Raw genomic sequence first — 138,353 nt, 5'->3', positions numbered from 1 at the left:
ATCAAGTTACCGGTTGATTGGTCTTATACGGTACAAAACAGTCTTTCATTTATGAGCAACATAACTCCAAACTACAGATTTGCAAAATCACAAAGACACAGAAATATGCCTCCTCCCATCATATCTGCTTAATAAAAATTCCAACAAAACAGTATTTTGACCAGAATTTGTCCTGAAATGCATTTTTTGGAAACTGATCCATCTGGTATGGACGCACTAATATTTTAATACTACTATTTTAATGCTTCCTGGTAATGGCCCTAAAAATTCAATTTTGCTGAATAAATACATGATACAACCGTATTTTGACCAGAATGGACCGGTCCATCTGGGATCGCATTTCACTGTATTGTCTGTAAATTCAAGTAAAACTCAGAGTTTGCTTGAGAATGCACTGGAGCCACTGGCCACTGAGCCATTTCTTCCACTTCTTTATCTGTATGGCTCATTAAACGTCTCCCAGTCACACATGTTTATTTAGCAGCATAGCTTATTTTATCACAGCATTGCCAGCTGGCAATGCAAGATAAGGACAAACACAACAACTGGTCTGTGGGGCTCTTTCTGCAGTCAGCTTCATGTATCCACTGTGATGGTAAATTAATTATTCCTCTATAGGTAGAGGAGAAAAACTTGAAACTTGCAGTTTACCAAAACTAGTTTTGGTCATGCTTTTCTGCTCCAACAAAAGTAAAAAGGAAGGTGATTATCTCTCATTGCAAAATAGGCTATCTGTACAATATTTCGATGGCTCTGCAAACTCTCACCACTCAAACCACACATGTTCAACGCCGAATCACAGGTGTGGGAAAAAAATATTAGGAACAGTCAAAAAAGTTTTTTAGACTGTTTGTGATGACTAAAAAAGTTCACTGTGTTTGAAAAGAATCTTCTCTGCCATCCTCAAGAGGAAAGCTCTCAGTCATTCCTGGCTCTTTTCACTTCAAGCCTCCCCCTCCCCCTAAGAGGTCTGCATGAACCAACAAGCTGGAAGGTATCGGCTGCATTTACAAATGAAAAGAAGTGCTAACAGTGGCCGTTGAGTTGTGCATTTAAAATCAGGGGCAATTTGAACAGCAGCAATAAACCTTATACATGTGTTTCCAAAATCATTATAAAAGAATAAATAATATGCTCTTCATCATCCGTATCCAATCTGGAATCCAGTGGACCCTCTGGACCCAGCTGGACGACCTGGACTTTGCTGATGATCTTGCTCTGCTCTCCCACAATCAACAACAGATGCAGAACAAGACCACAAGACTAGCCTCCCACACCTCCCAAGTCGGCCTCCACATCCACCCCAACAAGACCAAGATCCTGAAAATCAACGCCTCCAGCAGAGAAGCAGTGAAGTTGGGAGATAACAACCTGGATGAGGTCGACACGTTCACCTACCTTGGAAGTGTTATTAACCAGCAGGGAGGAACAGATGCAGATGTTAAGACCCGCATCGGGAAGGCAAGAACAACGTTCATAGCGCTAAAGAACATCTGGCAAACCAACCTTATAACATCTCGTACCAAAATCTGCCTGTTCAACTCCAACGTCAAATCAGTCCTTCTATATGGAGCAGAGACATGGAGAACAACAAAGACCACCATCAAAAGAGTCCAGACCTTCATCAATTTATGCCTGCGAAGAATTCTAAAGATCCACTGGCCAAATACCATCAGTAATGCAGATCTCTGGGAAAGAACCAACCAAGTGCCAGCAGAAGAAGAGATCAGGAGGAGAAGATGGAAATGGATAGGGCATACCCTGAGGAAACCATTAACAAACATTACACGACAGGCCTTGACCTGGAATCCTCAGGGGAAGAGAAAGAGAGGCCGACCAAAGAACACCTGGAGAAGAGACCTGGAGGCGACGCCAAACAGACCGGCTACACCTGGAGGGAGTTGGAGCGAATCGCCCAGGACCGTGGACGCTGGCGGACTGTTGTGGATGGCCTATGCCCCTCTAGGGGTTTAAAGGCCAAGTAAACCAGTCCTTCCTATGTTTTTTTATAGTTCTGGTAATGTAATTCTGATTTTGTAAAGCCACTGTGGTTAGGGTTAGGGTTACATAATTAATTCAATGTCTGTTACAGTGTTTCCCCTCTTTAATTAATAATTCCTTCTTTGCTCCATGAATCTACATATCTTCCCTCCATAGAGTAATTTCGAGAGATGCAAAAGTAACGTTCTGTGTAGCTGTTCTTGAGAAGGGAAAGGGAAACTAAACAGATGTAGTCACGTCACATACACTCACAGCCAACTTTATAATTGTACTGAACTGTGAAACCTTATAGGAACAGTTATTGAAAGCAACATAATATAAAATACCTCCAATGTGGTGTAGTGATTTGTACAGCGAACTTAATGTTTGCATGAGGATTTTCTGAATAACTCTGCAGTTGACGTTATCTGGTGTCTTTAGATAACCTGTAGCTGTGTGCGATTGCCCTCATGGATGTGCGTCCGACTGGTATAACCTGTATTACACCATGGCTGGAAAATACATCCAGCACACCAGTGACCTGAAGCTGAATGGATAAATGCAGGGTGGACAAAATAACTATAAGTGGATCTGTGATGGTTATTGTTTAATTATACACAGGTGTCAAACTCGTGCCAGAAAGGGCCGAGTGGCTGCAGGTTTTCATTCCAACCAAACAGGAGCACACCAGACTCCACTCATGTCATCAAACTACACTGAAGACCTGATGGCACAAGTTGGCTTGGTTGGAACGAAAACCTGCAGCCACTCGGCCCTTTCTGGCACAAGTTTGACACCCCTGGAATATTTAACTAGACAAGATTAACACTGCACCATTTATCTACATAAAGTGATTGCAGATAGGCATCATGTCACAATCTAAATTAATTAAGAGAGAGAATCGGAAGGACGTGTGTCTTTCTGACCTGCAGATTACTTGTAGAAGCACAATAATTTTAATTGGAGTGGAGTGGTGGTTGCCTCATATGGGTTCACAAGCCAATTGGGCCTTTCTATGTGGAGTTAGTTAGCGTCATGAAATATTAGTGTAGAATTTCAAATCTGTCTTCACAGTGTCAATAGATCTTCCTTTTTGTTTGGATTGCAGTGGTTATTATTGATATAGCACTGTGGAGGGACGCAAAAAATCTTACTGTGACTGTTATCAACGTAAACTTTTCTTTAATAATAATAATAATAATAATATGAGATGAAAGATAAAACAAATCAGAAATGAGTAACAAATAACTTGGAATAAGTTGGGTGATTATTTCAAGACGATAATTCCAACGTTCATGGTCACTGTGTCGGAAAAATTCCAGTCTGAGTCACAGCGAAAGCAAACTTTATTAGCTGACGCCCATTTCTGACAAATCGAAACTTTGGGAGAGACGGAAACGTGAGGAGCGCAGCGCGGGCTCCTCTCTTCAGACTGTCTCTGTCCGCAGGAGCGACGCAGGACGAGCGGGGATGAGTTAGTGCAGCAGGAGCTGAGAGCCGGCCCAGGTGAGTGCAGAGGGCCGGGGAGCCTCCCTGGAGCCCGGGTACCACCTCTGTTTCCCCCCACTGCTTGAAAAGACCTGTATTTGGGCCTGATTATAGCAACACACCCCTCCTGTAGTCAGGCATATGAAGGGGTAATCAGGCGTATCTCAGCTGTAATGCAGGAGCCTGAGTACGCCTGAATACGTACCATCTTCAGGGCTTGCATACAGCCTTAAAAAGGTGTGAAATGTCTTGAACCTCTTGAGCTCCACAATGGTCAGTTACCATGGAGAATAATCCCCCCGGTTTCTTGCAGGGGGGCATTAGCATCTCACACCTTGGGCCTTGTTCTTACACTTGATTGGTTGTTTTGCCCTCACTGGTCCTTCCACCATTGGTCAAATATGTAGGGGGAATTATTCGATATGCATATATTAACTTTATAATAGTTTAATTTATCATATATGATTTAATGTAGTAATAATTAATGTAATCTTATCATACACTATATCATCAATCACTCAATCAATCAATCAATTTATTTTTGTATAGCCCAGTATCACAACAACAGTTGCCTCAGAGGGCTTCAAGATGTTACATTGATTGGTAAAAATAAAAACAGTGAATAAGCATAATATTAATATGTCAAATTCACAGTAACTAGACAAAACGAAGCAACCACCGCCTTAGACCTTCACATCCGGCAAGAAAAAACTCCAAAAACCCAGTGGGAAAAGAAGAAATCTTGGGGAGAACCACAGTATGGAGGGATCCCTCTCCCAGGGACGGACAGCTTTGGCAACAGCTAGCATGAGACAATAAGAAGTAAAGCTTAGGACTATGTTGAGTACAGTCCGTTGGACGGTCCAGCACAAGAACCACGGATCCCAGCAGTAGAACCGAAGCCAGTCCGTGGGCACAGCACCGACAGGAGTGTCCTCCCAGTCCGGCCGGAGCTTGTTCGTAGGCCCTCGTAATAATAGAGTCAGCAACTGAAACTGGAGAAGACTCCCCCTCGAAGGGGGGACAACAGGTGAAAAGCAATGAACGGACTAAAGGGAATAACATTCAGATATTAGAGGATAGGGCTCAGTGCACCGTACTTCCCACAGCATTCTAGCTCCTAGGGCAGCTTTGTGGATAGTTTAGTATTTAAACTAGTATTTAGTTAGTATAGTTTAGTTCAGTTTGGTTTAGTTTAAAGGAATACTCCACCCAAAAAACGATTGGGCCTCATTTTCTACTCACCCTCATGCTGAGAAACACTCTGGAGCACTTTTTTGACGTTTCAATTGCAGTTGGAGATGTTTGGGGACTTTCGTAGTCAACAAACAGGGACCGACAGAGCCCGACAGAAAAAAAGTTCCATAAAATCCACAAAACGTGCCCATTTTCCTTCATACTGCTCGTCCGCTGTAATCCAAGTGTCCTGAGCGGGCAACGTCCATAATTAATTCTTAACGAGGTAATTTAGTATATTTTAAGAGCGTAAACAGTGCGCAGCTCAGGTGCATGTCTGCGCGCGCACCCTGAACTACGGAAGCGGCGGCAGACCAAGCAACACGCTTGCACGCTTTCAGCGACTACTTTTCTAAATTGCAAGCGTAGAAGAAGAAGTTCCGCTGTTTATATTCTGCTGTGAGTGACCGAGCTGTGGACAATCACAAAAGTGATTGGCTACTGTTTTAAAGCTTTGAATTCGGTGTCCTGCTGACCACACCGCAATGTGGGAGGTATGTTCAGTTGAATTCCTTTTCTTGGTTCTGGCTCACCTTCGGGTTCCTTGGATCCATCAATTCAGCATTTTCTGAAAAGCGGCCTGGTATTCAGCACTGGTATCCTTTCACGTCGACTTCTAGGGTGAATTCCAATTCTCCCCTTAGCCCTCGCCCTTGGCCCTAACCCTTCGTTTTGCGCGTTCACGTGAAGTGGTGTCCAGATTCTACTTCACACCCCTTCAGACCGAGGGGGAGGGCGGAGTGCTAGGGCTATCTGGCCCTCGAAACGGAGATTATCCGGGGACACACTGGGAAACAAGGGCTATGTCAAATTTCCCACATTGCGCTGGGAAATGGCGAAGAAAACATCAGCGGCAGCCAAAGAAACCTACAAATGTGAGTATTTTTTGTAAAAACAAAACAAAACAAAACAAAAAAACGCTATTTTAAGGTCGCTGCAGTGTTACGTGGCAGCTCGTTAGCGTTAAGTGCATCTGCTCATGTAACGTTCACGATTAACTTGTTTTAATTTCTGCACGACCAATGACACATTTTATTGATATTACCGTAGCCTGCTTTTCTGCTTTGAGCATATATGAGACACCCGAAAATATGCCATTTGTGCTCCGCTGGTAAAGTAAACATTACCGGAGCATTGTGCAGTATCACCTGTAACGTTAACATCAATGAGCACCGCTGGGATCATATGATTGATGAAGAAAGAAACGTGTGGATTGTGAACAAATAATTCCTTCACAGCAGTGTTGCATATCAACCAGACAATTGTGAAAACATTATATAATAAAAAAACCAGCCTGGCAGTAGATTACAACAGCATATTACTTGTGCTTTTATTCACATATAACAGCTGTACCCCTCTTTTGTGTCTTAACTTTTCACTCAAATTTCATCTTACTTTTTATACAGGGAAGAAGAATAAGAAGAGGAAGAAGAGCAACAACCTAATTCACTTTTTGAAAGAGGAAAGTGCAAAGGAGCAGAAGTGCCACAAAGAGAGTAAAGCCAAAACTGAGCGTTTTTTGAGCCTTTTTGCCAGATGCAAATAATTAATCCTTGTCCAACCATGGTGTGTAGGACCCTTTTGCACATTTTAATTATTGCTATGGTTAGTTAAATATATAATACCCCTTTCCCACTGGCCAAAAAACCCGTTTAAACCCGCTAAGTCATGGCAGTGGGAAAAGGTTTGATCCGGGATTTCGACCCGGGTCGTTCACCCTGCAATCGACCCGGTAAATTCCCGGGTCAGCTTTCTAGCAGCTTTTAGTGGGAGGGACACATCCGGGAACTTACATGATGACGTCGACGCAGCGCGGCTAAGTTAGCGCGCTAGTTGTTGTTTCTGGACACAGCGTGAGAATTCCTTCATCCAGACGACCCAGAAATGGCAGGATAGCGAGACCAGAGAGCTTCCCCTGACCCGTGGGGAAGAAGAGATTCATCTACAGGTAACAGGGACTGTTTTCCGCTGCATTGTTTACTTTCGTTTTGCTCCGTCGCGCTGATGATGTCATCAACGTGGGACACCATCAGTGCGGGAAAATGCAGCGACGCGGCTCGCCAGCAGGAGGTGAGACGCGGGTCTGCAGGCGGTGGGAAAGGCGTCTAAAAAGGCGATAGCAGGTTGCAGACACGGGTCGACCCGCCAATTGCAGTGGGAAAGGGATATAAGAGTCCGTTTTTTGTTTTACAAAACTACTGGTTTGAAAAATTTTTTTATTTTGGTTGTTGTGCAATATTGAAGGTGGATGTTTACAAACAGCTTAATCCTTTACATGTTTAAACTATTTTATTAATTTTGGAGCAAAAAAAGTCAAAACTGTTGCTGGTAATGCCAATTGCACAATAAAATGCATTCTTTCTAATTTGTATGAATTATTATTAACAGTTCTATGCAAGCACACAGAAAAAGCAGAAAAAAACAATCCAATTGCCCAGGAGAGGGAGATTAGAGCAGCTGGAGACGGCATCGTAAGTTCTTTTGTTAACAATGCCGGCGTCATTTTACTGCGTCACGGGCGACTACTGATGACGTATGATGATCTTGAAGGGTCGTCCCATTTCTTAGGGGGGAATTTCAGGCCCTACCTCTTGACACTCCGTTTCAAGGGGTAGGGCGAGGGGAAGGGTTAAGGGGCTAGGGCTAGGGGAAGGGATGAAAAATAGAATTGGAATTGGGCCCTAGTGTTGCCGATGCCCTCTCTCTCCCTCGGCATCAAGCGTCCCTGAATCAAATCTTCTCTATCACTGGGAAAAAAACAAAACAAAAAAAAACCTGATCTGCAGGACAGGCCACATTTATTCATTTAAGTTAAATTCACCACAGGCCAAAAATCCTTTGTTAAAATAAATCAAACATGACCCATACAAAAATTCCAATAAAGGTACAAAATAATACTTTCCACTTTTAAACACATCAAATAAACTTACAAAATACAATATATCTTATGAAAGTTAACCTTATCAGTATAAATCAAACAATAATTAACTGAAATTCAGCCTCTAAGCATCAATTCCTTGGATAGAATGATGAATAAGCGAGCTTTTTTTCTTTCCTTCACACACACATACAGCACACACTAGCTCAGCATTTTATCAGGATTAAACCACCATGTGAACAGGCACGAGGTGCTCCGTTAGTGTTTAGCAGCAAATTAGCGTAGCAACTGCGCGCGTGTGCACACACACACACCCACACACACACACACACACACACACACACACACACACACACACACACACAACATTACATTAGCAGTTAGCGGCTAAGTTACTTCTGTGGCTAGCATGCGTTAAGTCGACGCACTATGGCTCAAAATGAACAATAAACTCACCGTCGAGCGGGTCGCTTCAGCTCAAGACTCTGGGGAGTCGGTTCGCAGTGTTTTCCGAGTATTTCACTTTATTTCATGCTCCTTCGAAGATGATTTCAGGAGGAACTCTCCATGAAGCCGGTGTCTTGCCAAAACTTGATTTTTGCCAGAACTTGTCTCTGTGGTGTGCGCATGCGTGTAGCTGCAACCCATGAGGTCATCACGCAGTGCTCCGTGGTGTGGTTAACCCCATAAATGCCAGCTCTCACTTTCACACGCACATAAGGGGCCGTATTTTCACGGCGCAACACAGAGAACGGGAAACCGGCGAAGGAGGATTCGTATTTTCGTCAATGAGTGTCTGACCCAATGACGTATAGAATTATAGAATAATTAATTCTATACGTCATTGGTCTGACCGGTCTGCTGCGCTTGCGCTGAGATGGGCGTGGCCGCGCACCAGGGGGAGGTGTCACAGTGACAATTTTAAGCAGAAAGTGTGCAGGGAGGGGAGGGAAGATGATAATTTGTCTGAGAGAACCTCACAGACAGGTTTTCAGCTTGTCAGTGTCATGAAAGATACACAAAATCATTCTTGAAGCACATATCTATATTTTTTATTTAAATCATCTTTTGTAACAATTATAGAGGATGTCTCTGGACACAACACAGATTGTGAGGAGTGTCAGAAAATTTAAATGGTACTACAGTACAGAAGAGTGAAACATATAATTTATAATTTTAGCATTTGATATCCATTCAGTTTATTCACGTGTTTTTTTGTTTTTGTTTTTGTTGTTTTAGTTTTACTTTTTTTTTTTTTTAATTATTTTTCCTTTTTTTTTTAATTTCTAAATAATAATATTTTATTAATTTTTTTCAAACATATAAATAAACAAACAACACAAACACTGAGCAGGGAAGATACACATCTATTCTGTTCTCCCCCTTCTTCTGATATAAAATAGCAGAAGCAGAGGATGCCTTGGCAGAGACATCAAGATGAAATGGGATTGAATAGTCGGGGATAGCTAGGTCAGCAGCAGTGGACAATTTCTGTTTTAAGGCAGTAAAACAATGTTGAGCATCAATAGACCACTGAAGAGGGGCTGAGAGGTTACGCATACCAGCCTCATTGACCATTTGGCGCAATGGCAATGTCAAAGAAACGAAATCTGGGACGTGGTACCTGGAAAAATTTGCAAGACCCAGGAAACTCAACATCTGTTTAACAGTGACTGGCTGAGGATGAGAAAGAATGGATGAGCGATGGGAGGACGAGAGGCCAGTCCCAGCAGCAGAAATGAGACGGCCAAGAAAAGATACCTGTGCTCTGGCACATTGAACCTTTCCTCGGGAGCATTTGAAACCTTTGGAATGTAGCCACAGGAGGAGAGATTTTGTGGCCTACAAACAAGTTGATTCAGTTGGGGCGGCCAGCAGGAGGTTATCGACATACTGGACCAGAAGAACACCATCCGGTAAAACCAGACCCGTGAGGAGAGATTTCAGAATGGCGTTGAAAATGCCTGGGGAGAGTTCAAAACCTTGAGGGAGACGCGAGTAGGAGTACTGACGTCCCTTCCAGGTAAACGCAAAAATGGGGGCGACTGTCGGAGAGAGCGGGAGACAGAAAAAAGCGTTAGCCAAGTCAATGCAGGTAAAGAATTTATGAGAGGGGGTCAAATCTCCGAGAGCAGAGAATGGGTTAGGTACAGGAAGTTGGGGAGTAGTAACCGCAGCATTGATGGCCCGTAGGTCATGAACCATGCGGTACTTACCCTCTTTCTTCTGTACGGGGAGGATGGGAGTGTTCCACGGAGAGGGCTCCGAAAGTGGAACGAGAACACCAGCTTCTAGGAGACCATCAATAGTCTCCGATATCCCTTCCTCGCCAGCCGGAGAGGTGGGATACTGCTTCTGATAGACTGGTTCTGGGTTGAAAGAAAAGGTGACAGGTTCTATATTACAGAATCCAACGTGCGTTGGAGAAGATGACCAAACCGAAGGTGGGAGGGAGTCCAACATGGACTGAGCTCCATCTGCATCGGTGGTTTCACGACCATGAGATCTGTCCATGGTCACATGTTCTGGAACAGCATCAACATTATGAAAGGTACAACAAACACAGTAGGCATCAAGAGAGGAGCTGTACAGGAGGTTAGGAATTGGTGTGCGTCGCCAATCGGGAGCTTCCACACAGGACTTAGTGAACGGCCTTAAGTCTTTCGCGGTGTGTGTGGCGGCAACGAGGAGTGAGATGTGTGGGTGACAGGGAAGTACCCCTGGGTCCTGGGGCGCCTCCATCCGGTACCACTTTCTTTGGGTAGGTGTAAGCGTCACTCCTAATGCCACACCTGGTTTTCCAATATACATTTGATGTATCGATAGAGGCCAAACACGACCTGCGACCTTGTAGAATTCATCTGCATAGACTGGATCCTCATTCCTGTCATAAAACAATGTACAGTGATATGGGTCAACCAACGGGAGGTAAGGTCTGAGCGAGCGAATCCACGGGCGCCACAGGTCGAGCAGCTCTACACATGAACCCCAGGAGGGCGTGGCAGAGTCGATCAGAGCCCAGTAAACATCAGCCAAAGGTCTCATTGGCTCAGGAAGTTCTTCATTCGCTTCCATCATCAGCATGCTGTCCGTTTGCTGGCTGCAGTGAAAGGTGGAGCCATCAGGGAAGATCAATATCATCCCATCAGCTGTGCACTTGATCATGGGGCACAGGCGAATGAGCAGATCACGGCCGAGGAGGTTAATGGGGCACTGTGGAGCAAAAATGAAGCTGTGGCGAGCTATTTGGGAGGCAATCGTGACAGTCACAGGGGAAAGAAAGTGCAGGTCGTTAGGCTTTCCTTCAAAACCAGTGAGAGAGACAGTCTTCGGGGTGATGTTGGCACCTGGTGGTAGGAGATGAATAGAAGAATACCTCGCACCGGTGTCCACCATAAAGTCAATGTCCTTCCCTTCTATCCTCAACGTCAGACAGGGGTCCTGCAAAGCCTCTGTCCGCGCTGGTTCAGGATCGCGTCACTGTGGATATTGTCCCACTGATCCCTGTGGGCCGGGCTGCTGCTGAGGAACAAGGTGCATTTGGGGAACCTGGGGTTGTTGGTTACCTGTTGCACCAGGCTGTTGGAACCCCTGTGGCTTGGGTCCTCCGTAGCCTCCTCTACCTCGTGGAGATCCTCTTCCTCTCGGCCTGTTGTTCATGGGCTGACGGCAGACACGTGAGATGTGTCCGGGCATGCCACACCTCCAGCAGTACACGGTGTCACCACCCTGACTCAGGATACCACGTGGACCCACCGCCCCCCACGTCTCCGGTGGCCCCATATACATTTGTGTTGTCATTGCCCCTCCAACATATGGTGTGGGATCAGGAACCAGAACTGGTGCTGACTGTGGGGGTGTCTGTGTGTTATCAGTGCAGGGCATCTGTTTATTTTTACTGCCCGCTGCATTAATATTCATGTCAAGCAATTTGAGCTCTAAATTGCCTTTGTGTGTGGCTTTGGCCTGTTGTTCCTCCTGCCAGGTTCTCAGATGATGCGTAGTGTGCGTTACCCATCGAGCATGTTCCGCTCCAGGCAGATCCGGGTTGTCCTTCAGCTTGGACACCACAGGGGCCGGCAGTCCCTTCATCACGGCAGTCCCTTCATCACCGCTCCCCTAAAAATCTGAGAGTGCAGAAGTGAGGCGGTGGGATGCTGTCCGGTCCTCAGCGTGAAGTCCTCAGAGGCCTGGGTCATAAATTCATTTGGAGTCTGTCCTGCTTTGGGGGAAAACACCAAATCAGCATAGACACACGCCAGAAGAGGGAAATACCCCTTCAGACAGTCAGACAGCTGGGTGGTGGAGCGGGTTGCCAAAGGTTCAGCCGGGTCATCTCTGTCCCAGCCAAGCTGGGCCAACACCTGCTGACGATCCGCGGCACTACAGCATCGGGTCAGAAGTCCCGTGATGTCACCTTTGGACAGTTGCTGTCCTGCCGTTGCCTTACCACGGCGCAACCTGCCTTGCTTCTAGCCATAAAAACAATAAACTTTTAAAGCTTTTGCAGAGCAAAGGTTATTTCTATTTATTTTATGCACAGACAAGAGATTAATTGATCACCAATACCTGAATGAGGACGGGTGAAGTTGAGAATTCCGTTGAACCAGGAGACTGGACTCCTCTTTTCTTCATCTGCTATTTGCTAATCAAATACAAACTTCAATAATAAATCCTTCAATTCTTCCACAAAAACGCCATTGTTACACCTTTGGGCAATGTGGAAACAGGAGAATGCAGCCTGCAGTGAGGGGGCGTGGCCTCGGAATTCCCTTCTGCTGGAGGATGAAATGTCTGCAGCAGGAGAACTTTCTTCTTGCTGTCATCAAGCTGAACTTTCTCATTGAATATGTAGAGGCCCTTAGTCACTGAGAAAGGATTATCTGCCTCTGAATGTAGGATGTCTGCATTTTATTTTATTTGTCCAACTTCCCAAGCACTCCAAAAAAATTAATTATATATAAAAATCATATACATTGTTGGTTTATGGTTTAGTATTGGTGTTTGTTTTGTTTTTCTGCTTCTGAGTGGGGGTGGGTGGGGGATGGGGTGTGGGTTGTATTTAATCAATAAATGATCTGTACACACATATACATACAATAAAGTCATTAAGTCTTTAAAGTTACACGACAGATAGTTTTTCATTTATTATGTGCATCTGAACCTGAATTGTGACACAAAGAAGCAGAAATAAGCTTAATTCCCCTCAGACAGTCTGGGATGTGGAAGAGCAACCAGGAAATAAAATGTATTTAATCAAGTTAACAGTGAGCTTTGCTGCAGTGCATTTGAAAATGAGGAGAGGTGTTCATTTGATTGGTTAAATTTCGACATGAGAAAGCCAGAGGCAGACTTTTGGAGAATGGTCTGTCTGCAGCCTGCAAGACGGAGGCGTGTCGTGTAGTGACGTCACTACACGACACGCCTACTACACCGTGCTACCTGACACGCCTCAAAGCAGAAATGAAGTAAAAAAAGAAAAATGGCGGACCATATGCAGACTGTAAGTGTCAGCGTATTTTATTTATTTATAGTTGTAGCAAGTAAGATTTATCAATTGCATAAAACAGAACGAGGCCAGGCCGTTGGTGAGGAAACTCAGGAACATTTTAGAGGGGGTTAAAGGAATACTCCACCCAAAAAACGATTTGGCCTCATTTTCTACTCACCCTCATGCTGAGAAACACTCTGGAGCACTTTTTTGATGTTTCAAATGCAGTTGGAGATGTTTGGGGACTTTCATTGTCAACAAACAGGGACCGACAGAGCCCGACAGAAAAAACGGTCCATAAAGTCCACAAAAACGTGCCCATTTTCCATCATACTGCTCGTTCGCTGTAATCCAAGTGTCCTGAGCGCGTAACGTCCATAATTAATTCTTAATGAGGTAATTTAGTATATTTTAAGAGCCCAAACAGGGCGCTCTGGTACAGCTCAGGTGCATACCTGCGCGCGCACCCTTAACTACGGAAGCCGCGGCAGACCAAGCAACACGCTTGCGCCCTTTCAGCAGGACACCGAATTCAAAGCTTTAAAACAGTAGCCAATCACTTTTGTGGTTTTCCACAGCTCAGTCACTCACAGCAGAATATAAACAGCGAAACTTCTTCTTCTACGCTTGCTATTTAGAAAAGCAGTCGCTGAATGCGCGCAAGCGTGTTGCTTGGTCTGCTGCGGCTTCCGTAGTTCAGGGTGCGCGCGCAGGTATGCACCTGAGCTGTACCAGAGCGCCCTGTTTGAACTCTTAAAATATACTAAATTACCTCGTTAAGAATTAATTATGGACGTTACGCGCTCAGGACACTTGGATTACAGCGGACGAGCAGTATGAAGGAAAATGGGCACGTTTTTGTGGACTTTATGGACCGTTTTTTTCTGTCGGGCTCTGTCGGTCCCTGTTTGTTGACAACTAAAGTCCCCAAACATCTCCAACTGCATTTGAAACATCAAAAAAGTGCTCCAGAGTGTTTCTCAGCATGAGGGTGAGTAGAAAATGAGGCCAAATCGTCTTTTGGGTGGAGTATTCCTTTAACGTTATTTGCCTGTTGGCTTAAGTAGATAAATCTAAGCTAACGCCAGTTGGTGTTGTAAGATAGCGAGCAGAAACACATTTTTCTCATCGTGGTCTAGTGCAGCAGTTTAAAATGTTTAATAGCATCATATCGGTAATTATTATTACCATCTGGAGGGTGACATGAACTGGTCATATCAGTTAATTGACAGCTTGTCCGCAAGCATTTGTGATGTACCATTAGTTTGGTTAAAGTTGTTGTTCATATTTACAGTCAATCGTGTACTTCCTACAGTCACAAAAGTTACAGTTTCTTAATTAATAAATGCACATGACCCTGAACAGATGAGAGACATATTTCAATGTGTACTGCGACATCTAATTGAAAATCTTTAATTTTTGTTCTTTTTTGACAGTGAATTGAAAATGATGGAGGAAAAAATGGTGAGGCACGTGTCAGAGGAGGCAGCAGTGAAACTCCAAGCGTTCAAGGAAAAAATGGAAAGAGCCCTGTCCTATGAGTCATTTCTCAGCTGGCTGTAATGGCTTCTCAGCCAATTATGTGTAAAATAAAATGTGAGAAGCTTTGAAATGTTTTATATTTTTTTCTATTTATTATATATTATGTTTGTGTAGAATATATTCAGTTTCTACATTTCACAGAGCCATTCACATGACATGACATAAAAAAACACATGCACATAAAGTACCAGATTACAAATTAATGTGATAAGATCTCCCTCTTCACTACAAACACATTTGACAGACCACAAACAGCAGTAATGAATGGCTGCTTGTCACAAAACGGCCAAGACAAAGGAGGGAGATGCACACAAAGTTATCATGGCGTGTGTGGTCTGTATGATTCGTGATGTGAGTGATGGGTGTTGGAGTGTACATGGTGTTGTAGGGTGGACTAAAGGAATCAGAATTCCAAACAAAGACCAAGAGGTGTTGCAGGTAAGAGAGAAGACCAGCAACTGAGCTCCAGGAGAGGCCCACAGCTTCCCAGAGCCCAGGTTGTGCCGATGCTGCTGACGACCCTGCTGATGTCAAGAGATGAAGCATGGGAGCAAGGGGGTTGTCATACTGCTCTCTCCTCAGTAGCCTACAAAATGGAGAATTCACAAATGAATTCCCCATTAAAGATGAATAAAATTACTGTCATCACACATTCTTTTACTTATTTAATTTACTACTGTCACATTCATAATAGTCTAACATAGCCCCCCCTTTTCAAATAAATCTACACATTATGCTCTTAGCACAAGCGCTGACATTATTTATTATTTAGCTCATTAATTCTTGTCCTGAGTGTTTTTTCTCGTAGCAAAGTCGAAGAAAATTTCCCACCTCAATCCTTATTGATTAATGGAAATTAAATTTTTCAGAGTCTGAAGTAATGCAAACTTTTTTAGGCTATTTTGCTGCTTTAATATTCATTAAATCCTACCTTAAAAAATCTTTTCCCACTTAGATAATAATAATAATAATAATAACGAAATTTGTACGCTTTTGAAAACATTCATTACAGGGCAAAGAATGCACAAGCGAAACCGGCCTACAATAGAGAGGTGTGTTGTGTAGCGGTGTAGTGGGCGTGTCGTGTAGTGATGTCACTGCATGACACGCCCACTACACGACACGCCTCGGTCTTGCAGGCCGCAGACAGATACACCTGGAGGAAGCCGCTGTGAGCTGAGACCAACTCACCGCGGCTACCTGGCCCACCTCTCTGCTTCATACAGGCAGGGGATTGGAACCGAGCCCACTCCTCATCAGTTTGATGACAACACGCTTTATTTGCATAAATAAACTCCCAGTCCCGGCTCCAGCCCAGTGTAGACGGGGTCGGGGGGAGGGGGCGACGCATAGGTGCCGAAAAAGTAACGGAGCAACACAAAAACGGAATCCACAGATCATAGGCCTGTTCTACCATGTCCAACAACGTATGATCATTAACCACATTGCTAAAAAGCAAAAATAGTAAAAAAAAAAACAAAACAAAAACAAATGATAAAATAACCAGCTCTCACCTTTAGCAGAGCTGGAGTCTCCTCTTTTGTTGACTTTTGAATAGCACACCACTTCATATTGATCTAAGCAAGCCAGCAGAGTTTGCTGTTGTTTTTTAAAGACATAATAGACTGAAAACTTAATGTTTTTAATGAAATACTATATTTTGACTGAGGGGGCGAGGCAGTCTGCCCCCCCTTGACTCCGGGTGCACACTTGCAGCAGCACGCACGCGTCACATGTAACTTAAAATTATTTTGTTTTTATAAATTTTATTTATTTCAGTTAACTGAATATGAATTAACACCATGTGACACACGAAAGAAATTATGAAATCTTTAATTAATTCTTTTATAAGACTGCAAGACCAACATCAAACTTTTTGCACTACATGTTTGTGCATCCTTAACTGCACTGTCTGTAGCACCTTCTCTTCATCATTATCTTTACTGCAAAATGATCATATATGATCAATAGGCTGCAGATCACCTGCAGTGCAATAATGGGCTTTTGGGGACAATGATTCTGTCTGGCAGCCTCTTGTACTCTTGAATGACTTCTTTCAGAGAAATTCGTGTGGCTCCCCCACCACACCTCCCATTCCAGAGCATTTGCAAAATAAAGTGTGCCCCCTGCATCTCCAAGCCCCCCTTCCCCTCCCCTTCGCTAAGTCAGTCAGTTTACTGATAGCCCACTTTAGTTTTAATACAATGACATTTCAAGTTTAACATAAGGTTGAGGGCTATTATGTGTAGAGCATGTGAATTTAAAGTTACAATAGGAAAACATTGTCAGATTTCCCTGGAATACTCCCGTGGAACAGAAGTCAAAAAGGACTACAGCATTGCTATAAATGGCTGTAACCCTTAAATAAAATCATAAAAAAAGTTTGAATTCAATTTTAGGAGAATCTTCAAATACAACTAAGTATGTATGGATTCTAGACAGTATAATGATCATGAAACACACCACATTTAAGCCATTTTACTCCAATCTGATGAATCCAGTCCTATAAAATTAAGTGATATTGCTCTTTTAAAGTTTTGGGAGAGTGTATTAAGTATTGAAGTCAGTGATCAACATAGAGTGAGAAATTGGACCCAATGGCAATTTCAATTTTGTAGAACTTAAAAAAAAAAATATATATTTTATATATATATATATATATATATATATATATATATATATATATATATATATATATATATATATATATATATATATATACACACATATATATATATATATATTTTTTTTTAAGGATACTTAAAATGTTGAAATGGTTGTAAGTCTTGGAGACCTTCCCAAAAAAAAAAACAAAACAAAAAAAACCATATACCTTCAAGTGAATTAAACTATCTCTGCTTTTGGTGCTTTTTTGTAAATGAAATGGACCTGTTGATGAGACAAAGAGAGGAAGGATCCATCACGCAGCCCCTTGCTGACATTGATTAGCATAAGAAAGTCACACCTAGTAAGGCAGACTCCTGAAACTGGCTGTCTGCAGCCTTTTGCTGGCACAAGACCTGTATACCAGCCATATCCTCTCCCCAGGTACTCCTGCATACAGCCCATTTTTTTGGCTGTGCCCCTTATCGTCTCCCCGACCAGCTGAGTGTAGAAGCCGCGGCGCTCCTGCAGCCTGCTCTGATACCCGGTTAGCTAGTAGTTAGCAGCGCCAGCTTATGTCTGTTAAACAGGGCTGACGCCGAGCGTTATGAGGACTCTGACATTTTAATGCTGTCGATACATGCGTGCGGTCACTTTAGCATTAACGCCAGAAACTGTCAAAGTTAATTTGATATTTATGATTCAACGCGGATAAAAACCGAAAGTGACTGCAACATGTTTTTATTTTCCTCATGAAAGCCTGCATGTGATTGGTTGAACTAGAAAGCCAAAGATGGGTTAATCAGATAAGAGGAGTCACTCCCTTTTTTTTTTGTTTTTGAATAAAAGTTGAAAACCCCAAAGCAGACGGAAGCGATTGAACCTACGCGTGAGTGGTCGTGTTGGTGAGAAATGCAATTTATATGAGTTCAAAACAGTGTAGCAAACTTTAAAACTTTACTCAGGTTTTGTTTTTATTCGCTTTCTAAGTCTGGGTTTACTGTGTATAACATCTTACCTCCGCGGTATTTTTTTCTTTGTTTAAATGTTACAATTTGATAGAGTTAATTGTGAAAACCTGGGAAAGAGTTTTCTTAAAATGATTAAAATGATCAATAAATTAATGAATACAGAATCTTAATCTTAGACCGTCGTGAGACAGGTTAGTTTTACCCTACTGGTGATGTGTTGTTGCAATAGTAATCAGAATATATAATCTTTCCGAATCATTAAATTTCTGCCCTGCTGGGAGCCAGACAGCTTCTAGATTGAAACTAATTATCTATTAACTTAGCTCGATTCGCAATTATTAAAATCCAGATTAAGATTTGCATTTAATTAATTCAAATATTTTTTTTATCTGCATAAAATGAGAATATGATATCATATAAAATTATAAGAAATGAAACGACTGCAGGAGAGGAAAGAAGCTCTATCAGTTTATATGAACCTCCATCAATTAACATTGCTGTCATAAAAATAATAAAAAAAAGGTCAGGGAACAACAATCAGAGAAAACTAACGAAGGAGTTAATAAAAACCTCAACCACACAACGTATCAACTCAGAATTGGTGGAATTCTATTTGGACAGAGATAATGAAAGAATTCATCTTTAAAAGGGAAAAAGTGGAAAGTAATTTGAAATCTTTTGACATTTTTCTGTCACAAAAAGCCCTAAGCAAACATTTTCTCACTCTGTGTGGAGAATAAAATACTTAAATTACCTGCTTGGCTTGTTTACACCCTGGTATTAGAGATATGGTAGTGAACTACTGCAGCTCCACTGTGTTTTCTCTGTGTTGTTGAGTCAAGTTATTTTATTATTGACTGTAAAATCCTTGCGATTGTTGTGAAACAGTTTCCACCGTGATCAAATGAAATACTAACCAGTTGTTGTTTAAAGCTGATCAAAGTCCAGATGAGGGAAAATATTTTGTTTCTTATCATTGCAGACCTCATTTTGTGAGAGAAATGAAAGTGAAAGGAGTGTGTTGCATGACTCGTCTGATAAACAGGTTCTTTCTGCTCAGGGAGGAGACCAGTGAAGATGAAGTGCACAGCCTGTCACCATCAGATACCTGAAAAAACAGCCAAATTCTGCAGCAAATGTGACAAGACACTTTCTGTCCAACCTGCAGTTACAGAGGGTACGTAAACAAGAGCAGTAATGTGTAGCATTTTTGAGGATTTCATCAAGTTGGCCACCACATTCACTTATAAAATCACACCCATTAGAGAGCATAAGGTTTAATTTTTTATTATTACCATTGTGCCATGCAAGAGTTTGCGTCTTAAATTTCTGTCAGTAGAAACACGAGGAAACCTTTATAATGTCAATGAAGGTGGTGATATGATATATACTGACATTATGTTAGAGGTGGAATTAAATATACTCATGTTAGTGTTGTTTGGTACTGGAAGTATTTCAGAATACTTTCTTTAATGACAGATAACATGTAATTTCACTCCTACTTATTCACAGTGTAAATCTTTTATGCTACTTTTGAATAGTAAAGTAACTATTCAGAACATTCAAAATGTGAATTCATATCCACAACTTTAATTCAGCATTTTGATGTCTACTTTCTTTGTATAGTTTTACTGTTTTACTGATTTGCAAGTAGAACAGTAGTAGAATTTTTCAGTGCTCTTTCCGTAACCTCACAATGGTTCGTCATGTTACTGACATGTGACTCAGTGTTTTGCCCCAACCGGAGCTCCTGCAGAGGGCAGTAAAGCTGGATGGACTGAGACTGAATTCTATGATTAGTTGAAATGTTGGATGTAATTTGCCTGTGATTTACCTAAAATTCAAACTACTGCAGCAGTAGAGCGCACTACTGATGATAGCACTCAAAGTATTAACCTCAGTTTTAAAAGAGATGTTGTGTTTTTTTATGTGTCTTTGAACAAAGAAACTCTAAGATATTTGTTTTTATTTTTTATTCAGAAGCAGGGGACCAGCCGAAACGTTCGGTTGCAGACTCAGAAAGTAAAACTGAGAATTCAGGATCTCAGCAAGGTGACCAACACATGGACGACAAAGAGTCCAATAAGTCTCAGAAACGGGCGAATGATGAGAACATCAGTAACGGAAAGAAGAAGGTGAGTGCAAAGGTCAAACACTTGTGCTGCCTTCATTCATGTCATTCATTTTACATATGATAATGTTTTCTATTTTCAATATGGGATACATATACCCAATGCACAAAGGTCAAACAGTCAGCATTTATTTTTATTTGATTTTAACACAAATGCAGTGTCTGGGGGTCAATATTAATGCTTGTCAGATTGTCTCGGACAAGTAAAATGCCTATTTAGTCAAGAAAATATACCTGTCAGCTTGTCAGATTGAACAGTGGATTGTGCTGCAGAAACTACTGTTGGTGTTTGGTTTAATAAGGCGATATGTTGTGTTTCTTTTAGGGCTGGGCACGTTAACGCGTTAATAATGGGTTAACGCACTGCTTCCTTAAAGCGATAGTTCAGGATTTTTGACATGAATCTGTATGGCATCCCTGTCAGCATTATTGTTCATTCACACAGACTGACCCCTGACTAGGGCTGTAGCGATACACTCATTTGACGATACGATACGATACACGATATTCAGCTCACGATATGATATATATCACGATTTTCGGCCAACGATATGATCCGATACGATTCGATGCAACTCGATACGATTTGTTAAACTAACATCATTTTCTGCAAGATTTTCAGGGGAAAGTGTGATTTTGGTGACATCTTGTTTAAGGATCGACCAATTATTGGCCTGGCCGATAATATCGGCCGATATTGGGCATTTTTCTAATAATCAGCATCGGCCTTTTTTTCCACCAATATCCGATAAAATTTTTTTTTTACCGTATTTCCCGCACTATGAGGCGCACCTAAAAGCCTCTAATTGTCTCAAAGCCCAACTGTCTGCCTTATATTTCGGTGCGCCTTTTTTTTCAGAAAATACGGTAATAAAGACCACCCGGTTGTCAGTCAGTTGTCTTGACTACGGCTCCCATAATGCATTGTGATGTGATCACATGAGCAAACAACTTCTGCTTGCTTGTAGCTAAGCTAGCCAGTTCCAAAGAACGGCAAACATGAAGCTTGAGGCAGATTCTCCGCCTCTGACCCGTCAGTCACCAGAACCACACAGTTTGTCCTCAAGTCTCCCAACCGGAGAGCACGGCGCGCGGCTGCACAGCCGCGAGGAGCGGCCCGACGCCAGCGGACAGCCCGCTCGCTGGGACGCTGGGAGCGGTCGGCCGGCAGCGGTCAACCGGCAGCGGATTACAGTCAAGTCGGCCCCACGCATCTTCCGTCACGCACTCACGCCACACATTGAAAACTGAAAAAAAAATTACCAGTAAATGTGTCTGGTGCGCTGCTGTGGAACCGGGAGGAATCAAACACAAGCCTGTCACAGACCGACCGCTGATTTTTTTTTTTCCAGTTTTCAATGTGTGGCGTGAGTGCGTGACAGAAGACGCGTGGGGACGAGTCGGTCGGGGCGACCGGGGGTTGACTGGTTACCGTGCCGAGAACAGACTGCCTGCCGAAAAATGACTCCCCCCACGGGGGCGCGCATCGATTAGTGATAACATTGATTTTAACATATTTTTTAGCGTTACAGTAGCTACAACTTTAGTTCAACCAGGATTCTCCATTGTTTAATCTATTATTATTTTTTATTCCTACAGTACAGGACATACAGGGGACAAAATACAAGAAAATGAAGGAAAGAGTTGTGTTAGCAGCAGCGACAGATAGTTGAATATTGGAGTTTTGGAGAAGTTATGGATGAGATGACTGCATTATTGTGTGTGTGTGTGTGTGTGTGTGTGTGTGTGTGTGTGTGTGTGTGTGTGTGATAAATATAATTACATGTATCAGTAATAATAATAATAACAATAATAATAAAGTAATCACACAATTATAAACTGAACGAAAACAAAAGGCCTGAGTATAATGAATGTAGAAGTGTTTTCCACTGAGCACATCACATCTCTCTTCACTAGTCACTTCACTACTAAGTCACTACTCTGTGGAACAATGTCCCACCCACAGCTACATTTTGATGCCAAAATGTTCATTTTTGCTGCAAATGAATATCGGTTCAACATATCGGTTATCGGTTTCCATAAGTACCAATAATTGGCATCAGCATCGGCCCTAAAAAAGCCATATCGGTCGATCCTTAATCTTGTTACTGTTCCATTGACTTGGATTGATTTAACCGAACTGAAAAAAGAATGCATCAAATACATAATATATGGCTCTGACTATGCAGAGAGAGTCTACAGCTTGCAAATGCTGAACAAAGTGAATCAAAGACGTGGCGAGAAAATTTATTTTTAATTGAAACAGTGCAAACTGTGGCTTGCAAGCCTTTGTGAGGTGAATAAAGTGCAACAGCATTCCAGTGCACATTGAAAATTGCAGCAAGTGGCCTGTTCTGAACAGTTTCTTTTACAGTTTTTTTTAACTTCACATTTAACTTCTGAGGGTATCCCTCTCGCCACCCAGTTAGTAAACATAGTACCTTGGTTACTCTAAAACAGCCAATAATTCAAGTAACAACGTGCCATTTGAACACATTTAACTCACTGGTGACGTTTGAGGTGCGCCCGTAGGTTCGTTGTATTTCCTGAGTATTTGACGTTTGTGTGACACAGCTTGCAAACCGCAAAATTTTTGTCCAAATCAACACTTTCTTTCTTCTTTTTAAAACTTTTTAAAACATCTGATGTAACCCTTTAAGCCCTGGGCTATTTTTCAGAGCCTCTTCTCGAAAATGACACCAAACTAAAAAGAGTATAACACTGTAATAACTAGGCCTATTTGAGTGGTTACTGTCTCCTCATAAAGTGAACACTTGTAAGATTTGTCCAGATGTGTAAATATCAGTATATATGTTACTGGTTAAGTGTGACTGAAGATGGAACACAGCACAAATGAAAAATTTTCAGTCTCGCCTAAAAAAAAAAAGCACTTTCAATGTGATCATCTCTTTGGAAAAATCCAGCTGCAGCTCTAAACCTCCATCAGATCATAGACAAATATATGAACACTCTCTCTGCAAAGGTTGATTCTGTGAAAGTGAAGCAGAACAACATTTGATAGGTTTTAGTACAGACAGGTCAGGCGATGGCACACTTTGGCACACTGTGGTGCCATTTGTGAAATCTGAATTTTCTAATGTACCAAATCATATTTTTCACTTTTATATCACTGCTGAGGTTCAAAACATCCAAACAGAGCAGTCTCTGGCGTGACTGCAGTGGAAATTCACAAAGAGCGTGTGTTTACGCTCAGCTGGACGCGCCGTGCGTAAAGCCTCCTCTGTATACAGGCTCCCAGCTCCGCAGCAGCTTCATGAATACAGACACCCCGTACGTCGCTAGACTCGTCTGAGCCAATAGAATGCAGCGGGGGTCACCGACATGTGATTGACAGCTCTGTTAGCCAATCAGAACAAGCAAAACACCGTCATGGCGCAGACAAACTGTATGGCGCTGACCAATCACAGAGCTCCTTGAGGCTAACTGGGGTCAGTTCTCTTTCAACATTCGTTTCGGTATCTCACTATGGGACACGCCCCCAGCGCTGTTCCCCAGAAGCAATATTACACTACGCCAGTCCTGACTGGCAGACTGACGTGACGTCGGCTCCGCAGGGAGGGGCCTCCCCCTGCTATAAGAGCCCCGCGTCGACGTCATCTCCTCAGTCTTTCACCTCTTCTCGCTCCCAGAAGCACCTCTCAGATGCGTTTTGTGGCTAGACAGGCTAGCTTTACCGTTCGCAGAGCGAGCTCACACCTCGGTCGCCGAACGCTACCTGTTCTCCACATTAGCAATCTGGGATTAGCAGACGGTCTGTCCCCAAACAGCGGCTGCTATAGCTTGTTGCAAAACTCGCTAGCTACGGAGCTAACTTGTCGGAGTTTTTTACCGCTTCCTCACCATGGACGGGACAAAACCTCCGACCAAGACCTGCACATGCGGAAAGAAGATTTCGGGCACAGATACCCACGCTGCTTGCAGCGCTTGCCTCGGGCTGCAACATGCCCAGGAAGCGCTCGCACTCCCGGCTTCTTGTGAGCATTATGCACGTCTTTCGCTGAAGACTCGCCGACGCAGGCTAGCTCGCCAGGCTAGCCTGTCGGAGGTGGACCCTATGTTAGGGGTAACCATCCCCCCGACACAGGTGTCGCTGAGTTCCCGCGAGGACACCATTCCCGCGGGAACGAGCTGGGGCGAACAGCTCGACGCGGTGGCCCCGCTCACCGACCCCGATGACGACGCTATCAGCCTAATGGCCGAGCAGTGCGACTTCGGGGCGGCGGACTTCGAGTCCGGGGACAAGCCCGTCAGCCTCGGCTCCGATGGAGATGAGGAGGACGACGGGCCGTTTAACCCCTCTCCGGCTGCAAAGCCGATGGCGGAAGACAGCACGCGCAGCGGGTCCCCAAACCCGGCCGCCTGCATGGATTTGCACGCCGTCTGCCGCAGAGCAGCTGCAAAGCTTGGCATCGCGTGGCCTGAAACCCCCGCCGAGACCACCACGTCTCGTTATGAGGGAAAAAGGCTCCCGAAAGCCAAAGCCGCGGCCAGACAACTGCTGCCAGTCTTCCCTGAGTGCCTGGAGGAGGCGACCCGGTCGTGGAGCAATCCACTTACCGCCAAAAACCCCGTCCAGGGAGGGTCGGCGTTAGACTGGGACAACATGGAGGAGAAAGGTTTTTCCCACCTTCCCCCTGTTGAACCTCTCGTGGCATCTCACCTCCACCCCAGCCTGAAATCCACCATGACTGCAGCGGGACCCTCCCTGCCTTCCAAGGCCGAATCTTTTCAGTCTTCCCTGACTGAAAAGGGCTACAAAATGGTGGCGACAACGGTGAGAGCACTGAATGCTTCTTCCCTGCTTCTAGCCTACCAGGCTGAATTGCAGGACGAGATGACGTCCTCACCTGCGCCAGACCTGTGGGACGAGCTGTGCGTGGTCACCGACCTCTGCCTCCGTCTTCACAGGAGCGCTGTTCAGGCTTCGGGACGAGCCATGGCTCTCATGGTTGCCCAGGAGAGAGCCAGGTGGCTGAACCTGTCCAGCCTCTCCCAAAAAGAGAAGGCGAACCTCCTCGACGTGCAGGTGGACCCAAAGGGCCTGTTTGGCCCAGCCGTGGCCACCATGCAGAGACGATGCGAGGAGAAGAAGAAGGAGGGAGAAGCACTCCAACTGTGTCTCCCCAGAAAGATGCCTCCCCCTCCTCCTACTGCACCCAGACAGACTTTTGCGCAGGCCGTGGCCAGGTCGGCCTACCGGACCCCAAAACGTCAGTCTCAGCCGACAGGCCGTGTTTCCAACAAGCCTCCTGAGCTGAAAGGTGCTTGGCTGAAAAAGCCTTCTGCCACTAGTGTGACGTCAGGGGACCAAGCTGGCCCTCCTGCCACTCTGGGGGCCAAAAAGAAGCGCCGCGCCACCTAGAGCGCAGCCATCGAGGGGGGAAGACGGGCTCCGCCAGACGCCAACGTCGTCCCTCCCGAGTCATGTTCTGGCTCACATGTTCGAGGCATGTTCCAGCCCACGGAAGAGGCGTGCAGAGGCCATGGAGGCACTCACAGTTCACGGCCCAGTGAAGAGAAGAACACTCGGACCTGCAGAGAGCTCAGAGGAGCCACAGCGGAGTCCCACAAGCACACACCAGTGCACAAGCACACACCAGTGCTCATGTTCTTCAATAAACTTTTCATTAAAGATGTTTCAGAGCGCGGATCCAGGCCTGAGGCCAAGGGCGCAGCCAAAAACATTCAAAATAATGAAAAATCATATATGTGTGGCACAGGACACACCTGTGCAATCGCGCAGGGGGCCTCTAGAGGGAGCCATTGCTCCATCTATGAGGAAGCAGGCCAGCACACCTGCTGTGGAAAGCAGAGCTGCTGTACCGCTGTCCGCCTCTGTCCAGCATTGCGCTCACACAGAATCCCCGCTCGGCCCGCTAGCGGTCCGAGCCCAGCAGTGGCGGGCATGTGGAGCAGCAGATTGGGTAATAAAGACCGTAACCAGAGGTTACAGGCTCCAATTCGCGTCCGCTCCTCCCCGGTTCAACGGGATATTGCAGTCGCTGGCTCGGGGAGAAAAAGCTCGTGTTCTGCAGGAAGAAATCACTTTTCTGCTGATCAAAGGAGCTATTGGAATAGTGCCGCTGGATCAGAGCCAGTACGGTTTCTATTCGAGATATTTTCTGGTCCCAAAGAAGGACGGGGGGTTACGGCCGATTCTGGATCTGCGCTCTCTGAACAAGTACATGAGAAAGTACAAGTTCAGAATGCTGACGCATGCAGTCCTAATCCGCCTCGTGCGTCCAGGCGACTGGTTTGCATCCATAGACCTGAAGGACGCTTACTTTCACATCCCTATTTACCCCCCTCACAGAAAGTATCTCAGGTTCGCCTTTCAAGGCGTAACATACGAATACCAGGTGCTCCCATTCGGGCTTTCCTTAAGCCCGCGGGTGTTTGTCAAATGCACCGAGGCGGCCATCGCCCCCCTGCGGCACAGGGGCGTGCGTGTGGCAACTTACATCGACGACTGGCTTCTCATGGTGCAGTCATCACACCAGGCCCAGGAGCACGTGAGGCTGCTCACGTCACATCTCACTGGCTTGGGTTTCACAATAAACCGGGAAAAGAGTGTTTTGACACCCACTCAGAAAATCCCGTTCATTGGCCTGTCACTGGACTCAGTTGCGTTCACGGCTCACCTGTCGGCGGAGAGAGTGAAAGCCTTTCAGGCTTGTCTGGCACAATTCCGCAGAGGCGCACTTCTGAGGTTCAGGACGTGTCTCAGACTACTAGGACTGATGGCATCAGCACTGGTAGTTCTTCCACTTGGCCACTTGTACATGAGACCGTGTCAGAGATGGGTGACGTCACTGAAGCTGAACCCGGCGCTCCACGGTCGCCGTCACGTTCTTGTTTCCTCCGCGTGCGCTCTGGCGCTGCGCCCATGGAAACGCAAAGGCTTTCTCACTGTAGGCGTTACCATGGGGACGGTCCTGGTGAGGAAAGTGATCACTACAGATGCCTCTCTGTCGGGCTGGGGAGCCACGCACGAGGGCAGGATAGTGAATGGCACATGGGGCACGCAGGTGCGCGGGATGCACATAAACTGCTTGGAGCTCCTGGCTGTCTCTCTGGCACTGAAACACTTTCTGCCTTTCCTGAGAGGGCAGCATGTGCTGGTCAGAACGGACAATACCACGGTGGTGGCATATATCAACAGACAAGGGGGACTGCGCTCGCATCACCTTCACAGTCTGACACACAGACTGATCGTGTGGAGCAGCTCCCACCTGTTATCGCTGAGAGCGACGCACGTCCCCGGCATCCTGAACCGGGGGGCGGATCTGCTCTCCAGAGGGAATCCTCGCTACAGGGAGTGGAAACTCCACAGCGAAATAGTGTCCCAGATATGGCAGAAATATGGACAGGCAGAGGTGGACCTCTTTGCCTCGGGGGAGAACGCCCAGTGTCCCCTGTATTTCTCCCTGTTGGACCAGAGTGCTCCCCTGGGTCTGGACGCTTTGGCACACGAGTGGCCGCGCGTCTTGCTGTACGCGTTTCCCCCGTTAGAGCTGATCACTCCTACGCTCGCCAGGGTGCGGCAAAGGGGGCTGGCTCTGATTCTGATAGCTCCGCGCTGGCCAGGGAAACACTGGCTGTCGGAGATATTTCAGATGTTGTGCGGTCAACCTTGGCCCCTGCCCCTCCGCAGGGACCTTTTGACGCAGGCACGCGGAGAAATCTTTCATCCTCACCCGGAGCGCATGGCGCTGTGGGCTTGGCCCGTGAAAGGTTTAACCTGCTGACAGGTGGGCTCCCGCATAACGTCATCGTAACTATTCAGAGCGCCAGAGCCTCGTCCACACATCGTGCGTATGAGGGAAAATGGCAGGCTTTTGAAAAATGGTGCGTAAGGGCAGGTCTGGTGGCTTTTCAGAGCCCCGTCCCTGCTATCCTGACGTTTCTGCAGGAGCTGCTGGATAACGGTCTGGCCTTCTCCACCGTCAAAGTGTATTTAGCCGCTATATCGGCTTGTCACGTCGGTTTTGGGGATAAGACGGCTGGCCAGCATCCTCTTATCTGTCAGTTCATGAAGGGAGCGCGGCGGCTTCGCCCGGTATCCAGGAGCTTGACTGCGCCCTGGGATTTATCCTTGGTGCTCGAAGCTGTGTCACGCCCGCCTTTTGAGCCACTTCAGCAGGTGGACCTGCGGATGCTCTCCCTGAAAACGGCTTTATTACTCGCGCTGGCATCTGCGAAACGCGTGAGTGATATCCATGCGTTATCGGTGAACCCGGCCTGCATGCAGTTTTTCATGGGGGGAAATAAGGTTTTATTGAAACCTAACCCCGCATTTGTGCCTAAGGTTTTTAACCAGGCAACTTCGTATCGCCCTATCGAGTTGGCGGCGTTTTATCCCCCTCCTTTCGCGACGCAGGAGCACGAGACGCTTAACGCGCTCTGCCCTGTGCGCGCGCTGAGGGCGTATGTTGACAGGATAGCCGGACTCAGGAAGTCCGAGCAGCTGTTTGTGTCATGGGCCGCATCACATCTGGGAGATCCGCTCACTAAGCAGCGTTTATCTCACTGGATCGTGGACGCTATTAGCGTAGCTTATAACAGCAGGGGGTTGCAACCCCCTGCGGGGCTGTGCGCGCATTCCACGCGTGGTGTGGCCGCGTCTTGGGCGCTTTTCCGGGGGGTTTCTGTGGAAGAGATCTGTGCGGCTGCCAGTTGGGCGTCGCCTCACACTTTCACCAGATTCTATAACCTGGATGTTACTGCGCCATCAGTGTCTCATGCTGTGTTAGGCGTGGGTTCTGTACCCACTGTGTCTGCCTGACCGGCTGGACATATGCGCCTGGTCTTCGAGGTAAGCTTGTCTGGCAATACGGGAGTCTCTATATCCCATAGTGAGATACCGAAACGAATGTTGAAAGAGAACTTTAGGTTAAGAAGTTAACCCCGGTTCTCTGAAACATGAGTGAGGTATCTCACCAGACCACCCTCCTTGCCTGGAGCGAGGAAGAGGTGTGCTTACAATGACTGAGGAGATGACGTCGACGCGGGGCTCTTATAGCAGGGGGAGGCCCCTCCCTGCGGAGCCGACGTCACGTCAGTCTGCCAGTCAGGACTGGCGTAGTGTAATATTGCTTCTGGGGAACAGCGCTGGGGGCGTGTCCCATAGTGAGATACCTCACTCATGTTTCAGAGAACCGGGGTTAACTTCTTAACCTAAAGTTTTACGCCCGGATTTACGTCAGAGAATGCTAGGTGGCTAAGCTAAGTGATCCCGATGGACAATAACCGCATAATTCGGACTCTATATGGACAAAAGTCCAGGTAAGAGGCGATTTTTTTTACCGCAGTTTGAAAACGCGATCTTGCTGTTGGCTGTTTTAGTGGCATTTTCTGGCAGATTCTGTGGTTTTAGAGGGCTTTGAGCGGTATGGTTGTAACCAGCGGAGTCTCAGCTCTCGTCTGAGAGGCTGTTTGTGTGAATTGTATCATGTTTCATAGCGCTACGATCAATATTTCGGCGAGTGGGTTGACACGATCACGAATATGGTTCATAATTCATTTAGCCTTATAATAGCCTTAATGTTATAATGGCTGATATATTCGGTTAGCCCAGGTTCTGCTGTTTAAGCATCATGACATTCTGTCAGAAATAATCCATATTATTAGACAATCTCTGAAATGTTTGCTGCCAGGGGGCGCTCGGGCTTAAGACACGGCGGCGCTGGAGTTAAATTCTCTGCCATTTTCTCGATCCTTCTTGCTCTTTCTTCTTCTGTGGGTAACTTACTAGAAGTGCTACAGCGACACCAGTGGCTGGCTGACCTAATTGCTCTTCCTGCAAAGCAGACGGAGCAGGGGGAGGGGGCAGCGAGCAGAGTGCCGGACGGAACAAGCGGGATTTGAATGAGACCTAATCTATCGATACTTGCGGCTGAAAGATCGATACTTTCTGGCGAAAAAAAATATCGATTTATATCACAGAATCGATAAAATTGCCCAGCCTTACCCCTGACAGCGTCCAGTGAGTGGAGATCCTGTCCGGTTTACGTCCAGAGGAAAGTAGTCCAGCAAGTTTGCTGGGGGCACGAAAATAAAGCGTTTTTCTTCACAAACCAATATGTGTTCGAAAGAGTGACATATTTGCATCACAAAACCGTTGTCGACGAAAAAGTCAGACCTCGTAAACGTTTGGCACTATTTCCTCTCCCTTCATATCACTCCACTCTGTCTCCAGCTGCAGGCAGCCGCACTGGTTTCACTTTGTTTACCACTAGTAAAGAGCTAGCTACCTCTAGCTTTAGCTGTTAGCATCTCCGCGCTGCCTGCAGCTGGAGACAGCGTGGAACTCCTGTTACCGCTAAGCACCGCCACGGTCACAACGTCCGCAAGCCGCGGCAGAGCCAAAACGGCAGGCGGGGAAAAACCCTGGTCTGCGACCCCACTCGGGATGCGGCAGCTGGGCCACAGAGACCAACACGGTCAAGCGGAAAGAACACCTGTTCCCACTGAACACAGACAGGGTCACACCATCCGCCAGCCAAGGCAAAGCTAGAATGGCAGGCGGAGAAAGCCCTGGGCCGTGACCCCCCACTTTTGGGAGGGCTTTTATTCTGAAATTCCACATCAGACAGAGCTGATTTTTTTCTGGGTTTCATCCTGGGGTGGAGTACTCTCAGTTTGAGGTGTGTCGAGGTGTAGAATCTTCAGGCCGTCTCCATGAGGCCGCTCCAGCCGAGGCTTCCCCTCCAATCACGCCTCGATCCCACAGAGCCTTTTTGGATCCCAATATCAAGGTGTACAATAAGGACCTGACAACTTCTGGCTGTTTAGTGATGTTGTTTCCCTGACAAGGAATTCTAGTAGCGTCCAGCAGGCAAAAAGAGCGATGTCTAAACTGTGTGTGTGTATTTCTGATCCCTCGCTCGCAGGCGGGGTTCTCAAACAGTGGTTCTCGGTAGTTTTCCATCGTCCGCCCCGTCCTCTCTCCCAGGCACGTGGATCTCCCAGGTTCCGCATCCCGGGTTATCTCGCCCCGACAGTCTCCGTCCTTCACTCCCTCAAGTGTTATCTGCAAGAGCTCAGACGAGAAAAACTTCCCGGGACCTCATGTGCTTTTTTCATGGCTAAGGTTACAAATCATTAAGAAATACAAAGAAATACAAAAGCAGCTGCAAAACAAAGTTAAATGCATATTATATTGGGATATTTTTCCCTGAGTATCATATGTGAGCAAGCAAGTATTAAAATAAGGATATTGAAACTAAAATAAATTCCCACAGGTGGAACAGTCCAGTTATAAGTGGTAGTTTTTCCATAAAGCATAAATCCTTGTGTACATACAGTACAGTTAGTGTCAAAGTTGAGAGGGCTTTTATTCTGAAATTCCACATTGGATGGAGTTGATCTTTTCTGAGTGTCATCCTGGGGTGGAGTACTATCACTGTGAGGTGTAACGGTCCAGTTATAACTGGTAGTTTTGTTTTGTTTTTTTTTTGTTTTTTTAATGTTCACTTTTGGCCTAATGTAACGGAAATACGAACGTGTAAAATGCTTTTACTTTGAAAGACTACGGGCAGTCTTCAGGCACTGAAAACACGCAAAATAAAGTAAATTTCCCTTCAACACACAATCTGGCTTAATGAGGCACAAGTTGGCTTGACTGAATGTATCCTGTCTTCTTTGTCTGAAGGTCAGAAATAGAATGAAGTTTGAGGAAGTGTGCACTCATAACAAACTTCGTTTTTCATCTGCTCTGCTCTTGCTGGTGTGTGTGTGTGTGTGTGTGTGTGTGTGTTGGGGGGCTTGGGGTTGGCAATCTTGGTAAAGACTTGGTATTTTAAGTTTTTAAGTTATTATAAATCATATTTGATTGATGAATTGTAAAATTATTATTGTAAAATTATGCTTATTGCAAAATTCTTGCAGAAAAAAAAAACAAGGTCCCTGTCCCAGCTGGAGGCAGGATGATTATTAGAGTACTTTTGAATTCATTATTGTATTATGCACATAATGCGATTAATCGCGATTAGTCGCAGAAAAATTATGTGATTAATCGCGATTAAGAAATTTAATCGTTGCCCAGCACTAGTTTCTTTACAGTGCACAAGCTGAATGTGCACGCTCTTTGTCTTTGTTTTTTTTGCATGCTCCTCATCTTTTCCATTTTTTGCATGCTCTTCCTCATCTTCTTCTCTGTTTTTGTATGCTCTGTCTTCTGTACTTTTGGTGTATTTCTGTGGCAGAGTTACAGCCTCCCACCTAAAGGCCTGGCATATGTACTACGAGGGGGGACCCAAAAGTTTCCGGACTGATTCTATTAATAAAAAAATACAATGAATTTCCGACTTTGGCCGCTAGATGTCGCTACAGGATAGCCTCATGCATAACTGTGCCAGGTTTGGTCTTCCCCCGTGAAGCGGTCAGCTGACAGTCACTGTTTATGTTGACAGAGTGACACCCCGCTCTTCGATTTTTCAAGATGGCGGATATCCACGGATATGCGCTCTGTCAAAACATTTTGTTTTTTATTGGGAAAACAGCGGCAGAAACACTCACCATGTTGCAGACATTCTTTAAGAAGGATTCTTAGGGTGTCTGAGTGGTTTGGGCCCTTTAAGAGTAATCAGATTACATCACGAAGACCAGGCACGCAGAGGACAACAATCCACTTCCAGAACAGAGGAAAACGTCACAAAAACTGAAGAAGACGTCCTGGTAGGTCCACGCAGGACTTTTGATGACATTGCAGAACTGATGGGAGTATTGTAGAGATCCAGACAGATCATCCTCAGGCGGTTATTAGAAGCAGAGAGATGAAGGCACCCGGAAATTGCCGCATCATAGCAGACAGCAGACCACAGGACGCCCCGTTACGCACAGAAATAGCACCAAATGTTGTGCGTAAAGCATATTTTTGGACTAAAACCGTGACCAGCCAGCCTCCCCACCGCCATATTCACCTGATCTGGCCCCAGACGACTGCTTTTTGTTGTCAAAGATGAAACTGGAGCGGCAGCGGAAAGGTAAGACAGGCATAAAGGCGGGGGAGGGAAAATCGAAGTTCTATCTTTCCGGCACAGTTACGCACGGTCATGGCGACTCTTCTGAACAGTGAAAATCTCGGGTGCAGCGTTGTATTCAAGCCAAAGGAGAGTATTTTGAAGGTGACAGTTTCAAATAATTGCGAAGATTAAAAAAATAAAAAGTTATAACTACAGTCCGGGAACTTTTGGGTCCACCCTCGTACTTTGTTTATTCATTTATTTCCAGCAATCAACACAATACATGGTAGTTCAAATATAAACAGAGGCATGTGTTATATTTGTACCTCTTTTTCTGTTTCTGTGAAAGTCAGGAAGAAGATTAGATATTTTCGAATTAAAATGAAGTAAAATAACATAAATTATGTCACTTTTTGGTTTTCCTTTTCAGATAAACACACACACACAGGGAGAGAGGGCGACAGAGAGAGGCACCGCACGCTGCAGTGCTCCGCTCCGATCACACCCCCGATCACAATGTTGTGCGATTATATATGATGTTCTTACGGTTGTTGGTGACTGATTTGAGCTGTGGCGGAGGTCTGCGCTCTCTGAGTGCCAAATTCTAGTTTATGTTATTTTACTTCATTTTAATTTGAAAATTGACCAGATTCTGTCGTATTTTCTGTTCCAGACTTCCTGTCTGGTGCGATCTGCTCTGTCCAGCTTTACAACTGGCAGTGCACGGCGCGCAGCTCGTGGAAAAAATAGAGAGGAGCAGAGCGGCTGCGGTCCATGGCGCGAGCCGCTATGGACGCCGCGGTCCCCCGCGTGTCCTGTATGAACTGTCAGATAGGTTAACAGTTGCGCCGATCTGACAGTTGGTGCGCGGCGCTTCCCACTTCCGCGTCGGAGGCGGCGCGTCTTGTGTGAACCAGGCATTTGTCACCCCCTGTCGGCGAGCCTGCTCAACCATGTGAAAGACTCCCTATCTCTCAATGATAAAGAATCCTTTAAAAAATTCCTGGATCCAGACAGTGATCCGGATCATCACCAAAATTTAATCAATTCTAAGTTAGCCCAAGACCCACCTTTCCACAAAGTTTCATTGCAATCCGTCAATTACTTTTTCCGGGATCTTGCTAACAAACCAACCAACCAACAAACCAACAAAACGACATGATTACATAACCTCCTGGCGGAGGTAATAATAATTAAGACAGACATAATCAAGTAATAGATATAAACTGACAGATATAAATCAAATATAATTTGCACAAAGATCTAAGACAGATATAATGAAAGAAAAGATATACAGATATACATTAGCATATACAAAGAGATAATTAGATATACGTTTAAAATGGACAGATATGTTTATTATGGTAATAACAGATATGTTATACACTTGAGACCAATATGTATGCACAATATAATAACAGATATAGTTAAATAAACACTTCAGACAGACACATATGTACAGTAATAACAGATATAAGTTAGATATAATTCCAATATACATTTAAGACGGACAGTGAGTGGATGTGAGGGTGACGATTGCACATGATAAAAATTAAGGTGCAGATTATCCTGACAAATGAGAGTGTGTGTGTTGGGTCTAGTTGGAGCAGTGCTGGTTGTTGAAGAGCACTGTGTATGGCATCATTTTAGTGCCAAAATTCCGCGCGCAACAAAAATCATAATCGCGCACAGTTAAACCACTCTGTGCGCTCGCGATGCCTCTCCGCGCGCGCGTGGTGTCTTTCTGCGCGCGCGCGATCTCTTTCTGCAGGCGCGGTGACATGTCTGCGCTGTCTGCTCGCGCGGTGGTGTTGCCTTTTGGCTTTGAGTTGACGCCACTCAACTCCTTCTTCTTTGTGATTGGTTGCTCTAAACGTCTACTGTCTTCCGGGCAGAGCCAATCAGAGGTTAAATAGGGCGGGTAGTCATCATTTGGCGGCAGAATTGGAAAATTGAGGAGTAAAATTTACATAACATAACCTCCATACAGTGATTTGATTACTGTGGAGGAGACCTGGCTGTTTCCTGGGAGGAGAAAGAATGAATAAAAACGTTTTCATGGAGCCATCAAGGCTATCTGTCTCAAATGTGTATATACTGTTACCACTACGTGTAGTATACTCCGTGTATGTTAACGCAGATGAACAGCAAGCCAAACTCGTTGCCACAAGCCAGGATCCGAGCGTCTTGCTCCTTTAATACAGTCTGCTGAAGACAGCTTACAATACAAATTGTGGCTTGAAAGGATCGAGTGAAACTGAAATACATGAAATGGAAAAGAAAAAAACGCATCAGTTTGTAATCAGAAAAATAACACATAATGAGCATCAAACAGTGCATTAAACTTAATCAAACTGCCATCCTCAAAGTCACAGATTCTTTCAACAGCAAGATCGATTCATTCATATGTTAATTAGATCGTCAACACATGAGAAAAGCTGCATTAACATGCTTCAGCATTACAACAGGCTAGAGAATGAATGGGCTCTGTCTACTTCCTGGTAACACACAGCAGAAAAACGATCTCTAGCAGAGCTTCCACAGCTTACAAAGATAACACATTCTCATTTCTTTAATTATTAAACACTTTTTTTAACTTACAGCCGTTGTTTTCGGAGGCTTAGATGAGCTTTGAGACACAGGAGAAACTCAGATGATAGCAGACAGACTGATAATACGTTTCCTAGGCTGAGCTTCTGATTCCCACAATGCATCAACTTCATTTCAAAATAAAAGGCAGATAAACACATATTGACTGTATAACATTTTCTTCTTTTTCGCATGTACTTTTTAATATGAATTTCAACAAATGAACTCTGAAATATTTATTAGAATTTATGAACTTTTTTAAACTTATTTATCAGACACATTTTACTGAGGGCAGAACAGTGTATAGCAGTTCAGGAAAAGGAGGCTCAGACGTATATCCAGTTTGTGGCTCGTTTATTAGCACAAGTGGTCCAGTTAAAGGCGTTTCAGTACATGCACGTCGCTGGCGCCCGAAACAGAGCAACAGGAACTAACTTTCGCCCCGGAAACCCCCCTACCCCAGAGTCCTTCCACAAAAGTTCCAGGGGAATCTGCCTCTCAGGGAGGCCCACTATATAAGTCCGCTGCAGCAGCCGCTACAGTATGCAAATTATATTTGATTTATATCTGTTAGTGTGTATCTGTTACTCATCTAATTATAAATCTGTCTTGGATTTTTTTAAAAATTACATTTAATTTGTATCTGCTAGTGTATATCTGTTATTTATTTAAGTATATCTGTCTTAGATTTATATGTAAATTATATGTAATTCATATCTGTTAGTCTATATTTGTTATTTGATTATATCTGTCTTAAAATAATATTTAAACTCTATTATAATTATGTTGTTTAGTTTATATCTGTTATTCAATTATACCTATCCTAAATTTATAGTTAATTTTTTCTCCTTTTTTTTCTCTGTCTTTTTCCCTCTCTCTCAGATTTCATTTGATTATATGCCAGGATCAGTGAAGTACTTTTGCTTTTTTTTTTTTTTGTTCTTTGTTTTGAGCAGGTGATATGTTGATAAGTTTCATAAGTCACAAAAGTAATAGACCCATTTGAAGACAGTAGATGTTTAGAGCAACCAATCACAAAGGAGAGGGGGGGTTGAGTGGCGTCAACTCAAAAGCCCCCCCCCCGAGTGCCAAAACTCAACATCACCACGCAAGCAGACAGCTCAGACATGTCACCGTGCGTGGAGAACGAGATCGCACGCAAACAAAAAGTGATGTCGCGCGCGTAAAAAGTGACCGCGCGTACAGAAAAAGACCACGTGCGTGCGAAGAGGCATCGCGAGCGCACAGAGAGTGGATTAACTGTGCGCGATTATGATTTTTTTGCGCGCGGAATTTTGGCACTAAAATGACGCCATAACTGTGTCCAGTGCTTTTGAATGATAGGCGCTATCTGCTGATTGCGCTGTGCAAATAATGGATCCTTAGTGCACATATTGGCTGTCGGCAGATGGTGCGAATCACCCAGTAGTACGTGACAGTAGGCCTGGGCGATTATATGATCGTGATTAGTGATCACGATTAATTTCCAGTCGATCACGGTGATCAGCTGTGAGCACATTTACTCAATCAGACATGGCAGAACTGTGCGTGACCACAGCCAATCACAGGCGACTTTTTCCTGCTCAACTTCCGCCTGTGAGTTGTCTGAGAAGTAAACAGAGATGGAGCTGAACATGGAGCCGAGGGCAGTGAAGCAGATGAAGTCAGCCTTGCCTCAGCGTTATCCTCTGAAGATGAGGCTACTGTTGACAGGACAGGCTGCTCCACGCCACACCGCTGCTAGCACACCACTGCTAACACACCGATCCGCAAGGAATCTGGTCTTTTGAGTACAGGAACTACTTGTGATACAGTTGAACTAACGATGATTCAGTTCTTCTCTTTTACTGAAAAAAACGGTGCATCGCATCATTGAACATATCACCACGGCTGTTTCTCAATTCTTAGTCCGCGAGTGCGCACTCGTGGACTTGGAGAGTACACACCTGTTAGTCGGACTTCAAGTCCAGACTTTCAACGAGGCAAGAACGCATCGAAGTTAATGCGCAATTGGAACATGCGGACTTGATGACTTCATCATGTGTCTACAATGCCAATATCTAATAGTTTTCATTCATTCATACATTAAAACATTGATCAAAAAGCAACATAAGATGAATGTTTATAGCGGCCAGTGATCAGGAAGTATTAGAGGAAGAGAGTAGTTGGTGTAGAACAAGTTTATAAAGCAAGTTGCTGCATTAAATATTGGAAAAAGGTTAAAATGACAATACAGGATGATCTACACAGAAAAATGTAGCAAAACTGCTTGTATCTATTCTGTCTCATAAATGCTGTGTGTAATACAGAGTTACTCTTACTTCTAGCCTACCTGCCCTCCTAAACAGCTTTTCAATTAGTGTTTAACTATTTGGAGCTGAGCTCAGAAGAAAAGCAGCTGATCAGACGTTTCTACAAACACAATTATTTCACTTTGTTTTACTGCCTGTCATGCCTGTGTGCCTTTTGTCATCCGTCTGCTCCGGTCTTCATGATGCACTGATTTACATGAGTCTAATGTACATTATATAGTTAAACACATAATTATTACTATTCAGTTCTCTCTTCAGTAAATACATCAATGTGTTGCAAAGAGAGATATTAATCATAAACAGATGTCTAACAAATAAAGTCAGGAGTTCAAGGAAAATGTATTAAACTTCAACAGAACCTTCAAGAATAAAAGCAAAAATAAGTGGAAACATCAGGAAGGTTTAAAAAAAGGACATGCTTTTAAAAGTTCTGCAGTTCTTTCTTTTATTTACCAGGAACAACAACAACATGAACAGGTCAATGGCAAGGTGGTGATGTGACTCCAGTCTTCAGTGTTTCCTGGGAGAACAGATCCTACAGATTCTACTCCAGGAAAAATCCCCTGGATGGAGTCAGGAGCTTCGGTCTGGTTCCGGCAGGGTTCTGCTGGACCGTCCTAAGTGTTGTGGATGAGCTGATGAACATCATCTCAGTGATCCACTTCCAGACAGGAGCAGGTGGAGAAACCTGGAGTTTTGCTCTCCTGGTCTTCAGGCATTTCTCCATCCTGGTGGAGTCTGTTGATGGAGCCAGATCAAAATTCTTCCTCCTGCAGAACCACAGAAACATATTTTACCTAAACAGAGAGTTTTCCCTCCATCATACTGCAGGGTGTTTGTGATACCAAAGGGAGGTTCACTGATGTCTAAATTGACAACCTGGGATGTGATGAGGCCCTGGTCCTGCTCAGCTCCACCATGAACCAGCTGGTCCTATCTCCACCAGCTGGGTTTCTGCTGGGTGGAGGTTCAGACTCAGACCTGCAGCACCCAGGAGCCTTTATGACTCCAGACTGACAACCTGCTGGAAGGAAGAAAGCTTTATCTCAATAACCAGAAACACAGACATGCCCACAGTGAATTCTTACCATAACATCACAATATATCAGTCACAGGAAGCCTCTCTGGTGTCATTCAAAGTAAAGAAACAGTTCTGATACCTTGGATCAGGCCTTCAGATTATGCCTCTTACATGTACAGCTTGTTTGGTGTCACAGCCATCCCGGCAGATGTCCCAAAGTCTCTGAGGAGGACAAAAAAAAAAAAAAAAAAAAAGAATCACACTCTACCAACTCAATATTCGTATGAATAATTCATACGTGCATTAATTGAAGCATGGAAAAAGAAACCTCCCTCCATCCACATCTGGCTGCAGATCACCACTGGACCAGGTTCTGGTTCCTCAGTAGTCCCTTGACTGAAATAGTCCATAGTTTTCGTCTGAATGCACAACATTCACCAATATTAGAGTAGAAGACATTTACACCACTGAAACTGAACTTTATAGTCAATATTAACATTCACCTCTCATTTTATACATTAAAGTTAAATTAAACGGTGTCGTGCCAAAAAGTGATTCCCTGCCATAAAGTGATTTCCGGTCCGCTGAATCAGCTTTTAGCAAGCAAAAAAAGCTGATTTTCACATTGTAATGTCCCTTTACTCATTTTTTAAGTGATATTCACCTTATTCAGCCCTGCCCATTTTCCAGGGGGCGGGACTTCCTGTTTTGAGTAGCACTTCCGGTAACACACTACTGGCGTTGTTTACAGCTGAGAAAATAATGTAGGAAGAAACGAAAACCTCTTTAAAAATCACAAATGGATCGAGTCTGCCTCATCCGCGACTTATTACAGAGTGTGGGGATGACAGGAGAAAAGTGGTTTCATGTTTATGGCGATATTTTCAACTATTTCGTGTTGTTTCTTGGCGCGGCTGGCTCGGCTATGAGGCTATAAGGGCACTGAAGCCTATCAATATTTGCACAGCAGTAAAGTCGGCGCTGTTTTGTCACATCAAGAACGGGAATATACATACATGTTTTGTTTTGTCAGGTAGAGATGATTTTCTTTAATGGCTCCTCCTCCCAAAGTTTTGGATATAAGCCGTTTCAGCTGATGGTATGATTAAGAGTGAGTGTATTTTCCACAGTTAATAATAAATACTTCCATAGATTGGATTAATTTAATCAGTTGTTTCAGTCCCTTTTACAAATGAAAGGTACTTGTGCTTGAAATTGTTTATAGTTTAATGAAATTTGATTTAAAAAAAATAGTACTTCAAATGAAGGCCTTTGTATGAGTCTACTTTTTCTGAAATTTAAAGCTAAGCTATTGATTTAAATGTGCTCTATTCCTTGTTGTCAGTTGTTTCTTGTCATAATGTAGTAGTGTATTAATGAATTATTGAAAGATCACGAAACAGTCAGTCAGAAAGCAGTGATATCTTACTGAATTGACAATTCTTGAACAGTCCATTAGATGGTGCAGTTTAAATATCCAAGGTCATATACAGCATGACAGAATAAACATTTTGTTTGTTAACAAAAGTTCTACATGACAAATAACATTAATTTTCCTTCTTTTACAATCCACACAGTATAAAATGGAATGTCTTATAATGTGTGTTTCAGTTGATGAGTTACTGCTAAATAAAGAAAGTGTGGCTGAACACAATCCACAATCTAAATCTGGTGTGTCAAATTATTATACTGCAGAGTTGGGCGAGTTACTTCAAAACTGTAATGTGTCATATTTTTCCTAGGTACTCCATAAAAATTTAATTAATTTGTATTACATACTACTGCCTGAAACATTTAACTGAATTGTAGCACCTTTGCATATCTGATTAAAGTATTGTTTTATTTTTTTACTTTAAATAGAAGGTAAACAAAAAAGCATGTGACAGTTCATAAGTACTATCACTGATCAGGTAATATAACATTTTATCAATCATCCTGAAAATCTGAGCAAAAAAAATGCAGTGCCCAACATTCTAAGCATAATGAAATTCAAATGAAGATTTGTGAAGGAAAAACACAAAAAGTGCAGAAAATGAGGAACTGCTCAGCTAAAATAAACTCCAGTCATATAAAATGGGAAGCAAAACCAGAGAAAAAATTAAAGAAAACCAAAAATTACCATCCAAATGGATCAAAAAAGAGGCAGAAAGAAAAAGACTGAACCAATGATCAGCTCCAGGATCATTGCAGAAACTCTGGATTAACTTTTGATTCTGTGACAATTAGAAAAGCCTGTGTGAAGTTAAACTAGGGGCAAGAAGAACCTGCAAAGTCCCACCGTTGAAAAACAGACGTTTGCAAAAGAGAATACAGTTTACCAAAAAACACATCAACTGTACTGGTACTGGTTTTGCTCAAATGTTGTAAATCTGACTCTGCTGTGTTAAATTAAATAATATTGAGGCAAAATATCGATCCATATGCAATACCGGAGGCATGAATCAACTTTTGGCAAGCAAAATAAGCTGATTTTGACATTGTAATGTCCCTTTTCTCAATTTTCAAACCGTATAAAGCACTGCTTGGGATGAAATTACTCTGTTGAGCAATCTAGCAATTTTGGTGCAAAAAAAAAAAAAGAAAAGTAAACGTATCGCCTCCGTGACACATCTTTATTAGCATAAGTACAAGCCAGGTTAAAATCGCCAACTAGCTTACCGGTATATAACAGCGATATAAGGCAACTGGACGTACTATCGTGGCTATCAAACGCAAACACAAATAAACATCGTTGGATGATCATAAACAAACTTGCTGCAGAGCCACAGAAGCTGCGCTTTTCAGCTGTCCAAGGACCGGAAATCACTTTATGGCAGGGAATCACTTTTTGGCACGACACCTGTCCGCCTCGTTAAGCCGTCCGGTCCCCAGTTGTCCAAAATTGTTGGAAAAAAAATTCAAATAAGCCTGATATGAAAAGACTGACTCCATATCAACATTCTAAACAGCTATATTCTCACCTAAAACACCGTTAAAACTACGTTCTGTTAAACAATAACGCTAATATTTCAGAGTTTTTTATACTCACCTCTGTGTGTTTACACCTCCGGCATGTGTTGTGAAACGCATTCTGGGTAATTTGGCTTCTCAAGTCTGCACTAGTCTGGTCCGATGCAGACTCGGTAAAGTGGGCGGAGTTAGTCACATCCGGGTATTTTATACGTACTTGGTGAGATGCGAACTTTGAATTGGAACAGTACTTGGTCTCTGACTGATGACGTTTCACGAGTCCATGAGTTCACAAGTGCAGAGAAGTACGCATATTGAGAAACGGCCTATGTCTCTCAGCTGGCCAAACAATGCCTCGGGATCCTCCCGGAAGAGCTGGAGGAATTGTCTAAGGACAGGGAAGTCTGGGCATCCCTGCTTAGACTGCTGTCCCCACGACCCGGTCCTGGATAAGCAGTTGAAAATGGATGGATGGATGGATGGACACCTGGGATGCCAGAAGGTCCAGTCTGGCCAATTAGATGACTGTTAAGGCCCATCCATGCTTCACATGTCTGCGTGGTTGCGAGGGTCCGTGCGGAACGATCCGCGGATGTCTGCGCAGCAGCCAGATTTTGAGACCGCGTTGCGCATTGCGCGCAGGTCGCGGAAGTGTACGCATGCGCCAGAGTGCCATAGCGAACAAAACATGACGGTAAAAGTGAAAGTAGACGGAGCTCCAGCCTGATGGCTCCACTTAAGGACACCGAAAGAGTGAAAAACTCGTGGAAAGAGAGAACAGACTTTGTCTGGAGGGAGGAGAAGGTCCGCACACAGAAGTGAAAGTAACTAATCGCTCCGGCGCCGCCCCCGCGATTCAGAAACAGGAAAAAAGGCTAAATAAACTTTAATACTTAATGATAATGTACTGACAATGTATGTGCTTCATTTTCTCTAAATAAACCGTCATAAAGGAGCAGATAAACAGTCCGTAGTGTCGGAAAAGCTTCTCGAGGCTGCGTGGATTACCGCGCCTGCATAGGACGCGCACAGCTGAGCTCAAAATGTGGTATGGAAGAAAGCGCGTCCGCATCGGTGGTGTGCAGACCTTCCAAAGCGGACGCGGAAACGCGTACATGTGAAGCATGGACCAACCTTTAGTCTCACGGATGGTTGAGTCATTTTAGTCATTTAGTCAGTTTTAGTTGCAACTGGATTGAAAGAGACATTTCATTGCATTTTGCAACAGGATGCGAAGTTTAAAATTGGCATGATGAAGAACTTGTACTTAAATTGCAGATATTTACATCGTCATGCATGTGCTGTATTTATTTATGCCAAAAAGAATGGATTTGTGGATGTTTGTGACATTATTGAACTGTCATTTCACTGATGTGACCCCTCTCTAGTTTCTCCCTGAACTAAAATGTCTTTGACACATCAGGCTCAAACCCTGAAAACACCCATTACTTTTATTGCATGCCACCTTTTTTTCACCATTTTTCTGGAGAATTCATATGTCTGTTTTGTGCAGCTGGTGATTATTAAAAGTGCCTGTGTTGCGGTTTGTTGAGGAATTTGACCCAGAATTGTATCTGTGGTAAAACTTCATTGAGAAAAAATATGGAGTTTATAGGATCTTGCTTAACAGAGTTTAATGGAGATATTGCCATTTTGAGAAAATAATATTGTGATATGAATTTTTGGCCATATTACCAATCCTGTAATTATTCTGGAAAGACTTTCATAAAAGATACAGGAATCCAAAGCTATGATTTTATCTGGATCTTACTCAGCAAGTGTTCAACAGAAATAGTTTGCATAACTGCCTTTAAATCTTATGTTTACAGAAGAAAAAGAAGAGGAAGAAAAAAAAAAAGAAAGATGGCGACACGTCTTTGGACCAGTCTTCCACTTCGATGACAGATAACCAAAAGGAAAAGTCACAGGGCAGGAGAGACTCTGACAGTGACAGCTCAGACAGTCCAGTGAATGAAACAGACTCACTGGAAAGTCAACCTAGTGCTGCAGCAGCGAAGAGCTCCGCCACTCAGAATGAAGAGACAACCGATCCAATAGAGCCAGGTGCAGCGGGGCAGCCCGGGGAAGCCACAGGAAAACCCGAAGACGACAAAACAAAGGAAACAGAAGAGGATCAGAGCCTCAAGACAACACCGACAGACCCTCTGACTCCACGTGTCGACTCGAAGGAAAAGAAGAACGCAGCTTCTCAGGCATTCACAGGTAAAGAGACGAAGACAACTAACCCCGAAGAGCCGAAAACTAACCTGAAACAACAAAAGAATAAGAAGGATGCTGTCAATACCAAACAGTCAAAACAAGACCATAATGCCAACGTGGAGCAAACTACAGAACAGACAGAAGAAAGTAAAACTAAAGGAAAGAGTCAGCAGGGGAAGAAAACGAAGCAGACTGCAGCAGGTCAACAGAAGATGGTTTTTGGTCCTCAAACACCATCAAAGGTGATGTTGATCAGTATGTGAAGTAATTGTTACTGTTTAACAGGAGACTCAGTACAGTCTTTTAATGCAGATTGAATGTTTGATGCTGCAGCCTGACAGCACCGGCTCCAGTGTAGACCCGGTGGTAGCAGAGGATACGGGACCACAGCAGTCTGGAAGTGAGAAGGAGCAAATGCAGACCTCAGATGATGACGGTGAACAGAAAGACAGCAGCACTGCGAAGAAAGAACCTGGCCCCAAAAGAGCACCCCCCCCTAAAAAGTGAGTCTTGTACGTTGTCATGGTTAATTTTGTCTTATGCATTGCTTTAACCTCAACCTTTATTTTTGTTTTTTTCTTTTCAGGCCACCCAGACCCAGTCACATTGCGCCTAGTGACAGACTCAACATTTACTTTCATGCAGTTCTCTCCAAGGATTTCAAATTTGATCCAGGAGCAGATCGCATCTTCGTCAGAGTGGGTTCCTACATAGGAGACTGGGAAGAAGATGCAGTTGAGCTGTTTGTGGAAAGGTAATTATTCTTGAAAGATAGGTAGACACATCCCAAGAATCATGTGGAAAAAAAAAAAAAAAACCTTATGTTCCAATTTTAAATGCTGAGATGTTTAGAACAGGGGTTCTCAAATTTTTAGGATCCAAGGATCCCTTATATAGGAGAACATTTTTCAAGGACCCCCTCATCATCCTCATGTCATTTAAACACAGTCTGTCATAAGTAACCCTAAATGCTTTAGCAATTACCTGTTCATTGACATGCAACCTAAATTCTTAAGATCAGTGTAGTGGAAATGGACTTACCCAAATAAATTTGCATAAAAACAATACCATTTCTTGAATTTTGAACACAGGTGAAGTTTTATATCCACTTGTAAATGAGCCCTGTGCTTGTTCATTATTGCACTCAGAGTCGAAAAAGATAATTCAAAGAGGTCGGTGGTGGGAAAGGGGAGCAGTATTTGCATGACCGCAACAGTGAGTTCTGGATACTCGTGAGAGGGAGGACCAAAAGCTTGCATGATTCACCTGCTGAAATCGGACCTTTAATGTCCTATCACAGGACAACAACAGCTGCTCTTCTGCTTTACCTGTCAGATCATTTGTTAATGCATTAGGTGCAAAGTGATCGCTCACCCAGTCCCCGGAATCGGTGTTCAAGTCAGAGAAGTATGAGCTGAAGTGCTCACTCAGTGATGTGAGCTTTGATGCGACCTCCCTCACTGTAGCAACACACAGGTCATTTGACTGACACACAGTCAGTTGGGGAAAGATCTGTAATCCTCTTTCTCCACAGGTCTGTTGAGTTCATGAAGGCAGTGATTTTCAAGAATAGAAGTGTGGCCTCCTTGGATGGAGAGGCTGAGGCTATTAGGTGTGTTAAATATGTCAGCCAACACACTCTGGATCGGTAAAAAAAACGATGCGATGTCAGGTTTTTCATCTTTCAAAAAGTCTGGCATTCTCTGTGTAGCTCAAACACTCACTGTAAAAGTTTACCATGACATATGTGATACAACAGTGGGTCATGTCTGGCATCCATTTCACGGCAAATATGACCAAATAGATGTGACTGCAGTGCCCTGGACTTCGGAAAAATTACCTGCAGTCACTGCTGCGTTCAAAACGGAGTGAAGATCTGGTGCAGTGTCTTTTGAGACGAGTGCTTGCCGATGCAGCACACAGTAGGTAGCAATAATACACAAACTGACAGACTTTATCTGCACAGTAACTGCCCTTCTGCGGCCAGTCATCGCTGCTGCACCATCCATACAACCGGCCACAGAATTTCCCCAGCCCAGTTCAACTTCAGTCATGAACGCTTCCAGAAGACTGATCATTTCCTCACCTGTCGCCCTGCCCAGCAACTCCTTGCAGAATAGAAAATCCTCCAAAATGTCTTCTTCCCAGGGAGGGTGCACCAAAGCAATCAATTCAGCTGCACTAGAAAAAAATCTGTTGATCCATCCAGGTGAATGGAAAACTGCACACATGACTCTCTAGAAGCTGTGACTGAATGTCGGCTGAGAGTTTTTCCAAATCTCCTCCTCATAGTGTCATCTGAAAGTGGTACAGCTTTGACTTTATTAGCTGTCTCTTCCCCAAGCACAACTTCACATATTTCCACTGCTGCTGGGAGAAGATCTTGTCCAGTTGGATGGGGCTTCTTACAATTCATTGAGCCACTAAATAAGATGCCCTCCATGCTTTTTCTGAAGTTGCAGCCAGTTTCACCGTTTATATTTTCTGGTGAATGTATCCCTCACTCTTTCGCTCAGAAAATCTTTTGTCTTTTAACCCTGGGTGCTTGGATTATCAGGTGCGGGGTAAGCTCGGTGGCTTCATGGCTTCATTTGCGAACACCTGTATATACACCACACATTTGGTCTCCTGTGGCTGTTCTCAATGAAACCAAACTCCAGATAATTGTTGTCATATCTGTTCAGCTTAGCTGGTTTAGACTTCGAACTACTTGATGAAGAGGGCTTATGTAAATGTGCTTCCATTGTCACTAGCTAGAAAGCTAAACTGGATGATGCAAGTCCATCCAGGCTTCAGTTCTTCATTGAGACTGATGAGCTTTAAAGCTTTGCAGTGCCTCTTACCAAACTCAATTTATCATAGTTAACAGTGATGCATCCTCAAAAGAAAAGGTCAATGCTAAGGCTGCATCGGATGAAACATTATGTCATTACTTTCAGACCTATGAACTTCATAGCAAAATTTAAAATGTATACTTGTGCATGTGAATCCTTGTGGGCTGTGTTTGATCATCAATGGCTTGATTTATTAAAGAAGGTCACGTTAGGTTTCCTATTAAAGGGGGGGGGGGGGGGGGGGTATTACATGTTTTTTAGCCCTTTAGTATCAATCTACAACATACTTAAGCAACAGCTTCACCCAAAGTTGGATTGTGAAAGCTGCATGTGTCAAAACCAACTTAAATCAAATTTGCCTCAGCATCAGGCTGCCTCAAACGACTGGAAATGAGTCCCTGTCTCTTTAAGAATCTCCTCTCCTTAAGGCCTCCACACACTACAGGATGATCGGGCCGAATTTTGCCCCGATCTTCTCCTCCTGATCGAAGCCGACAGGGTTCGATTGTCGGGAGTATGCACATGAGTTCGGGTCCGATCTTCCTGTAGTGTGCGGTGTGTTCCGAGAGATTTTTTCGGGTCGGAGCCTCTCGGGAGGCATCGGAAGGGAAGATTGTAGATAATGAATATGTTTAATATTTCTGGTCGCAAATCCTGTAGTGTGTGGTGCGCTCTGAGAGGCGCCGATCAGTTCCGAGTAGAGCTGTCCACACCCTCGAAATAAAGCTTCCTGATTGGCTGAACAGCTCCCTCTCACCAAGGTGCTGCTGATTAAAAAAATCCCCTCACAGCTGTCTGAGCTGGATGAATATATGTCTGTGAAATATATTCACTATATATGACAGTGAAACAGAAAAGCCAGAGCTCCTAAACTCAGCTGTACAGAAAGTGATGGTTAATCCTATCGCTTCTGGATGAACTGTATTTCCTCCATTCAGACCCAAACTCTGATCTAATATCTGCATCTTTTAATTAATCTCCATTGAAGATTACTGCTGGGGGGTGGGGGGGGGGGGGAACTGAAGGAGCGATGTTGATGTGAATGAATGAACTGAGGGAATGAATGAGTTCTCCACTTATTATTGAAAGTGGAGATGAATGTAAAAACAGCAATGAAGGGAAACAGCACAAAGTCACGTTGGACGACGCAAGATTTGGAGGAGAGAGGAGCTGATTCTCGGCTGAAGAATCTGCTAGTGTATGTTCTGCTCCAGAGTGACACCACATACTAGAAGATCAGGAGAGGAAGATCGGGTGCGATCTGTCCTCTGTTCAGTGTTGAGAATAACGGCGTTAGAATAAACGGCGTTAGTAACGGCGTTATTTTTTTCAGTAACGAATAATCTAATTAGTTACTTTTCCCATCGTTGCAACGCCGTTACCGTTACTAAGAATATGAAGTGGCGCGTTACTACAATTAGACTGAATGAAGCGCGAGTGTCGCTTCTGCCGCACACATCAGCTGCAGGAGAGAGCAGGGAGGAGTGGGGAGAGGGTAGTGTGGGGGGGGGGGGGGGGGGGGGTGATGAAGACGCGATGATGATTGGCTGGTGGGCGGGCATGCCCTGCTCACGTGTCTCACTCGCTGCACGCGCTGACCAGTAAACACAACAAGACAGAGACAATGGCGTCGAGCTCGAGCCCAGGACATAGAAAGGTAGCGTTCTGGAACTGGAAGTCTCACTGGAAGACTTTATCCACGTCTGCCACATGCTCGCATGACACTTGTTGCTGCTGCTGCTGCTGCTGCTGCTAACCCGACCTGAGCCCAAATGCAGCAGGAAGGAGAGGAGCCGCTCAGTTAAAACAAGCAACCAGCAGGCGGCCAGAGCCGAGCTGAACACTGACTGCAGGTCCACTGGAACACAGGAGGCTTAATTAATGTACAGTTACAGAGATTTGCAATACTTAATGGCCAGAAGTTTACATTTGTGTTTTTTTAACAGGCTGCAATTTAGTTCAAATAAATACTAAATGTTCTAAAATACTGTATAAAGTGTTTTTATTCTTCAATCAGTTGATATAAACATCTTTGATGTTATAGATGTTATAGAATGTGGTAATGTGTAGAACATGAAAAAATAATGTCAGTTACTTTGTTGAGTAACTAATTACTTTTTCAATGAGGTAACTGAGTTACTAACTCAATTACTTTTTGGGAGAAGTAATTTGTAATTCTAACTAATTACTTTTTTAAAGTAACTTGCCCAACACTGCCTCTGTTGTCTTGCAGTGTGTAGTGTCTGAATCGGGGAAGATTGAAAAAATCCTGTAATGTGTGGCGGGCTTTAGCGACACGACTAGGGGTGGGCGATATGGCCTAAAATTTATATCACGGTATAATTTGAAACTTACACGGTAGAAGGTATGAAGGTATATATGAAAGTATAATTTTATATATAAATTTCAGCATAACAGTCTTTTAATGGTTACCATAGCACATGGTAAAAACATGGAAGCAGGAAGTAGTTTTTAAACTACTAAAAAACATAAGTCAAGTTACTTTGAATCCAAACCATGTCCAGATTATAGATCAGGGGTCGGCAACTTGATTTGATTTTGAGCCAATTTTTTGACCGATCCCCGTTCGTCGGTGACTAACAGCTAAGCTAACAGCTGACTGAGGCACCGTTAGCGTCTATTAGCAGGCTACTTTTACGAAGTGTCCCTGAACACAGCAGGAGCTGTGCAGCACAGGTTGTTCACTAACGCAGAGGGTTTCAAGGTGTTTCACAGGTAATGAAGGCGGTTCAGGAGGAGCTGGACGCCGACAGGTTAATGGATGGTGTTACTGCTTCCGTGAAGCAGCTGCCTCAGATTCTCAAATCATCTGGCGGACCAGATATTATTGTTCAACCAGTGTTTCGCCAGTTACAGATCGTTGTTATAGATGTTGCATCAGTCTTATTCATGAGCTCTTCCTCTGTCTGCTCACCGCTCGGCATCATTGCTGTTGTTGTGTACTTCTTCTTCAGGGAACCGGGGATCTAAAAAGTTGCATTACTGCCACCGAGAGGACGTAATGTGCTATCGCGGTTGGGCGGTATGACCAAAATCCCTACCATGGGCCAAATTTATATCGCATACGGTTTATACGGTTTACACCGCCCACCCCTAGACATGACCCCCTCAGAGCGCCCATCTCCATGCCCATTCTCTGAGAGTGGAGAGGGGCGGGGGAGCGTGAGCTGTGCAGGAGGAGCTGTGCAGACAACGTCAGAGCTGGGGCGGAGCTGTACATTACGGGCGGAGCTGTGCATTATGGGTGGAGCTGTGCAGCACCGAGTGTTGCAGTGCTCAACATGGCTGCCAGGGGGAGATTCATCATCAGTATCGAACCAAACTGTAATAACTAATTTCATCATGTATTGATCTCTTCATCAATTATACGTATATAACCAAGGACTTGTTGCTTTGGATTTATGACTTCAGCTATTTGTTTTGGGTGTTTGGCAAACACCAACCAAGAATAAACCTCAGACTGTTGCATTCATGTACTGGTTACACTTATCGGTCATTACTGTATGATGACATGAGTAATATTGTGTATTTACACTTCTGCCTCACTGACTGTAGTACAAACATTTGAATTTTTGGTTTCATTTTTTTGCAGGGACCTTGATGAACATGGATTTCTTGTTGGAGGCTGTTTGACAGCAATCAAAAATCAAGCTGTGTCTGTGTCGATCCCATACAAATATGTTGTCTATAAAAACAAAAAGAGTGTTTATGAGTATGAGCACATATACAAGCCAGATGCTACACAACCCGCCAACAGATGTTTGTTTGTGAAAACTGACCTCATCAATGACAGTGGTAAGTATAACCTTAATTTTATCAAGCTTTAAATATTTCTCAAAGTAATCACTCTGCCTACTTTTTGCTGTTTTATACATCCCTCACTTGCTGTTTTCATTTTCTGAAGGGGACTGGCATCAATATGACGACATCATCTGTGCGCCGCCATCAAAAAACGTTGTTAAACGTGCTTGGGATAACTTGTGGTCAGAACAAAGAAAAAACTTGATTCAAGGCAGAGAGATTGCAGGGAGGATAATGCTGGGCACCATTTTTGATATTCTCCGTGACTGGACTGAGACCAACCTGAAAAGTTTCATCAGCCAGCTGAATCAATTTTTTCAGGTTTATAAAGACCCATATGTGTATGAAGGGAAACAACAGAAATGGACAACTTTGAACTATGATGAAGAAAATGTAAGTTCTCTTCATTTATGCCCATGATTGCTCTCAAATATGTCAAAATTAACCAATTTCTCTATCACTGGGTTATCTCCTCAGGTCAGAAATTTGTTGAAAGAATTCATGCTGACACAAGTGATTCCTCAACTCAAAGAGAAAGACAAGAAAAGTTACTTCATTCAGGACGACTTCAAAGCAGCATTGATCATGCTGCATGTATGGGGACAGTATCGCATCAAGCTCATCAAAGCTGAGCTTTATCAGCTCTGTGCCATGCTCTGCTTACCGAAGCTGGAGAAGGATCGCTTCCTTCAGTTCTGGGAAGATTTTTCCAAAGAGGCTTCTGTTATCAAGAGGTAGGCACCGGATTTGTTTTAAATAATCTTGTCCTGGAAACATTGAATGTTAATTTCTTGCCACTAATATTACTGACTCAGGTAATGACTTTGTTTCCTCTTATTTATTGTCAAATGTATTTCTCTGAAAATGCTCAAATTCTTTGCAGTTTGCCAGAGAACTTGGTGGATGTGATAAACATAATGAAAAAAGAAAACATGCCTCGATGGATCTTGGTACTCCCACTTCTCCACCTGCTCAAAGGCATCACAAAGCCCTTTGAAAGACCACCGCCTGGAAACAACAAGTACTTCATATCCTGGGCAGGTCTGCAAGGCCTTGACATGGGTCCTTCAAATCACATGAACAGTCAAGACAGAAGGTACATTTTGGCACATCTTTGAAAACATACTTTTTTTCACAACCTCATACAACACGTGATTATGCGCTATATAGTTTTTTATGTACCCGTTTTCTTTTCAGAGCACTGATAAATGTGATGAAAAACAACAGTCACCTGATGGAGGTGGATCTTCTTTCAGTCCGTTCCTGCCTGTACTTCATGTCTCTTGATGGATTGAGGGAGTGTAGCGCAAACATCAATGCTGAGCTTTTGGACATACTTCAGGTTTTAACTCAGGAGATCCCTGCAGATATTACTGCTAGCAGTCATGAGGTATATAAACATAATTTCTCATTTGTCGCATCATCAGTCTGACTTAGAGTATTGTGTTATTTAGTTTTGTTATGTTTAAACTAGACATGGAAGAATCAACAATCTTTAGTGCCAAAATGAAAACATAAACGTATTGGTTTTCTTATTTGCAGGCAGTGTCTGGCCTTCTCTCATACATCCAGGGAAATCTTGTTGAAGAAAAATACAGGTGATTTACTTCAAACTCAACCAGAGTTCAATTGACTGTTTTGACACAAAGAGCGCAGATATGAAATGTGCATATGCGTGTATACTTTTACCATATTCCTGTATTTATAGTACAAATAATTCCATATTAAAGGTACAATGGACGATTTTCTCAAAAAAGTCGATGCCAAACGTCTCTTGCTTGCTTTTTGAAAAACGCGCATGCGCCAGATCATCCTACCTGCTCTGCTGCTCCTACGAGCGTGCTTGATGGCGTTACGTAAACATTTCTTCAGCATGATTGACATGTCGGAGGACCAGTAGTTGAGACTCGCATCAAGCCATTCATTGGCTCAAAAATCATCCATTATACCTTTAAATTCCATGCATTGATGCAAATTTGTTGTTTCGTAACAGTGGATGTTGTCATTCCCTAAAAACTCATTGTCTAATCATCCATTTTTTGTGGTTTATGATAGTCATTTTACAGAGGCTTACAGGAGAGATTGCCTTTCAGCAGCAGTGAGGCTGTTAGACAAGATTTGCAAAGGGGTGAAACCAACAACATACACCCTAAACTACCCTGATATCCCCGTTGCATGCATGCATCTAGTTGCATCTGTAACCGACTTTATTCAGTGTAACAAGCAGCAGGTAAGTGGGGTGTGTCCATTCTGTGTAGCATGAGGTGTAATTATTAATCCTTGCTAATCTTATAAACTTAACCAATAATTCACATCTAGGAAAGCCAAGGACAAGACGGAGTACAGCAACATGTGAGAGAAATGGTGATTTCTCAAGCAATGAGAATAATGAGAGAATGGATGAGTCGGTCATTTAAACAATTACTTAACAAAGGACTCACATCCATGTTCCAAACAAAGGCAACAGAGCAGTTTGAAGTGAGCACTTTTGTTCTATTACAAACCCCCCACAATATATAAAAAATATAGAAACTCATGAGTAGCGAATAGTAACCATGACCGTAATTATTTTACAGACATGGAACAATGTGATCTCAATCAGTTTCAAAGAAAAAGATTTCACGACAGAGTGGAAGCAGACATTCAAAATGGATTTTGAGGGCAAATATAAAAAGGTAGGTGATTGATGACTTCTAGATTTTGCTATGGGATTGTGTTTGACAGAACTACATGTGCAATGAGTTCATGTGCTGTTTTTCAGGAAACGTGTCTGGATCAAATTGAGTTCTATTGCAAAAACTTAGAGGTGCTGACAGATTCCCGTCCACATGTTGCTGCAAGTGTTGAGAAATGTGCTCTTGAAGCTGTTACACATTTGTGCCAGGTATGAGTTTTTTCCATTAACTACACATGTTGAATAATTTTGCATTCAGTACTAATGTTGTTGGTCAATCATGGCTATATACATGCACTAACATTATTAAATCAGAAACTGCAAATAAAATCATATGTAAAATGTTATCATAACGATAAAGATATGCTTTTTTCTTTGCAGACCAAGTCTGAAGGCAAACTTTTTGAGAGATTCAAGATGAACTGGAAGTTTGGAAAGCTCGTCTCAGAAATTATCCAAAAATCCTGGCCACGAGACAGCCAAGGAAAATACCAGGAGGATGAAGAAGTGGTTCTTCGGCACCTGCTCTCCTGGACAGCTGCCAAGGACATTTTCCAACTACATGGTATCTTATGCTCAAATAGATGCCTTCTGAACAGTTTTAAATGTGAAATTGTAGTTTTAAAATGATGCCATGGATGCCTGAATGCATGATTTTCAGTATTTTTATTATTATTTTTTTTTAGCACAGTCATCAACAAAATATTTATTTCACTGTCAGGTATTTTATTCACTATTATGGGTTAATATGGGTATTTGTTAACCCCATCAATTCAGGTGTAGACGAGAAACTGTTTGATCAACTCTCTCACGATGCCAGAGACAGGATTGCCATCGCCATCTCATCATTTGCAGCAACAACCCATCAACTGGTCCAAGGGAACCTCAAAATCAACCTGCTCAAAATCATTTTGAAGAGAAAAGACGTCTTCTTAGCACTGATAAAGATTGGTAACGATAATTTATTTTTCTTATTACAAACCAGCTTTAAAATTGAGCATATTGAGATATTTATCTGCATCTATGTGCTTTGGTATCAACAGACTGTCTTTCTGAGAATGGAAGCTATAAAGATAATGACAAGATGAAGAGGCTTTTGCAGTGCAGACAACAAGAGGTGGATGCTGTTTACCATGAAAAGGAGCTTGTGGATGTCCTCCTAACTATGAGCCATAAACTTGAGGAACATATGACAGGTGAGCTGACCATTCCCTGGTTTTCATTTTTTGGGTTCTTGAAATATAATAATTAATCGTCGCTTTTCCCCTCCTCTCTTGATAGTTGATGTTGATGACCTCGAGGTCAAACAGCAAGTCAACATTGAGGCTTCACCATTGAATCATTTCATGGAGGTTCATCCATACGATCAACTGCCCCCCCAAATGGCTGGTGTTGTTACCTACTTTAGTCTCGATGAAGAAATCAGAGACATGGCAGAGGTCCTGCACAAATTCAGAGACAGTTATGTGTTCAAAAAGTGTTGGGACCAACAAGCCAAACTCCTGGCTGAGGATGAAGTGGAAGATGATCCTGATGAACCTCAAGTAGCAGACATTATGGCAACACTAGAAACGATCCATGAAGAAATTTTCATGAGTTGCTTTGACCATTTCAAAGATATCTATGCTCGTTTGCGGGATGGAACCATAAGACTTGAAGAAGTCAACCAACTTTTCAGAGATTTCAAAGGCAAATATGAAAAACTTGAACAGGACTTGGACATTATGTGCAGAGTCGACAACTCGAACGACAAGCGGTGGATTCTCAGCAGGATGCAGCAGATTGAGCAGTACCATGAGCTTCATCTGGCTGTGGCTTCAGCTGAGATTATCATGATGGTCAAAGATACGCTTTGTCTTCAAGGAGACTTCAGAGTTCTGGAGACACTGACAGAAGTTGTAAGTCAGCATGTTTAAACTTGGTCAAATTAACCTGTATGATGAAAAGCTCTCTCCTTTGCTTAGTCATAGTCTTTTAGTTTGACTATTGATAATATATCAATAAAGACCAGTGCATGCAGGAGAGAGAGGTCAATTGGGATAAGTTGATTGTTTTTTTCCCCCCCTCAGAATCATGCAGACTTTCAGAAAGAGCAGCTCAAAAGGATTGACAATGACTTGATGAAGGCAAAGATGGTCCTGGTAGACATCACTGAGCCTCGGAGACTGTGTCTGCAGGAGCTGGGACTTCGAGGACACTTTGTAAAATGGGTGAAGAATGCACTTGAAGGCAAGTTCAACTGAAACCTAATATAATCAATCTGTTATTGATTTATAATCAGTGAAAACAATCATTTGAAAATTATTTTAAGAATACTCATAAACAATCTTTTTTTTAACAGATATCAATGAGTTGAAGGTGTTTGTTGACCTGGCTTCGATCTCTGCGGGAGAGAATGACATGGATGTGGATCGTGTCGCTTGCTTCCATGATGCAATCCTTGGTTATTCCTCAATGCTTTATGAGCTAAAACCAGACTCTGGGTTTGATGCCTTCATAGAAGTGATCAAAAAGCTTTGGAGAGCTTTGGAGAATGACAACAACCTCCCGAAGAAACTGGTAATCATGATAACTAATGCATTCAGGAATGAAGATTGCCATGTCTTATGTCTTAGTAGAGGTTTTCTTTGCAGAGCTTTACTGATCCATGCTTCTTAATACAGTCATAACTAGTAATTGATAATTGCATTATAAGCATCCAATAGAACATTATTGACAGTATTTAATTGTAAGACTGCACAGTAGAAACAAGTGTTTCCATTTGAAGCGGGACAGTGCACGCCATCTGGAATGGTTGAAGACGGTGAAGGACAGTCATGGGTCAGTGGAGCTGTCGTCTCTCTCATTGGCATCAACCATCAACCATAAGGGAATCTACTTGATTAGTCCACACAGGGTTGAAAAGGTAAGAGACACAAAGACAAGGGTATCCGTTTTAACATGTCATTATCTGGGATCAAAAGGTTCTACAAAACTATGCATGTAAATTCTGTGTTTCACTCCAGCTGAGTCTCGACACTGCCCTGAAGCTGCAGATTCCAGAGGAGCATGATGAGGGTCTGCATATGCGCTCCTATTCTCTTGAAGACCTGAGAGAATTGCAAAACAAACTCATGCTCATGTCTGGCAAAGGTGATCAAGGGCAGAATGAAGTTGATCACTTTGCAGAGGTAGAGTGAAATTTCCATTCATATTGGATACAATTGTTCTTCTGTTTGTTTAGTGTGCATTTTCTTAAAATGAGTACTGTATAAAGAAGTATATCCTCATTTCTGCCAACAGGAAGAGTTGTGGAGGGTTCCATACTCTTTGCATTGGTAGTCTCTGTCTCTGATTGAGAAGTCTTGAAAAGTCAAATGGTGACTGTAAATCAGTCCACACATTCACTAATGGTTCAGGCAATGTATTAGCACTCCAAACTATGTCAAAGAAATTAAGTAATTGAGACTGGACGAATTGGTGACCCATGGCTATTTTCTAGGTTGAGACAAAAACCCACTAGTCTGCTGTTCTATGTAAATTTGAATCCTTTCTTGATACTATATAAAGTAATTAGTCGTATTCACCACAGCCTTCTTCTAATTTCAGGTTTTTGCCAGTGTCCAAAGACTTGCTGAGGCATTCATTGCCTTGTACAATGCTGGAAATCCTTTGTTCAGGCACTGGAAAGTGCAAATCAACTGCTTTTCAGATAGCCAGTTACCCAGCATCATGATGGACTTCAACTTGGACAGAGTTCCCAGTGTCACTATAGACGGAGGCATAGAAGAGCAGCTGCCTGAACTTTGCAGAAAAATGGAGAAATGTCTGAAATACTGGATGGATTTTGTCAACAAGCAGAGATCACAAAATTACTATCTGAACTATTACACCGCTGAACAGATTGTCTACCTGTGCAGCAAACTCACTCAGCACAATGTGACCAGTATCGAGGATCAAGTTCTCATGATGCTGTCTTTCATCAAGCCAAACTGTACAACCACAGATTTGGAGCACGTCTGGCATACACTTAAAGATGAAATCATCACCAAACCACAAGAAATAAATGAGGACCTTGAATTTCAAACCTTTGTTATTTTGCCAAGAAGTAGCACAGAAGACCAAGAACTCAACAGCCAGCTGAGTTCCCTGCCAAGTCTTGTGGAGCAAACAAATGGTTTGCAAGCATTTGATCAGATATGGAATGACTACATGAAAAACATGAGGGATGTTCTTCCACACGTTCTTGACATCAAAAGTCTTGGAAGACTGTTGGAAATACTTGCAAACAAAAGTGACAAAGATGAAGTATGTGACAGTAAGGAAGATGATTTGGAAAATAACTTCATTCAGAGGCAGCTACCCAAAGGTTTGGCCACTGGGAGGCCAAACCTCATTGTTTGTCCACATGATGAAGTCTTGACATCTTGCATCTCAATTTATTTGAACAGTGAAGCTGTCACACTTCCTACCTATGACGAAGTCCTTCTGTGCAGCTCATCAACTCCATACGAACAGGTGGAGCTGTTCCTCAGGCGCTGCCTCAGTGAAGGCTACAGAGGCCAAAAAATATATTCCCTTCTTTATGGGGATCTACTCACTTACGATGTCAGCTCTAAACTTGAGAGCTTTTTCCAGGAAATGAAAAGGAAGAGTAGGCATGACTACCAGCTTGTTCTCATTTGCAGCTCAGAAAGAGAGCATGCATACCTTCCTTCAGCATTCAGCCAGTACAGACTGCACATGGTTCCCCAGGAGCCACTGGCAAGGATCCAGAGGTACCTTCACAAACATTATGCCGTTCCAAAAGATCAGTGCAGTGCTGCAGCTGTATTTAAAGACAGGCTCTGCGTTGGTATCATCTCTTCTAAAAGGGCAGGTGTTGGTATGTATATATTTCCCCTCATATTACTTGTTGTCACTGAAGTTGGGGTATCTGCTGTCATATTTGTTGATACCTGCCATAATTACAGTTTTTGATTTCAGGTAAATCATTGTACATCAAGAGGCTGTATGAAAAACTGAAGTCTTCAACCACAAAGCCATCGGCAAAGAAATGCATTCGCTTGATTGAACCATGTGTTGATGAGAACACCATTGTTCAATCGCTGTTGGAAAGGTCCAAAGGGGAAGAGCTTACAATGTTTCACTTCGATGTCATGTCATCGGTAATAATGCTTTTCAAAATACTACTAATTCTAATAGGATTTGTTGATTGGACACACTGTGTTAATGAGATGCTGTCATGTTTTTCTTAAAGGTGCAAAAGGGTCTTGCAGAGTTCCTTTTCAAATTGTTGATTTTGCGCTATTTGATGGACTCTGAGGGAAAGATGTGGAAGTGCAATGACAAGCAGTTGTATGTCATTGAGATATTGGAACCCACTGTCAAGTCAACCCAGACTACATCAAACCAGGTACATGTTTTTTCAGTGGTACTGAGCACAAACAACAGCTATCAGTTGTGTGACTATGAAATGTTGCTAATCCTCAGTTTCATCCATAGGCTCAAATTTTGCCAAGCACATTCACAGATGTGTTTCCAAAAATTGTCTGCCGACCACCCAAAGATGTACTCATGCTTGAGATGAGGAAGCGAGAAGATCCAACAATTGTGAGCAATGATGACCCTCTGATGGATGAAGAAGAATTCAGGAGTGAAGCTTTCCAGCGACCATATCAGTATCTGACACGCTTTCATAATGGCATGGATTTAGATGCATTTTCATATCAATGTGTTGAGGGGTCACATGTGGAATGTCTTCAGATGCTTCTGATGAATTGTGGCATCATGGACCCATCCTGGGCAGAACTGAGGAATTTTGCATGGTTCCTTAACCTGCAGCTGAGAGACTGCGAGACATCTGTTTTTTGTGATGCCACTTTCACTGGAGACACGCTAAGTGGGTTCAAAACCTTTGTGGTAGATTTCATGATACTGATGGCAAAGGACTTTGCCACTCCATCACTCCACATCTGTGACCAGAGTCCTGGCAGGCTGCAAATGGATCTGACTGGTGTGAAAGATGAAGACTTGGCTCCTTTTCTCATCAGAAAAAGATGGGAAACAGAACCACACCCATACATCTTCTTCAATGATGACCATGTGTCTATGACCTTCATTGGTTTTCATCTTCAGCTCAATGAACAGGGCTTTGTTGACGCCATTGAGCCCACATCTGGAAGGGTCATCAAAAAGAATGTCATGACAAAGGCATTGTATGAAGGCCTGACACTGCAGAGAGTCCCATTCAACATTAACTTTGACAGTCTTCCCCGGGGAGAGAAGATCGAGCGAATTTGCAATGTTCTTGGGATTCAGTGGCCTTTAGACCCTGACGAAACCTATGAACTTACAACTGACAACATCTTGAAGATATTGGCAATCCACATGCGGTTCAGGTGTGGCATCCCTGTCATCATCATGGGAGAAACAGGCTGTGGTAAGACAAGGCTCATCAAATTTCTCTGCGAATTGCGAAGAAGTGGAGTCGCCTGCGAGAACATGAAATTGGTCAAGGTGCATGGAGGGACTACTTCTGAGAATATATTTTCCAAAGTCAGAGAAGCAGAAAACATTGCTTACGTCAACAAAGCAGACTATGGCTTTGACTCTGTTCTCTTCTTTGATGAGGCCAACACCACTGAAGCCATCAGCAGTATTAAGGAGGTCCTTTGTGACAACACAGTGAAGGGAGAAAGCTTGACAACAAATTCTGGATTGCAGATCATTGCTGCTTGCAATCCCTACCGAAAGCACACAGATGAGATGATCCAAAGGTTAGAATCTGCAGGCCTTGGGTACAGAGTTCGAGCTGATGAGATAGATGAAAAGCTTGGCTCCATCCCTCTTCGCCAGTTAGTATACAGAGTTCAAGCATTGCCACCAAGCATGATCCCTCTGGTGTGGGACTTTGGACAGTTAAATGATCAGACAGAGAAAATCTACATTCAGCAGATTGTGCAAAGAGTGATTGAAACAAAGACAATCGATGCGTATCACATCACCATGATCACTGATGTACTTTCAGCCTCACAGAAGTACATGCGTACAAGAAACGATGAATGCAGCTTTGTCAGCCTGAGAGATGTGGAACGTTGCATGCAAGCCTTCGTTTGGTTCTATGACAACCATGCCAAGTTTTTTGCAGAGCTTGAGGAACTTGAAAAAACTCAAAAAGCACAAAAGAAAGAGCGACATCACAGACGGTCAGAGGTCAGGGACCCTGTTGTCTGGTCTCTAGTCATGGCCACAGGAGTGTGTTACCATGCCTGCCTTGAAGATAAGGAGCAATACAGACAAAAACTCAGCAACAAACTAAAGACATACAGTCCAGCAGGTGTAATGCAGGAAATCTCATTAATGCAGGATTTGCTTTTAAATGGCGTCCCAATGGGTGACACGATTGCAAGAAACAATGCCCTCAAAGAGAACGTCTTCATGATGGTACTTTGCATTGAGTTGAGAATCCCTCTGTTCTTGGTTGGGAAACCTGGAAGTTCAAAATCTTTGTCCAAAACTCTGGTGGCAGATGCAATGCAAGGCCAAGCTGCTCATTCTGACCTTTACAAAAGGCTTAAACAGATCCACTTGGTGTCCTTTCAATGCAGTCCACATTCAACACCAGAAGGCATCATCAATACATTCAAGCAATGTGGACGCTTTCAAGAGGGCAAAAACCTTGATGAATACATCTCAGTTGTGGTTCTGGATGAGATTGGCCTGGCCGAAGACTCGCCAAAAATGCCACTGAAAACTCTTCATCCATTACTCGAAGAGGGATGTATCGATGATGAGCCCCTACCACACAAAAAGGTTGGTTTCATTGGTATTTCCAACTGGGCGCTGGACCCTGCAAAGATGAACAGAGGCATTTTTGTCTCCCGAGGTGACCCTGATCAGAAGGAACTCATTGAAAGTGCTCGAGGCATTTGTTCATCTGACGCAATGGTTTTGGAAAAAGTCAGCGATTTCTTCCAACCTTTTGCAAGAGCCTACTTGCAGATCTGCCGTAAACAAGGGAAAGGATTTTTTGGCCTTCGTGATTATTACAGCTTGATTAAGATGATCTTTGCAGTGGCTAAGGCTGCTCAAAGGAGGCCCACAGCAGAAGAGACAGCAAAGGCTGTTTTGAGAAATTTCAGTGGCAAGGATGACGTAGATGCAGTTACTGTCTTCACAAAGAAACTGCAGATCACTCCGAATCTTGAGAACCTCAGCGCCATCGAGTTTGTGAGAGAAAACCTTCACGCAACTGCACAAGATGAAGAATGTCGGTACCTGCTGGTACTCACAAAAAATTACGCAGCTCTGCAAATCCTGCAGCAGACATTCTTTTCAGAAAGTGTTCAACCAGAGATAATCTTCGGCTCCAGCTTCCCAAAGGACCAAGAGTACACCCAAATCTGTCGCAACATCAACAGAGTGAAGATATGCATGGAGACAGGTCAAACTGTGGTTTTACTAAACTTGCAGAACCTCTATGAAAGTCTGTATGATGCCCTCAACCAATACTATGTCTGCTTGGGCGGGCAGAAGTATGTGGACCTTGGACTGGGAACCCATCGTGTCAAATGTCGAGTGCACCAAGATTTCCGGCTCATTGTCATTGAAGAAAGAGAGGTGGTCTACAAACAGTTCCCAATACCTCTCATCAACAGGCTGGAGAAACACTATCTGGACATTCACACGGTCCTCAGAACAGAGCAGAAGAGGATCGTGGAAGAACTGGAGAAATGGGTCACACTCTTTGTAACTCTGAGCAGTCAGTTTGCAGCAGTGAATCAAACATACAAGTACCAGCCCCCAGACGTCTTCATCGGCTATCACTCCGATGCATGTGCTTCTGTGGTTCTTGAAGTGATGGAGAGGCAGAAGGCTAATTTGAACGTGACAGACGCTGAGAGGAACGTGCTTGATGAGGCCAAACTCGTACTCCTCAAGTGTGCTACACCAGACTCGGTGGTGCGGTTGGACTGCACAGGCCTTCCAAAGGTGGAGAGTGAGGAGCTTGCCAAGATCTACTTTGAAGAGCAGAGTAACAATTGTTTGGCAGACTACGTACTTGCTCACACAAGACAGGAAGTCAGTTGTCGCGCTGCCTTCACAGAGGTAAAGAATTCAGCTGTTATGCCATAGTATTGTGTATGGTCAACTTTAAAGTGCCTTAAAAGATTTTCTTTTCATTTACACACAAAAGGTGACAACATTCTCCAGACTGTTGACAACTTTTGACTTGGAACCACTGAAGGAGATGTTGCACAGTGTTGAGCTTCTTTCACTCCAGCAGTTTGACACAGAGCACTCATTTTTGAAGAAGATCAGGTTTGTTGATGTCCTGGCATTATTTTACACAATCTGATTTCTGATGACTTGCATGTTAAGAAAAAAAAACCAGATGAAAATAAGAAGAAAAGATTGGTGTGTGATTATTATTATTATTATTATTATTATTTTTGCAGAAACTTTCTCACTGCTGAAAATGGAAGCAAAACTCCCGAATCATGCAACAAGACCCTCATCATTCAGTGTGATTACGATGAAGCCGCTCACAGTGTCAATCTCATTGCATCTGCAAAGTACGTCCAGCATTTCTTAAATGGCTTTTTCCATCTTGCCCTCCATTGCAGTTTTACTAAGTTCAGTTTATTGTTCTTTTCCAGGTATTCCTCAATCAACGAAATCAGCAAAATTACTCAGGAAAGGACCGGATGCAATGTGTTTGTCTACTTCATCACCAGACTGCCAAGAATGGAAGGGGGGACCACTTACATTGGCTTTCATGGCGGTAAAATGGCTTCTCAATTTTTGCTCTTTTTTTTCATACCTAATTTGACAAGCATGTATCTGATATATGTTAACATATTCACAGGTCCTTGGAGATCAGTTCACATTGATGATTTGAGACGGTCAAAAGACATTCTTTCCGACATCAAAACCTTGCAAAGCATGACAATCAGTCAGATGTTTGAAAAAAAGATGATGCAGCAGGAAGGTAACTTAGACATAAAGCAATTCATTGAATGTTATTTTTTTGCACTTTTTAACTCTAATATTTTACATTGTCTTAAATTATGAAACTTTTTTGCAGCCATGGAGGTTGATGACATGTACTCTGAGACGACAGAGCTGGAAGAAACAGCATCAGATGAAAATGTGAGAATAATTCACATGTTGTTTGTGGTCAAAAACACTCGTTGGGAATATAATAAGATTGTATATCAACAGACACATGTATTGCATGTGTTGGTTTCTTTCAGCTCAACACAAATTTTAATCACCAGTGATGCTTTTTTGTGATAGTTTTCTTCTGAAACAGTTATTAACCAAATTGTCTTTCTTTGGTAGGACGGGGACAGTGTTGTGGACACCACAGCACTGCTGCGAAGCTGTGTGCAGAGCGCAGTGAGCATGTTGAGGGACAATGTGGAAAGTGGCAGTCGCAGTACTGAAAGGGTTGAGATTCTTCTGGCTCTCCTCAGTGAAGAAGATGAAATGAAAGGTACCAATTGCATTGACTGAACTTTTTTTTCCTGAAATTATTTTCCAAATGTCGCAATTCGTCGAGTGATGCCAACCACGAAATTGTGAAATCTCCTAATTTCAACAATCAACATGTTGGTCTTTTTCTATTCCGGATAAAAGATGGGCTTCATGACATTTGAACTTCATTTGCATTTTCCGAATCAAATGATCTTTATATAATAAGGGTCCTGCTTTAACGCAGTAAACGGCAGTTACAATGCTCGTTCTTTTTTTTTTTTTAGGGAAATTTCTGGAGACTGTCAAGAGCCGCCTTCACTCATTGTTGGCGACTCAAGATGGCAACACCTTCTCATCTGTCAAGAGCAATTGGGTCCTCAAAGAGGCCTCAAACATTGATGCTTTGCAAGAAGGAGGCACATTCAGGTGAGTACCTCATTTTCCATACAAGATTGCCTCTGTGTGTTCATAATGTTGTTGCAGACGTTAACATTTTTTGCCTTTATATTGTTCACAACAGGCACACCTTATGGAAGCGTGTTCAGGCTGCTGTTTCTCCTCTCTTGGCACATCTTGTTTCAGTCATTGACAGAGACCGAAACATGGATATTCTGCTTGATAGAAACAGTGGTGAAACTGTCAAAAAGCTGTGGCTGGATATTTTTGCCAATGATAAACTGCTGGAAATGTCACACCGAACAATCGATCGAAAGTAAGAAATGTTAATTTATAAACTTCATTGATGATTAGGAATGCCATTTTCATGAAATTAATGGGGTTTTTTTATGCTTTTTTACAATCCGTGACAGCTCTGAGACGAGAACAATTCTTGTACAAAACTCCATCGCTCAAGACAGGAACATGAGCTGCAGCATGCCCTTCAGTTGGAGGATCAAGGATTTCTTGGAAGAACTCTGGGTTCACGCACTTCAAAATGAAGGTAATTGCATTTCAGGTATTCCCCTTTATGTGCATGCTGCTTTACTAATGTACATTTATTCTTTAAAATTGAATTTTGACCTTGTACCTCTCCTAGGGCACACACAGCAGCAGTTTGATGAGTTCTTTTGGAAAACGCCACTGGGTCGATACATAACAGAAGCAGATCCAGACATGCAGATGGAGTTTTTCCACCGCTACCTTCAGGACTTCATCTGTATGACAATGACCGTCTCTTGTCAGGAAGATCGACAGGTTGTTTTGAGATCAACACTGAAGCTCTTTATTGAAGCTGCATCTCTCTGTGTATAAGCTCATATTAATGCCAGTCGCCTGCTTTTCTAGCTTCTTTGTAATGCCCTGAATTGCTGCGTCAATGAGATGAAAGTGCATCAAGAGGAAGCAGTGGTATCTCTTCCATGGGTCCATGCTGCTTATCACAAGTTCAAGATCCGCCTGCAGAATCTCTCCAGAATGATCTGCATCAAGCCCCAAGTGACCCACGACCTGAGGAATCTTGACAGAGATGGGATTGAACTTGTAAGACTAAATAATATATATTTTGCTTTTATAAATTTCATTTAGGCTGTTTGAACTTTACGGAACGGTATTTATTATGGCCACTCAAGACAAAAAAAAAACCATAGGGGTTTTGAATTTTTTTAGTTTATGTAATTGCATACGAAATCGATATTTATGGTGGAGTATAAAGCAGGGAAGCCATTTTCACTTCATTCTTGATATTGTATTTCTACTTTTTTCCACTTATGGAACCACTTGGTGTCACTCATGCAGTCAGTTCACACTGGTGTTTTGGTGTTCATGTTGCTCTTTTGAGGCCAGTGATGTGCTGTTCTCATCTTTCAGGTACATGATGTGTACGCTGCCTTTGCATGTGTGGAGCATTTGGAGCCCAGAGTTTTGGACACTGATGCTCAGAGACTGGCCTGGCTGAGGGACGTGAAAAAGCTCCAAGTGCCGATTGATTTGGTTTGCTCTGAGGACAGCATGAGACATTACGGAGAGAAGAGCAAGATGCTTGCAAGCCGAGTCCAGTAAGTCAAGTTCTCCTAGATTAATATGAGATTGACTGTTTTAAGTTTGTAAGTAGAAAGGTGATAAATGATTTTTGTGTGTTTTGATCACAGAGCAGGGTGGAATCGGATTTATTCTCTCTCCCTCTATGTGGAGCACATGTTGCTGGGGATCGAGGAGTTGGAAATGAAGCTGGCGCCTATAGTTTTGGAGAGCACACGACGGCTTGGAAAGGTTTGTCCTGGTTCTTTGTAAAGACACAATTGTCAGACTACCACTAATTAGCTTCAAGCTGCTATTATAATAATTGCAAAATATTCTCTTTTAATTAAAAAAAAATTGTATTCCCTTTCATCTTCGATCAAGGTACTAGAAGAAAATTCAGATCTGAAAACTCAGCAGTCTTTTGAGGCGGTGATTCATTTGCTCAAAAAGTGCAAAGATGAAGTTGTTCAGCGCATCTTCAGGTAAAAATTCAATCACAGTAATTTTCAATTGATGCTTTATCTCTCATACATGACTTCTGCCGCACCAGGTTATTTGTCTTAAAATATCTTTGACTTTGTAAAATTTAGCTTTGGATTTTTTACTTTGTGTATGGAGTCATCATGTTCTCCCTGTGTGTACCTGTTCTAATGGTACTCTGGTTTCCACCCAGTTTTAATTTGCATTGTCTTAATTGTGTTCAGGTTCGGTCTCACACAGTGCCCAGTCTGTATGGGAGACCCCAAAGATCCACTCTGCCTGCCATGTGAACACATCTTCTGTGTGGACTGCATCAAACAGTGGCTGGGACCTGGTCAGATGTTCTGTCCCTCCTGCATGCTGCAGGTCGATGATGATTTTCCTTTGGTCCCGACAGAAGAAACAAGGTTGGTAACTGTATGTGTATTTGAGCAGAATAAACTGATGTCTGTCTTTTCCATTTGTCATAAGGACCAAAAGTGATCTCTAATCCTCAACGAACATGTGTTTGACCTGAAACTCTTGCTTTGCTTAGGAAATCAGTCAACCTGCATGCTCAGTTCAGGAAGCGGTGCAATGCTTTCTTCATCGACCTGGTGTCCACGGTGTGTTTCAAAGATAACTCTCCACCCTGCTCACAAGTCATTTTCCATCTGCTGTCCTTTCTGATGACAGAGGCCAGTCCTGTTCCCATTCTTCGAGGTACTGCACACTTCTCTCCCTCCTCATTCACGGGTTTCGTTGTAACAGCTGTGATCTGAAATCCATTCCATTTTTTTCTTTTGTTTTAGCAAATCGACAAGTTTTGACAAAGGCACTCTCTCCTTTTGATGACTCTGTGGATAAAAATCCAGTCATCCGGTCAGTGGTGCTGAAACTCCTCCTGAAGTACAGGTAAGATGCTGAGGAGACACCATGTGGTTCAAGAGGTGCTTAAGACACTATTCACTTCAATCCTGTTTCTATCCAAAACAAAGGTTCTTTTCCAAAGACCAGAGTGGTATTTTGTTGTTTTCCTGACGGCTGCCGAAACCGTCAGGTAAACAACAAAATACCACTCTGGTCTTTGGAAAAGAACCTTTGTTTTGGATTATAACTTGGAAGACCAATGAACCTTTTTGGACTAATCCTGTTTCTATTTTAATTTAATTGTTTTTTTTGTTTGTTTGTTTTTGTTTTGTTTAAAGCTTCGATGAAGTTAAAGACTACTTGCAGCAGCATCTGATGACAGTTGAGCAGAGCAACATCTTAGAAAATACCGACAAACTGGAGCTGTACTGCTTGTACATCAACTGTCTGGAGGTAAACATGCATTCAGATGCAGCAGTTGTCAATTAACAGTGTGTTCCAAACAATGGGGCTTGTTTCAATCATTTTCTTTCACATTTCTTTCACACTTTAGGACTCCATGTTTGAGAGACCGTGTTCCATGTTCAGATCCGCTGCAGACCAGCAGGCATACTTTCAAGAAGAAAGTCATTTTCTGACTGAGTTCTTGCAGTCACAGTCTCCTGAAGCAGCAACTGTGGAGTTCTTCCAGCAGGTCACCAGAGTCCGGATGGATCTAGATCTGTATGCAGGTCTCTTTGTGGAAGAAATGAGAGCTCCAGGTTTGTAATTTAATCTCAAAGTTGTATAATTTCCTTATATTGAACCTATTTTAGGTTTTCAGGTTGTATTTGCTGAATAAGGTGTTTTTTTTTCTTCAGGGTCCAAGATTGAAAGTGGAACCACAGCCTTCATGACCAGTGTGGTGAACTTGTGCAGAAGGAGTGGAAACGACTGGTATCGGGTCTATTTGATCCGAAAGATTTGCAGCCAACATGGAGTGGAGTTTGTCCTAAAACTCCTCAAGGTGGAGGAGATGCGCTGGCTCTTCCCTGAAGAAATTCTGCAAAAGGTTCAGTTGTCAACAGTTTGGATTTCAGCATGGATGACAGGATTAAATTGTTTATTAACCTAAAGCATTATATTCATAAAACAAATTCTTTTTGCACATCACCCAGAATGAAGAGGCTGTCCCTGTTGACCAGTATCTTGTTTGTGGGGAAGATTACAAAACGATCAGAGATGCTGTTGGAAAGGGATTTATGGAAGGAACAACAGATGAACTGGATGAGGCTTGTGAGGTAAAGTGACGCCTTTTGTTTATTGTAATGCGGTATCAGCTCAGGATTTTAGTTGAATATATGTTTTTATAATCATTGTTTTTATTACAAAGGGTTGCGGATGCTCACCACAGTGGAAAACCATTTACCTCTTGTTGGCACTCTACAGAGAAGTCACCACTCTCTACAGGGACATTAATACCAGCTTCCATCCTAAACCTGAGGTCGGTGATTAACTTAAGTCCTGTTGAGCTTCCACGTGAATAACAATCATTGGGGTATAAACAACTGTCCATATTCTCTTATCAAGTAAACCAATTTTGTCTGCTGTCTTGTAAATCACTTGTTGTTTTAAACTTAGTAACTTTATGATAATCTATCTCGTGTGCTGTATATGTACATTTTTGGCAATGACTAGAGTTTTATATTTTATTATTTTCCATTATTAATGGATCTGGCAATAGCAATTAGTAACACTGAAAACCCTTCTGTAATGGAACTTAACCAGTCAAAGTTCAGCTGTCATGGTATTGATGGTGATAATGTTGAACACAAACACCTTCACACACTATTTGGCCATTTTTGAGTGCTCAGTTAGGATACTGTGGTACAACCTGAGTGTGATCAAAGCTGCAACATAATAGTTGGATGTTATTGGTCCAGGCCAAGAGATTTGTCCTGTTTCCTAAGAACAAGGCAAACAAATGAATGAATTTTACAAAGCTCAGAGGACTCGCTATAGGACCTTACAGTTTTCCTCACCATCACCAAAAACACCAAAAATCTCCACTTAATTCTTGTAGAATTCTGTAAATAAATACAACTAATGTCTTGCAAGATGGCACTATCCTCTGAAGATTGACATTCACTGGAACAATGTCGGGAGCTTCTTTCTGTCACTGAAACACATTGGCATTGAAGCTACGTAACACTGCAGTCGTGGGTTGACAGTCGGGGGGCTGGAGGGCATGATGTGACTCGCGTTCAGTCAGATTTTGGAGCAGGTGCAGACAAGGTGGAGCAATCAAAGCCATTGTACAAGCCACCAGCCAATCAATGCCATCTGAGCTGCATACAGACTGGGAGAGCTCACAGTAACTTAAATCAGTCTTCAGCATGCCAATAACATATTTTAATGTTTGTACCGACAGCAAGTGGACGCCCTGCAGACTTACATCCAGACATCAAAAATCCTTGCCAGCAATGAAGCAAAGACCTTTGCTCAGTGTCTGGTGACCAACCAACTCGGGCCGCTGGTTCTTCCTCCTGGAGCCTCCAGTGCTGACTGTGTGTCAGTGGACTTAACTGTCCACTTGGCTGCTGTCCTGGTATGTGCAAACCAGGGGATCTTAGGTCCTCTGCTGCAGCTTGCAAAAACACCGGCCAACATGCAGGTATGTATTCTAGCTGCTTTCAGTGATGACAATTAGGATGTTATTTAAAGTGAAATTGAATTTCTCGGTCTGTTGCTTTAGGGAGCCTTCTTGCCCACAATGCCAGAAGACATGTTGGCAGTGGCTCACCAGGCTTTAGGACCAGTGCAGTGGTACAGTGAGTATTCATCACATGAAACTCCTGCATCTCGACTTTATTATTTATATGTTTTGAAGCAGGCAGAACAGTTACACATGAAATGTTTCTTTATTGTTACCACAGAGTGCCAAAATGGTCACCCATGTACCATTGGCGAGGTATGTTCTGTCTTATTCATGAATAATTATATGAGTTTGTGATGAGTTTGAGGTGTTCTTCCTTTAGTTTACATTTTCTTGCTTTCTTCTGCCTTTTCCTAGTGTGGACGGCCTACGGAAACAAGCACTTGCTTAGATTGTGGCGTTCCGATTGGAGGACTCAACCACGCTGCTTTGCAAGGATTTCAGCATGTGCAAATTCAGTAAGTGGTTTAAAAAATGAAGATGACAGATAATATTTCAACAATCAGTGTAGATTTTCGGTTTCCACCAATTTGTCCAATGTTTTCTGACAGAGGTGACCGCACTCAGACAGGCCACGTCCTTGGTGACCCCAGACGCAGACAGAATCCAGACATGCTGGACACCAAGAGCATTTCACCTGTTCCTTTCACCATTATCCGCATGATCACTCACATGGCAATGCTGCTTGGGGCCTACAGTCACCCACAGGTAGTTTCATTACACCAAGTAATGGTTTTCACTGTCTTATTCATACTTATTAATACTATAGAGTCATTCAGAAGTGGCGGTATATCAGTCAAGTGCTATTTCTATGATTTCAGTCTATCTCTGCTATCATCAAGCCTCCAGTCGGCGACACTGGAGCGTTCCTGCTCGCACACCTGAGAGAAGACATGAAACATCTCATCAGGTCTCTGGGTAAAGGAACTGATGATACGATCAGTGTTGTTCACCTGCTCATCAACAGCCTACTGGAACCCCAACAGCAGCAAAAATGTAAGAAATAAAATCTATACCGCTGCTGTGTGACTGTGCTGTGTCTTTTTTTTGAAGAAAGGGAATCCTTCCAAACCAAAAGTAAACTTTATCTGACCTCATCTTGCTGTTTTTTCTGCTTCTGGGCCATATTCTAACCCTTCAGTATTTTATGTTTGCTTCAGTTCATCAATTATTTCATTTTGGAACGCAATTTATGTTCAATCATTTATAATGAACTTACGTTCAGTGATTCCTTCTAACAATGAATGAAGGGTTCAAATTATCTCATTTTTGACCTTTGTGAGAAAAGACAAACATTTTGTCTAACACTGCTCAGATCATTCTGTTTATCATACGTTTAGCTCCAAGTACACTGTTTTTCTTCCACTGCTAAACACAAACTTGGTTTTCTTTTCAGGGCCTGTTCCTTACAATGATGTCCTGTCCACCAAAGAGGCTAGAAATGGGTGGGAGGTGGAAATGAGCAGCACCATCGCCCCACACCTAAAGGTAAAAAAGGCTTTTATGGAGCAAATAAACCAGTTTACTGCGATCTAGGTGCTGAACGTTGACAGAGTAGTTTGTGCTGTTGGTTCAAATCAAGAAGGTTGTGATTTTAAATCTAATTAGTGGGAATCCAACATTGTTTGTGTGGCGTTTGCTTGTTTGTGCATGAGTTTTCTCCCACAGAGAAAAACATGCAAGGTTAATTGGCGACACTAAATTACCCCAAACTGTTAATATGAGTGAGTGATCGTCTGATGGATCAGTGATCTGTCCAGGGTGTATTCTGCCCTCACTCAAAAGTAACAGGGATTGACTCCAGCACCCCACAACCCTGAACAGGATGAGATTATTGAAAGTAGTGACAAGTGCTTTTGCCTCATAGCAGGATGGTAATGGTTTAAGTTCTGATTCTGTCCCACAGCACTTGGACCGACGGCTAAAGGAAGTGAACGCATTTATTCGGGCAGACTCCCGCATCTCTGCCAATCCGATCATGAAGCTAATATTTGGCGATCCTCGTCTGTTCTTGGCCTCACTCCCCCCAAACTCTGTGATCCACGGGTCTGCTGTGTGGACCTGCAGAGAGAAGGTGTCTCTGCTGAGCCTCACCCACATTGTTGAGCAGAATGATGGCAAAGACACACTGCCTGTTCTCTGGAGGTTCCTGCATAAGGTAAGAAAACTGCAGCTGAGTGTGTAAATCCACCTTTAGAGACCTGGCAGAATAGTTTGAGAAGTTATTGGTAAGACACTCTGTGTACGGTGTCATTCTTTTATGTGGCTTTTCCAGAAGAAGATTTCTGACTTGAAATTAGGTTGAAACTGTTGCAAATATGCTGATATGAAATGATGACCATAATAACACAACAACCATTCTTATAAAATCTGGACATTTTTTGTCATGCTTTAACAATTAAGGAACATTAACCAAGGAACTTTACATACTGGTTTTATTTGCAGGAAGCTGAGGTGTGCCTGGTGAAACACCTTCCTGATATCCTCACACTCCAGAGGGATCTGGTTAAGAAGTTTCAAAACACCAAAGTGACGTTTAACTCCATCGAAGAATTTCTACACAGTCGAAAAGCAGGTATTGTAACATGTAAAACAGGAAAATCTCTTCCACACATGATGGCCACTGTCCCTGTTTGGCATCAGCACCTTTGAAACAATGTGTTTGTGTGCAGTTTCGCTGAAAGCCTGGTATGAGAAACGCATCCGAATCTTCCTGACAACCTGGAACCAGCTCAGAGTTTCTCTGGAAACCAACGGTAAATACACACACTATCCATCCAGACTTTCTCCTTTTCTGTTACACTCATGTTGTGCAACTCCTTCATCTGACACTGGATTAAAATCGTGTTCAGGTGAGATTAAGATCCCAGCTGAGTTCTGCCAGAAGGACCTGGATGTCAAAAGTGACTTCAGAGTGCTGCTACCGCGAAGACGAGGCCCAGGCCTCTGCTCCACAGCTCTCGTCAGCTACCTGATTGCATTGCACAACAATCTTATCTACTGCGTTGACAAGAACACTGGAGAAGAAACCAGGTGGGGGAGCTCTTGCCTCATTATTCACTTTCTAATGCATGAACACAGTGTGTGACTTCCTCACATAAATGCAGAATTTTTTTTAAAGATAATGAAAATTATGAAAACATAAAATTTAAACATCACAATCCTGGAAGATATATATCCTTAAACACAGGAACAATTATGTGTTTGTGTGTTTTTATGCCTCTCCCAGCTACAAAGTGAGCCCTGCAGATCTGACTGACCTGCATGTGATTCATTATGAGATGGAAAGAGACGTGATGCCACTGATTCTGGCCAACACCCAGTACAGCATCGAGAGGGGTCAGGAAACCATCCATGAGTACAACTTGCCCAAAATCCAACAGCAGATCATTTCCCGCTTCCTGCAGGGCAAACCTTTCATCACTCTAAACGTGAGCACAATGAAAAGCACAACTAAGACACTCGTTGCTTTGCCTGAACATTTGGAGAAAAAATGTGAAGACACTATTTCGCTCATGCTCATGTCTTTGTACCACAGGGAATTCCAACGCTGGTCAACAGACATGATCGCAACTATGAGATCATCCTTAAGGATGTAAAAACCAAAATCCAACAAGTAGGTTTTGATGCAAAGAAAAGTCATTTCCTTATCACCCGGGTTCATGTTGCTGAAGATATTCCTCTTCACACCAACAGGAACCTCTTCAGGCTCTCACCCTGGTTGCTGTGGCTGGAGATCTGCGCTCCTACAGTGATGTGTGTGAGGCCTTGCACACGCTGGAAGTGGCCCTCGGTTTCCTCGCAATGACTGGGGGAGAGCCGCACATGCAGCTGTCTTGCTACCTGGAGGAGGTTCTGCAGATGGGAAACCAAATGGCTCAGCACGTCCTCAAGGTTGACCTATCTGAGATACTGGTTATATTATCTTTCTGCAAGTTTGCTCGTTTCCACAGAACAACCAGAATGTTTTCTCTGGTTACAAAAATATTCAGTGCTACTTTTGTGTCATCTGACATATGTGCTATCATGTTGAAATCTGAGTTTTTTAATTTTAATCAACAAGGACTTAATTAGTTTATGTGCTGGACACACAAAGAATCGTGTTTTTGCTTCATTTTTGCCCTGCAGGCATTGAGTGTGTGTTGTCTGAAGCACTGTGTGGCACTGTGGCAGCTGCTGGCCTCGCTCAAATCAGAAAATATGCTCCAGCTCAAAAAGGTAAGGCATGGCACTGTGATTAGTTATCACAGTCGGAACTATATACATAACGTCTTTATGCTGATTCAAGATATTTCTGTCTTTCTCAGGATCCATTTCCAGATTCAAAAGAGTACAAACAGCCTCTCGGTGAAGAAAAACGCAGGCTGTTGGCAGGATTTTTCTCGAAGAACAGAGCTGATGTTTTCCTTCTGGAGATGCATGAATTCCTGGTGCTCGTGCTGAAAAATCCAAAGGCACCTGAAACCTACAGGCCTGCCTGGAGGTAAAATTAGTGCTTCAAATATATTAATGGTTTGAACCTGAGACCTGAGACAAAGGAATTGTAGAAACTAGCGCTGCCAAGAGATTTTAAAAGATCCAGAGATGATAAATTATAAATTCCTCATCCTGAGTGGTAACCATTGACAGTGTGGACGAAGCATGTGGCTCCAAAAAAAAAAAAAGAAGCTCACCCGGAAGTGTCAAAAACCTGCAATACGACAGTCCACCAGGGCATGGCTCCATAAAGGCTGTGACTCCAGAGACTAAAATTCACATCAATAAAACTGGATACGCTGAGTTTCTACAGCTCAGAGTAGTTTTTTTTTCATTGCATTTCATGGTCTGGAAGAGAAATCAGGTGATTCATCTGAAAATATATTGTTTATTTTTTTATTGTTTTATTGTTTATTTTTTATTCCATTTCATTCATGATACATAATTTTTCTACACATCTCTTAATCTTCATGTGTTATCATGTGAAATGAAAATGAAAAGGAGCAGACAGAAGACAAGTCTTATATACGTCTGCCCCTTCACTGCAACTCATTTTCCCAGGGCAACCAGCACTTAGACCATGTATTTGGATTCTCGCTTAACCACTACAGAACATACATGCATGCAAAAAACCAACAACAAAAAACATACAACAAAACCAAACAACAAAAAACAAAAACAAAAAAAACAAAAAACAAACAAAACTACTACTCCCTACCTCAATCATCCAATTCATAATTTTTGATTTTTTCTTCTTTAAACTTTTTCTTAAACTGAAACATGACTGTACAATCCTTTAACTCTGTGTTTTGTGCATTCCATAGCTTTGTACCTGCAACAGAAATACACATCTGCCTTAACGTTGTCCGAGCAAACTGGTGTTTGAAATCATATGGTCTCCTATGATTTCCACTCTCTGATCTAATGTCAAATATATATTGAAGCTGTTCTGGTAGAACTCTAACTTTTGCTCTGAACAGCACCAGAAGTGTTCTCAGCTCAATTAAGTCTGTTCATTTTAGCAAACCCGACAACATAAAAAGTCTATTGGTATGTGCTCTATAATCCTCTTTATACATAATTCTTAATGCTCTTTTTTGTAACCTATGTACAACCTATGTACAAATTCACAATGCAAAACAGTGTTGTCGACGCACCACACACAACCAAGAACAATCCCAAACCCCCAAGCAAGACAACTCCAAAACAGAGTCGACAACCAACACAAAAACTGACAGAACCATACATATACACACACACACACACACACACACACACACACACACACATATACTTTTTTTCTTTTTTTTTCCCCCTGACGAACCATAGTAGTGAACAGACCAGGCCACAAAAATAAAAGGTGTCGAGAAGGAAGGAAATGCAAGGACACCACAAACCTTTTTTTTTTTTTTTTGAGAATATAGCTAGTAGTAACTAGTAGTAAACTCGGGGCGTGCATCAAGAGAGGGCTACTACAGATCACCATTATTCTAACCACCACAAGAAGACAAGGTAACCGAGTATGTGAAGAGTGTTTAAAGATCAACGTGATCATTCAAATACGATGGTGATAGTGATGGTGATAGTGATCATGCATATATGACCTCTAACCCTTGAGAAGGCCAGCAGCAGGCCAGAGAGGCCCTCAGAGCCCAGACAGCCGGCGGTCATCACAGAGCCCGGATCCAGCTGCTTTGTCCCTCTTTTAACCAGCCTCAGGCTCAGGGCTTCTCTCGGCTAACCACAGCCGAGCCGGCAGTGTCACAGCTCTGCTCATAAATTCACAGGCATCCACAGAGATGCCCAGGTGGGGGTAAACTCTGCCGCTGGTCGTGCCTGGGGCCAGGGAGAACCACCGCAAGCGACCGGGGGGAAAGCACCGTTAGCGCCGGCCGGCCTTGCTGGGCGGCCGGAGAGAAGCACCTCTTGTGGCGGCTGGCAGGGCCTAGAGGTGGCCCAGCGGGTGGTTCTCTCCATGAACCCTCAAGCCTGTGAATCTCCAAAGAGAGCCAAGATACTGCGCGCTAGTTAGATAGGAACTTTATTAAACCAGAGGGAAATTCATGTGTTCAGTAGCTTACATAAATAAATACTGAAAAGACAAGACAGGCAGATCCAGCATTAAATACCACTGGGTTAAAAATATTGTGGCGATCTCGATGAGCGGCAGAGATGGAGACTCAGTTTGCTCTTTAGTTTAACAGGCAACAGAGTTTATTGTGAGAACAACTATCTCTGTGTGCATCTCCCCAGTGGCGCGCAGGCCAGGTCCCTCCCCGAGAGGTCTCCCCGACCCACAGTGCACACATAATAAAAATAAAAGGAACACAAAACGGTGGCAACAGCACAACAACAATAAACATAACACTCCCATACTAAATGAACACAAATAAACACATAAAACACACATAACACGGCCCGAACTGGCCCAAATGATCCCGCCTCCCATGAGCCTTTGCAGCTCCAACACAGTCAGCAGGGCAGCGGCCCTCTATCGCCCCCTAGCAACCCCCTCACGGTCGCTACAATATACAGTACATAAACATTAAAAGGAAAGATATACAATGGGGGAAATAAGTATTGAACGCATTAACTGTTTTGTCATTACATTTATTTCCAAAGATGCAATTCATGTGACATTTCTTCCAGACACTGGTATTAACTCAAATAATCCACACATGAAAAGAAATCACAACATTCAGACACATCTCATGATGGGTAAAAGCAAGGAGCTCTCTCAAGACCTTCGCAGCCTGATTGTTGCTCAGCATCAGAATGGAACTGGTTACAGACTTATCTCAAAGAATCTGAGTATTCCAGTAAGCACCGTTGGGGCCATTATCCGCAAGTGGAAGAAGCATCACCTTATCATCAACAGGCCGCGCACAGGAGCTCCTCGCAAGATTTCTGACCAGGGAGTCAGAAAGATGGTCAGAAGAGTTCTCAAAGAGCCAAGGACCACCCGGAAAGCACTCCAGCAAGACATGGAGGCAGCAGGTACAAGTGTTACAGAGAAAACGATAGGCAATGCACTCCACCGCCATGGCCTCTATGGACGCTCAGCCCGCAAGACTCCGTTCCTCAAAAAAAGGCATGTTGAAGCTCGTCTAAAGTTTGCTAAACAGCATCTGGATAAGCCTGTGGAATACTGGGAGAATGTTGTCTGGTCAGATGAGACCAAAATTGAACTTTTTGGCTGTCATACTACACACCATGTTTGGAGGAGAAATGGCACTGCACATCACCCAAATAACACTATACCAACAGTGAAGTTTGGTGGTGGAAACATCATGGCATGGGGTTGTTTCTCATCTCGTGGTACTGGCAGACTTCATATAATTGAAGGAGCAATGAATGGAAACATCTATCGGCAAATTCTTGAGATGAACCTCCTGCCATCCACCAGGATGATGAAGATGAGACGGGGCTGGACCTTTCAACAGGACAACGATCCGAAGCACACGGCAAAGTTGACTCTCGAATGGTTTAAAAAAAGAAAATCAATGTGTTAGAATGGCCCAGTCAATCACCTGACTTAAATCCGATCGAACATTTGTGGAAAGAACTAAAGATAAGGGTTCACCAGAGGGCACCAAAGAATATTCAGGATTTGAAGACAATCTGTGCGGAGGAATGGGCAAAAATCACACCTGAGCAGTGTGGGCGATTAGTTCATACATACAACAAGCGTCTGGAAGCAGTCATTGCAAACAAAGGCTTCTCCACAAAGTATTAAACGAGTCTCAGATAGTGTGTTCAAAAACATCTATACACTATCTGCATACCCCCGACCCGGTCTGGACAGCGGCATGGTACTGCTGGCGGATGTGAAGAACACTTTCCCAGCGTTGCTTGTGGACCTGTGTCCTTCAGTCCGTGGACAACGTGAGCGCGGTAATGGACTGTCAGGCTGGTCCCGGTCACACGCATGAACGCTGTAAACAGTTATTGACAAGTTAATGATATGCAAACACTATGGAACCAGTTTACAGCAGACCATCACATTATCACACAACGCCACAGTCCTGGGCTCAGTCAATCTCGCCCCATGTTGCTCTCAAGCCCCGCCCCCTCGCTGTCTTTTTTGTCTGGCTCCAAAAACCCAACATGTCCGCCTCCAAGCTGGCTTCATTTTCAGATATTAGAAACAGGAAACGGATGATGTCACGAATGCTCTGTCCATCTTATATACTCACTGGCGGTAGACTGTTAAAGTTTGCAAGTCGTAGCATATATTTTTCATTTTAGATCTCAGAAGCAGTGGATGTTGTTCTTTCCCAACTTCAAAGTCACATTTCTTGTGCTCAAGAAAATCTAATATCTGCTCATGTAGCTCACTATTTTTGGAGGCAATGGTGTTGTCAAAATATTGTTTTGTGAAAATTATCTTGATTTGATTTGACTTGAAAAATCAGTCCCATTTTAAACTGATAATTATGAGCTCCAAACATTATTCCAACTACATAGTAGTCAATTACAAAAACATTACTGTTACTGAAATATTGTTTTTGTAAATCAGAGTTTCAATTTTAAAAACCATTTGTGTTTTATCTCCTAAAGCTTGAAAGACACCTTGATGGCTTACATGGAGTGCAAAGACATGGATGTTCCTCCAGAAGTGGAAGAGCATTTCCCAAAGGAGATCAGCCTGGCACATTACGTGGAAGCCTGGAAGTTCATTGTGGACTTCAAGAACAAGCGTGGACATCGACAATGAAGATCCCATTAGTTGTTTTGCTTTTTGTGGATTAAAATCAATCACTTCAGGTGAAGTTTATGGCCTGAAGTAACAGTCCTGACAATCCGTATTTCTATATGTTCATGAAGAAGAGACGTGCCTTTTCACTGAATACCTTTCAATACTTTCAAAACAAAAAGCAATGTGAACTTTTCTGTGGTGTTTCAGATCTTGTTTTGTGTTATTTTGTATTTCTTAATCAACATGCACAAAGTCTCTGCTTAGTTGAAGACTTTTTTCTTGCACTTTACTTTTGTTATTCATAATGTGACTTTGAAAAAAAAAAAAACTAATTCACTCAGGTAAAAAATGTTGTGTATATCTTGATCAAACTGCATCTAAATTTAACTTTACTTGCCTTAATACAACAGGTAGTTTTTGTCAAGCAGGTGTTTCACTGTTGCCATGCCATGTGTAACTGTTGTTGCCTTTTACATTCATCACTTAGCAGCTGTCTTTCATTCCATCTTTTTCATTTGATGTTATTTTGATAAGTGATTGAGTTCTTCTATGGATAATTTTTCAATTATAAAGTGTCTTCAGTAAAGTGTAAATCCATTCACTGCTCTATTTTTGCGATCTACACTAAATTTTCAAGAGCCTGAGAACTGGAGGGATCACCAGTTAATTACTTCTTGTTTACTCTCTACATCACTGCCAACATGCAGCAAAGGATGTATATGATGCAGTGTTCAGGAAATGTCTGAGATTAATGACTGTCTCTGATCAGATTCATGTGTAAATAAGGACAAGACAAGAAAACTTTCAAAGTACAGTTCTAAATGTGCTACACACACTTTCTTGGTCTGTGCTTAAAACACACTGCTTTGGTTTTCTGTCAGTGCCAACACAATACATGAAATATTGCATGTAATGGGCACACAATTGCAACAGATGAATGAAATAATAGATAATATGAAATGTTAGAAATAAATTTTCAGTAAATGTGCACTTCTGCAGGTGTCTGTATTTATATCAATTAAATGCTGAAATAGTCCAAACCACACCGAACTACAGATATTTACTCAATCTCCCCTTATTTGTTGCTTCCCTGTTAAGATTTTATTTTCCAGTGTAACCAAACGAAGCATCAAGTTTAGTTTCAACCTTGAGTGTGGGGGATGTGGGTTCGAATCTTGTATATCAGTGTAATCACTGGCAAGTTGCAATGACTTATCTTGTTGACCCAGTAAAAAAAAAAAAAAGCAGAATAAACACTGACTGTAGATTTGTGTTTGTGACAAAGTGAAACATCCTCTTTATTCAGTCTCTGTTGTGATGGCCGGTGGAAACAGTACAGGCTCAAATGGTGAAGTGTTAAATCTCCACTTAGGACAGTGAAAATATTCAGTTGAAGACTTTGTGACATATTTATGAGAAACTAATCAATATAGTCTCCTTGTAGATGGCTGTTAAAGCATCAGTCCTGCAGCAGCCATGCACACCGCCAGTAAAGAATTAGACCTGGTTTGAAAATATTCAGTACGATAGTACCTGGAAAAAAGTCTGAAAAACATTTAAGAGACTTCTCACAAGGTGATGATGGTATAATATATCCTGAATGGTGTTTCCTGTTGAATGCTTCATGGCTCCATTACAGATCAGTGATGGCCCAGAGGTTACACTATTGAGTGAGAGAGAAGCCATCGATGCAGATATTGACCTTAATACTGATAATAAATCTCTCATGTGAGTTTCTTTTACCGATGGTTCCACTTTGTATTCAACAGTTACTTATGTAGCATTAAAAATGCTCATCAGCAGAATCAGCTGCAGGGTGCAGCAGGTGGACTCTCATAATGACGACGACTCAGTGATTTACAGCTCAGTATGGAGGTAAAGTTCAGCTCCTCTGTTGACTCACAGAAAGCAGGAATAGTTTCCCCTTTCTTTCTCTTCCAGGAATCACTGTTTACCTGTAACCTGCTGTTTATTGACCTTCCAGACAAATTCCAACAAATCTGTGTTGTTTTACAAGCATCAAAATTCTATTGAAACATACATTTGACCATCCAGACCAAGTGATGGGGTCAAATTTAGGTCAGAAGACAAATCTTCCGCAAGGGTCAAAACCACAACTAGTCCGTCCCGAAGCGGGGTCAGTGGTGTACAAGATCTATTGGCATATAGGAGGACTTTTAACTTTTCAGTTTCACAAATATGAAAAGAGAAGAATAATTGATGACATGAATGTTACAATAAGATTTGTTCGACAGTTCTATTAAAAAAAATGTATTTATCAAGCATTTACTGACACATAATGCTGAATCAGAATGATCCGCAGAAGACTAAATATATTCTTCCCCTGGTGAAACATCTATCCGAGGACAAACGGTGATTCATCTGTGTTCATGACAAATGAATTCAAGAAAACCCACAAAAGTACTTTAACAATTTTTTCAAAAGTCAGAATGTCCAAACAACAAATCAGAAACGGCATCATGGACATCTTGAAACACACTGAAAAGGAAAAAGGAAAATTTGAGCTGTTGAAGGCATCAGTCTGGGACAGGAGCTGGCAGTGAGACACGCTGAAGCGACAGTAAACTTACCTCAAGCAAAACCGTTTAATCATCAGATGCAAAAAACGTTACATCAGGAAGTCATTTTTCTCATTACTTCTGATTTCAACTCAGGGAAAATGGGCCAGACCAGGAAAACACACTTTTCTAATGTTTTCTTTTTTATAATAACAATTCAGAAGGTGTTCATTACATTTGTTATTGTGATTTGTTTTTTACAATATTTAAAAAAACTGAGTCACGCCTCAGTCTTTATATTTTTTTATATTTTCTTCTTTAGTAGCTATAACTTGTATACCTTTGAGTCTCTAGCTTGGCATGCCAGACTGACTTCTATGTGTTAAACACATGTATCCCTGAGCATGGAGAGACAGTCTGGCGTGCCAGGCTATTGAATCTCACAGCCAGTTTCCCTGGTTTCCAGGTTGCCATGGCAATGTGCCTGTACCAAATGAAACAGAAAAACCAAACTGGAGATTCAGAAACACCCCTGATTAGTGTTACCACGAGACAGCTGAGGTGACTTCTTCTACCTCAGCAGCCACGTGACAAGTGGAGACCAAAAAAAAAAAAACAGTGGTGAGAGACACAGGCTGGGTTATACCGCCCCCTGTTGGATATTTTGAAGCACAACAAGCTTTTTCCTCCCTCTGCCTTTGTGACTCGAATAAAAACCCAGGCTCTCATGAGTCAGGGTCATGTGAGAGTTGTGGAGAAGAACAGCTCATTATAAGATGAAGGTCACCCTGCAGGATGTGGAATGAAACAATAGTCTTTCACAGATACGGCATATCGCCCTTTCATTAAAGCCATATTCCACCCTGAAGACACCGCTGAACAGCAGCAATAAACCTTATACATGTGTTTCCAAAAGCATGATCAAAGAATAAATAATATGCTCTTTATCATCCTGATATCAAATAATTCTGCATTTCTACAATTCCCAGCCACTAACCAGTCCTTCCCATGTTATTTTACAGTTCTGGTAATGTTGTCAAGTCGTCTGTGTTTGTGCGCAGCTCCGGACTTGACACGGAGCATTCCCTTCGAAAAGATGTTGTGCAGGGTTTCACTCAAGAACCAGTCCAGGTTTTCTTTCAACTCTTTTATTGCCAACAATTCGGTGTTTTTTTTCCAGATTCCTTTAGTTTTCTTTACTTCCTTAGCCCTTTAGATCCCTTAGTTTTCTTTAACCCTTTAGTGGGTTCTTAATTGCTTTGGGCTTCTCTTTAAGTTGTTAGACAACCCATAGTTGGGAGGCCCTCAGGTGGAAAAACCTTAAGGAAACAAAGTATGCCAATTACTTGTAGATTCTCTTACAAAAGAACTAATAATGAACTGGCCATAAAGGACCAAGTGCTTTTAAGAAAGGCAGATTCTCAGTATTAACGAAGGTAGTTTCTCAGTTTTAAAGTATTAAACTTATTTAACAGCTCAAGCACAGGTGGCAAATGAGCACAAAAATAAATCAAATCCCTTTCCTAACTGCTTATCTTAAGGTTCCTTTTCAGTGGATTTTATGTTAAACCTTACCACCTTAATAAATAAAATATTAATTCTTACTTTAACGTAGTGAACAACAAACTTAGCACTTTAATGACTTCAATGAAAAGAAAATGTTAAACTTAAAGTCCTTTGCAGCTGGTTAAACGCAGGTGCTCCTGCACGCAAACACTTCTCCCTGAAGTCAGTGGAGATGTGGAAAGGGCCACCGTTCCGCAGCTTACCAGCAGTCCATCCAGTTCGAAGGGTTCTTTCGCACCGGTTAAACCCAGGGAAGAACAACTTCTGTGATCATTACCAGAGAGTTGTGTCCTCCCCTGGCCTGTCTCCTGCTCCAAGCAGGAAGGCTGTGAAGCAGGTCTTCCCTCCACCCACCTGGCCAGGAGCATCAATCAGGTGATAGGAATCACCTGGTCTTTGTTCTCCGTGATGGGGGATGGGATGAGAGGCAGAGCCGGCTCTCTGCCACATCTGAAAGAACAAATGTAATTCTGATTTTGTAAAGCCACTGTGGTTTTGTAAAACAAGCAAGCATAATTAATTTGATGTCTGTTACAGTGCCCCCCCCCCCCTTGAATTAATAATTCCTTCTTTGCTTCATGAATCTACATATCTTACCTCCATAGAGTAATTTCGAAAGATGCAAAAGTAACGTTCTGTGTAGCTGTTCTTGAGAAGGGAAAGGGAAACTAAACAGATGTAGTCACGTCACATACACTCACACCCAACTTTATAATTGTACTGAACTGTGAAACCTTATAGGAACAGTTATTGAAACCAACATAATATAAAATACCTCCAATGTGGTGTAGTGATTTGTACAGCGGCCTTATAGTGAAATATTCCCTTTATGACTTCAGGTGTTGTGGGATTTAACGTTTGCATGAGGATTTTCTGAACAACTCTGCAGTTGACGTTATCTGGTGTCTTTAGATAACCTGTAGCTGTGTGCGATAGCCCTCATGGACGTGTGTCCGACTGGTATAACCTGTATAGCACCATGGCTGGAAAATACATCCAGCACACCAGTGACCTGAAGCTGAATGGATAAATGCAGGGTGGACAAAACAACTATAAGTGGATCTGTGATGGTTATTGTTTAATATCTAACTAGACAAGATAACACTGCACCATTTATCTACATAAAGTGATTGCAGATAGGCATCATGTCACAATCTAAATGAATTAAGAGAGAGAATCAGAAGGATGTGTGTCTTTCTGAACTGCAGATTATGTGTAGAAGCACAATGGAGTGGAATGATGGTTGCTTCACATGGGTTCAAACACCAATTGGGCCTTTCTATGTGGAGTAAGGTAGTTAGTGTCGTGAAATAGTGTAGAATTTCAAATCTGTCTTCACAGTGTAAATAGATCTTCCCTTTTGTTTGGATTGCTGTGGTTATTATTGTTATAGCACTGTGGAGGGACGCAAAAATCTTACTGTGACTGTTATCAACCTAAACGTTTCTTTAATAATAATAATAATAATAATAATAATAATAATAATAATAATAATAATAATAATAATAATGGTACGAGATGAAAGATGAAACAAATCAGAAATGAGTAACAAATAACTTGGAATAAGTTGGGTGATTATTTCAAGACAATAATTCCAGCGTTTATGGTCACTGTGTCGGAAAAATTCCAGTCTGAGTCACAGCGAAAGCAAACTTTATTAGCTGACGCCCATTTCTGACAAATCGAAACTTTGGGAGAGACGGAAACGTGAGGAGCGCAGCGCGGGCTCCTCTCTTCAGACTGTCTCTGTCCGCAGGAGCGACGCAGGACGAGCGGGGATGAGTTCGTGCAGCAGGAGCTGAGAGCCGGCCCAGGTCAGTGCAGAGGGCCGGGGAGCCTCCCTGGAGCCCGGGTACCACCTCTGTTTCCCCCCTTATCGTCTCCCCGACCAGCTGAGTGTAGAAGCTGCGGCGCTCCTGCAGCCTGCTCTGATACCCGGTTAGCTAGTAGTTAGCAGCGGCAGCTTATGTCTGTTAAACAGGGCTGACGCCGAGGGTTATGAGGACTCTGAGGTTTTAATGCTGTAGATACATGCGTGTGGTCACTTCACATTAATGTCAGAAACTGTGAAGGTTAGTTCGATATTTATTATTCAACGCGGATAAAAACCGGAAGTGACTGCAACATGTTTTTATTTTCCTCATGAAAGCCGGCATGTGATTGGTTGAACTAGAAAGCCAAAGACGGGTTCATCAGAGAAGAGGAGTCACTCTTTTTATTTTTTCGTTTTTAAATAAAAGTCGAAAAACCCAAAGTAGACGGAAGCGATTGAACCGCCGCGTGAGTGGTCGTGTTGGTGAGAATTGCAATTTATATAAGAGCTCAAAAACAAGTGTCACATACTTTTAAATTTTCCTCAGGTTTTGTTTTTATTCTCTTTCTAACTCTGGATTTATTTTTTATAGTATCCTACCTCCACAGTATTTTTTTCTTTGTCTAAATGTTAAAATATGATATAATTAATTGTAAAAACCTGGGAAAGAGTTTTCTTAAAATGATTAAAATGATCAATAAATTAATGAATACAGACTTAAATGAATATATATTTTCTTAGAATCATTAAATTTCTGCCCTACTGGGAGCCAGATAGCTTCTAGATTGAAACTAATTATCTGGTAACTTATCGATTAGTAATGAATAAAATACATGTTAAGATTTGCATATACATCATTAAATGATTGTATTCATTTTTTTTATTTGCATAAAATGAGAATATGACATAATACAAAATTGTAAGAACTAAACCTTGACTGCAGGAGAAGAAAAAAGCTCTATCAATTTATATGAACCCCCATCAATTAACATTGCTGTCATAAAAATAATAAAAAAGATCAGGTAACAAAAAGCAGAGAAAACTAATGAAGGAGGTAAAGAATTCCTCTTTAAAAGGGTAAAAGTGGAAAGTAATTTGAAATCTTTTTACATTTTTCTGTCACGAAACGCCCTAAGCAAACTTTTTCACACTTTGTGTGGAGAATAAAATAATTTAATTACCTGCTTGGCTTGTTTACACCCTAATGTTAGAGTTATGATAGTGGACTACTGCAGCTCCACTGTGTTTTCTCTGTGTTGTTGAGTCAAGTTATTTTGTTATTGACTGTAAAATCCTTGCGATTGTTGTGAAATAGTTTCCACCGTGGTCAAATAAAATGCTAGCCAGTTGTTGTTTAAGGCTGATCAAAGTCCAGATGAGGGAAAAGATTTCATTTCTCATGATTGCAGACCTCATTTTATGAGAGAAATGAAAGTGAAAGCAGTGTGTTGCATGACTCCTCTGATAAACAGGTTCTTTCTGCTCAGGAAGACCAGTGAAGATGAAGTGCACAGCTTGTGGCCATCAGATACCGGAAAAAAATGCCAACTTCTGCAGCAAATGTGGCGAAAGGCTTTCTGTCCAACCTGCAATCACAGAGGGTAAGTAAACTAGAGCAGAAATGTATAGTTTTTTTGGAGGATTTCATCAAGCGGGCCACCACATTCACTGCATTGCTTATAAAATTAACATGCTTCCCACCCATTACAGAGCATAAGGTTTAATTTTTATTATTTACCATTGTGCCATGCAAGAGTTTGCGTCTTAAATTTCTGTCAGTAGAAACACGAGGAAACCTTTATAATGTCAATGAAGGTGGTGATATGATATATACTGACATTATGTTAGAGATGGAATTAAATATACCCATGTAAGTGTTGTTTGGTACTGGAAGTATTTCATTGATGTCTACTTTCTTAGTATAGTTATACTTTTTTATTGATTTGCAAGTAGAACAGTAGTAGAATTTTTCAGTGCTTTTTCCGTAACCTCACAGTGGTTCGTCATGTTACTGACATGTGAATCAGTATTTTGCTCCAACCGGAGCTCCTGCAGAGGGCAGTAAAGCTGGATGGACTGAGACTGAATTCTATGATTAGTTGAAATGTTTGATGTCATTTGCCTGTGATTTACCTAAAATTCAAACTACTGCAGCAGTAGAGCTCACTACTGATGATAGCACTCTAAGCATTAACCTCAGTTTTAAAAGAGTTGTTGTGTTATTTTTTGTGTCTTTGAACAGAGAAACTCTAAGATTTTTTTTTTTTTAATTATTTTTTATTCAGAAGCAGGGGACCAGCCGAAACCTTTGGTTGCAGACTCAGAAAGTAAAACTGAGAAATCAGGATCTCAGCAAGGTGACCAACACATGGACGACAAAGAGTCCACTAAGTCTCAGAAACGGGCGAATGATGAGAGCATCAGTAACGGAAAGAAGAAGGTGAGTGCAAAAGTCAAACTCTTGTGCTGCCTTCATTCATGTCATTCATTTTACATATGATAATGTTTTCTGTTTTCAATATGAGCTACAGATACTCAATGCACAAAGATCAATCAGTCAGCCTTTGTTATTTGGTTTTAACACAAATACAGTGTCTGAGGTCAATATTAATGCTTGTCAGATTGTCCGATTGAACAATGGATTGTGCTACAGAAGCTACTGATGCCATTTGGTTTAATAAGGCGATATCTTGTTGTGTTTCTTTACAGCGCTCAAGCTGAATGTGCATGCTCTTTGTCTTTGTTTTTGCATGCTCCTCGTCTTCTTCATTTTTGGTGTATTTCTGTGGCTAAGTTACAGCCTCCCATCTATAGGCCGGGCATATGTACAACTTTGTTTATTCGTTTATTTTGAGCAATCAATACAATACATGGTAGTTCAAGTATATAAGAAAAAAAGTGTTGAATATGTGTTGTATTTGTACCTCTTTTGCTGTTTCTGTGAAAGTCAGGATGAAAGTTAGATAAATATATATGTTGCATACCCTCATCTTGATCAATCTAATGAAATTTCAAGAAAATTGACTAAAGATAATTAGAAATAAAAGCAGAAAAATGATGTCCACGCCACTGGCGCCACCTGGTGGCCAAAGTAAGCTGTCAAAATTGTAGCTTAATTCAGCATAATAAAGAATTATATGATTAAATGTATTACTTTGTCACATATTTGCATTAAATTCATAATTTCTTTGGAAAATATGCTATACAGTACATGGCAAATAAATATGTGATTACCAAAAGCCACACAAATCCAAGAATGTAATAGAAAACGCGTGGTGTATTCTGCCTGTTTGCTGCAGACTTGATGATGTGATGATTAAGCATGAAGGTAAAATGATAAAATATGAATCTGTAAACCTCAGCAGTAGGGTGACCTCCTATTTCCCCGTTTTGATCTGTGGCTCCGCCCCTCTCTGCACGCTCTCCCACAAAAAAGTTGAAGAGCACTGTTTCCAGTGCTTTTGAATGATGGGCGCGATCTCCCGATTGTGCTGGATCCTGTTGCAAATCACCCAGTAGCCCGTGACAGAGGAACTGGTGATTTCATCCATTTGATGTTCAACAGAAAAACTCAATCTTCAGAGAACCCTAAAACTTGTTGTCTCCTAATCTGTGCGTCTCTAACAGGAGGCAACGTTTCCTTCTTGTTTTCTGTTTTTGTGACCAGATCTGTCAAACATACGGTCCAAGGGCCAAACCCAGTGTAGCTCCCATAAAACTTGCTGCCTATTAAGCACCAGCATTTATAGGGTTAACTGGGTAACGCTCCACATATTCCCTCTTTTTGTTTGAAGATTAGAGATTGGAGCCATTTAAATTTTTAAATTGATCATTTACAGCTGGAAACATCTCCAAAAGTTTGAGTTGCATTATATTTCATGAATTTTTATTTCTGTGGACGCTTTAACTTTTGAGAAAGCAGAACGAGACTTTCGAAAATCTTCTTTGTGGTTATTTTCTTTGTCAAATAAACTCCTGTGAATCGGCATTTTGTCTTGATGACAGCTAAATCGCTAACTTCAAAATGAAGTGATGTTCCAGCTGTGTTCATTTCAGTGCAATCTAAAAGAAAAAAAAAAAAAATAAAAACAATCCGAGACAGATTCTATGTATAGTGTGAGATATTAATTGGATGACTTAGATTGTTAAAATGGGGAATGCTGCAATGTGTTTACTGATGGTGAATGTTACTGAATTCATGCTTTCAGAGATAGAGAAATATTACACTGTAATGAGGAGAAATAGATTTTAATAGTATGACAACTACAAGTAGTTTTTTTTGTGTGTATTACTAAAGTGGATGCTGGACGGTGAGCCAGATCCCAGCAGTAAGCGTGGTAGAGTGAAGAGCAGACCAACAGGCAATAAAAGAAAAAACACTTTAGAGTGTTTCTAGAATTCAACTAAGACAAACTCATTACAGTTGGGACATTGTGTGAACTGACCTGAACCCCCCACCACACACACACACTCACACACACACACACACACACACACACACACACAACAGGTTTTCTCATTTTCTGATCAAATTGATGTATAGTTTTTTTTTTTTTTTTAATGCTCTGGTTCATGAGTTGTTTAGATTTACCGATGTTGTTCTTTTGGGGAATGTTAATGGTCATTTATTGATCCCTTGATGGTTTGAAATTAGTTAATTTTTGAAGACACAGTGTTTAATAAATGTTAAATGAAATCAGCCAAAGCAGGAGTCTGGTCTGCACTGTCGGCAGTAAGTCGGACCTGTTCCCGGTGCAGGTTAGACTTCGGCAGGGCTGCCCTTTGTTCCCAGTTCTGGTCATAGTTTTTATGGACAGAATTTGTAGGCGCAGTCGGGGGCTCGGGGGGGGGGGCTGCTGCTGCTCCAGTTTAGGGACCAAAGGATTCCATTTCTGCTTTTTGCAGATGACGTCCTGTTAGCTTCTTTGAACCCAGACCTACAGCATGCACCGGGGTGATTTGCAGTCCAGTGTGAAGCTATGGGGATGAGGATCAGCACCTCCAAATCCGAGGCCATGGTCCTCGACCAGAAGAAGGTGGTCTGCCCTCTGCAGGTTGACAGAGAGACCTTGCCCCAAGTGGAGGAGTTAAAGTATCTCGGGACCTGGTTAATGAGTGAAGGAATGATAGAGCGTGAAATTGTCAGTCGGATCGGTGCACCGGCTGCAGTGTTGTATCAGTCCGTTGTGGTGAAGAAGGCGCTGAGCCGAAAGGCCAGTCTTCGCTCCTACTCTCACCTATGGTCTTGAGCTTTGGGTCATGACCGAAAGGACAAAATCCCAGATACAAGCATCTGAAACAAGCTTCCTCTGTAGGGTGGCTGGACGCTCCCTTAGAGATAGGGTGAGGAGCTCAGTCACCAGGGAGGAGCTCGGAGTAGAGCCGCTACTCCTCCGCATCAAGAGGAGGCTCAGGCATCTGTTCAGGATGCCTCCTGGACGCCTCCCTGGGGAGGTGTTCCGGGCATGTCCCATCGGGAGGAGACCCCGGGGAAGACCTAGGACATGCCGGAGAGATTTTCTCTCGACGTCTTTCGGCTGGCCCAACAATGCCCTGGGATCCTCCCGGAAGAGCTGGAGGAGGTGTCTAAGGACAGGGAAATCTGGGTATCCCTGCTTAGACTGCTGTCCCCACGACCCGGTCCAGGATAAGTGGTTAAAAATGGATGGATGGATGGATGGACACCTGGGATGCCAGAAGGTCCAGTCTGGCCTGTTAGATGACTGTTAGTCACTAAGAGTCATTTTAGCCAGTTTCAGTTGCAACTGGATTGAAAGAGACATATAATTGCATTTTGTATCAGGATGTAGTTTAAAATTGGCATGATGATGAACTTGTACTTAAATTGCAGATATTTACATCGTCATGCATGTGCTGTATTTCCTTGTACCAAAAGAATGGATTTGTGGATGTTTGTGCATTATTGTACTGTCATTTCGCTGACGTGACCCCTCTCTAGTTTCTCCCTGAACTAAAATTACTTTGACACATCAGGCTCAAACCCTGAAAACATCCTTTTCTTTTATTGCATGCCACCTTTTTTTTCACCATTTTTCTGGAGAATTCACATTTTTGTTTTGTGCAGCTGCTGATTATTAAAAGTGCCTTTGTTGTGGTTTGTTGAGGAATTTGACCCAGAACTGTATCTGTGGTGAAACTTTGAAGAAAAAAAAGTGGAGTTTTTTTTTTTTTTAAGATATTGCTTAATGGAGTTTAATGAAGATATTGCTATTTTTAGAAAAAAAATATTGTGATATGAATTTTTGGCCATATTACCAAACCCTATAATTATTCCGGAAAGACTTTCATAAAAGATACAGAAATTCAAAAAACTATTTATTTATCTAGATCTTATTCAACAAGTGTTCAACAGAAATAGTTTGCATAACTGCCTTTAAATCTTATCTTTACAGAAGAAAAAGAAGAGGAAGAACAAAAAAAAGAAAGATGGCGACACGTCTTTGGACCAGTCTTCCACTTCGATGACAGATAACCAAAAGGAAAAGTCACAGGGCAGGAGAGACTCTGACAGTGACAGCTCAGACAGTCCAGTGAATGAAACAGACTCACTGGAAAGTCAACCTAGTGCTGCAGCAGCGAAGAGCTCCGCCACTCAGAATGAAGAGACCACCGATCCAATAGAGCCAAGTGCAGCGGGGCAGCCCGAGGAAGCCACAGGCAAGCCCGAAGACGACAAAACAAAGAAAACAGAAGAGGATCAGAGCCTCAAGACAACACCGACAGACCCTCTGACTCCACGTGTCGACTCGAAGGAAAAGAAGAATGCAGCTTCTCAGGCAGACACAGGTAAAGAGACGAAGACAACTAACCCCGAAGAGCCGAAAACTTACCCGAAACAACAAAAGAACAAGAAGGACGCTGTCAATACCAAACAGTCAAAACAAGACCACAATGCCAACGTGGAGCAAACTACAGAACAGACAGAAGAAAGTAAAACTAAAGGAAAGAGTCAGCAGGGGAAGAAAACGAAGCAGACTGCAGCAGGTCAACAGAAGGTTTTCGGTCCTCAAACACCATCAAAGGTGATGTTGATCAGTATGTGAAGTAATTGTTACTGTTGAACAGGAGACTCAGTACAGTCTTTTAATGCAAATTGAATATTTGATGCTCCAGCCTGACAGCACCGGCTCCAGTGTAGACCCAGTGGAATCAGAGGATACGGGACCACAGCAGTCTGGAAGTGAGAAGGAGCAAATGCAGACCTCAGATGATGACGGTGAACAGAAAGACAGCAGCACTGCGAAGAAAGAGCCTGGCCCCAAAACAGCACCCCCTCCAAAAAAGTGAGTCTTGTACGTTGTCATGGTTAGTTTTTGTCTTATGCATTGTATTTAACCTCAACCTTTATTTTCGTTTTTTCTTTTCAGGCCACCCAGACCCAGTCACATTGCGCCTAGTGACAGACTCAACATTTACTTTCATGCAGTTCTCTCCAAGGATTTCAAATTTGATCCAGGAGTAGATCGCATCTTCGTCAGAGTGGGTTCCTACATAGGAGACTGGGAGAAAGATGCAGTTGAGCTGTTTGTGGAAAGGTAATTATTCTTGAAAGATTATTAGGTAGACACATCCCAAGACTCATGTGGAAAAAAAAGTAAACCTTATGTTCCAATTTTAGATGCTGAGATGTTTAGAACAGGGGTTCTCAAATTTTTAGGATCCAAGGATCCCTTATATAGGAGAACATTTTTCAAGGACCCCCTCATCATTCTCATGTCATTTAAACACAGTCTGTCATAAGTAACCCTAAATGCTTTAGCAATTACCTGTTCATTGACCATGCAACCTAAATTATTAAGATCAGTGTAGTGGAAATGGACTTACCCAAATAAATTTGCATAAAAACAATACCATTTCTTGAATTTTGAACACAGGTGAAGTTTTATATCCACTTGTAAATGAGCCCTGTGCTTGTTCTTCATTGCACTCAGAGTCGAAAAAGATAATTCAAAGAGGTCGGTGGTGGGAAAGGGGAGCAATATTTGCATGACCGCAACAGTGAGTTCTGGATACTCGTGAGAGGGAGGACCAAAAGCTTGCATGATTCACCTGCTGAAATCGGACCTTTAATGTCCTATCACAGGACAACAACAGCTGCTCTTCTGCTTTACCTGTCAGATCATTTGTTAATGCAGTAGGTGCAAAGTGATCGCTCACCCAGTCCCAGGAATCGGTGTTCAAGTCAGAGAAGTATGAGCTGAAGTGCTCACTCAGTGATGTGAGCTTTGAGGCGACCTCCCTCACTGTAGCAACACACAGGTCATGTTTGTAGAGACACAGTCAGTTGGGGAAAGATCTGTAATCCTCTTTCTCCACAGGTCTGTTGAGTTCATGAAGGCAGTGATTTTCAAGAATAGAGGTGTGGCCTCCTTTGATGGAGAGGTTGAGGCTATTAGGTGTGTTAAATATGTCAGTCAACACACTCTGGATCGTTAAAAAAAAAATGGTGCGATGTCAGGTTTTTCGTCTTTCAAAAAGTCCAGCATTCTCTGCGTAGCTCAAGCACTCACTGTAAAAGTTTACCATGACACAGCCATTGCACTTCATGTGATACAGCAGTGCGTCATGTCTGGCATCCAAATAGATGTGACTGCAATGCCCTGGACTTCGCAAAATTAACTGCAGTCACTGCTGCATTCAAAACGGAGTGAAGATCTGGTGCAGTGTCTTTTGAGACGAGTGCTTGCCGATGCAGCACACAGTATGTAGCAATAGTACACAAATTGACAGACTTTGTCTGCACAGTAACTCCACTTCTGCACCATCCATACAACCGGCCACAGAATTTCCCCAGCCCAGTTCAACTTCAGTCATGAACGCTTCCAGAAGACTGATCATTTCCTCACCTGTCGCCCTGCCCAGCAACTCCTTGCAGAATGGAAAGTCCTCCAAAATGTCTTCTTCCCAGGGAGGGTGCACCAAAGCAATCAATTCAGCTGCACTAGAAAAAAATCTGTTGATCCATCCAGGTGAATGGAAAACTGCACACATGACTCTCTAGAAGCTGTGACTGAATGTCGGCTGAGAGTTTTTCCAAATCTCCTCCTCATAGTGTCATCTGAAAGTGGTACAGCTTTGACTTTATTAACTGCCTCTTCCCCAAGCACAACTTCACATATTTCTACTGCTGCTGGGAGAAGATCTTGTCCCGTTGAATGGGGCTTCTTGCAATTTGTTGAGCCACTAAATAAGATGCCCTCCATGCTTTTTCTGAAGTTGCAGCCAATTTCACCGTTTATATTTTCTGGTGAATGTATCCCTCACTCTTTCGCTCAAAAAATCTTTTGTCTTTTAACTCTGGGTGCTTGGATTATCAGGTGGGGGGTAAGCTCGGTGGCTTCATGGCTTAATTTGCGAACACCTGTATACACACCACACATTTGGTCTTCGGTGGCTGTTCTCAATGAAACCAAACTCCAGATAATTGTCGTCATATCTGTTCAGTTTAGCTGGTTTAGACTTCGAACCACTTGATGAAGAGGGCTTATGTAAATGTGCTTCCATTGTCACTAGCTAGAAAGCTTAAAGCTCGTGTCCGGAGTTTCCGTTCGTTTCCAACGTATGTATCATTTTTCAACAGAGCTTAAATGTGTCAGTCTGGTTCGATACTACAATATAATATTAGCATAAAGCAATATAAAAATTTATTTATGAGCCCCGCCTTCGTCTCATATCCGAAAAAGCGCCGTCAGCGTCGGCCAATAGAATGCCAGCTTCCGCATTCTCGTGCTGTCAGTCAACATGTGCGCGCAGCCAGAGAGCACGCGCACTCGCCCAGGCAGAGGAGAGTTAGCAACGCAGCAGCCGCCCCGCTTACCTCGGATATATCCATGGTCTGCTGAACATCCACCGTAAACAGCTCAACATGGAGGATGCTGTAGGACTCGGAGGCTCTCATTTTCACCCGACAGATAATTCGCGTGCATGATTAAAGGGGCGTGGCTTGGTCGCTCATGAAAGCAGAGGGAGGGCGGAAAAAACCTCTCTCTTTCAAAACTCCGGACACGAGCTTTAAGCTAGGTTTACACTTGCACAACTTTTAGCCACGATGTTGTCGTGGCAAGGTGTGCCAATCTGGAGTCACGAACCGGCAGGTTCCCGCACTGTTCACGACTAGTTCACGCACAGCTCATGACCAGTTCACGGACAGTTGGCGCACAGTTCACGGACAGTTCACGAATGCACCCGTCAGTGTCGCGAACTGGCACGACGCATTCACGCATAGTTTGCGCATAGTTTACGAGCTTCCCGCATTGGCACGACGTGGTTGCGCGCGCAATTACGCACGTCATATACAAGTAAAAAGGGGGCTTCCCCAACCCCGGGTCATTTTTGGATTTGCTGTGGAACAGACAACATGCTGAATGCCAGAGACGCCGTCACTGCGGAGAAGAGAAGATCCTGTACCTGCAGCTGCTCTGTGTTGAAGAGCAGCAGAAAAGGCGCTGCCGAGGGCCCCGAGCTGAAGGGGGCCCCGACGGATGGCTGACATCAGTCAATTTCAATGACAAATTAAAGACGCTACACTTGATGCTGCAGCGACAGTGGGTCGAAAATCCCCAGCATGGGGCCCTTTTCCGGGTGCTCGCCGGTGGCCAGGACTGTCACGCATTCTCCTGCATTGTCCCGACGCGTTCACAAGGAGTTCACGGACAGTTGGCGCATAGTTCACGGCCGGTTCGCGATATTTTGTCGTGACCAAAATTTTGAACATTTCAAAATTTTCGTCCCGACATGGCACGCAGTCCCGATGGGTTTACGCACACTTCACGCCACTTTACGAGTGGTTTGCGACCGTTTGCGACTCGATTCGTGGCAATGCGTGCCACAGACTCGTGCAAGTGTAAACCTGGCTTAAGCTGGATGATACAAGTCCATCCAGGCTTCAGTTCTTCACTGAGACTGATGAGCTTTAAAGCTTTGCAGTGCCTGTTACCAAACTCAATTTATCATAGTTAACAGTGATGCATCCTCAACAGAACAGGTCAATGCTAAGGCTGCATTGGATGAAACCTTATGTCATTACTTTCAGACCTATGAACTTCATAGCAAATTTTAAAATGTATACTTGTGCATGTGAATCCTTGTGGGCTGTCTTTGACCATCTATGGCTCGAGTTTCTATTAAGGAAGGTCGTGTTAGGTGTCCTATTGGGGGGGGGGGAGTATTACGTGTTTTTTTAGCCCTTTAGTATCACTCTACAACACACTCAAGCAACAGCTTCACCCAAAGTTGGATGGTGAAAGCTGCATGTGTCAAAACCAACTTAAATCAAATTTGCCTCAGCATCAGGCTGCCTCAAACGACTGCAAATGAGTCCCTGTCTCTTCAAGAATCTCCTCTCCTTAGCGACACGACTAGGGCTGGGCAATATGGCCTAAAATTTATATATATATATATATATATATATATATATATATATATATATATATATATATATATATATATATATATATATATATTTATACCATGTAAATTTGAAACTTACATGGTAAAAGGTATATATCTCGGTATAATTTCATATATAAATTTCAGCATGACAGTCTTTTAATGGTTACCATAGCACATGTTAAAAGCGTGGAAGCAGGAAGTAGTTTTTAAACTATTAAATAACATAAGTCAAGTTACTTTGAATCCAAACCATGTCCAGATTATAGATCAGGGGTCGGCAACTGGATTTGGTGCCGAGCCAATTTTTTTGACTGATCCCCATTCCTCGGTGGCTAGCAGCAAAGCTAACAGCTGACTGAGGCACCGGTAGCGTCTATCAGCAGGCTACTTTTACAAAGTGTCCCTGAACACAGCAGGAGCTGCGCGGCACAGGTTGTTCACTAACGCAGAGGATTTCCAGGTGTTTCACAGGTAATGAAGGAGGTTTAGGAGGAGCTGGATGCTGACAGGTTAATGGACGGTGTTACTGCCTCCGTGAAGCAGCTGCCTCAGATTCTCAAAATCATCTGGCGGACCAGATATTATTGTTCGACCAGTGGGCCGCCAGTTACAGATCGTTGTTATAGATGTTGCATCAATCTTTTTCACGAGCTGTTCATCTGTCTGTTCACTGCTTGCCGCCATCGCTGTTGTTGTGTACTTCTTCTTCGGGGAACTGGGCATCTAAAAAGTTGCATTACTGCCACCTAGAGGATGTAATGTGCTATCGCGGTTGGGCGGTATGACCAAAATCCCTACCATGGGCCAAATTTATATTGCATACGGTTTATACCGTTTACACCGCCCACCCCTAGACACGATCCCCTCAGAGTACCCATCCCCATGCCCATTCTCCGAGAGTGGAGAGGGGCGGGGGAGCATGAGCTGTGCAGGAGGAGCTGTGCAGACTACGTCAGAGCTGGGGCGGAGCTGTGCATTATGGATGGAGCTGTGCAGCACCGAGTGTTGAAGTTCTCAACATGGCTGCCAGGGGGAGATTCATCATCAGTATCGAACCAAACTGTAATAACTAATTTCATGATGTATTGATCTCTTCATCAATTAAACGTATATAACATAGGACTTGTTGCTTTGGACTTAAGACTTCAGCTAGTTGTTTTGGGTGTTTGGCAAACACCAACCAAGAATAAACCTCAGACTGTTGCATTCATGTACTGGTTACACTTATCGATCATTACTGTATGATGACATGAGTAATATTGTGTATTTTCACTTCTGCCTCACTGACTGTAGTACAAACATTTGAATTTTTGGTTTCATTTTTTTGCAGGGACCTTGATGAACATGGATTTCTTGTTGGAGGCTGTTTGACAGCAATCAAAAATAAAGCTGTGTCTGTGTCGATCCCATACAAATATGTTGTCTACAAAAACAAAAAGGGTGTTTATGAGTATGAGCACATATACAAGCCAGATGCTACACAACCCGCCAACAGATGTTTGTTTGTGAAAACTCACCTCATCAATGACAGTGGTAAGTATAACCTTCATTTTATCAAGCTTTAAATATTTCTCAAAGTAATCACTCTGCCTACTTTTTGCTGTTTTATACATCCCTCACTTGCTGTTTTCATTTTCTAAAGGGGACTGGCATCAATATGACGACATCATCTGTGCGCCGCCGTCAAAAAACGTTGTTAAACGTGCTTGGGATAACTTGTGGTCAGAACAAAGAAAAAACTTGATTCAAGGCAGAGAGATTGCAGGGAGGATAATGCTGGGCACCATTTTTGATATTCTCCGTGACTGGACTGAGACCAACTTGAGAAGTTTCATCAGCCAGCTGAATCAGTTTTTTCAGGTTTATAAAGACCCATATGTGTATGAAGGGAGACAACAGAAATGGACCACTTTGAACTATGATGAAGAAAATGTAAGTTCTCTTCATTTATGCCCATGATTGCTCTCAAATATGTCAAAATTAACCAATTTCTCTATCACTGGGTTATCTCCCCAGGTCAGAAATTTGTTGAAAGAATTCATGCTGACACAAGTGATTCCTCAACTCAAAGAGAAAGACAAGAAAAGTTACTTCATTCAGGACGACTTCAAAGCAGCATTGATCATGCTGCATGTATGGGGACAGTATCGCATCAAGCTCATCAAAGCTGAGCTTTATCAGCTCTGTGCCATGCTCTGCTTACCGAAGCTGGAGAAGGATCGCTTCCTTCAGTTCTGGGAAGATTTTTCCAAAGAGGCTTCTGTTATCAAGAGGTAGGCACCGGATTTGTTTCAAATAATCCTGTCCTGAAACACTGAATGTTAATTTCTTGCCACTAATATTACTGACTCAGGTAATGACTTTGTTTCCTCTTATTTATTGTCAAATGTATTTCTCTGAAAATGCTCAAATTCTTTGCAGTTTGCCAGAGAACTTGGTGGATGTGATAAACATAATGAAAAAAGAAAACATGCCTCGGTGGATCATGGTACTCCCACTTCTCCACCTGCTCAAAGGCACCACAAAGCCCTTTGAAAGACCACCGCCTGGAAACCACAAGTCCTTCATATCCTGGGCAGGTCTGCAAGGCCTTGACATGGGTCCTTCAAATCACATGAACAGTCAAGACAGAAGGTAAATTTTGACACATCTTTGAAAACCCCCTCAAATAATTTTGTTATGAAAACTGCAACCCCATATAGTACATGTGAATGTGCACTTTCCATTGTTAAGATTTATGTTTTGTTTGCAGAGCACTGATAAATGTGGTGAAAAACAACAGTCACCTGATGGAGGTGGATCTTCTTTCAGTCCGTTCCTGCCTGTACTTCATGTCTCTTGATGAACTGAGGGAGTGTAGCGCAAACATCAATGCTGAGCTTTTGGACATACTTCAGGTTTTCACTAGGGATGCTCCAGCAGAAATTACTGCTACTTCTCATGAGGTAGGTGGACACTGGATGATATGTCCCATAAATTTAAAATATCTTGTAATAGCACTTATTAAAAAGTAGTATTCTGAATAGTTGTGTTGAGTTGAGGTTTCTGCTCTGAAGCAGCCAAGTTCTTTTATTTCTTTGCAATAGCTTGACTGATGGTGGTGGTTCAAATTGTAATCATCCACCACAATGATATATAGGTGTACCCACAAACCAAATCGCATATTTTGAACATAGTAACTTTAATTTGATTCATAGTGTCTCATTTGTCTCATCATCGATCTGGTTTCGATTATTGCATTATTCTAATTATGTTTGATCTAGGCAAGGCGAAATCAACAATCTTTAGTGCCAGAATGAAAACATAAACGTATTGGTTTTCTTATTTTCAGGCAGTGTCTGGCCTTCTCTCTTGCATCCAGGGAAATCTTGTTGAAGAAAAATACAGGTGATTTACTTCAAATTCAATCAGAGTTCAATTGACTGTTTTGACATAAAGAGCGCAGATATCAAATATGTGCTTATGCATGTATACTTTTACCATATTCCTGTATTTATAGTACAAATAATTCCATATTAATGGTATAATGGACGATTTTCTAGAAAAAGTCGAAGCCAAACGTCTCTTACTCACTTTTTGAAAAACGCGCATGCGCCAGATCATCCTACCTGCTCCGCTGCTCCTACGAGCGCGCTTGACGGCGTTACGCAAGCATTTCTTCAGCGTGATTGACATGTCGGAGGACCAATAGTTGAGACTTGCATCACGCCATTCATTGGCTAAAACATCATCCATTATACCTTTAAATTCCATGCATTGATGCAAATTTGTTGTTTCGTAACAGTGGATGTTGTCATTCCCTAAAAACTCATTGTCTAATCATCCATTTTTTGTGGTTTATGATAGTCATTTTACAGAGGCTTACAGGAGAGATTGCCTTTCAGCAGCAGTGAGGCTGTTAGACAAGATTTGCAAAGGGGTGAAACCAACAACATACACCCAAAACTACCCTGATATCCCAGTTGCATGCATGCATCTGGTTGCATCTGTAACCGACTTTGTTCAGTGTAACAAGCAACCGGTAAGTGGGGTATCTCCATTCTGTGTAGCATGAGGTGTTATCATTGATCCTTGCTAATCTTATAAACTTCACCAATGATTCACATTTAGGAAAGCCAAGGACAAGACGGAGTACAGCAACATGTGAGAGAACTGGTGATCTCTCAGGCAATGGGAATAATGAGAGAATGGATGAGTCGGTCATTTAAACAATTACTTGACAAGGGATTCACATCCATGTTCCAAGCAAAGGCAACAGAGCAGTTTGAAGTGAGCGCTTTTGTTCTATTACAACCCCCCCCCACAATATATAAAAAATATGGAAACTCATGAGTAGTGAATAGTAATAACCATGACCGTAATTATTTACAGACATGGAACAATGTGATCTCAATCAGTTTCAAAGATAAAGATTTCACGACAGAGTGGAAGCAGACATTCAAAATGGATTTTGAGGGCAAATATAAAAAGGTAGGTGATAGATGACCCGTAGATTTTGGTATGGGATTGTGTTTGACAGAAGTACATGTGCAATGAGTTCATGTGCCGTTTTTCAGGAAACGTGTCTGGATCAGATTGAGTTCTATTGCAACAATATAGAGGTGCTGACAAATTCCCGTCCACATGTTGCTGCAAGTGTTGAGAAATGTGCTCTTGAAGCTGTTACACATTTGTGCCAGGTATGAGTTTTTTCCATTAACTACATATGTTGAATAATTTTGCATTCAGTACTAGGTGTTTTTTGTCAATCATGGCTATATTCATGCACTAACATTATTAAATCAGAAACTGCAAATAAAATCATATGTGAAATGTAATCATAACGATAATGATATGCTTTTTTCTTTGCAGACCAAGTCTGAAGGCAAACTTTTTGAGAGATTCAAGATGAACTGGAAGTTTGGAAAGCTCGTCTCAGAAATTATCCAAAAATCCTGGCCACGAGACAGCCAAGGAAAATACCAGGAGGATGAAGAAGTGGTTCTTCGGCACCTGCTCTCCTGGACAGCTGCCAAGGACATTTTCCAACTACATGGTATCTTATGCTCAAATAGACACCTTCTGAACAGTTTCAAATGGGAAATTGTAGTTTTAAAATGATGCCATGGATGCCTGAATTTTCAGTATTTTTTTTTTTTTTTAGCACAGTCATCAACAAAATTTTAATTTCACTGTCAGGTATTTTATTCACTATTATGGGTTTTCATAAAACACCGATTTGTTAACCCCATCAATTCAGGTGCAGACGAGAAACTGATTGATCAACTCTATCACGATGCCAGAGACAGGATTGCCATCGCCATCTCATCATTTGCAGCAACAACCCATCAACTGGTCCAAGGGAACCTCAAAATCAACCTGCTTAAAATCATTTTGGAGAGAAAAGACGTCTTCTTAGCACTGATAAAGATTGGTAACAATAATTTATTTTTCTTGTTACAAATCAGCGTAAAAATTGAGCATATTGAGATATTAATCTGCACCTATGTGCTCTGGTATCAACAGACTGTCTTTCTGAGAATGGAAGCTATAAAGATAATGACAAGATGAAGAGGCTTTTACAGTGCAGACAACAAGAGATGGATGCTGTTTACCATGAAAAGGATCTTGTGGATGTCCTCCTAACTATGAGCCATAAACTTGAGGTTCATATGACAGGTGAGCTGGCCATTCTCCGGTTTTTATACGATTGGGTTCTTGAAGATATAATAATTAATCATCGCTTTTCCCTTCTCTCTTGATAGTTGATGTTGATGATCTCGAGGTCAAACAGCAAGTCAACATTGAGGCTTCACCATTGAATCATTTCATGGAGGTTCATCCATACGATCAACTGCCTCCCCAAATGGCCGGTGTTGTTACCTACTTTAGTCTCGATGAAGAAATCAGAGACATGGCAGAGGTCCTGCACAAATTCAGAGACAGTTATGTGTTCAAAAAGTGTTGGGACCAACAAGCCAAACTCCTGGCTGAGGATGAAGTGGAAGATGATCCTGATGAATCTCAAGTAGCAGACATTATGGCAACACTAGAAACGATCCATGAAGAAATTTTCATGAGTTGCTTTGAACATTTCAAAGATATCTATGCTCGTTTGCGGGATGGAACCATAAGACTTGAAGAAGTCAACCAACTTTTCAGAGACTTCAAAGGCAAATATGAAAAACTTGAACAGGACTTGGACATTATGTGCAGAGTCGACAACTCGAACAACAAGCGGTGGATTCTCAGCAGGATGCAGCAGATTGAGCAGTACCATGAGCTTCATCTGGCTGTGGCTTCAGCTGAGATTATCATGAAGGTCAAAGATACGCTTTGTCTTCAAGGAGACTTCAGAGTTCTGGAGACACTAACAGAAGTTGTAAGTCAGCATGTTTAAACTTGGTCAAATTAACCTGTATGATGAAAAGCTCTCTCCTTTGCTTAGTCATAGTCTTTTAGTTTGACTATTGATAATATATCAATAAAGGCCAGTGCATGCAGGAGAGAGAGGTCAATTGGGATAAGTTGATTGATTGATTTTTTTCCCCCCTCAGAATCATGCAGACTTTCAGAAAGAGCAGCTCAAAAGGATTGACAATGACTTGATGAAGGCAAAGATGGTCCTGGTAGACATCACTGAGCCACGGAGACTGTGTCTGCAGGAGCTGGGACTTCGAGGACACTTTGTAGAATGGGTGAAGAATGCACTTGAAGGCAAGTTCAACTGAAACCTAATATAATCAATCTGTTATTGATTTATAATCAGTGAAAACAACCATTTAAAAATTATTTTAAGAATACTCATAAACAATCTTTTTTTTTAACAGATATCAATGAGTTGAAGGTGTTTGTTGACCTGGCTTCGATCTCTGCGGGAGAGAATGACATGGATGTGGATCGTGTCGCTTGCTTCCACGATGCAGTCCTTGGTTATTCCTCAATGCTTTATGAGCTAAAACCAGACTCTGGGTTTGATGCCTTCATAGAAGTGATCAAAAAGCTCTGGAGAGCTTTGGAGAATGACAACAACCTCCCAAAGAAACTGGTAATCATGATAACTAATGCATTCAGGAATGAAGATTGCCATGTCTTATGTCTTAGTAGAGGTTTTCTTTGCAGAGCTTTACTGATCCATGCTTCTTAATACAGTCATAACTAGTAATTGATAATTGCATTATAAGCATCCAATAGAACATTATTGACAGTATCTACTTGTAAGACTGCACAGTAGAAACAAGTGTCTGCATTTGTAGCGGGACAGTGCACGTCATCTGGAATGGTTGAAGACGGTGAAGGACAGCCATGGGTCAGTGGAGCTGTCGTCTCTCTCATTGGCATCAACCATCAACCATAAGGGAATCTACTTGATCAGTCCACACGGTGTTGAAAAAGTAAGACACACAAAGACAAGGGTATCCGTTTTAACATGTCATTATCTGGGATCAAAAGGTTCTACAAAACTGTGCATGTAAATTCTGTGTTTCACTCCAGCTGAGTCTCGACACTGCCCTGAAGCTGCAGATTCCAGAGGAGCATGATGAGGGTCTGCATATGCGCTCCTATTCTCTTGAAGACCTGAGAGAATTGCAAAACAAACTCATGCTCATGTCTGGCAAAGGTGATCAAGGGCAGAATGAAGTTGATCACTTTGCAGAGGTAGAGTGAAATTTCCTTTCATATTGGATAAAATTGTTCTTCTGTTTGTTTAGTGTGCATTTTCTTAAAATGAGTACTGTATAAAGAAGTATATCCTCATTTCTGCCAACAGGGAGAGTTGTGGAGGGTTCCATACTCTTTGCATTGGTAGTCTCTGTCTCTGATTGAGAAGTCTTGAAAAGTCAAATGGTGACTGTAAATCAGTCCACACATTCACTAATGGTTCAGTCAATGTATTAGCACTCAAAACTATGTCAAAGAAATGAAGTAATTGAGATTGGACGAATTGGTGACCCATGGCTATTTTCTAGGTTGAGACAAAAACCCACTAGTCTGCTGTTCTATGTAAATTTGAATCCTTTCTTGATACTATATATCAAACTTCTACATAGTAATTAGTAGTATTCACTACAGCCTTCTTCTAATTTCAGGTTTTTGCCAGTGTCCAAAGACTTGCTGAGGCATTCATTGCCTTGTACAATGCTGGGAATCCTTTGTTCAGGCACTGGGAAGTGCAAATCAACTGCTTTTCAGATGGCCAGTTACCCAGCATCATGATGGACTTCAACTTGGACAGAGTTCCCAGTGTCACTATAGACGGAGGCATAGAAGAGCAGCTGCCTGAACTTTGCAGAAAAATGGAGAAATGTCTGAAATACTGGATGGATTTTGTCAACAAGCAGAGATCACAAAATTACTATCTGAACTATTACACCGCTGAACAGATTGTCTACCTGTGCAGCAAACTCACTCAACAAAATGTGACCAGTATCGAGGATCAAGTTCTCATGATGCTGTCTTTCATCAAGCCAAACTGTACAACCACAGACTTGAGGCACGTCTGGCATACACTTCAATATGAGATCCTCATCAAACCACAAGAGATAAACGAGGACCTTGAATTTCAAACCTTTGTTATTTTGCCAAGAAGTAGCACAGAAGACCAAGAACTCAACAGCCAGCTGAGTTCCCTGCCAAGTCTTGTGGAGCAAACAAATGGTTTGCAAGCATTTGATCAGATATGGAATGACTACATGAAAGACATGAAGGATGTTCTTCCACATGTTCTTGACATCAAAAGTCTTGGAAGACTGTTGGAAATACTTGCAAACAAAAGTGACAAAGATGAAGTATGTGACAGTAAGGAAGATGATTTGGACAATAACTTCATTCAGAGGCAGCTACCCAAAGGTTTGGCCACTGGGAGGCCAAACCTCATTGTTTGTCCACATGATGAAGTCTTGACATCTTGCATCTCAGTTTATATGAACAGTGAAACTGTCACACTTCCAACCTATGACGAAGTCCTCCTGTGCAGCCCATCAACTCCATACGAACAAGTGGAGCTGTTCCTCAGGCGCTGCCTCAGTGAAGGCTACAGAGGCCAAAAAATATATTCCCTTCTGTATGGGGATCTACTCACTTACGATGTCAGCTCTAAACTTGAGAGCTTTTTCCAGGAAATGAAAATGAAGAGTAGGCATGACTACCAACTTGTTCTCATTTGCAGCTCAGAAAGAGAGCATGCATACCTTCCTTCAGCATTCAGCCAGTACAGACTGCACATGGTCCCCCAGGAGTCACTGGCAAGGATCCAGAGGTACCTTCACAAACATTATGCCGTTCCAAAAGATCAGTGCAGTGCTGCAGCTGTATTTAAAGATAGGCTCTGCGTTGGTATCATCTCATCTAAAAGGGCAGGTGTTGGTATGTACATATATTTCCCCTCATATTACTTGTTGTCACTGAAGTTGGGGTATCTGCTGTCATATTTGTTGATACCTGCCGTAATTACAGTTTTTGATTTCAGGTAAATCATTGTACATCAAGAGGCTGTATGAAAAACTGAAGTCTTCAACCACAAAGCCATCGGCAAAGAAATGCATTCGCTTGATTGAACCATGTGTTGATGAGAACACCATTGTTCAATCGCTGTTGGAAAGGTCCAAAGGGGAAGAGCTTACAATGTTTCACTTTGATGTCATGTCATCGGTAATAATGCTTTTCAAAATACTACTAATTCTAATAGGATTTGTTGATTGGACACACTGTGTTAATGAGATGCTGTCATGTTTTTCTTAAAGGTGCAAAAGGGTCTTGCAGAGTTCCTTTTCAAATTGTTGATTTTGCGCTATTTGATGGACTCTGAGGGAAAGATGTGGAAGTGCAATGACAAGCAGTTGTATGTCATTGAGATATTGGAACCCACTGTCAAGTCAACCCAGACTGCATCAAACCAGGTACATGTTTTTTCAGTGGTACTGAGCACAAACAACAGCTATCAGTTGTGTGACTATGAAATGTTGCTAATCCTCAGTTTCATCCATAGGCTCAAATTTTGCCAAGCACATTCACAGATGTGTTTCCAAAAATTGTCTGCCGACCACCCAAAGATGTACTCATGCTTGAGATGAGGAAGCGAGAAGATCCAACCTTTGTGAGCAGTGATGACCCTTTGATGGATGAAGAAGAATTCAGGAGTGAAGCTTTCCAGCGACCGTACCAGTATCTGACACGCTTTCATAACGGCATGGATTTAGATGCATTTTCATATCAATGTGTTGAGGGGTCACATGTGGAATGTCTTCAGATGCTTCTGATGAATTGTGGTATCATGGACCCATCCTGGGCAGAACTGAGGAATTTTGCATGGTTCCTTAACCTGCAGCTGAGAGACTGCGAGACATCTGTTTTTTGTGATGCCACTTTCACTGGAGACACGCTAAGTGGGTTCAAAACCTTTGTGGTAGATTTCATGATACTGATGGCAAAGGACTTTGCCACTCCATCACTCCACATCTGTGACCAGAGTCCTGGCAGGCTGCAAATGGATCTGACTGGTGTGAAAGATGAAGACTTGGCTCCCTTTCTCATCAGAAAAAGATGGGAAACAGAACCACACCCATACATCTTCTTCAATGATGACCATGTGTCTATGACCTTCATTGGTTTTCATCTTCAGCTCAATGAACAGGGCTTTGTTGACGCCATTGAGCCCACATCTGGAAGGGTCATCAAAAAGAATGTCATGACAAAGGCATTGTATGAAGGCCTGACACTGCAGAGAGTCCCATTCAACATTAACTTTGACAGTCTTCCCCGGGGAGAGAAGATCGAGCGAATTTGCAATGTTCTTGGGATTCAGTGGCCTTTAGACCCTGACGAAACCTATGAACTTACAACTGACAACATCTTGAAGATATTGGCAATCCACATGCGGTTCCGGTGTGGCATCCCTGTCATCATCATGGGAGAAACAGGCTGTGGTAAGACAAGGCTCATCAAATTTCTCTGCGAATTGCGAAGAAGCGGAGTCGCCTCCGAGAACATGAAATTGGTCAAGGTGCATGGAGGGACTACTTCTGAGAATATCTTTTCCAAAGTCAGAGAAGCAGAAAACATTGCTTACGTCAACAAAGCAGACTATGGCTTTGACACTGTTCTCTTCTTTGATGAGGCCAACACCACTGAAGCCATCAGCAGTATTAAGGAGGTCCTTTGTGACAACACAGTGAAGGGAGAAAGCTTGACAACAAATTCTGGATTGCAGATCATTGCTGCTTGCAATCCCTACCGAAAGCACACAGATGAGATGATCCAAAGGTTAGAATCTGCAGGCCTTGGGTACAGAGTTCGAGCTGATGAGACAGATGAAAAGCTTGGCTCCATCCCTCTTCGCCAGTTAGTATACAGAGTTCAAGCATTGCCGCCAAGCATGATCCCTCTGGTGTGGGACTTTGGACAGTTAAATGATCAGACCGAGAAAATCTACATTCAGCAGATTGTGCAAAGAGTGATTGAAACAAAGGCAATCGATGCGTATCACATCACCATGATCACTGATGTGCTTTCAGCCTCACAGAAGTACATGCGTACAAGAAACGATGAATGCAGCTTTGTCAGCCTGAGAGATGTGGAACGTTGCATGCAAGCCTTCGTTTGGTTCTATGACAACCATGCCAAGTTTTTTGCAGAGCTTGAGGAACTTGAAAAAACTCAAAAAGCACAAAAGAAAGAGCGACATCACAGACGGTCAGAGGTCAGGGACCCTGTTGTCTGGTCTCTAGTCATGGCCACAGGAGTGTGTTACCATGCCTGCCTTGAAGATAAGGAGCAATACAGACAAAAACTCAGCAACAAACTAAAGGCATACAGTCCAGCAGGTGTAATGCAGGAAATCTCATTAATGCAGGATTTGCTTTTAAATGGCGTCCCAATGGGTGACACGATTGCAAGAAACAATGCCCTCAAAGAGAATGTCTTCATGATGGTACTTTGCATTGAGTTGAGAATCCCTCTGTTCTTGGTTGGGAAACCTGGAAGTTCAAAATCTTTGTCCAAAACTCTGGTGGCAGATGCAATGCAAGGCCAAGCTGCTCATTCTGACCTTTACAAAAGGCTTAAACAGATCCACTTGGTGTCCTTTCAATGCAGTCCACATTCAACACCAGAAGGCATCATCAATACATTCAAGCAATGTGGACGCTTTCAAGAGGGCAAAAACCTTGATGAATACATCTCCGTTGTGGTTCTGGATGAGATTGGCCTGGCCGAAGACTCGCCAAAAATGCCACTGAAAACTCTTCATCCATTACTCGAAGAGGGATGTATCGATGATGAGCCCCTACCACACAAAAAGGTTGGTTTCATTGGTATTTCCAACTGGGCGCTGGACCCTGCAAAGATGAACAGAGGCATTTTTGTCTCCCGAGGTGACCCTGATCAGAAGGAACTCATTGAAAGTGCTCGAGGCATTTGTTCATCTGACGCAATGGTTTTGGAAAAAGTCAGCGATTTCTTCCAACCTTTTGCAAGAGCCTACTTGCAGATCTGCCGTAAACAAGGGAAAGGATTTTTTGGCCTTCGTGATTATTACAGCTTGATTAAGATGATCTTTGCAGTGGCTAAGGCTGCTCAAAGGAGGCCCACAGCAGAAGAGACAGCAAAGGCTGTTTTGAGAAATTTCAGTGGCAAGGATGACGTAGATGCAGTTACTGTCTTCACAAAGAAACTGCAGATCACTCCGAATCTTGAGAACCTCAGCGCCATCGAGTTTGTGAGAGAAAACCTTCACGCAACTGCACAAGATGAAGAATGTCGGTACCTGCTGGTACTCACAAAAAATTACGCAGCTCTGCAAATCCTGCAGCAGACATTCTTTTCAGAAAGTGTTCAACCAGAGATAATCTTTGGCTCCAGCTTCCCAAAGGACCAAGAGTACACCCAAATCTGTCGCAACATCAACAGAGTGAAGATATGCATGGAGACAGGTCAAACTGTGGTTTTACTAAACTTGCAGAACCTCTATGAAAGTCTGTATGATGCTCTCAACCAATACTATGTCTGCTTGGGCGGGCAGAAGTATGTGGACCTTGGACTGGGAACCCATCGTGTCAAATGTCGAGTGCACCAAGATTTCCGGCTCATTGTCATTGAAGAAAGAGAGGTGGTCTACAAACAGTTCCCAATACCTCTCATCAACAGGCTGGAGAAACACTATCTGGACATTCACACGGTCCTCAGAACAGAGCAGAAGAGGATCGTGGAAGAACTGGAGAAATGGGTCACACTCTTTGTAACTCTGAGCAGTCAGTTTGCAGCAGTGAATCAAACATACAAGTACCAGCCCCCAGACGTCTTCATCGGCTATCACTCCGATGCATGTGCTTCTGTGGTTCTTGAAGTGATGGAGAGGCAGAAGGCTAATTTGAACGTGACAGACGCTGAGAGGAACGTGCTTGATGAGGCCAAACTCGTACTCCTCAAGTGTGCTACACCAGACTCGGTGGTGCGGTTGGACTGCACAGGCCTTCCAAAGGTGGAGAGTGAGGAGCTTGCCAAGATCTACTTTGAAGAGCAGAGTAACAATTGTTTGGCAGACTACGTACTTGCTCACACAAGACAGGAAGTCAGTTGTCGCGCTGCCTTCACAGAGGTAAAGAATTTAGCTGTTATGCCATAGTATTGTATATGCTCAGCTTTAAAGTGCCTTAAAATATTTTCTTTTCATTTACACACAATAGGTGACAACATTCTCCAGACTGTTGACAACTTTTGACTTGGAACCGCTGAAGGAGATGTTGCACAGTGTTGAGCTTCTTTCACTCCAGCAGTTTGACACAGAGCACTCATTTTTGAAGAAGATCAGGTTTGTTGATGTCCTGGCATTATTTTGCACATTCTGATTTCTGATGACTTGCCTGTTAAGAAACGAAAAACAGATGAAAATAAGAAGGAAACATTGGTGTGTGATTATTTTTTTTTTTTTTTTTTGCAGAAACTTTCTCACTGCTGAAAATGGAAGCAAAACTCCTGAATCATGCAACAAGACCCTCATCATTCAGTGTGATTACGATGAAGCCGCTCACAGTGCCAATCTCATTGCATCTGCAAAGTACGTCCAGCATTTCTTAATTGGCTTTTTCCATCTTGCCCTCCATTGCAGTTTTACTATATTCAGTTCATTGTTCTTTTCCAGGTATTCCTCAATCAATGAAATCAACAAAATTACTCAGGAAAGGACCGGATGCAATGTGTTTGTCTACTTCATCACCAGACTGCCAAGAATGGAAGGGGGGACCACTTATATTGGCTTTCATGGCGGTAAAATGGCTTCTCAATTTTTGGTCTTTTTTTTTTCATACCTAATTTGACAAGCATGTATCTGATACATTTTAACATATTCACAGGTCCTTGGAGATCAGTTCACATTGATGATTTGAGACGGTCAAAAGACATTGTTTCCGACATCAAAACCTTGCAAAACATGACAATCAGTCAGATGTTTGAGAAAAAGATGATGCAGCAGGAAGGTAACTTAGACATAAAGCAATTCATTGAATGTTATTTTTTGCACTTTTTAACTCTAATATTTTACATTGTCTTAAATTATGAAACTTTTTTGCAGCCATGGAGGTTGATGACATGTACTCTGAGACAACAGAGCTGGAAGAAACAGCATCAGATGAAAATGTGAGAATAATTCACATGTTGTTTGTGGTCAAAAACACTCGTTGGGAATATAATAAGATTGTATATCAACAGACACATGTATTGCATGTGCTGGTTTCTTTCAGCTGAACACAAATTTTAATCACCAGTGATGCTTGTTTGTGATAGTTTTCTTCTGAAACAGTTATTAACCAAATTGTCTTTCTTTGGTAGGACGGGGACAGTGTTGTGGACACCACAGCACTGCTGCGAAGCTGTGTGCAGAGTGCAGTGAGCATGTTGAGGGACAATGTGGAAAGTGGCAGTCGCAGTACTGAAAGGGTTGAGATTCTTCTGGCTCTCCTCAGTGAAGAAGATGAAATGAAAGGTACCAATTACATTGACTGAACTTTTTTTTCCTGAAATTATTTTCCAAATGTCGCAATTCGTCGAGTGATGCCAACCACGAAGTTGTGAAATCTCCTAATTTCAACAATCAACATGTTGGTCTTTTTCTATTCCGGATAAAAGATGGGCTTCATGACATTTGAACTTCATTTGCATTTTCCGAATCAAATGATCTTTATTTAATGACGGTCCTGCTTTAGTGCAGTAAACGGCAGTTACAATGCTGGTTTTTTTTTTTGTTTTTCTTTTTTAGGGAAATTTCTGGAGACTATCAAGAGCCGCCTTCACTCATTGTTGGCGACTCAAGATGGCAACACCTTCTCATCTGTCAAGAGCAATTGGGTCCTCAAAGAGGCCTCAAACATTGATGCTTTGCAAGAAGGAGGCACATTCAGGTGAGTACCTCATTTTCCATACAAGATTGCCTCTGTGTGTTCATAATGTCGTTGCAGACGTTAACATTTTTTGCCTTTATATTGTTCACAACAGGCACACCTTATGGAAGCGTGTTCAGGCTGCTGTTTCTCCTCTCTTGGCACATCTTGTTTCAGTCATTGACAGAGACCGAAACATGGATATTCTGCTTGATAGAAACAGTGGTGAAACTGTCAAAAAGCTGTGGCTGGATATTTTTGCCAATGATAAACTGCTGGAAATGTCACACCAAACAATCGATCGAAAGTAAGAAATGTTAATTTATATACTTCATTGATGATTAGGAATGCCATTTTCATGAAATTAATGGGTTTTTTTAATGCTTTTTTACAATCCATGACAGCTCTGAGACGAGAACAATTCTTGTACAAAACTCCATCGCTCAAGACAGGAACATGAGCTGCAGCATGCCCTTCAGTTGGAGGATCAAGGATTTCTTGGAAGAACTCTGGGTTCACGCACTTCAAAATGAAGGTAATTGCATTTCAGGTATTCCCCTTTATGTGCATGCTGCTTTACTAATGTACATTTATTCTTTAAAATTGAATTTTGACCTTGTACCTCTCCTAGGGCACACACCGCAGCAGTTTGGTCAGTTCTTTTGGAAAACGCCACTGGGTCGATACATAGCAGAAGCAGATCCAGACATGCAGATGGAGTTTTTCCACCGCTACCTTCAGGACTTCATCTGTATGACAATGACCGTCTCTTGTCAGGAAGATCTACAGGTTGTTTTTAGATCAACACTGAAGCTCTTTATTGAAGCTTCATCTCTCTGTGTATAAGCTCATATTAATGCTGCTTTTCGCCTGCTTTTCTAGCTTCTCTGTAATGCCCTGAATTGCTGCGTCAATGAGATGAAAGTGCATCAAGAGGAAGCAGTGGTATCTCTTCCATGGGTCCATGCTGCTTATCACAAGTTCAAGATCCGCCTGCAGAATCTCTCCAGAATGATCTGCATCGAGCCCCAAGTGACCCACGACCTGAGGAATCTTGACAGAGATGGGGTTGAACTTGTAAGACTAAATAATATATATTTTGCTTTTATAAATTTCATTTAGGCTGTTTGAACTTTACGGAACGGTATTTATTATGGCCACTCAAGACAAAAAAAAACATAGGGGTTTTGAATTTTTTTAATTTATGTAATTGCATATGAAATCGATATTTATGGTGGAGTATAAAGCAGGGAAGCCATTTTCACTTCATTCTTGATATTGTATTTCTACTTTTTTCCACTTACAGAACCACTTGGTGTCACTCATGCAGTCAGTTCACACTGGTGTTTTGGTGTTCATGTTGCTCTTTTGAGGCCAGTGATATGCTGTTCTCATCTTTCAGGTACATGATGTGTACGCTGCCTTTGCATGTGTGGAGCATTTGGAGCCCAAAGTTTTGGACATTGACGCTCAGAGACTGGCCTGGCTGAGGGACGTGAAAAAGCTCCAAGTGCCGATTGATTTGGTTTGCTCTGAGGACAGTGTGAGAAGTTACGGAGCGAGGAGCAAGATGCTTGCAAGCCGAGTCCAGTAAGTCAAGTTCTCCTAGATTAATATGAGATTGACTGTTTTAAGTTTGTAAGTAGAAAGGTGATAAATGATTGTTGTGTGTTTTGATCACAGAGCAGGGTGGAATCGGATTTATTCTCTCTCTCTCTATGTGGAGCACATGTTGCTGGGGATCGAGGAGTTGGAAATGAAGCTGGCACCTATAGTTTTGGAGAGCACACGAAGGCTTGGAAAGGTTTGTCCTGGTTCTTTGTAAAGACACAATTGTCAGACTACCACTAATTAGCTTCAAGCTGCTGTTATAATAATTGCAAAATATTCTCCTTTAATTAAAAAATTGTATTCCCTTTCATCTTCGATCAAGGTACTGGAAGAAAATTCAGATCTGAAAACTCAGCAGTCTTTTGAGGCGGTGATTGATTTGCTCAAAAAGTGCAAAGATGAAGTTGTTCAGCGCATCTTCAGGTAAAAATTCAGCCACAGTAATTTTCAATTGATGCTTCATCTCTCATACATGACTTCTGCCGCCCCAGGTTATTTGTCTTAAAATATCTTTGACTTTGTAAAATTTAACTTTATATTTTTCACTTTGTGCGTGGAGTCCTCATGTTCTCCCTGTGTGTACCTGTTCTAATGATACTCTGGTTTCTGTCCAATTTTAATTTGCATTGTCTTAATTGTGTTCAGGTTCGGTCTCACACAGTGCCCAGTCTGTATGGGAGACCCCAAAGATCCACTCTGCCTGCCATGTGAACACATCTTCTGTGTGGACTGCATCAAACAGTGGCTGGTAGCTGGTCAGATGTACTGTCCCCTCTGCATGCTGCAGGTCAATGATGATTTTCCTTTGGTCCCAACAGAAGAAACAAGGTTGGTAACTGTATGTGTATTTGAGCAGAATAAACTGATGTCTGTCTTTTCCATTTGTCATAAGGACCAAAAGTGATCTCTAATCCTCATAGAACATCTGTTTGACCTGAAACTCTTGCTTTGCTTAGGAAATCAGTCAACCTGCATGCTCAGTTCAGGAAGCGGTGCAATGCTTTCTTCATCGACCTGGTGTCCACGGTGTGTTTCAAAGACAACTCTCCACCCTGCTCACAAGTCATTTTCCATCTGCTGTCCTTTCTGATGACAGAGGCCAGTCCTGTTCCCATTCTTCGAGGTACTGCACACTTCTCTCCCTCCTCATTCACGGGTTTCATTGTAACAGCTGTGATCTGAAATCCATTCCATTTTTTTCTTTTTGTTATAGCAAATCGACAAGTTTTGACAAAGGCACTCTCTCCTTTTGATGACTCTGTGGATAAAAATCCAGTCATCCGGTCAGTGGTGCTCAAACTCCTCCTGAAGTACAGGTAAGATGCTGAGGAGACACCATGTGGTTCAAGAGGTGCTTAAGACACTATTCACTTCAATCCTGTTTCTATCCAAAACAAAGGTTCTTTTCCAAAGACCAGAGTGGTATTTTGTTGTTTACCTGACGGTTTCGGCAGCTGTCAGCTGTCTTCTTCAGAGTGTTTCTCACGTGATGTTGTGACGTATCTTGTCAGCTGATTTATAGAGGTTTTGTATAAATCGGCTGACAAGATACGTCGCAACAACATCACGTGAGAAACACTCTGAAGAAGACAGCTGACAGGTGCCGAAACCGTCAGGTAAACAACAAAATACCACTCTGGTCTTGGGAAAAGAACCTTTGTTTTGGATTATAACTTGGAAGACCAATGAACCTTTTTGGACTAATCCTGTTTCTATTTTAATTTAATTGTTTTTTTGTTTGTTTGTTTTTGTTTTGTTTAAAGCTTCGATGAAGTTAAAGACTACTTGCAGCAGCATCTGATGACAGTTGAGCAGAGCAACATCTTAGAAGATACCGACAAACTGGAGCTGTACTGCTTGTACATCAACTGTCTGGAGGTAAACATGCTTTCAGATGCAGCAATTGTCAATTGACAGTGTGTTCCAAACAATGGGGCTTGTTTCAATCATTTTCTTTCACATTTCTTTCACACTTTAGGACTCCATGTTTGAGAGACCGTGTTCCATGTTCAGATCCGCTGCAGACCAGCAGGCATACTTTCAAGAAGAAAGTCATTTTCTGACTGAGTTCTTGCAGTCACAGTCTCCTGAAGCAGCAACTGTGGAGTTCTTCCAGCAGGTCACCAGAGTCCGGATGGATCTAGATCTGTCTGCAAGTCTCTTTGTGGAAGAAATGAGAGCTCCAGGTTTGTAATTTAATCTCAAAGTTGTATAGTTTCCTTATATTGAACCTATTTTAGGTTTTCAGGTTGTATTTGCTGAATAAGGTGTTTTTTTTTCTTCAGGGTCCAAGATTGAAAGTGGAACCACAGCCTTCATGACCAGTGTGGTGAACTTGTGCAGACGGAGTGGAAACGACTGGTATCGGGTCTATTTGATCCGAAAGATTTGCAGCCAACATGGAGTGGAGTTTGTCCTAAAACTCCTCAAGGTGGAGGAGATGCGCTGGCTCTTCCCTGAAGAAATTCTGCAAAAGGTTCAGTTGTCAACAGTTTGGATTTCAGCATGGATGACAGGATTAAATTATGTTTGTTTTTTGATTATGATGCTTTAGGTTAATAAATTCTTTTTGCCGTCACCCAGAATGAAGAGGCTGTCCCTGTTGACCAGTATCTTGTTTGTGGGGAAGATTACAAAACGATCAGAGATGCTGTTGCAAAGGGATTCATGGAAGGAAAAACAGATGAACTGGATGAGGCTTGTGAGGTAAAGTGACGCCTTTCCTTTATTGTAAAGCAGCATCAGCTCAGGATTTTAATTTTATACGTACATGTTTTCATTATCATTGCTTTTCTTGCAAAGGGTTGCAGATGCCCGCCGCAGTGGAAAACCATTTACCTCTTGTTGGCACTCTACAGAGAAGTCACCACTCTCTACAGGGACACTAATACCAGCTTCCATCCTAAACCTGAGGTCGGTGATTAACTGAAGTCCTGCTGAGCTTCCATGTTTAATGACATTCATTGGGGCATAAACAACTGTCCATATTCTGTTATCAAGTAAACCAATTTTGTCTGCTGTCTTGTAAATCACTTGTTGTTTTAAACTTAGTAACTTTATGATAATCTATCTAGTGTGCTGTATATGTATATTTTTGGCAATGACTAGAGTTTTATATTTTATTATTATCTTTTATTAATGAATCTGACAATAGCTGTTAGTAACACTGAAAACCCTTCTGTAATGGAACTTAACCAGTGAAAGTTCAGCTGTCATGGTATTGATGGTGATAATGTTCAACACAAACACCCTTACACACTATTTGGCCATTTTTGAGTGCTCAGTTAGGATACTGTGGTACAACCTGAGTGTGATCAAAGCTGCAACATAATAGTTGGATGTTATTGGTCCAGGCCAAGAGATTTGTCCTGTTTCCTAAGAACAAGGCAAACAAATGAATGAATTTTACAAAGCTAAGAGGACTCACTATAGGACCTTACAGTTTTCCTCACCATCACCAAAAACACCAAAAATCTCAACTTAATTATTGTAGAATTCTGTAAATAAATACAACTAATGTCTTGCAAGATGGCACTATCCTCTGAAGACTCACATTCACTGGAACAATGTCGAGAGCTTCTTTCTGTGACTGAAACACATTGGCATTGTAGCTACGTAACACTGCAGTCGTGGGTTGACAGTCGGGGGGCTGGAGGGCATGCTGTGACTCGCGTTCAGTTAGATTTTGGAGCAGGTGCAGACAAGGTGGAGCGATCAAAGCCATTGTACAAGCCACCAGCCAATCAATGCCATCTGAGCTGCATACAGACTGGGAGAGCTCACAGTAACTTAAATCAGTCTTCAGCATGCCAATAACATACTTTAATGTATGTTTGTACCGACAGCAAGTGGACGCCCTGCAGACTTACATCCAGACATCAAAAATCCTTGCCAGCAATGAAGCAAAGACCTTTGCTCAGTGTCTGGTGACCAACCAACTCGGGCCGCTGGTTCTTCCTCCTGGAGCCTCCAGTGCTGACTGTGTGTCGGTGGACTTAACTGTCCACTTGGCTGCTGTCCTGGTCTGTGCAAACCAGGGGATCTTAGGTCCTCTGCTGCAGCTTGCAAAAACACCGGCCAACATGCAGGTATGTGTTCTAGCTGCTTTCAGTGATGACAATTAGGATGTTATTTAAAGTGAAATGGAATTTCTCGATGTGTTGCTTTAGGGAGCCTTCTTGCCCACAATGCCAGAAGACATGTTGGCAGTGGCTCACCAGGCTTTAGGACCACTGCAGTGGTACAGTGAGTATTCAACACATTAAACTTATGCATCTCGACTTTATTATTTATATGTTTTGAAGCAAGTAGCACAGTTACACATGAAAAGTTTCTTTATTGTTACCACAGAGTGCCGAAATGGTCACCCATGTACCATTGGCGAGGTATGTTCTGTCTTATTCATGAATAATTATATGAGTTTGTGATGAGTTTGAGGTGTTCTTCCTTTAGTTTACATTTTCTTGCTTTCTTCTGCCTTTTCCTAGTGTGGACGGCCTACGGAAACAAGCACTTGCTTAGATTGTGGCGTTCCGATTGGAGGACTCAACCACGCTGCTTTGCAAGGATTTCAGCATGTGCAAATTCAGTAAGTGGTTTAAAAAATGAAGATGACAGATAATATTTCAACAATCAGTGTAGATTTTCGGTTTCCACCAATTTGTCCAATGTTTTCTGACAGAGGTGACCGCACTCAGACAGGCCACGTCCTTGGTGACCCCAGACGCAGACAGAATCCAGACATGCTGGACACCAAGAGCATTTCCCCTGTTCCTTTCACCATTATCCGCATGATCACTCACATGGCAATGCTGCTTGGGGCCTACAGTCACCCACAGGTAGTTTCATTACACCAAGTAATGGTTTCCGGTGTCTTATTCATACTTAATAATACTATAGAGTCATTCAGAAGTGGCGGTAATCAGTCAAGTGCTGTTTCTATGATTCCAGTCTATCTCTGCTATCATCAAGCCTCCAGTCGGTGACACTGGAGCGTTCCTGCTTGCACACCTGAGAGAAGACATGAAACATCTCATCAGGTCTCTGGGTAAAGGAACTGATGATACGATCAGTGTTGTTCACCTGCTCATCAACAGCCTACTGGAACCCCAACAGCAGCAAAAATGTAAGAAATAAAATCTATACCGCTGCTGTGTGACTGTGCTGTGTCTTTTTTTTGAAGAAAGGGAATCCTTCCAAACCAAAAGTAAACTTTATCTGACCTCATCTTGCTGTTTTTTCTGCTTCTGGGCCATATTCTAACCCTTCAGTATTTTATTTGCTTCAGTTCAACAATGATTTCGTTTTGGAATGCAATTTATGTTCAATCATTTATAATGAACTTACGTTCAGTGATTCCTTCTAACAATGAATGAAGGGTTCAAATTATCTTATTTTTGACCTTTGTGAGAAAAGACAAACATTTTGTCTAACACTGCTCAGATCATTCTGTTTATCATATGTTTAGCTCCAAGTACACTGTTTTTCTTCCACTGCTAAACACAAACTTGGTTTTCTTTTCAGGGCCTGTTCCTTACAATGATGTCCTGTCCACCAAAGAGGCTAGAAATGGGTGGGAGGTGGAAATGAGCAGCACCATCGCCCCACACCTAAAGGTAAAAAAGACTTTTATGGAGCAAATAAACCAGTTTACTGCGATCTAGGTGCTGAACGTTGACAGAGTAGTTTGTGCTGTTGGTTCAAATCAAGAAGGTTGTGATTTTAAATCTAATTAGTTTGAATCCAACATTGTTTGTGTGGCGTTTGCTTGTTTGTGCATGAGTTTTCTCCCGCAGATATAAACATGCAAGGTTAATTGGCGACACTAAATTACCCCAAACTGTTAATATGAGTGAGTGATCGTCTCATGGATCGGCGATCTGTCCAGGGTGTATTCTGCCCTCACTCAAAAGTAACAGGGATTGATTCCAGCACCCCACAACCCTGAACAGGATAAATTGATATATGGAATGGATGGACTTCAATAAATTAAATGAGATTATTGAAAGTAGTGGCTAGTGCTTTTGCCTCATAGCAGGATGGTAATGGTTTAAGTTCTGATTCTGTCCCACAGCACTTGGACCGACAGCTAAAGGAAGTGAACGCATTTATTCGGGCAGACTCCCGCATCTCTGCCAATCCGATCATGAAGCTAATATTTGGCGATCCTCGTCTGTTCTTGGCCTCACTCCCCCCAAACTCTGTGATCCACGGGTCTGCTGTGTGGACCTGCAGAGAGAAAGTGTCTCTGCTGAGCCTCACCCACATCGTTGAGCAGAATGATGGCAAAGACACACTGCCTGTTCTCTGGAGGTTCCTGCATAAGGTAAGAAAACTGCAGCTGAGTGTGTAAATCCACCTTTAGAGACCTGGCAGAATAGTTTGAGAAGTTATTGGTAAGACATTCTGTGTGTGGAGACCTCAATATTTTTGAAGCAGACTATACGGTGTCATTCTTTTATGTGGCTTTTCCAGAAGAAGATTTCTGACTTGAAATTAGGTTGAACCTGTTGCAAATATGGTGATATGAAACGATGACCATAATAACACAACAACCATTCTCATAAAATCTGGAAATTTTTTGTCATGCTTTAACAATTAAAGGTTGTATAGAGGATTTTCCACGGAGGGAGAAATCCAGTGACAGTTAGTCCTTTTTGAAATGCTGCGCATGCGTGACCGACACCCCCTCCTCCCCTGCTCTCTCCGGAGGACCGCCTCCTCCTTACGCAGAAAGTAGCAAGTAGCATGTAGCAACTTAGCATCACAGCGCTAACACATAGCTACCAACGTGTCCTTTTGAACAACACAAAACACAGCGAAGATGAGTAAAATCCTGTACTTGCGCCAAATCCTGTCCCTGACCCGTCCCTGCTCTCGGGTGGATCAGAGGAGGACGGGGAGGTTTGTGTGGAGCTGCAGGACTGGAGCAGACTCACGCTTGGAGCTCACAGCGGGTCTGTGTGCGCTGCAGCCTGCAGACGTGAACAAACCCCCCCCTCCTGTCACTCTCCGGACTTTTTCATACAAGTCTTGTTTTAAGATTAAACATACGTTTTCGCCAAATGGCAGCACGTTGTAGCTATGATTAAGAAAAATTGTCTCAAGTCTACATGTGAAAAGGTGTTGATTGCGGCAGCAGAGCTTAGCATGGGGGGAGTGGGGTGGAGCGCACTGGGGAGTGTTGTGCCGACAACAGGAGGGGGGGTACGTAAAGTGCGTAGGAGCATGACAGTTACGCTAAAAATGTGGAGAGGTTGATTGACACGTTAGAAAACCAATAGATAACGAGGCTACCTCGTTATTGATTGGCTAAAGTAATATTGATTTTACAACCTCCAGAGTTGATTAATTTTTATTTTATTTTTTTTGATCATGATAAAAACAAGGCTGCTGCAGCTTAGTAACGCCATTTTTTAGCTTTAATTCATTTTTGTTAGTAATAAAGATCTTCTATACAACCTTTAAGGAACATTAACCAAGGAACTTTACATACTGGTGTTATTTGCAGGAAGCTGAGGTATGCCTGGTGAAACACCTTCCTGATATCCTCACACTCCAGAGGGATCTGGTTAAAAAGTTTCAAAACACCGAAGTGACGTTTAACTCCATCGAAGAATTTCTACACAGTCAAAAAGCAGGTATTGTAACATGTAAAACAGGAAAATCTCTTCCACACGTGACGGCCACTGTCCCTGTTTGGCATCAGCACCTTTGAAACAATGTGTTTGTGTGCAGTTTCGCTGAAAGCCTGGTATGAGAAACGCATCCGAATCTTCCTGACAACCTGGAACCAGCTCAGAGTTTCTCTGGAAACCAACGGTAAATACACACACTATCCATCCAGACTTTCTCCTTTTCTGTTACACTAACGTTGTGCAACTCCTTCATCTGACACTGGATTAAAATGGTGTTCAGGTGAGATTAAGATCCCAGCTGAGTTCTGCCAGAAGGACCTGGACGTCAAAAGTGACTTCAGAGTGCTGCTACCGCGAAGGCAAGGCCCAGGCCTCTGCTCCACAGCTCTCATCAGCTACCTGATTGCATTGCACAACAATCTTATCTACTGCGTTGACAAGAACACTGGAGAAGAAACCAGGTGGGGGAGCTCTTGCCTCATTATTCACTTTCTAATGCATGAACACAGTGTGTGACTTCCTCACATAAATGCAGAATTTTTTTTAAAGATAATGAAAATTATGAAAGCATAAAATTTAAACATCACAATCCTGGAAGATACATATCCTTTAACACAGGATTGATTGTGTGTTTGTGTGTTTTTATGCCTCTCCCAGCTACAAAGTGAGCCCTGCAGATCTGACTGACCTGCATGTGATTCATTATGAGATGGAAAGAGACGTGATGCCACTGATTCTGGCCAACACCCAGTACAGCATCGAGAGGGGTCAGGAAACCATCCATGAGTACAACTTGCCCAAAATCCAGCAGCAGATCATTTCCCGCTTCCTGCAGGGCAAACCTCTCATCACTCTAAACGTGAGCACAATGAAAAGCACAACTAAGGCACTCGTTGCTTTGCCTGAACATTTGGAGAAAAAATGTGAAGACACTATTTCGCTCATGCTCATGTCTTTGTACCACAGGGAATTCCAACGCTGGTCAACAGACATGATCGCAACTATGAGATCATCCTTAAGGATGTAAAAACCAAAATCCAACAAGTAGGTTTTGATGCAAAGAAAAATCATTTCCTTATCACCCGGGTTCATGTTGCTGAAGATATTCCTCTTCACACCAACAGGAACCTCTTCAGGCTCTCACCCTGGTTGCTGTGGCTGGAGATCTGCGCTCCTACAGTGATGTGTGTGAGGCCTTGCGCACGCTGGAAGTGGCCCTCGGTTTCCTCGCAATGACTGGGGGAGAGCCGCACATGCAGCTGTCTTGCTACCTGGAGGAGGTTCTGCAGATGGGAAACCAGATGGCTCAGCACGTCCTCAAGGTTGACCTATCTGAGATACTGGTTATATTATCTTACTGCAAGTTTGCTCGTTTCCACAGAACAACCAGAATGTTTTCTGTGGTTGCAAAAATAGTCAGTGCTACTTTTGTGTCATCTGACGTATGTGCTATCATGTTGAAATCTCAGTTTCTATTTTTAATCAACAAGGACTTCATTAGTTTATGTGCTGGGCAGTGGGCACAAAGATTAATGCTCTTGCTTCATTTTTGCCCCACAGGCATTGAGTGTGTGTTGTCTGAAGCACTGTGTGGCACTGTGGCAGCTGCTGGCCTCGCTCAAATCAGAAAATATGCTCCAGCTCAAAAAGGTAGGAATGGCACAGTGACTTCACTATGTAGACAGTATTGATTGGTTATCACAGCTGGTTCTGTTTCATGCCTACTGACTGCCAGAAGGTGGTACTGAAAACACGGAATGTTCCTTTTGTGCATGCGTGGTTCGAATATGTGTACTAACAGTGTCATCTGTGACCCCTAGGGACCCTAGAAAGGTAGTAAGTTCTGGTGTCACAACAGGTTGGGCTCCTCTTTTCTTCTCGCGCGCAGCTCGCATATAGCTGAGTACAACTTTGAAGATTGTAGGATTAGCCTATATATGGCATCATACTCAGTCGCTAGTAGCCTTGCGACCGTGCTGGTTGGAGCAGCGAAGTTTGCCCCCAAAGGCTGCAACGGCAGTTTCCCCTTTTTCACCTTCATCTAAGGTGTGTTGGCATCACTGTAGCATCTCTTCTGGGCGAGGGATTGATTCTTAACCTCTCAGCAAGACGGTCTTTCTCTTTGGTTGAGCATTGGGTGGACAGTGGCCTCACTCTCCTCCCCAGAGAATTGCTCAGGCTTACTAGTGTACGGTACTACAGCATTGCTCCTACTAATAGACTGATAGTCGAATGTTAGCCGGGCTGCTCAACTCCTGGATAGAGAGTCAGATCTACCCCTATCAGAAGGTAACATTCCCGCACTCCCTTCCCCGCTTTGTTAACTTGCTGGCAAAGGCTGTTAGCGACACGGTTGGTGTTAGCCTAGCTGCTGTGGTGTGCCCCTAGCCCAGCTTATCGGAATGATCCTCACTGGTTAACAACATAGCTAGTGTTAGCCATTACTTGTAAGGCCGTATTGTGCTATTTCGCCCGGCTTATTGGGCCTCACCATGGCCATTAACCACTCGGTGGGTGTAAACTTTGCTGCTGCTTGTGAAGGGCGCTTCGGCAATTCCTTCCCCCGGCTTATCGTTGCTGGTCTTGCCTGTTCGGGGCCATAACTAGCAAAAGCAATGGCTGCTCAGTCCCTCAGTTTATTGCATTCACCATTAACTTGGCGCTTGGCGCCCTGACTGGTGAAGGTGCCTTTCGTGCCCCCCGCTCTCGGCGAGCGGTGTCTCTATGAGAGGGCAGAAGGAAGAGGGAGCCGCCATGCAGCCATTTCCCTCTCTTCAGCTAAGCTATTGGTTCGGTGATCTTGCAGTTGCTGTGTTGTGGGCATCCTCTCCACCTTCCCTCAGCTTATCGCATATAGGGAGCTGCATAAGAAAAAGAGAGCAATGGATGGTTCTCACCATTGTGTTGCCTGTGATGCCCTCCTCCAGGCTGATGATGACCATGACCTCTACCCAAGGTGTCTTGACCCTGATCACCTCAGGGAGGGGCTGTCGGACAACCCGTGCATGGACTGCAGCTACATGCCTCACGTTCTGCCGTTGCCAGACTGAAGCGGGTGTCCTCTGTTGCTGAGGATGACCCCCACTCCCAGGACAGCTGCCATCTTCTCAGCTGAGTCGCTTGACATGCTGAGGAAGGCCTGCTATTGTGGTCAGATCCCCCAGGAAGAGGGCGAAGACAAAGCAGCAACTTACCTCAGAGGTGGACCAATTGTGTAGAGAGCTGGTGGAGATGACATCTCCTGCGTGATCGGCAGCCTGCCACCCCTGTGGAAAGAGGCAGGGATGTTTTCCACCTGGTCCATGCCAGTACTTATGCCCAAAGTTGATGGAGTGTCCTTAGCAGCTTCTGTCTCTCATTTTCATGATGATGAGGGTGGTCAGACTTCCATGGCATCAGGGCCAGGATCCCTGTTTTTGGCTTAGAGCTCATTGAGTGAGGTGGGGGATGACTCAATGCAGGCTATCATGTGTGCAGCCTTGGAGCTACCAAGGAGCATGCAGCCCCCCCTCTACATTTGCTGTAGGATTTCCTGAGGGAGCTGCATTCTTGTCGGAGGGATACTGCAGCTTCCTCCAGAGTTTCAGCAGACAGCCAAGCTCTGGCAGCCATGCACGGTGCAGACGAAGCCAGTCTGGAATGTATGCCTGAGGTTGAACTAGCAATAGCACCCCTCATCATGTCTCTGGAGGAGACTCTCCAGTCAGCTGTGAGGTGCCCTCAACCCCAGTGTCAGATAACCAACGACTTCCTCATGCAAGGCTTTGCAGGCCTTTGCTCTTGTGTCAGGAGAGCTTGGACAGATGATGTCCTTGCTGTGCAAGGCACAGTGCCAGGCGTGGCTGGCACAGCCCCCCCTTAACAGAGGCATGTAGGAGGGTTCTCCCGAGTGTGGCAGTGGAACCAGGGAAGCTTTTTGGGTCAGCTGCAGTGGAGGTTTGGGAAAGAACGATTAGAGCTCGTAAAAATAGGCGTCAGTTCTCAAGCTTCAGTAGGAGCTGAGATCCCCAGAGGACACCCGGGGGTCCCTCTGCTGTTCTACGTCCCTGTTCACCACCCGGCCTCGCCCTGCCATGGACTATGATCCCCAGTGGCCACTGCAGAAGCCGGAAAACAGGGTTGAAAAAGTAACCCAAAACAGGGGTTTGTCCTTTTCAGTACTAGCAGTTGGTTTAAAATTGGGTTATTTTTCAACCCAACTGTTCTTAGTGTGTTCTTGCCACACCTAAAGGTGGGGCACGTACTCGTACTGTCAGACAACACCTTGGCCGTCTTCCACATCAACCACCAGGGCAGCACCATGTCCGCCTGGCTGCTGCAGGTCTCCCAGCAACTGCTCAGGTGGGCTGCCCCCCATCTGGCCAGTCTGCGGGTGAACAGTGTGGTATGCATACTCGAACTGCGCATGCACGAACAGAACATTCTGTGCTTTCAGCACCGCCTTCTGACAGTCATCCCGGATTCACAGAACCGTAGTTAAATTCAGAACTTTCGGATTTAAGGTCCTGATGTTTAATCGAGATATTTCTGTCTTTCTCAGGATCCATTTCCGGTTTCAGAGGAGTACAAACAGCCTCTCGGTGAAGAAGAACGCAGGCTGTTGACTGGCTTTTTCTCAAAGAACAGTGCTGACATTTTCCTGCTTGAGATGCATGAGTTCCTGGTGTTAGTGCTGAAAAAACCGGATGCAACAGACACCTTCAGTCCCAACTGGAGGTAACAACAGTGTTTTCTCTATTAATGATTTGTTCATGTTGCCCCTCCTGGTTCCATGTGGGTCAGGGAGGGGTGTGATAATACCCTGCTGCCATGGCATCTGAACCATACTGTGCACATCTGCAAATACATTTAGATCTCTCTCATAAATAGCTTTTATGTGGGATGTTTGATATAACTTTTTTCAGACCGATACCGAGTATGAGTACTCCACCTTCAGTACTCACCGATACTCATACGGATACTTTTGATACATAAAATTTCAAACAATGCAATGACAGATAATTTTTGAAAAAGGACTTATATTTCTAAGAAAGGCAGCAAAGCTACTATGCTTAAGTCCAAAATAATAACAATCTGAGTTTAAGATATGTAACAAAAAGGAAAAATAAAACAACAGCTCTGAGTTTTACACTTTTTGGCACTTTAATCAGAAATACAAAGTAGGGTGTCTAGTTTTAGCCACATTTAACCGATGTAGCTTGTTATTTTTAGCATGAAGTGATTTTAATCAATTGTACTATCGTCCGATTGAGTTTTTAACCCTTAGATTAACACTTAGATCAGTGAAGAACATGAGATGACGGAAATCTAGAAACACTGACTTCATGTGTCAAAGTTGATGTTTTTTTCAATTCCTTGGCCGGAATGATAGCATTTTTAAGTTTGGCCTGAGCAAGTATGTGCAAGTACGTGCAAGTATGTGCACATTTAATTTTAGATTTCAGAAACAGTGGATGCTATTGTTTTCCAGCTTCAAAGTCACATTTCTTGTGCTCAAGAAAACCTGATGTTGGCTCATGTGGCTCACTATTTTGGGGAGGTGGTAGTGTTTTCAAAATGTTGTTTTGTGAAAATTATCTTTATTTGATTTGACTTTAAAAAAAAAAATCTTTCACATTTTAAACTGAAAACAGTAATTATGAGCTCCAAACATAATACTGAAGTGCTCCAAGTTCTTTGTAACTATATAGGTCAGTTAAAAAACATTTTTATTACTGAAACATTTTTGTAAACCAGTTTCATTTCTTTTAAAACCTTTTGTGTTTTATCTCCTAAAGCGTGAAAGACACCTTGATGGCTTACATGGAGCGCAAAGACATGGATGTTCCTCCAGAAGTGGAAGAGCATTTCCCAGAGGAGATCAGCCTGGCACATTACGTGGAAGCCTGGAAGTTCATTGTGGACTTCAAGAACGAGCGTGGACATCGACAATGAAGATTCTATTAGTTGTTTTGCTTTTTGTGGATTAAAATCAATCATTTCAGGTGAAGTTTATGGCCTGAAGTAACAGTCCTGACAATCCGTATTTCTATATGTTCATGCAGAAGAGACGTGCCTTTTCATTGAATAGCATTCAATCCTTTCAAAACAAAAAGCAATGTGAACTTTTCTGTGGTGTTTCAGATCTTGTTTTGTGTTATTTTGTATTTCTTAATCAACATGCACGAAGTCTCTGCTTAGTTGAAGACTTTTTTCTTGCACTTTACTTTTGTTATTCATAATGTGACTTGGAAAAAAAAAAAGCCCGAATTCACTCAGGTACGAAATGTTGTGTATATTTTGAACGAACTGCATCTAAATTAGACTTTACTTGCCTTAATTCAACAGGTAGTGTTTGTCAATCAGTTGTTTCTCTGTTGCCATGCCATGTGTAACTGTTGTTGCCTTTTCCGTTCATCACTTAGCTGTCTTTCATTCCATCTTTTTCATTTGATAATATTTTGATGAGTGCTTCAGTTCTTCTTTGGATCATTTTTTGTAAGTGTTTTGAATTATAAACTGTCTTCATTAAAATGTAAATTCATTCACTGCTACATTTTTGCAGTCTTTATTTTCAAGAGGCTGAAGACTGGAGGGATCACCAGTTAATTACTTCTTGTAATGTCCAAAATGTCTACCTGGGATTGATGACTTTCTGACCTTAAGTTGGAGGGAACTCAGTGTATTTGATCAGACTGATATAAATAAGGAGCAGACAAGAAAACTTTCATAGTGGAGCTCCAATTAAATTATTTGAATGTTAAATTCTCACCAAGTGAACTATTGGCATTTACTACACAGACTTTATTACTCACTTTCTGTCAGTGCCAACATGAAAAGAAAAAAAAAACACATTTAATACAAGTGGAACTGATAAATACCATTAATGCAAACAAGACATTCATCAGAAGTTGACAACCCAAGCTGTCATAAAAAACTTCAACAGCCACGGGTGAAGCTGACGTCCTGAGGTACAGTATCTGGCCGAGTCCTCGCTCATTAGCGAACTCAAAAAGTGCACATACTGTACAGGAGGTCAGTAAACACACCCGCACATGGGTCACAGGCTTGATTTGCACAACTCCTCCTGAACAAGCTTCACTGAGCAAGCTCAATCGGTTCCACTTCCACTCCTGTAAGCTTCAAAGCCGTCCTGCCAGACGGACAAAGGGAAGAACACAAAGCGACCAAATTATTTTCCCTTCTCTGTTTGTTTTTCTGTCCTCGCTACTTGATGAGGATGGACTGGGGCCAAAACGGCTGCCTGTCGTGGTTTGAATTTAATGGCTGATGGTCATGTGGCATCAACTCATCAGAAATATTTTCACATGAATTTGTTATGATGTCCTGATTGATGACAAAATCTGCTGGAAACCTTATAAAACTAATCCCAAACAAATTATCCAGAAGCATCTCAGTTCTGGCTAAAGTTAACTATATCAGAAATCTTTCTATATTCTATATAATTCAGTAATACTACCATATCTAACTTACTGCGTGGAAGTGTGGGGAAATACTTAGGCTCGTTCCCTGTAAAAGAGCATCACAATGTTGAATTTCATGAACAATAAAAATCCACTTTTCTCAAAATCAAAGGTTTTAAAATGTATGGGTCTTGTTGAGTTTAAAACTGTTGAAATAATGTATTGGGCAAAAAATAACTTACTGCCTGGTAACATTCAGAAACTGTTCTGTAGCAGAGAAAATGGCGACGATCTCAGGGGAGAACTTCAGTTTGAAATTTTTAAAGTTCGCACAATGCTCAAAAGTTTCTGCATCACAATTTGTGGTGTAAAACTGGAATAAATTATGCTTGGAGACAAAAGAATTGTCAAATGCATACCAATTCCAAAAGAGAAGAGAAGAAGCAGCAGACAAGCCTTGTAAATGAAAACCTAACATTGACTGAAGGCCAGTAATGAATCACAGAGTGGTTATGGGCGAATGTTATTGTTTCTTAATGTCGAACATCTTTCAAGTTGCTGTCAGAAGCTACTTCAGGATTCTTCAGGTAAACAGTAAATATCTGCCATGGACTGTCGAACTGTGCTGCCCTCCCCTATAAATTAGCTGGGATCGGCTCCAGCACCCTGCGACCCTGAACAGGGTCAGTTCAGTTGAAAAGAGGAAGAATGAATGATTGAATGAATGAATGAATGAACGGGAGATATGTTAAATCCAATAGTAATGACCTCAGACTTTGTTTGTTGAGGCAGCAGCTCCACTGTATGATGAGTGAAATGATTCATGGGAATAGCAAATATTTAGTGTTCCAGCTGAAAACAGTTCTAACAAATGCTTCATTTCCATGCAGGACTTACCTTTAAAGACTGTACAATGACTGATGAATGCGAATGTACCAGGTTTTGTTTTTCATAAGCAGATTTTTCCTGACGTTTGAAGACACGCCTGATTTGAATGTGGGTTAAATATACAAAATTTTTCATCCTCTTTCTGTTTGGTTATATTGCAAAAACCCCTAACAATTTAAACCCGCTCTTCTCTGGCTCTTAATTCTTTGCATAACCTTCAGAGATGCCCTATGAACCCCACAATCCAGTTAGAATATCACTTCTGGGTTTAGGTCACCGCCGCGCCTTGATCTGTGACGGGGCTTCAAACCTAAACCTTTGCAAAACAACCTCAGATAGTCATCAAGTTTACACCTCGGGGATCCAATATCGCTCTCAGGCTCTGACGCCAGGCAGACGCTCGCAGCCAAAAGGGAACCAAGATTTTAATGAATGTGGTATGAAATCAGTACCTTGAAACTCCCCAAAGACCCTGGAAGGCACGCCACCACGCTACTGTATATTCTATGAGGCATTGTGCTTTAGTGGTGGTCTGGGGAAGTGTTTTCTTTAAATTAGCCCTTCAGGGTGCTGCTGTTATTGCATTATTATCAAATTAGTGTATTTTAATTACTACGTCAGAGGAAATGTATGTGCCAGCAGGTCATTCCGGGGTCAGAGCAGAGGCCAGGTCCACGCTCTCGGGTTGCCCGGCTTGTAAGGCCGTACTGAGATGAAGAACAGAGCGGGGAGGGAAACGTCAGCGAGCACATCTGTGAATTATATGAGCTAATTGTGTGCACTTCTCCCGGCACTCAACACTTAGGTTGTCCTTCAAACACAAGGAAGAAATTAAGAGCACTGCTGCCGTGTTGTTCTATTCAATACGTGAAGAGAAAATACAATTCCCACTTAAGTGGGAACATACCTCCTGGGATTACAGGGAAGCACGGCTTTTTAACTTTTCTGGGTTTTAACCAGATTTGTGGCTTTTGTGGCTCATCTATCTACTACCTGTAATCCATTTTAGGATTAATCATTGAAACGAATGGGTTTTTAATTAGAAAGTTAACATTAAATTAACTACTGTGCTGCACGGTGGTTTAGTGGTTAGCAATCTCTCTCCACAATATGGAACATTTCTGGAATGTGGATTCTCACATTCTCTGTATGCAGGTTGTTTCCATGCATTTCTCTTCCTCTCATGATCCAATAACTTACCTTACTGTAGCATCTAAACTGGTAGTGGGCATGGATGAGTCTGTGTGACTGTCTGCTTTTTGTTCTGCAATATCATCACCTGAGGGGAAAATAAAGGTCCAAATAATGTAATCGAACCTAATCTCATTTTCATTGTCAGCTCTAAATTGGACTGTCTAATGCATCCCTTGCTTCTCACTACAGTCATGCAAGGAACAGCTTGTTGTTGTGAAACTCAACTGAAGCTGTCAAGACCGTCAGCGCCTCACTTTGCTAAACGTAATAGATCATAGGTGGTGTTTTAAGACATATCATTTATTTTCCTTTGGGAAATAAGTCAGAATCTTTTGGATTCCTGCTTTGACTCTGGTCTGACTGGATGAGTATGTGTCTCTCCCTAAAAAGGCAGTGATGGATAACTGCCTCTTTAAAAAGATGAAATGCTTGCCATCAGTTATACTCTCAGGGTTTAGTCATAAATGTCACAAAGTTATTATTGTGCATGATTTACAGAAATTTAACAGTGAGCAGTTTTCAGGAGAGTTTGGATTGCGATGCATAAATCACACAACGCAGTATCCTTTTACACCAAAGATGAGAAACGCCCGGACTTTTTACCACACAAAACTCTTCTGAAAGACAGAAAACTGTTGCTGGCTGGCATGCCACAGAGACTGTTATATAATACGGTCTAGTATTATTCCCCTCCTCTCTCTCTCTCTCTCTTTTGTTGCCTGTTTGTCTCCTCTCACACTCTTCACTTTTTTTTGTCCAGCCAGCAGGAGCCGGGGAAACATTTCCCAATCTATAGAGGTGCTGACAGTTACCCTGTACAAGATTTGAGAAGTGGGATTATGAGTCTTTTCTTTTTTCTTCAGTCTTCCAGGTGATGATAGAATACAAGAAAAGACTGAAGATCACACTGCTGAAAGTGAAAAAACCGACTGTTGTATGAGTGTGTTTTGTTGGTATTTGGACTTATGATGAATTTCATTGTTCTCCTTTAAACTTCCTCCCTCAGTTCTTATATTCGTACATTTTGTCACATGCACGGACTGCATGTACAATTTCATTCCTTTTGTTAATCAGTGGCAATAAGATGATTCTGATTTCTGTTCAGGATTCCCAGTGTCAGTCCAAGACGGGAGACGGTTCCTCTGCTTCCAACTCCTGAAGGCTGGAGTTGGTGTTCGGTTTCACAGCGCCTCCCTTCTTGGCCCCAGCACAAACACACAAAAACCCTCTCCGATTGCATTTGATAATATTTGTCCTCAATTATAGTTCGGCAGATATGGATTCTTGAGTGGAGTACAGTGGCAGCAGACAAAGCGGAGCGACCTTGAGCCTTGCTGAGGTGGGCTCCTTTACGAACCCCAGACAATTCACGTTCTCTCAGCAGAGGGGCAAAATAAGCAAGGTATCCATTAAGAGCTCTGGTGTAACGCGGAATCGCTGCGCTGTATATTTGTCCTTGCGATGAGTGCATGTGGTGCTATAGTGAAACGTGACGCCGCCTGGAATACACACCGGTGTCACGTGTGAGGACCGGTCATAGTTTAAATAAATCAACTGGGCTTTTTGTCAGCCACAACCTTGTCTGCAGTAACCACCGAAACCAAGTCATGGCAGAGACGTGTGTGTTAATGGTCTGAGTAGATCAGGACCATAATGCCTCGGATTTGAACCGAGTGCACGTCTACTATGAGAAAGTCTGGTAGTGTTGGAGGAATACTGGTAAAAAAACTCTGCAAAATGATATTTTCATTCTCCTGTGGTGAAACTCAGCATTAGCTATGACACAGATATAGCAGAATGAGGTGTTTTACTGTTTAAATGAGTTTTTGAGCCTGTGTGGCACCAGCTAAATACAGTTACAGTTCTTCTCAGCGTCTTCAACAGTGGCTGGTATTTTATTTGTCATCTTGGTTCCACTTAAGAAACAATATATCAAAGATGAGGTCTGAAACTGTAATAATTAACTATAAATATCAGAACTGTGTAGCTGAGGGGAGCTGCCATCGTAATTTTTAAGTTTGGCAAAACCTCAGCGATGCCATTCTTCTACATTTGGACATTGTGCAAAATTCAAGGTCTTTACGTCGAGAGCAATATATAAGATGGCCAGTCCAAATGTACACACATATATTACCTGCGGAACTTATTTCCTCGGTTTGGGGCACAGGGGCATATCCTCAGCTCATCCATCTCCTCTCTGGTTAACCAGTGTTACAAGCTTCTGCCATTATTGAGGATCAGCCTGTGATTTGTTGGTTGTCTTGGCCATTAGGGATGGCATCACAGGACTGAGTGTTTCTAGCAGGGGAAGTAAAATGGAAATAACGAGGGGAAGGGAATGCCTGCCAGGTCCTCCTGTTTTATTTTTTTTCTTCTAAAGTGCACACCCTTAGAGATCTGTGTGTTATGTTGTTGTTCTTGGCAAAGCATTTTTTGGGCAAGTCAGCGCCACCCTGTGATGCCCGGGAACGACATGCGTGTCATTTCCTGCCAGAGGCAGTCCTTCGGTTGTTGCTGCTGCTCACTGGCAGCCCGCTCATGCTCTGTGTCTCATTTCCAAAATGAAACATGTATATTTTTCTTTTGTCGACTGCAGCAATATTTCCAGGCAAATCAAGACGGTTCGGTTCGAAACGAAATGTATGAAATGCCTGAATCAGACCATTTATAAATATTCTCCAGAAGTGCTCTTGGCTTTGAAAAATAGACTGTTTATTCTTCCTTGTTATAGACCACGGGATGGATTTCCAAACTGTATACATAAAGCTTACACAGCCAGTACTCTCTAATTACAAGGTATCTTGAATTACATGGTTTTTAGCTGGCGATAACAGGAAGGTCGCATGCAATCAGATGTTATTAATGAGCGCACTGACTAAAAAGAGTGTCGTTAAAGCGCTCAGTGTCAAGGAAATCAGATCCACCTTTGCAGAATTCGGTGGCCTGATGGGGGCAGTGTCTGCCTGTTGGATCACACTGAGGCTGGTGAAGTTTTACCTTTTCACAATTCACTGAGAGAGAGAGAGAGCGAGAGAGAGAGAGGGAGAGTTTTTTAGGGGCAAGCGGTTCATCTTCACAGCTGAGCATTAGTATTCTGAGACCTTGAGAGACTTGGCTCGGGTGATAACACAGCCGGTGATGCAGGTTTGATGCCAAAAAGGAACTAATGGCTAAATTAATGACTCCAAGCAGCTGGGCCCATCAGCCATCAGACAGGATTGCATAACAGCAGATATTCATGTGCAACAAGTGCAAATCTGAACTTTGTTTGTCTTCATGGAATTCATGTTTTAGAGTTACGATTCACCAGACAGAATAATAAGACAGAAAAATCTCCAGTCCTGCATAGGGTTGTACTATATATATGTATTTCAATCATAATCCATCCATTCATTCATCTCTGAGACTCACTTTATGGATTTCAGGATTGTGTCGGCTGCAGTTTATCCCAAACGAAGCAGGTTAAACAGTCACCAGACCATCACAGGGATGACTCACACATGGACAGACAACCACCCTGAGGTCAGCTAGAATCCCCCCGCTGCCTGTCAGGCTTGTGTTTTGGATTGTGGAAAGAAAGCAGAAAACAGAGGACATGTCCACAGGGAGAACATGCAATTGGACAGAGATAGGCCCCGTCAGTCAGAGAGATTTATCTACACAGCAGTGGCTGTTACTTAATTATTGCAACAAAATCAAAATGCCTTTTTAAATAATTGATTTCGAAACATAAACTGTAACATTCTGTTTACCATTCTACCCTGGACAGGCTGCCAGTGCATCACGATTGAAGGCGGTAACGGTGACAGATGTGGCCGCACCAGCTGACAGCAACATGAGAAAGAAAGAGCAGGAAGCGGTTGAGAAATACCAAGGGTTGAAGGAACAGCTGGAACAGATGTGGAGGGTCAAAGCTGACGTGGTTCCTGTAGTAGTTGGAGCACTCGGGTCGGTGACCCTTAAACGAGGAGAGCGAACCCCCAGGCTCCTGGTAGACGACCAGAGCGTTAGCATGACACAGATGATACAGATACCACCCTACAAGAATGAGAGGGTGATTCTTTTAGTTATTTATTTTTATAATTTCACTCTCATGTGCAAAAATATTCAGAAAATGAATTTAACTATTCTCTTACAGCTTCTTTCATCTGCTTGCTTTTAGTTTCCACCACTCTTCCACTTCATTGCTTTCAGCCTCTTTTAGGACTTTTTTCTCAGTGGGAGAGTTTAGTCTCCACCGTAACCTTAGAGCTGCAATTTTTTTTTTTAAATCCGTCTTACTAATAGACCAAAGCCTGCAAAATCTTTTACAGAAAATTAGCTGTTGTTTTCCTGAGGTGTTATTGTGTTCTTAGATGCCCTAAACCTCCAGTCCAAAAGTGTTTTCTTCTGTTTTCAATCTTCTAAACAAGGTCTCAGGTTTCCATGAAATTAAAAAAAGTTCACTAGAAAAAAAAAAAAAAAGAAGAAAAGAAAAGGCAGGGTTTCTCCCCTGCAGTACTTTCATTGATCTTGTGATGGCAATCTTGCTCCATTCAAACACCCGTGTCCTTCATCTTCTTGGCAGCTTCAGGCTTGTTAGTGGAGCAGTCTTCTGCTCCATTAACTTACACTCATACGCAGAAGATTCCAGGGGAGAGCAGTTCCAGTGCATGAGGTACATTCCATCATTAACTGTTTGTTAGAAGACAATGTTAAAAAGTGTTTCGTCCTCTATCTGTATATTTTATAATATGCAGATGATGTGATTCCCTTTATCAGAAATCCTGTTTGTCCTGATTGAACCATCAGTGCACGGCTTTAGGGTGTCGGTTGAATCCTGTGAGCTAGCAGCTTCACACCCACGCCTCCAGCCTCTGGGCCGCACCGTTCTGTCCTTATAGCATCCTTTTGAATGATCCTGTCTCCCACCACTGCACACAAACACACAAGAAAACAGAAACACTGTTGTTCTCTGTTCCTGACACCATTGTGTGTCACAGATGACCTTTAGAAGGCCGGTGATGTACATATAGAGATTACCATCAGAGTTTCTGTTTCCTTACATATCTCATACAAATGTAGAAGTAGTATGTTTCTTTGAAGGAATTTGTTTTCAACAGCTGATTTGGAAACTGACTGACGGTGTTCATGTATGCAAAACTATGCAAATGTGTTTAAAAAGAGAGGGAGACAAAAACAGACAGTAACCATCTCAACATTCCTGTCAAGGCTATGAATACCGAGACAAATCATACAGTTGCAGCTTAGAGAGACATAAACAGGGCACCAGAAACCTAAACAAAAAACAGCTACATGAACAACATGAGTAGTCTTTACAGTAAGAACCACAAGGAGAGGGGAACATGTTAAATCATAAGAGGACAACAGCAAATACTTGGCAATAAAACAATAATTATGATGGGACGTGATGTTGCCGGATCAATAAATGTTTATTTTTCAGGTCATTGTGAGCCTTAAATGTGACTCGTCTTTAAAAGAGAATACTGACAACAAAAACAACAAAACACACCTCCAGTTCTGAAACCACTGTGTGTGAGAAGCTGAGAGCAGGTGAGTTCGTTTGCTGGATGTCAAGAGGGAAAAAAAACCCGACTGTGTCCATCTGTAATGAGCACAGACACACGTTTCACACAGTGAAGGCTGTAAAAGTTTCATTATCAGGTCATAAATGGGACATGTGATCGATAAAAAGGCTTTGTTCTGTATCAGGTCGACGTTTTATTAAAGACGATAAAATCACACATGAAAGCATTTTGAACAGGAGGTGTAGGAAAACATTTCCCATGTCCTTGATTTCATTTTAAGGATATTTTATAAATATTTTCAACATGAAAAGAGTAAATAACGATACGACAGAATTGATTAAAACAGTGTTGTTCTTGTTTTGAACCACAGAAGCTGATAAGGTTCAGATAATCAGTTTATTAACTCAACGGAGGAAACATCTGTCTATATTTCACTCTGTCTGAATATTAAGACACATTTACTCATATTGTCTGTGTTTTTCATATTCTTAAACCTTTTATTATTTCCTGGACTTTTAAATGACCTAATAATATAAACTCGAGTCAGATCTTCTGCTGCACATCTTTGTAGATGTCCTATAAAACCACACAAGGTGCACAGTTTGAAAAGAAGGATAAACAACTACCAGCATACTCCGAGAGCTGCTCCAGTTCACCAGCACAACGTTCAGGACACTCAGTGGGACGTCTTTTTTTTTTATATATATATATATAATACGGTCTGAAATCATTTGTTCGACGGTAGTTGAAAACCTCCGTCTCTCGGAGGAGGCGGGCGGGGCCGAGACTTGGCCCGCGTTAAAACAGCGGCGCGGGCCCGAGCTGCCATTAGTGGCGGTGGAGCAGCTGGAAGTGATTCCAGAAACACGGTGCACAGGAGGCAGTTTAAAAACCACATGGCTTTTTTACACCGCGGCGGGTTTACAGCCCGATGGCTTCATCCAGCCGCTGTGTTTGGATTCGGTGGGGGGGTGAAGACAACAAGCGATGGCCGATCTCAAGATGAATCGGCGGTTTTTATGCGCACGATGCGGCGCGGCTACTGTATCGTAGGTGTTAATGAGCTTATGGAGTGTATATGTTCCCACACGGAGGTCGAAGGAAGGCCATCTGCTTCCTGTCTCCGACCCAGGGGTTTGTTTTGGGTCTTCAAAGTGCTGCCTTGATTTCTGTTGAGTTTGAAACAGTGGGTGAAAGGAAAAAAAACTTAGTTTTTAAAATTCTGACAGCATTTCTGTGGAAGAATTCACAGAAGATATGTCTTCTTTTGCTTCTGATGTTCTAACTGTTAATTCCTTTCTTTTCCTTGATCCTTTTTCTGCACCATCTTGCAGTTCTGTATCGGTGGAAAGTACCTGAACGGAGTCTCATTTTGAGGCTTTTGTGTTTGCGGTCTCTCGTACTGTAGAAAAAAAGTAGACAGTCCTGTTTAAAAAGCCCACCTGAATAAACTTCCTGTGCTATCTGCACTAATTATGGGATTATCCCGCAGGAATTTGTATGAACACAGAGACACACACAGAGAAATACACACGGTCACAAAGTAACACACGTATAGTGAAGACACAGCGATTTTACACAGCTTGGATTTCCAACTTCATGTAGCAGTATCATACTTTCACCATTTCCCCCAAAAATCAGAGTAGATTTTTATTATTTTATAGCATTTTAATTGATTTAAAACTTCAACAAACCTGAAAAACACAGTGTGCGTGTTGGAAAAATAAGCTCAGAGTGTCATTTAAACTGCTCTGTACAACCTCTGAATGCACCCAAACTGCTGGTCAAAGCTAAATGACCATTATTCAGTGTTAAATTCAGCAGATCTAATAAGCTGTGAGTCAGATGGAATTAATCAGATCTGCGATGTTATTATCTAATCTGATGCAGGAGAATTTTCCTCTCAGTTTGGCCGAACACACAGGCGGCCCTCTTACTGTAGATTGAAACGAGGGCGGTGTTATGACAGCCTAATCAGCTTGTTGTTTCCATCTCTTTGAACATAATGGCGCCTAAATAGCACATAAACGCAGCCCGTTTTCTTAATGGCCGAACTGACTATTTCGTCCACAGATCAGCAAATTT

At 42.6% G+C, this 138,353-nt stretch overlaps 1 protein-coding gene and 1 long non-coding RNA gene across 8 annotated transcripts; one reads left to right on the top strand and one right to left on the bottom strand.

Moving 5' to 3' along the window:
* Nucleotides 1-17,991: 17,991 nt before the first annotated feature.
* LOC115386506 (E3 ubiquitin-protein ligase rnf213-alpha-like) lies at nt 17,992-127,779 on the top strand. Of its 7 annotated transcripts, none has more exons than XM_030088836.1 (67): nt 17,992-18,108; nt 19,251-19,367; nt 20,171-20,325; nt 44,008-44,640; nt 44,711-44,901; nt 44,985-45,152; nt 50,846-51,048; nt 51,158-51,447; nt 51,532-51,788; nt 51,938-52,150; nt 52,252-52,444; nt 52,597-52,652; nt 53,110-53,284; nt 53,374-53,532; nt 53,631-53,729; nt 53,816-53,938; nt 54,110-54,293; nt 54,506-54,679; nt 54,772-54,924; nt 55,010-55,626; nt 55,798-55,957; nt 56,070-56,287; nt 56,496-56,633; nt 56,734-56,898; nt 57,317-58,592; nt 58,694-58,875; nt 58,968-59,123; nt 59,213-62,818; nt 62,907-63,031; nt 63,169-63,285; nt 63,370-63,494; nt 63,579-63,701; nt 63,798-63,862; nt 64,055-64,208; nt 64,474-64,615; nt 64,710-64,901; nt 64,999-65,129; nt 65,226-65,383; nt 65,474-65,668; nt 65,996-66,183; nt 66,277-66,397; nt 66,530-66,630; nt 66,853-67,035; nt 67,164-67,330; nt 67,420-67,522; nt 67,816-67,930; nt 68,031-68,238; nt 68,338-68,528; nt 68,635-68,757; nt 68,850-68,960; nt 69,888-70,130; nt 70,212-70,287; nt 70,393-70,427; nt 70,530-70,630; nt 70,724-70,880; nt 70,994-71,168; nt 71,569-71,660; nt 72,079-72,330; nt 72,618-72,747; nt 72,845-72,928; nt 73,025-73,205; nt 73,402-73,603; nt 73,711-73,788; nt 73,869-74,066; nt 74,301-74,390; nt 74,480-74,655; nt 79,209-80,614. In XM_030088836.1, the coding sequence occupies exons 2-67, from the start codon at nt 19,268-19,270 to the stop codon at nt 79,363-79,365; spliced, it is 15,609 nt and encodes a 5,202-aa protein (XP_029944696.1). In that variant the 5' UTR covers nt 17,992-18,108; nt 19,251-19,267; the 3' UTR covers nt 79,366-80,614. The 7 variants fall into 7 exon arrangements, with proteins under 7 accessions (XP_029944696.1, XP_029944698.1, XP_029944697.1 ...); XM_030088838.1 differs by lacking the exons at nt 44,711-44,901; nt 44,985-45,152; nt 50,846-51,048; ... (58 more) ...; nt 74,480-74,655; nt 79,209-80,614 and adding exons at nt 92,380-92,549; nt 92,634-92,801; nt 97,988-98,190; ... (58 more) ...; nt 125,796-125,971; nt 127,033-127,779 and having other exon boundaries at nt 18,074-18,124; XM_030088837.1 differs by having other exon boundaries at nt 18,074-18,124; nt 44,732-44,901.
* On the bottom strand, nt 83,078-84,076 carry LOC115386511 (uncharacterized). Its single transcript, XR_003931306.1, has 3 exons — nt 84,030-84,076; nt 83,636-83,882; nt 83,078-83,185 (listed from the first exon to the last, which is right to left on the bottom strand). It is a non-coding gene; the product is annotated as an uncharacterized LOC115386511 (long non-coding RNA).
* Nucleotides 127,780-138,353: the final 10,574 nt, after the last annotated feature.

Source organism: Salarias fasciatus, chromosome 4 (genome assembly GCF_902148845.1).
Source record: "Salarias fasciatus chromosome 4, fSalaFa1.1, whole genome shotgun sequence".
Taxonomy (NCBI): Eukaryota; Metazoa; Chordata; class Actinopteri; order Blenniiformes; family Blenniidae; genus Salarias; species Salarias fasciatus.
This window is presented reverse-complemented; position numbering and strand designations above follow the sequence as displayed.

Excerpts from the sequence above, each read along its gene's own strand:
- LOC115386506 (XM_030088836.1), top strand. The coding sequence starts at position 19,268 with ATGAAGTGCACAGCCTGTCACCATCAGATACCTGAAAAAACAGCCAAA. Across the intron at positions 70,288-70,392 it reads AGGACCAGTGCAGTGGTACA|AGTGCCAAAATGGTCACCCA; the intron begins GTGAGTATTCAT and ends TTGTTACCACAG. Across the intron at positions 73,206-73,401 it reads AACACTGGAGAAGAAACCAG|CTACAAAGTGAGCCCTGCAG; the intron begins GTGGGGGAGCTC and ends TGCCTCTCCCAG.